Source organism: Elephas maximus, chromosome 17, assembly GCF_024166365.1.
Source record: "Elephas maximus indicus isolate mEleMax1 chromosome 17, mEleMax1 primary haplotype, whole genome shotgun sequence".
Classification (NCBI taxonomy): domain Eukaryota; kingdom Metazoa; phylum Chordata; class Mammalia; order Proboscidea; family Elephantidae; genus Elephas; species Elephas maximus.
The window spans coordinates 41,239,755-41,348,771 of record NC_064835.1 but is presented as its reverse complement, the minus strand read 5'-3'; the positions used below and the strand labels follow the sequence as shown (position 1 = coordinate 41,348,771).

General features: G+C 40.4%; 1 protein-coding gene across 5 annotated transcripts; it reads right to left on the bottom strand.

Moving 5' to 3' along the window:
• Positions 1-18,999: 18,999 nt before the first annotated feature.
• On the bottom strand, positions 19,000-106,607 carry TMEM87B (transmembrane protein 87B). Of its 5 annotated transcripts, none has more exons than XM_049856454.1 (20): positions 106,350-106,607; positions 100,971-101,031; positions 92,211-92,302; positions 71,197-71,331; positions 59,585-59,638; positions 58,030-58,120; positions 56,090-56,151; positions 55,674-55,857; positions 50,922-51,021; positions 46,486-46,579; positions 40,768-40,839; positions 38,898-39,006; positions 37,777-37,835; positions 36,808-36,911; positions 34,563-34,636; positions 33,808-33,881; positions 32,231-32,320; positions 31,040-31,092; positions 24,468-24,498; positions 19,000-22,799 (listed from the first exon to the last, which is right to left on the bottom strand). In XM_049856454.1, the coding sequence occupies exons 1-20, from the start codon at positions 106,512-106,514 to the stop codon at positions 22,740-22,742; spliced, it is 1,764 nt and encodes a 587-aa protein (XP_049712411.1). In that variant the 5' UTR covers positions 106,515-106,607; the 3' UTR covers positions 19,000-22,739. The 5 variants fall into 5 exon arrangements, 4 of the variants coding, with proteins under 4 accessions (XP_049712411.1, XP_049712410.1, XP_049712412.1 ...); XM_049856453.1 differs by lacking the exon at positions 40,768-40,839 and adding an exon at positions 44,976-45,046 and having other exon boundaries at positions 19,001-22,799; positions 38,898-39,007; positions 106,350-106,606; XM_049856455.1 differs by lacking the exon at positions 32,231-32,320 and having other exon boundaries at positions 19,001-22,799; positions 106,350-106,605.
• Positions 106,608-109,017: the final 2,410 nt, after the last annotated feature.

Here is a 109,017-nt window from a genome sequence, read left to right as displayed (position 1 = left end):
CAACCCTGACGCACACCTTTCCTGATTTTAAACCATGCAGTATCCCCATGTTCAGTGCAAACAACGGCCTCTTGATCTATGTACAGCTTCCTCATGAGCACAATTAAGTGTTCTGGAATTCCCATTGTTTGTAATGTTATCCATAATTTGTTACGATTCACACAGTCAAATGCATTTGCATAGTCAAGTAAACACAGGTTAACATCTTTCTGGTATACTCTGCTTTCTACCACGATCCATCTAACATCAGCAATGATACCCTTTGTTCCATGTCCTCTTCTGAATCCCGCTTGAACTTCTGGCAGTTCCCTGTTGATGTACTATTGCAACAGCTATTGAATGATCTTCAGCAAAATTTACTTATGTATGATATTAATGACATTGTTCAATAATTTCTGCATTCTGTTGGGTCAGCTCACTTTGGAATGGTCAGAAATAAGAATCTCTTCCAGTCATTTGGGCCAGGTAGCTAGCTGACTTCCAAATTTCTTGACATAAGTAAGCACCTCCAGTGCTGCATCCGTTTGTTGAAACATCTCAGTTGGTATTCTGTCAATTCCTGGAGCCTTGTTTTTTCCCATTCCCTTCACTGCAGCTTGGGCTTTTTCCTTCAGTACCATCAGCTCTTGATCATATGCTACCTTCTGAAAATGGCTGAACGTCAACCAATGCTTTTTGGTATAGTGACTCTCTGTATTCCATCTTCTTTTTTTTTTTAATTGTGTTTTAAGCAAAAGTTTATAGTTCAAGTTTACAAAAATCTATACACACATTCTTATGTGACCCTAGTTGCTCTTTCTATAATGTGACAGCACACTCCTCCTTTCTTCTGTCTTCTTTTGATGCTTCCCGTGTCATTCAATATTTTCCCTATAGAATCTTTCAATATCGCAACTCAAGGTTTGAATTTTTTCTTCAGTTCTTTCACCTTGAGAAATGCTGAGCATGTTCTTCCCTTTTGGTTTTCTAACTCCAGAAATTTGCACATTTCATTATAATATTTTGTCTTCTCAAGCTGCCCTTTGAAATCTGTCCATCTCTTTTCTGCATCATTTCTTCTATTCGCTTTAGCTACTCTAGGAACAAGAGCAAGTTTCAGAGGCTCTTCTGACAACCATTTTGGTTTTCTCTTTCTTTTCTGTCTTTTTAATGACATTTTGCTTTCTTCGTGTATGATGTCTTTGATGTCTATATATATGTGTATATGTGCGTATATATATATATATATATAAAAACACATACACATCAAAACCAAACCAAACACATTGCCATCGAATAGATGTCATAGTGACCCTATAGGACAGAGTAGAGTAGAACTGCCCCATAGGGTTTCCAAGGAGCAGCTGGTAGATTTGAACTGCTAAGCTTTTGGTTAGCAGTCAGGCTCTTAACCACTGGGCCACCTGTGTTTAAAAAAAGAAAGTTTATATATATATATATATATACACACCCAGACACATATATATTTATACATACACACACACACACATATATACACACACACACGTTTTGCTGGTTTTACTTCACTAGAGAACCTGCCTAACACAGAGGGTGAGAATGGTTGCACAACTCAAAGAATGTAATCAATGTTACTGAATTGTACATGCAGAAATTGTTGAATTGGCATATGTTTTGCTGTGTATATTCTCAACAACAACAAAATCAGATGTAATACAGCTCTGCACTACATATGGGGTCACCATATGTCAGAATCACCTCAAAGGTTGGTTAGCATTTTACCATTTCAAATAAAATGAAAATGACTTACAGCTTTGTACGTGTCTTTATCCTCTTTATGTTATGGTTGTCATGTTTTGCATGACATCTACATATATTAAAAACCCCAAAGTCAATGCTGTAATTTTTGCTTTCAATAGTCATGTATCCTTTAAAGAAGCTAAAAGAAATGAACTAATTTTTATATTTATCCAGATATTTATCATTTATTTTGCTCTTCACTCATTCCTGAATTTCCAAGTTCCCCTCTGGTACAATTTTGCTTCACCCTTTAGTATTTCATTTAGAAGAGGTCTACTACTAATTAATTCTCTTAATCTTCATTAATTAAGAATATTTTTATTTTCAATTCTTCATTCTTGAAGGATTTTTTATGTTACTGGATACAGTATTCAATGTTGACAGTTCTTTTCTTTCAGCATTTGTTCCACTGTCTTCTGGCCTCCTTGGTTTCTAATGAGGAATTCACAGTCATTTGAATTGTTGTTCCCCTTTCTACTCATGTTCAAGATTTTCTTAATATCTTTGGTGCGGTTTATTTGTTTTTTACTTTATTTTTAGAGCGCTTTTAGGTTTACAGAAAAATTGAACAGAAAGTACACAGTTCCCATATACACTCTCTCCTTTTATCAATATTTTGCATTCATGTAGCACCCTTGTTATAATTAATGAACCAATGTTGCTGTCGTTGTTAGGTTCTGTTTAGTTGGTTCTGACTCAGAGCAACCCCATGTAGAACCAAACGAAACGTTTCCAAAATCCTGTGCCATCCTCACAATAGTAGGTATGTTTGAGCACATTGTTTGTTAAGATTGTGTGTCAACTTGGCTGGGCCATGATTCTCAGTGTTTATATGTGATCACCCCCATGATGGAATCTGCTGTGAGTAGCCAATCAGTTGAAAGGGAGCTGCCTTTGGTGTGTGGCCTATATCTGAATATAAGTGGATGTTCTGGTTTTGCCCTCTCTGGATCCTGCAGCTGCCTCTTATTTGTCTGATCTCCAGTTCTTTGGAATTGAGCTAGCAGCTTACCTGCAGATCTTGGGATTAAGTTCTGAAATTAGGAAGTGTGAGTCTCCCCACACCTACTCCTCACTTATTGACGTTTTGTATTTATGACAATAGTAAAAAATCTACTGTCTACCTCTCCCATCAAAGAGGAGCTGAAAGAAGAGTGGGAGGAGGAGGAGAGCAAGGTTAGTGAGAGGGAGCAAGACAGCAGGGGCCGCTGGTGGTTCACTTCATGCTACCTTGGTTGGGCAGGGAAGCCAGGCTTGGCCCGAGGTGAACATGGAGTGGGCAGGGTGCATGCAGGAGATGGGGGCAGCCAGGCTGATAGGACGTGGCGGGGGGTCAGAAGTCTCTTCTTCCAAAGAGGGCTCTCTGCCACCTCCACAGCCTCTGCCAGGCCCAGGTGGCTGGGCCTCACCTGCCTGCAGAGAGGGAAGATGAAGAGGCAAGGCACAGGGGTCCACCCAGAGGCCTATAGCCAGGTGATGGTGGGCCCCTGCTGCTCTGGTGATCAGGGGTTGCCCACTACTACCACCACCACCCATGACCCCAGGCTCCACAGTGGTGGGGAAGGCATGGTGGGAGCACAGGTTCCACTGTAGCGCTGCCCCGATTCTCACACGATGCTTTTTTTTTTTACATAATGACCTGGTCTTTGGAACTTAACAATGTCGGTAAGTGAGGACTGGGTTATTTTCTTCTTCTTTGCCAAGATTGTATTAGCTTGTGGCATAGTGGTTAAGTGCTATGGCTGCTAATCAAAGGGTCAGCAGTTCAAATCCACCAGGCGCTCCCTGGAAACTCTATGGGGCAGTTCTACTCTGTCCTATAGGGTCGCTATGAGTCGGAATTGACTAGACGACGGCACTGGATTTGGTTTTTGGTGGGTTTATTCTGGGTCGCTTGCAATTCCATATGAATTTTAAAAACAGGTTGTCAGTTTCTACAAAGAAGTCAGCTGGGATTCTGATAGGAAGTATGCTGAATCTGTAGATCACGTTGGGGAGTAGGCCCATCTTAACAATGTTGCATTTTCTGATTCTTTTTTTTTTTTTCAATTATTTAGATCATCTTTAATTTTTTAAACAATGTTCTGTAATTTGCAGAGTATATGTTTTGCATCATTTTGTTAAATTAACTGCTGAGCATTTTTTGATGCTTTTGTAAATGGAATTGTTATCCTAATTGCAAGTGTATAGAAATATGATTTATTTGTGTGTATTGATCTTGTATCCCCCACGTGTCTGCCAGTTTGTTGTACTGTGGGGGCTTGCATGTTGCTGTGATGCTAGAAGCTATGCCACCGGTATTCCGATAACGGCAGGGTAACCCATGGAAGACAGGTTTCAGCTGAGCTTCCAGACTAAGACAGACTAGGAAGAAGGACCCAGCAGTCTACTTCTGAAAAGAATTAGCCAGTGAAAACCATATGAATAGCAGAAGAACATTATCTGATATAGTGGCAGAAGGTGAGCCCCCAGGTTGGAAGGCACTCAAAAGACAACTGGGGAAGAGCTGCCTCCTCATAGTAGAGTCGATCTTAATGACGTGGATGGAGTCAAACTTTTGGGACCTTCATTTGCTGATGTGGCACGACTCAAAATGAGAAGAAACAGCTGCAAACATGCATTAATAATTGGAACCTGGAATGTACGAAGTATGAATCTAGGAAAATTGGAAATCGTCAAAAATGAAATGGAATGCTCAAACATCCATATCCTAGGCATTAGTGAGCTGAAATGGACTGGTATTGGCCATTTTGAATCAGACAATCATATAGTCTACTATGCTGGGAATGACAACTTGAAGAGGAATGATGTTGCATTCATGGTCAAAAAGAAGATTTTAAGATCTATCCTGAAGTACGATGCTGTCAGTAATAGGATAATATCCCTATGCCTACAAGAAGACCAGTTAATATGACTATTATTCAAATTTACTCACCAACAACTAAGGCCAAAGATGAAGAAATTGAAGATTTTTATCAGTTTCTGCAGTCTGAAATTGATCGAACATGCAATCAGGGTGCATTGATAATTACCGGTGACTGGAATGTGAAAGTTGGAAACAAGGAAGGATTGGTAGTTGGAAAATATGGGCTTGGTGATAGAAACAATGCTGGAGATCAAATAATGGAATTTTGCAAGACCAGCGACTTCCTCCTTGCAAATATCTTTTTTCACCAACATAAACGGCAACTATACACGTGCACGTCACCAGATGGGATACACAGGAATCAAATTGACTATGTCTATGGAAAGAGACGATGGAATCTTATCAGCCAGAACAAGGCCAGAGGCCAGCTGTACAACAAATCATGAATTGCTCATATGCAAGTTCAAGTTGAAACTGAAGAAAATCAGAGCAAGTCCACAAGTGACAAAATATGACCTTGAGTATATTGCACCTGCATTTAGAGACCATTTCAAGAATAGATTTGATGTGTTGAACACTAATGACCAAATTGTAAGGATGGCGCAGGACTGGGCAGTGTTTCGTTTCTGTGGTGCGTGGGGTCACTATGAGTTGGAACTGACTCGACGGCATCTAACAACAACAACGACAACATTGATCTTGTATACTGCAACTTTGCCGAACTCATTTATTAGCTCTAAGAGTTTTTTTTTTTTTTAATGCATTCCTTAGGATTTTCTATATACAAGACCAAGTGGCCAACCGACTGGAAGAGATCCATATTTATGCCTATTCCCAAGAAAGGTGATCCAACTGAAAGTGGAAATTATAGAACAATATCATTGATATTACATGCAAGCAAAATTCTGCTGAAGATCATTCAAAAGCGGCTGCAGCAGTATATTGACAGGGAACAGCCAGAAATTCAGGTCGGATTCAGAAGAGGACGTGGAACCAGGGATATCATTGCTGATTTCAGGTGGATCCTGGCTGAGAGCAGAGAAAAAAAGATTTTTTTTTTTTTTTATCTGTGTTTTATTGACTACGCAAAGGCATTGGACTGTATAGATCATAACAAATTCTGGATAACACTGCGGAGAAGGGGAATTCCAGAACACTCACCTGTGCTCATGAGGAGCCTGTACATAGTGATCTATATCAAGAGGCAGTTGTTCAGACAGCACAAGGGGGATACTGAGTGGTTCAAAGTCAGGAAGGGTGTGCATCAGGGTTGTATCCTTTCACCATACCTATTCAGTGTGTATGCTGAGTGAGCAATCCAAGAAGCTATACTATATGAAGAAGAATGGGGCATCAGGATTAGAGGAAGACTCATTAACAACCTGTGTTATGCAGATGAGACAACCTTGCTTGCTGAAAGTGAAAAGGACTTGAAGCACTTACTGATGAAGATCAAAGACCACAGCCTTCAGTATGGATTACACCTCAACATAAAACAAAAATCCTCACAACTGGACCAATAAGCTGCATCATGATAAAAGGAGAAAAGATTGAAGTTGTAAAGGATTGCATTTTACTTGGATCCACAATCAACAGCCATGGAAGCAGCAGTCAAGAAATCAAAAGACGCATTATATTGGGCAAATCTGCTGCAAAGGACCTCTTCAAAGTGTTGAAGAGCAAAGATGTCACCTTGAAGACTAAGGTGTGCCTGACCCAAGCCATGGTGTTTTCAATCGCATCATATGCATGTGAAAGCTGGACAATGAATAAGGAAGACCGAAGAAGAATCGATGCCTTTGAATTGTGGTGTTGGCGAAGAATATTGAATATACCATGGACTGTCAAAAGAACAAACAAATCTGTCTTGGAAGAAGTATAACCAGAATGCTCCTTAGAAGCAAGGATGGTGAGACTGTGTCTTATATACTTTGGACATGTTGTGAGGAGGGATCAGTGTCTGGAGAAGAACATCACACTTGGTAAAGCACAGGGTCAGTGGAAAAGAGGAAGACCCTCAACGAGATGGATTGATACACAGTGGCTGCAACAATGAGCTCAAGCATAACAACGATTGTAAGGATGGCGCAGGACCAGGCAGTGTTTCGTTTCTGCGGTGCGTGGGGTCACTATGAGTCGGAACTGACTTGATGGCATCTAACAACAACAACGACAACAACATTGATCTTGTATACGGCAACTTTGCTGAACTCATCTATTAGTTCTAATAGTTTTTTTTTTTTTTAATGCATTCCTTAGGATTTTCTATATAGATGTCTTTTATTTCTTTTTCTTTCTTTATTTTGGTTATTGCCCTAGCTAGAATTTCCAGCACAATGCTGAACAGAAAATGCTGAACAGAAGTGGTGAGAGTAGACATCATTGTCTTGTTTCTAGTCTTAGAGGGAAAGCATCCATTCTTTCAACATTAATTATGATATTAAACCAAAAACCCAAACCATTGCTGTCGAGTCAATTCCAACTCATAGTGACCCTACAGGACAGAGTAGAACTGCCCCATACAGTTTCCAAGGAATGGCTGGTGGATGTGTACTGCAGACCTTTTGGCTAGCAGCCAAGTTCTTAATCACTGCAGCACCAGCATCCTTAGGCAAGCATTAAAAAAAAAAAAAGAGGCTAAAATTTTTGTGACTAGAACCCTTCAGAGCTATTACTTTGGCACCATCTGCTGGATAGCTCTTAAAGGTTCCTTGTACACAAACTTTCATTGCAGCTTATTACTTTCCCAGAATAATTTAAAGGAAATGCTGTCAAAACTATTTCCATCTGAACTCAGTGCCACATAAGCCTTTGTTAATAGGAATTACCTGTAAATCTACCATACTTAAGAAGCATAGAACTTTTCCTGGGTAACATTGCTTTTGTTTCTTTTTTTTTTGTTGTTTATTGTCTTCTGGTGAATGTTTACAGGGCAAATTAGTTTCTCATTCAAAAATTTATACGCATTGTTTTGTGACATTGGTTGCAATTCTCACAGGTGTCAGCACTCTTCTCCTTTCCCCTTGCACCCGGGTCCCCAGTGTCCCCTCATTCAGGTTTACTCCCCTTTTGTTCTTGTCTTTGCTTTTGGACAGATGCTGCCCATTTGGTCCCGTATACTTGATTGAACTAAGGAGCATGTTCCTCACATGTACGTTTTATATAGGCCTTTATCTAATCTTTGGCTGCCCTGGTGGTGTAGTGGTTAAGAGCACAACTGCTAACCAAAAGGTCAGTGGTTCAAATTCACCAGCCGCTCCTTGGAAACTCTATGGGGACAGTTCTACTCTGTTCTGTAGTGTAGCTATCAGTTGGAATCGAGTTAATAGCAATGGTTTTTTTTGGCTTTTTTAATCTTTGGCTGAAAAGTGGACTTAGGGAGTGGCTTCAGTTCCGACTTGCCAGGGTGTCTGGGGGCCATAGTCTCAGGGATTCTAGTCTCTGTCAGACCAGTTAAGTCTAGTCTATTTTTGTGAATTTGAATTTTTGTTCTACATTTTTCTCCCGCTCTGTCTGGGACCCTCTCTTGTGATCCCTGTCAGAGCGGTCGGTAGTGGTAGCTGGACGCCATTTAGTTCTTCTGGGCTCAGGCTGGTGGAGGCTGTGGTTCATGTGGTCCATTAGTCCTTTGGACTAATGTTTTCCTTGTGTCTTTGGTTTTCTTCATTCTCCTTTGCTCCGAACATGATGGGACTAATAGACGTATTCAAGATGGCCACTCACCTGCTTTTAAGACCCCAGACAATTCACCAAAGTAGGATATAAAACATTTTATGAGCAATGTTATGCCAGTTGACCTGGATGTCCCCCGAGACCACAATCCCCAGCCCTCAGCCCCAGTGCTCAATTGCTCAAGGTGCTTGGATGTGTCTAGGAAGGTTCTATGGCTTTGCTTTGGTCAACTTGTGTTGACTTCCCCGGTATTGTGTGTTGTCTTTCCTTTCACCAAAGTTAACACTTGTCTCCTATCTAGTTAGTGATTTTACCTCTCCTCTCCTCCTCTCCCTCATAACCATCAAAGATTTTTCTTCTCCTCTGTGTGAACATTTTCTTGAGTTTTTATAATAGTGGTCTCATACAATATTTGTCCTTTTGTAATTGATCTATTTCACTCAGCATAATGCCCTCCAGTTTCATCCATGTTGTGATATGTTTCACGGATTCATCGTCGTTCTTTATCACCGCATAGTGTTCCAGTGTGTATGTGTACCATAATTTGTTTATCCATTCATCTGTTGGTGGACACTTACGTCATTTTCATCTTTTTGCTATTGTGAATAATATTGCAATGAACGTGTATGTGCATATGTCTATTGTGTGACGGCTCTTATTTCTCTAGGATATATTCCTATGAGCAGGACTGCTGGATCCTATGGTAGTTCTATTTGCTGCATTTTAAGAGGTGCCACTATGTTTTCCATAGTGATTGTACCATTTTGCATTCCTACCAGAAGTGTGTAAGAGTTCCATTCTGCCCACAACCTCTCCAATATTTTTTTTTTTTTGATTCGTGCCAGTGATGTTGCAGTGAGATGTTACCTCTTTTTAGTTTTGATTTTCATTTCTGTAAAGGCTAATGATTACAAGCATTTTCTCAGGTGTCTGTTAGCTGCCTGAATGTTTTCTTTGGTGAAGTGTCTGTTCATATCCTTTGTCCATTTTTTAATTGGGTTATTGGTCTTTTTGTTGTTGAGGTGTCAAAGTATTTTACAGATTAGACCCTTGTTGGATATGTCGTAGCCAATTTATTTTTCCCAGTCTGTAGGTTCTTTTACTCTTTTGGTGAAGTTTTTTTTTTGATGAGCATTAAGTGTTTAAGTTTTAGGAGCTCCCAGTTATTTAGTTTATCTTCTGATCCTTGTGCATTGTTAGTTATGGTTTGTACTGAATTTATGCCATGGATTAGGGCTACTAGCATTGTACCTATTTTTTCATCCATGATGTTTATTGTTTTAGGTTTTATATTTAAGTCTTTGATCCATTTTGAGTTAGCTTTTCTGTATGGTGTGAGGTGTGGGGCCTGTTTCATTTTTTACAAATGGACACCCAGTTTTGCCAGCACCATTTGTTAAAGAGACTGTTTTTTTCCCCACTTAATGGACTTTGGGCCTTTGTCAAAGATCAGCTGACCATGTTGTCGTTGTCGTCGAGTCGGCTCTGACCCATAATAACCCCATGCACAACAGAATGAAACACTACCCGGTCCTGTGCCATCCTTACAATTGTTGCTATGCTTGAGCCCATTGTTGTAGCCACTGTGTCAATTCGTCTCATTGAGTGTCTTCCTCTTTTGCTGACCCTCTATTTTACCAAGCATGATGTCCTTCTCCAGGAACTGATCCCTCCTGACAACATGTCCAAAGTATGTAAGACACAGTCTCGCCATCCTTGCTTCCAAGGAGCATACTGGTTGTACTTCTCCGAAGACAGATTTGTTCGTTCTTTTGACAGTCTGTAGTATAATCAACATTTTTTGTCAACACCACAATTCAAAGCTGTCAATTCTTCTTCGGTCTTCCTTATTCACTGTCTAGCTTTCACATGTATGAGGAGATTGAAAACACCAAGGCTTGCGTCAGGAGCACCTTAGTCCTCAAGTTGACATCTTTGCTTTTCAACACTTTAAAGAGGTCCTTTGCAGCAGATTTGCCCGATGCAATGTGTCTTTTGATTTCTTGACTGCTGTTTCCATGGCTGTTGATTGTGGATCCAAGTAAAATGAAACCCCTTACAACTTCAATCTTTTCTCTGTTTATCATGATGTTGCTTATTGGTCCAGTTGTGAGGGTTTTCTTTTTTTTTATGTTGAGGTGTAATCCATATTGAAGGCCATGGTCTTTGATCTTCATCAGTAAGTGCTTCAAATCCTCTTCACTTTCAGCAGGCAAGGTGTGTCATCTGCATAACACAGGTTGTTAACGAGTCTTCCTCCAATCCTGATGCCCTATTCTTCTTCATATAGTCCAGCTTCTGGGATTATTTGTTCAGCATACACACTGAATAGGTATGGTGTAAGGATACAACCCTGACGCACACCCTTCCTGACTTTAAACCAATCAGTATCCCCTTGTTCTGTCCAAAAACTGCCTCTTGATCTTTGTATAAATTCCTCATGAGCATAATTAAGTGTCCTGGAATTCCCATTCTTCACAATGTTATCCATAATTTGTTATGATCCACACAGTCAAATGCCTTTGCATAGTCAATAAAATGCAGGTAAACATCCTTCTGGTATTCTCTGCTCTCAGCCAGGATCCATCTGACATCCCTGGTTCCACATCCGCTTCTAAATCCGGCTTGAACTTCTTGCAGTTCCCTGTAGATATACTGCTGCAGCCACTTTTAAGTGATCTTCAGCAAAATTTTCTTTGCATGTGATATTAATGATATTGTTCTATAATTTCCACATTCGGCTGGATCACCTTTCTTGGGAATAGGCATAAATATGGATCTCCTCCAATCAGTTGGCCAGGTAGCTGTCTTCTAATCTTTTTGGCATAGACAAGTGAGCACGTCCAGTGCTGCATCTGTTTGTTGAATATCAATTCATATTCCGTCAATTCCCAGAGACTTGTTTCTTGCCAATGCCTTCAGTGTAGCTTGAGTTGATTCCTTCAGTACCATTGGTTCCTGGTCATATGTTACCTCCTGAAGTGGTTAAACATCGACCAATTCTTTTGGGTATAATGACTCTGTATATTCTTTCCATCTTCTTTTGATACTTCCTGCATTGTTTAATATTTTCCCCATAGAATCCTTCACTATAACTCAAGGCTTGGATTTTTTCTTCAGTTCTTTCAGCTTGAAAAATGTTGAGCATGTTTATCCCTTTTGATTTTCTATCTCCAGCTCTTTGCACATGTCATTATAATACTTTGTCTTCTGGAGCCACCCTTTGAAATTTTCTGTTCAGCTCTTTTATTTGAGCATTTTTTCCTTTTGCTTTAGCTCCTCGACGTTCAAGAGCAAGTTTCAGAGTTTATTCTGACATCCATTTAGGTCTTTTCTTTCTCTCCTGTCTTTTTGATGACCTCTTGCTTTCTTCATGTATGATGTCCTTTCACAACTCGTCTGGTCTTCAGTCATTAGTGTTCAACACATCAAATCTGTTCTTGACATGGTCTCTAAATTCAGGTGGGATATACTCAAGGTCGTACTTTAGCTCTCGTGGACTTGTTCTAATTTTCTTCAGTTTCAACTTGAACTTGCCTGAGAGTAATTGATGGTCTGATCCACGGTCAGCCCCTGACCTTGTTCTGACTGATGATATTGAGCACTTACATCATCTCTTTCCACATATGTAGTCAATTTTATTTCTGTGTATTCCATCTGGCGAGGTCCATGTGTACAGTTGCTGTTTATGTTGGTGAAAAAAGGTATTTGCAATGAAGTTGCTGGTCTTAAAAAATTCAAACATGTGACCTCCAGAATCATTTCTATCACTAAGGTCATATTTTCCAACTACCAATCTTTCTTGTTTCCAGCTTTCATATTCCAATCACCAATAATTATCTGTGCATCCTGATTGTCTATCTCAGCTTGTGTTAGTTTAGGTAGGTAGTGTGTTTTTAGAAATTTCTCCATTTCCTCTATGTTCTCAAATTTGTTGGAGAACAATTTTTTACTATATTCTATTATGATCCTTTTTATTTCAACTGAGTCTGTTTTAACGTCCCTCATTTCTTATCTTATATGGTTTTTTTGCTTCCTCTCCTGTTTTTCTTTTGTCAGTTTGGCAATGGTTTATTGATTATACTGATCTTTTCAAAGAACCAACTTTTGGTCTTGTTGATTCTTTCTATTGTTTTTCTATTCTCTATTTCTGCTCTAATCTTTATTATTTCCTTTCTTCTGGTGGCTGTGGGATTCTTTTGCTAGGGCTAAAATTTTGATTTTGACCCATTCTTCTTTTTTTGATGTGTGCTTTTATTGCTATAAATTGACCTCTGAGCACTGACTTTGCTCTGTCCCAAAGGTCTTCGTAGAATGTATTTTCATTCTCATTTGATTTAGGAAATTTTTTTATTCCCTCTTTGATTTCTTCTATTACCCAGTTGCTTTTAACCAAGGCGTTATCCAGTTTCCATGTATTTGATTTTTTTCTTTGCTCTTCCTGTTACTGATTTATCATGTTGTGATCAGAGAGAATGCAAAGTATTATTCTGATGCTTTTGATTTTACTGAGAGTTGCTTCGTGGCCTAAAAGGTGATCTATTCTGGAGAATGCTCAATCTGCACTGGAAGAGAATGTATACTTTGCTTCAAGTAAGTGGAGTGTTCTTTATATCTATGAAGTTAAGTTGGTTGATTTTGGTTTTTAGATTTTCTGTTATCTTTATTGAGTTTCTTTCTAGATGTTCAGTCCATTACTAAGAGTGGTGTGTTGAAGTCTCCTATTATTATTGTGGTACTATTTCTCTTTTCAGTGCTGTTAATGTATTTTGGAGCCATGTCGTTTGATGTGTAGGTATTTATTAAGGTTATGTCTTCTTGGTGGATTGTCCTACAATCATATGATGCCCTTACTTGTCTTATATGGTTGATTTTACCACAAAGTCTATTTTATCTGCAATTAATATTGCACTCTTGCCTTTTTTAGTTACTGTTTGCTTGACTTTTTTTTTCCATCTTTTCATTTTTAATATATTTATGTCTTTTTGTCTAAAGTGCATCTCTTGTAGACAGCATATTGATGGGTCATTTTTTTTTTTAATCCATTCTGCCAATCTCTCTTTACAGGTGCATTTAAGCCATTTTCATTCAGTGTGATTATACATAAAAAAAAAAAAAAAATTTTTTTTTTTTGTATGAGTTTATTCCTATCATACTGTTCTTTTTTTTTTTTTTGTGGTGCTAACCTTTTCTTTGTCCCTTTACTTTCCTGTGCTGAATTCCTTTTGTTTGTGGATTTTCTTTTGTTATTATAGATTTTGTGTTTACTGAGACATTGTTTTTCTTCTTTTTTTATTCTGATGAGTAGGTTTGTTCGCTTTCTTTATGGTTATCTTGAAACTTACACTTAAGTTTGAACCAGTCTTTTATTACTTGATATCACCTTACTTCTTTCCATTTCAAAGTTCTGTATCTACACCATTTATTCCCTTTTATTGTTTTGACATTGTTGCCATTTACAGATTGAGGTCTCAGTTTTACTGTTTTATGTCTTTTAGCTTTATTATTGAGAGTTCTTTACCTAGGTTGGTGTCTGCCTGATGTTGTCCTCTGTTCTAGAGTTCAGTTGTTGTCTGATGTTGTTGGTTCTCTAACTGAAGGACTCCCTTTAATACTTCTTGTAGGTTTAGTTTGATTTTTACAAATTCCCTTAATTTCTGTTTATCTGGAAATGTCCTAATTTCACCATCATATCTGAGTTTTGTAGGATATATTATTCTTGGTTGGCATTTTTTTTCTTTCAAAGTTTTATATACGTCCTTCCATTGCCTTCTTGCCTGCATAGTTTCTGCCGAATAATCAGATCTTTTTTTTTTTTTTTAGTCTTATTGTTTCTGCTTTGTAAGTGTCTTTTTGTTTTTCTTGAGCTGTTCTTAGGATTCTTTGGTTTTGGCTAGTATGATTGTGAAATATCTTGGTGAGTTTCTTTTCAGGTCTATCCTATACGCCATTCATTGAGCTTCTTGGATGCTCAGCTGCTGATCTTTCATGATATTTGGGAAGTTTTCTGCTAGCAAATCCTCAATTTCCTGTTTTCCATTTTCTCCCCCTGTTGCATCCCACATCATTCTTAGATTTTCTTCATTTCTTTGATTTTTCCTCAAACTGTTATGTTGTCCATTTCTGCAATTTTTTTCATCTTTTGGATTTCTAGTTGCTGTTTTTGTATGATTTCTAATTGTTTGCTTATTTTGAATTTTTCTTGTATTATTTTCCTGAATTCTACTATTGCTTTGTATTTTCATTGGTTTTATCTGTTTTCCATAGTTTGATCTATTTTTTCCTTGGTTTTGTCTGTTCTCCTTGATCTCTTTGAGAACCCTAAATATTAGTTTTTTGAATTCCATATCAAGTAGTTCCACTGCCTTTTTTTCTACCAGGTCATTTGATTTTATATTTTGCTCAGTTGCTGGAGCCATCTTCTCCTGCTTTTTAGTATATTTTGATATTGTCTGTTGTCTCCAAGACATTTTTTTTCCTATATTTATTGATTACATGTTCGTTTCATTCATTTGCTTCTTCATTTTGTTTTGGCATGTCAGGGCTGGCAGGCCAGGTGTGCTTTGCTGCTTGCTCCCTTGTTTGGGTGGGCAGGGCAGCAGCAAGCAGAGCAAGCCTGCTTTGCTGTACACTAGTTTGGTGAGGTGGCTGAGGGCATACTGGGCAGGTGCCGTCTGCTTCCTGATGTTGGTCCAGGGGTGTGGGAGTATTCGCAGCCCCTCCCCAGATAGGTGGGGGTGTCAGGTGGGAAGTGGTACAGGCTCACCTCCCTCCATACAGCAGCTAGACCAGTTTCAGGAGGGGAGAGGTAGTGCTGGCAGGGAGAGTGGCATATGGGGTTAGGTGGAGGGGGGAACAAAAAAGAGAAAAAGGAAAAAAAGTGTAGCTGGCAGGTGGAGGTGGGGTGGACCTGGGGGCCAGTGATTGAAAGGGGAGCTGGCATACTGGGCTAAGTGGGAGGGAGAAATAAAAACAAAGGCATGGCGAGAGCTGGCAGGTCTTGCAGGCAGACCAGGTGGCAGCAGACCAGTGGCTTTCTAGCTGCACTGAAGCGAGGCCTGGCAGGAAGGGATATAGGTGGCATACAGAGCTAGGTGGGATGGAGAAAGAAAAGAGGGAAAAATGGTGTGGTGGGAGCCAGCTTGTGGGGGCAGGCTGTACCCGGGCTGGCAGTGGGCTGGTGGCTGTCTACTCGTGGCAGTGTGGTGTGGCCAGATGGGAATGGGTAGAGGTGGCATATGGGGCTAGGTGGGAGAAAGAAAAGGGGAAAAATGGCATAGCAAGAGCCACCAGTGGGTTGGGGATGGCCCAGGATGATGGCTGGTCATTAGCCCTCCAGCTGAGTGGCATGGCATGGCCTGTCGGGAAGGGCTGATGGTGGCGTATGGGGCTAGGTGGGAGAAAAAAAAAGGAAGGGTAAAAGAAACAAAAGGTATGGCAGGAGCCATGGGGTGGGGACTGGGTGGACCCACAGTGATGGTGGGCCAGTGTCTCTCTAGCCAAGCAGCACAGCATGGCACATTGGGAGGGGTAGGGGTGGTATATGGGACAGAAGGGTGAAAAGTGGGAAAGCGTTTCTCTGATAACTTGAGTGTTCTGTCTCCTGTTGGGAGCTCCATGAAGTTGCCTTCCTGTAGCACCACCCAGGGTCGCTGCTGGCTGTGATCCAAGATGGCGATGCTGTGCCTTGTTAGGTGGCAGGGAACCCTCACTCCGTATCTCCCCTCATTCTGTTTTCCTTTTCTTTCATTTGGTGTTTGATCTAGTTCTTTATCCCTTCATTCGATGCCTAGTTCTTTATCCCTTCATTCGATGCCTAGGATTCCGGGATTGATGTTTGCATCTGTTTTAGTTTTTTTGGTCTTTGTTGCAAAGGAATGGCATGCCGTGTCTGTCTAGGGTGCCACAGTTTGAATTGTGTCCTCTGAAAATATTGTCAACTTGGCTATGCCATGAGTCCCAGTTTTGTGTGGTTGTCCTCCATTTTGTGATTTTCCTGTGTGTTCTAAATCATAATCTCTGCATATGGTTAAGGAGAATTAGGGTGGGATGTAACACCCTTGCTCAGGTCACATCCCTGATCCAATGTCAAAGGAATTTCCCTGGGGTGTGGCTTGTACCACCTTTTATCTTATAACAGATAAAAGGAAAGGGAAGAAGCAGAGTTGCCGGACCTCATACCACCAAGAAAGAAGCACCAGGAGCAGAGTGCAGCCTTTGGACCTGGGGTTCCAGAACGAAGAAGCTCCTAGTCCAAGGGAGGATTGATAAGGACCTTCCTCCAGAGCTGACAGAAAGCCTTCCCCTGGAGCTGACACCCTAAATTTGGACTTGTAGCCTACTGGACTGTGAAAGAATAAATTTCTCTTTGTTAAAGCCATCCACTTGTGGTGTTCTGTTACAGCTGGACTAGGCAACTAAGACACTGGGTAACATAACATTTCAATATGAATAAATAAATCTTTCAATGTTTGAATTTCATATGAAGAAGTCTGTTTCAGCTTTGACTATCACTGTCGCATTTTTCATAATAACCTAACCTGCCTTGTGAAGACTTCTAACACCAGGCACTTTGAGATATTTTCTTATATACCCTGTAAATAAGCAAATGCTTATTTGTTAAATGAAAGTTCATTTCTTCCCATGACTTCAAGGATGACCCTTCGAAGACACTTTCTACCAGTATTATATGTTTTACTACTTGCCAGTGACCTTTGGCAAGTTGTTTAACAACTGTTTTCTCATCTATAAACTGGGGTGTATAATAGTGCCTATCTTGTTGGCTGGAATCCTTGGGTGGTGCAACGGGCTAATGTGTACAGGTGCTAACCAAAGGGTTAGAGGTTTGAGTCTAACCAGAGGCACCATGGAGGAAAGGCTTGGCAATCTACTTCTGAAAAATCAGCCATTGAAAATCCTGTGGAGCACAGTTCTACTCTGACTCGTATGGGGTCACCCTGAGTTGGAATCGACTTGAAGACAACTGGTGTCTCGTAGGCTATTGTGAAAGTAAAATCGTTAAAAAAGGCTGATAACTCTCCAAGTACTCTCAATACTCCCTAAACTGTTATCCCTGTTATTACAACAGCCCCTGCTTTTCCTATGGGACTACTCCACCTCAGCCTCTCAAGGCTGGGGAAATTTCCATGAAGAAAATCCTCCACATTCTATCTACGTAGAGCAGGGTAGATTTTATTTACTAATAGATTAAGCTGTGAACTGAGATACTAATTTCTAGATTTTCTGATATCATAAGCCTACTTATGGCACTGTAATTTTTTACATATTTATTTTTCAATGTTTATCATAGAAAACTGGAAAAACCTAGAAAGGCAATAGAGTTTTATGTCTCCAACAGTCCACTACCCAAAAATAATCTGTGGCAGAGGCCATTAGCTGTCCATCCAAATCTGCCCTCTCCTTTCACTCAACTAGAACAGCAGGCACATGACGACTCACTGGCAGTGAAGTACTGCCATGTGCCCAAGTCCTTGCCAATGGAGTATGTGCAGAAATAACTCGCTTCCAAGTCTAGCTCCCCCAAACCTCCTAGGCTCTTTTCCCCCCTTCTGCTGGCTGCGTGCTGATGACAAGAACCTAGGGGATGATGATGGGCTCACAAGATGGTAAAATACCGTGGATCCAGGAAGGTCTGTGTGGAAGGCCGTCTGTGTGGAAGGCCGTCCTATCCAACTCAATACCCACCCCAAAACTGTTAAATGATCAAGAAATAAACTTCTTTTGTTCTAACCCACTGAAATCTTGGAATCAAGTTGTGACCACAGCCTAGCTCAACCCCAACAACACTAAACATGAGCACCACTTAGGGCACTGCAACTTAATTCTTTCTCTACTTTGCACATAAAAGCTCCCATTTATGTGATATCATATCTCTGGTAACAAGTGTTGCTCTATGTTATTATAAATTCTTCTTAATTTAACGGCTGCACCAAAAACCCCAAACCCAATGCCATTGAGCTGATTTCTACTCATAGTGACCCTAAACGACAGAGCAGAACTGCCCCATATGGTTTCCAAGGCTGGAATCTTTACAGAAGCAGACTGCCACATCTTTCTACTGCGGAGCAGCTGGTGGGTTCAAACTGCCAACCTTTCAGTCAGCAGCCACGCACTTAACCACTGCAGCACCAGGGCTCCTTAATGGCTGCACAGTATTCCATAAAATAGCTGGTTAAACCATAATTCATTTAATTATCCTACTGTTGACATTCCATGTGTTTCTAATTTTGCCTCTAAATAATGCTGTAATAAACATTTGTTTTGTGCAGAAACCTTATTCCGTATTTTGGATCATTTTTGAAAACATCACCAGAATTGACACTATTCAGAGGTTATAAACATATTGCTCAATTTCTTTCCACAAAGATTTATGGATTACATTACCAGCACTACCATCGTTAATTTAGGTGTGGCTCATTTCATCAGACTTTGAAAGCAAAGAGATTTTATACATATACAATAGAATACATAAATGCATGCTAATTTGATTTTTTTTAATTTCCCTTTTTATTTTGCATTTCCCTGATCAATACTGAGGCTGAACACTTTTCCATGTTTGTTATTAGTTGTACCTCTTCTTTTAAGAATTTTGCTTAAGTCCTTCTGCTATTTACTGGAGTCTACATTTCCTGTAGATTTACATAATCTAGTATTAATTAATATTATCAAGAGTCGATCATCCAAAATTTCAGAAAGCATTTTATTAAGTCAGAACAATTAAGGCACAAAAAATACATCTACTTTTCAAACAAAAATCCTTCAAACAGTTGTCCTACATTTAAACCAAACTCCTCCAAATTATATAATTTAACCCTTTTAAATAGAAAAAACACAACTTCTTAAACCCCTAAACTTTCTCCCCAAATTAATGAACATTTTTCTAGTCCTAGACAAAATTCTTAATGCAATATTCAGCTCCTGTATTATAATGTACGCTTCCTTAAAAATCCAGTTTTGTCACTTAGGTACATTGGATATGTTTAGAACTTTGGCCAATACGTTAAACCTCTTTTGTATAAGGCTTGGTATTTTTTATTGCTTATTGCATGCTGTTGATCATACAAAAACCAAGTACAAGAGCTAGAAACTTAAAAATCTAGTATAACATCTCTCAGTTATAAAATAGTCCTGTATAGCCTAGTGCATATACCCTAAGACTCAAATTCTTTAAGAAAAATATAAAAATTAACCTTACATGTACATTTTTTCATTACAGTAGTGCAAACATAATGCATCATGGGAGCAAGTTGGCATTTTCTAGAGGATATGAAAGATTTAAAAAATTATTTTCATTATAGGAAAAGTATGGGCACATCCTATCATCTCTCAGGCTTAAAAAATTCTCATATTCTCCTATTTTTCCTTATTTTTGAAATAAAACAAATCGTTCTTTAGAGCAGATAAATACTAATCTAAGCAAAATCATGAAAACTTCCTTTTAAGCAATTTCACACATCAAATAAATCTAACATGAGTTGCATAATAACACGTGAACACTTTACTTACAAACACATACAACCGGATGCTTTTCCTCAGATGTCTTCATTACTAAGATTCATTCTGATGACATCCTAAGAATAAATTGATCTGGGGCCCCATAAGCCTTGATGACTAGGCATGATGACCCAGGCAGGAGCCCTGGGTATAATATTTCCCCAGTCTCCTTCCTATGGAGTACTGCTGTGGCCCTAGGGTACCACCCCCATTCCCATCCTAATTTAAATGAGAGGGCTAAGAACAACCTAGGAGTCCCTGGGTGGTGCATGAGATTAAGTGCTCAACTACTAGCTGAAAGGCTGGTGGTTTGAACTCACCCAGAGGTGCCTTGGAAGACAAGTCTGGCAATCTGCTTCTGAAAGGTCACAGCACGGGAGACCCTATGGAGTTCTACTCTGCACACATGGGGTTACCATGAATCGGAATCTACTTGAAGGCAACTAACAACAAGGCCCTCTGTAGGAATACTCACAGGACATCAGTGGACAACATAATTATCAATGAAAGTGACAGAGTACATGCCCTTAGAAAATTAAAAAAATTCTGATGTGGCTATTTGAAAGAAATACTGCTTTCTCTGGAGAGAAAACTTTGCATTTCAGCCTTTAACTGAAGTAAATAGACAGCATTGTTTATCTTTCTGCCTGCAGAAGGAAGTGTTTTTATAAGAGAGTTTTCCCTTATTATCACACTTACCATCATCAACTCTCCACCCCCACCTCACTAAACTTACAGCTCCCACTGGCTGGAGCCCTGGTGGTGAAAGGGTTAAGTGCTCGGCTGTTAACTGAAAGGTCTGTAGTTTGACCCACCAGCAGCTCTGTGGGAAAAAAGACCTGAGAATCTCCTCCTGTAGAGTTTACAGCCTAGGAAACCCTATAAGGCAGTTCTACCCTGTCATATAGGGTCACTATGAGTTGTAATCAACTGAACAGCACACAACACTGGTTTTAAGACCAGGATCCTGCATCACAAAATTCAACTAGAGCCATGTGATGAGTTGGAGGGGGTCAATCTGCCCCAAAGCTTGGGGGCAGGGGATATTACATAAAAATGGGAGGAACAAGAAGGCAGTGGTCACCTCCACCTCTAAAAGAACTGCCAAAGTGGGATACACCACAACCACAATGGACATAAACCCTGGAACACTAGCTGGGTGGAAACGCTTTATTACGGCAGAGATTGAAATAAGGAATGGAACCCACAACTGTTAGACACTCTTTTCCTAGGAAAGATGTCCCAAAGCAATGATCATGAAAACCATGCCTTTTTTAGTAATGTCTGCCAACACTTCACTTCCCAAACATTCACTATTGAAAATATTTTTGTCAAGAGACATTACTACTAAAAACAAATAACTTAACCCCTGTGAAATGAGTGAATGAGAAACTCAAAGGCAGATTTTTGAAAGAAAAAGCAGATGATGTTTTGCAGCTTCACAGTGAAAAGAAATTAAAGGTTGTATTTCAGTGTTTGTACTAGTTTTTAATGCTTTCGCAATCAAAATTCCCTGAAGTCACTTCTCAATTCACCAGCTTAGAACTCCTTCAGAGACATACTAGACACTAACTTCAATTCCTATTCTAAACACCCACTAGCCCATGTCTTTGGTCATGAAAGCAGCAGAACATTCACATTTTCTTCGTACTACATTCAATTCCCTTTCCAGTTTAGAACACTCTGCATTTTAAAATCACACTAAAACAAAAATCTCCAATCATGTATCATATATATTAACAAAATAAAGTGTAACACATGGTTGAAGGCTAAGAAATTACAAGATTAACAGTGATGTAGTATGCATTTAAATATATATACACACACGCATACATACACACACATATGTATATGTATTTTTAATGAAACAGAATATATCAAGATTATATTTTTTTATATAAAAGATAAGGTTCTAGTTTCCTCAAGATTCCCTGGTAATGAGTCTGTATCTCCCCAGGGAGGAAGTACCCTGAGGGTGCCAGGTGGCCAGGTGCTCCCCACCTGCCCAGGGAAACCCAGCAGCAGCACAGGCACACACAGCCGGGGGAGGGGGGGGCAGGGGGCAAGGACAGAGTAGATCTCTGGCACTGACCCTCAAGAGTTCTCTCTCCATGCCGGGAAGACAGTACCCTTGTGTTTCCCTGAGCTCAGAGAAGACCTAACTCCATGATTTGCTATGCACGGCAATATTTGCAAACCAGGGCTTTACGGAGAAAACAAGCACAACTGAACACATAAACATGCTTATGTTCTGACATTAACCAAGCTTAAAAAAAAACAAAACCAAAACCAAGCCCGCTGCCGTCGAGTCAATTCTGACTCATAGCGACCCTATGGGACAGAGCAGAACTGCCCCAGAGAGTTTCCAAGGAGCGCCTGGTGGGTTTGAACGGCTGACCTTCTGGTTAGCAGCAGTCGCACTTAACCGCTACACCACCAGGGTTTCCAACCAAGCTTTACTTAATATCAAATCACTATAAACGTCCAAGGAATGACTGCATCCTGTACTATAACTCTAGGAGATGGAGACACTGTTATACCACACCTCAGAAGAATCACATTATCTCAAATATTAGAAGAAGAATAGTAAAAGTGTTTATTAAAAAAAAAAATCTGGAATTGTCATATTTTCCAAAGAAAAAAGAAAGATTCCAAAACCACAAGCCTGTTACCATCGGCTAAGTGCCTTTACACACATAACTTTATCATAATACTTTTCTCAGATTATTTTCAAATCTAGGCAATTTAATGGACATGAAACTGACATTCACAAGTCAGCTTATAAAGGGTTGCAGAACCCTCCTACCACCCGAATTCATTTTAATATGTGGATTTCTAGATAATACAACAAAAACTTGTTAAGCTATATGAAAAAAAAGCTCTCTTTAGTCTTGAGGAAAGACGGCCCTTCAATTTACATGGGTTCCAATCACATTATCTTTTCTGAGGAGAACATTTTTTCTGCCATTTCAGATCTGGTCATGATTTCCTAAAAAAGAAAAGAAGGTATGTATCAAAAGGTGGATGCTCCTTCCAGAACCTGAAAAATATTCTCTGATCTTTCAACAGTCACACTTATGTGGAGACCAAAGCAATTATTCCACAATATATTCTGAAGTATTAGACATAGAACACAAAAACCATAATTGACATTCTAATAATATATTGTCAATTATCTATCTGAGAAGCTCAGAAAATCTCAACTTCCTGCTAGCTAGAAAATATGTCAAGCTCAGGATCTCCAGTGAGGGGCAGGGAAGGAGTAAAATGGGTTTCTTAGACATAGTTCATCTAGAGGTTTGCCTCACTTTATTCAAATCAGCCACATAAACCAGAGACTCCATCAGCCTGAGACCAGAACTAGATGGTGCTCGACTATCACCAATGACTGCCCTGACAGGGAACACAACAGACAGTCCCTAACGGAACAGGAGAAAAGTGGGGTGCAGAACTCAAATTCAAGTAAAAAGACCAGACTTAATGGTCTGACTGAGACTAGAGGAACCACAGCAGGCACGGTCCCCAGACTCTTTGTTAACCTAGAACTGAGGCCATTCCTGAAGCCAACTCTTCAGACAAAGATTAGACTGGACTATAAAATTTAAAATAACACTCGTTTAGAGTCTGCTTTTTAGTTCAAGTAGATACACAAGACTAAATGGGCAGTTCCAATCCAGAGGCGGGACGGGAGGGCAGAAAGGGACAGGAGCTGATTCAGTGGAAAGGGGGGAGTGTGCTGTCACACTGTGGGGACTGCAATCAGGGCCACATAACAATATGTATATAAATTTTTGTATCTGAAATTAACTTGAGCTGTAAATTTTTACCTAAAGATGATTAAAAAAAAAAAAGAGAGATCACAAATCAATTACTTATAAAGTGAATACTTTAAATGCCCTTTAAAAAATAATTCTGTGGTACATCTTTCTGTAGTTATACATCCTGAACTGTTTTGTAGCAAGGTACCTTTCCATCTCATCACAGTCCAATCACCACACCGATGCCAAAATTATTTCCCTTCCTTTTTGATGGACAGAGTGGTAGCTGCTCTCCATATTCTACAGCCACCACACAAACTGGCCCTCAGCTGTCACTAACTTCCCTCTCCTCCTCCTCTGGAGACGCTAATGCTCCTTGCATCCATCCTCCAATTCTTACCCTTCAGACTTCCTCCTGCCGTGGGCCACCCTTCAATGTTCAGACGACTCATGCTACTTTTATTTTCTTCAAAAAACTTTACCAAATTCACGTCCTCTAATCAAATTTCCTGCTTAGTGAATGAAAATCAAATGGAAACTATTCAATACCCCAGCAAAATATCTACAAGTATGAGATTAGTTTAGACGAACCGTCATCTTAAAATCTTCTAAACTCTTACCTATACATTTATAAAATCCTAGAAAATCATGAAATCAAAATCTCATAAAAAAATTCTTCCCTTCTTTCAAACAAGTATTCACCTTATTTCTTTTTTAAATGAGGACCCAGCTTCTCTAAACTTTATCCACAAATCAATCCATAGTGTCTTTCAGTCTGCTCAACTTGTAATCATTTTAAAAAGTAACTTTGAGAATTTGTTTCTAAAATATATTTTACTTGTGAAAATAACAGCTCCAAGGAAATAAATGAAAAAACTTTTTTTTTTTTTTTTTTTTACCTCATCTGAATCCACTAACACTGGAAGAGCTCTGAAATAAAAGAGGGGAAAAACCAGTTTACAATGTTAGTACAATTAAGGCCAGTACATCTACTAAAGCCAATTCTCACTCCTTGATGTACACAGCCAACATAAGTGAACACCTAGGTTCACCAACAGACACAGACAAGAATTTTCATAGTGGCACTGTTTTTACTAGCTCAAAACGGAAAATAACCTCAGTGGGTAAAGTGTGATATATTTACGCAATAGAATTCTACACAGCAAAAAAAAATGAAATAAATAAATAATTGAGGCATAACATTTTTAAAGCTAGCGCAACTAATCTACAGGTATAAAAATCAGGATGACAGTACCTTTGGGAAGGGAAGGTCATGAATGATTTGGGAGGGTTTTAAGACATTAGTGATGTTCTATTTTTTCATCTGGGTTTTGGTTACATAGTGTGTTCATCTTAAAAATTCACTGAGCTATACATTTGCTTTGGATTTATGCACTTTCTAGAAAGTATGCTATATACCGTTCAGTTAAAATTAACTGAAGCATAAAAATAATAACTTCAAAATGAAAAAAAAAAAAGAAAAAGCAAGATCAGCAATTCTAGAGCCTAATATGTTGGAGGGATATCAATAGTTACAACATAAAATGAGTAACTCTAAACATAACTGACATCAACTACATATTTATTTTTTAATTCCCTGTTTTTTTTTTTTACTATGAATAGTTAGATAAGCATCTAAGTGATGATTTGCTATCTAATTTGAAAACCTACACGGCATGTGCTTTTCTGAGAGCTTAAGAGGGATGAAAACATTATGAAAAGTGGTTTTTATGGAATCAAGCATTTGTTTAATTACTGTGTCATTATTATCACTGACTGGACATCTACCAATGAAGCATATTGGGAAGCTTTGCTTGGAAAAATAATGTGGATAAAAACAAAAGACAAACGTATAAAAAGGTTCAGTAAGCTTAATCTAGCCTCAATGTGTGGCAGAGCTTTGAGGGGGAGTGCCAAAGTCACAACATGAAAGCCACATCAATGCACAACTCCTAAGGATGCTATTCACAGTGCAGTCCATGCTGAAGGCAGAAGTAAGAGAACGGAGAGAGATTAGCCAGATGTGAGAAAGGAGCCAAGTCAGATGGCGTGGAGTCATACTATTAACACAAACCATAAAATCCAGAGGAAGAGACTGCTTTAGGGGAAAGAAGAACCAGAGCCTTTGGGGCCCAGAAGACTGCTGGGTGCTTAGCACCTTGTTTAGAGAGAAACACCAGTAATCTCAAATAGGGTTCCCTTTGTAAGCTAAATGACTACTTAACACTTAATGTTTTCCGTGCTAAAGAGGGAGGTGAGCTACCCTAATCTGGCCTCTATGGCTTATCAGAGACAGGGAAATCCATAATGAATACTGTACTAATATCTTATAATACACTGCATCATATGGTTATTCATGACCTATTTAAATTTTCCTATGCTTGCAAAATTTTTGTTCCATCTCCATGGATGTATATAAAAGGTTTTCTCTGTATACATTTAAATACTACACTTGCAAAGTAAATTGTACATTACATATGGGTAGCATTGTGCTAAATTTCTCATGTTAAAGTTTTCAGAAGTGAACAAGCAAGGGTTCCCAAAAACCTAAAATTCTGGAAACTGTCTTGAAGTTCATGGCTTCACTCACTTCACATAAATGGTTCATGAGAATATCAAATAAGACATTTTAATGTTTATATTCCAAAGGAATTTTTGTAATCAGCAGATATTTCTATTTAAGAAAGAAAGCACACACAGTGAAGACTTTCTGAGACATAAAGAGAACTACTCAGGAGCCTTTCTGTTTTCTACCAAGAAGTGGAGGCACTGCAGAGGGTGAGTCTGATTAGATGATTTCCTTCTGAAGTATTTTTTTAGTTGTGAGTTTCCAAATCTAAAAGATAATGGTGACCACCTTATCTCATCATGCATCTTTGTCCAAAAAACTGTATGATCACTAAGAACTGCAAACAAAACCACACACAACCCATGTCTTCAGTGTTACTGGGAGATACCATAAATTTGAAATGACCTGTATGTACAGAAATAAATATAAAATTGCAGAGCTCCTGCTGCCACTGCAAGCTCATGAGTAAACAGAGTAGGGAATGAAGGGACTGAGGCTGTGTGGGAGGGTAGAGGGGCAGGAGGGCTTAGACAAGGTGTAGACAAAACCATGCCCCTCAAAAAAGCCCAAAACCAAGTACGAAAATATGGAGCAAGGTTGGTGACTTGGTATTCACAGCACCTCCTACAGGAAAGGGGCATAAGTGAGCAGGACCCAAAGTAGGGGCCTTCAAGAATCATTATTGTCAGAGGAGAATCAGATACATAGACAAGTGTATCTTTTGGAGATGCAATTGTGAAGTAAAAAGAAGAAAAAAGGAAATTTTAAGGAACTTGTAGAAATAAAAGAAAAATAAGACACTCCAACTCATCCCTCTCTGCACTCCCCAGCTATCAACGTCACCCATAAAAGAAAATGTGCTTCACTCACACTGATGAACAGGACACTCAAATTATGAATCCTCTCCACAAAACACCTATGAATAGGAAAAAACCCAAAATGCCAATTCTGTATTATAGGCATTAAAAAAAAAAAGGAAAAGAAACTGCAAATCAAAACATTTTTACAGTAGAAAAAAGCTATAACAACATTTGACACTTAATAACATAAAAGGAAGTTGGTGATATTAAAAACAATCTCTAAAATACAAAATTTAAAAACTAAGAGCAGAAAAGGATAAAAACAAAACAGGAAGAAGTTCAAAGAGTTGAACAAGGTCAGAAAATTAAAGAAAAAAACAGTATCATACAATAATGAAAAAAAAAAAAACTACAAATGTGCCCAAGGGAGGATAAATTCAAATGATAATATGCAATAGGAAAATAACCAAAAGGGTAAAAATGAAAAATTCACTAGATGGGAGGAATGATAGGTTTGAGATGGTAAAAAAATAAATAAATCAGTACACTTAAAGGTATATAAATGGAAATTTTTTGATCTGAAGAACAGGGAGAAAAGCAATTGAAAAAATAAAGACACTCCAGAAATGGGTGCGACAATATCAAACAACCCAAAATACATGTAAATATAGTCCTAGAAAGAGCAGAAAAGCTGCAGAGAAGGGGAGTTTATGCCCACTTAGAGGACCTTCTTCACAGACCCTCACTGGGTGCTCACAAGAAACACTGGGAACAGGATGGGAAATGGGAGAAAGCATGCCTTGATGATGTAGGACCAAAGGCGGGAATCCCCACCCAGATCTTCTCCCCTGTAGAACAAAACCTTTAAGCTACTGAGGGAAGAACAGCAAACCCTGTCACCCCTAGGGAAAAGGTGAAGACCTATTACAACTGGAGAAGAGGAAAAAATAAAAACCTCTCCTCATGTGGGAGGGGCAGGAAACTACTCTGGACCCAGACTATTAGAGATCTCCTACTTTAAGGGGAGGGGCAGGATCACTGAGAAAGGCCCAAGACCCAAAGGACATAGGGCCTGCCTAAGGCTGAGGCTGGGCCAAGACAACAGAGAAGCGCCTCCAGCTTCCACCAAAAGATTAGCAATAAATGACTGACAAGAGACAGCAATCTACCGCTGGGGAAAGGTAAGAGCATGGAAAGGCTCTCTGAGGTACGAGCGCAAAAAGAAGATCTAAAGTTAGGGTGGATCAGACATTGAAAAAAACTTCCTGGCAAACCAGCCACAGACACAGACACAGACACACACAGGCATGTTAGAGGAATTTGAAGCCAGTGGTGCAGAGAAGATAATCACAGCAATAGATAAATATAAATCCAGCAACTCCAACTACCATATTTTTACACAAACAATGCATACCTTCTATGTCTGTTTGCCAACCGCACCCTCCCTGAGGTATTTTCTTAAGCGTGAGATGTTTATTTATTTTTTTTAAAGCAATATGTAAAAAGAAAACATGGCATAGCAGTACTCATGAAAATACCTCTCAGGGTGAGTGCGCAGTTGCTAAACAAATAAGGAAGGCAGACGTTATGTGCACAAAAATACAGTACATTGATTCAATCTCCCACAATAAAGGCCTAAAAGATGAGGTATAACTATTTCCAAGCATAAATGCTATTTACCTCAGTCTCTATCTTTTTTACAACATCCAGCTTTGAACAAAAAATTACAAGACATTTAGAAGCTAGAAGAAGCCATTTTCAAGAGAAAAAGCAATCAACAGAAACGAAGTCGGATATTATCCAATGCTTGAACTAAGACAGAATTTAAAATATCTAAACTTATTATGTTAAAGGCTCTAATAAAAACAGTGGACAACACACATGAGTACGAAATTTCAGCAGAGAGACAGAAATTACAAGACTCAAATGGAAATACTAGAAATAAGAATATTTTTGGTGGGCTCATCAGTACACTTGGTGCAGTCAAGAAAAGAACAAGTAAACTTAAAGTCAATAAAAACTACTCAAACTAAAACATAAATAGAAGAAAAAAAGTATGTGTGTGGGGGGGGGTGGAGTTTGTTGATGTGTGCCATTAAGTGAATTCTCACTCACGGTGGCTCTATAGTACAGAGTAGACCTCCCCCAGAGGGTTTCCTAGGCTGTAATCTTTATGTGAGCAGGTCACCAGATCTTTTGTAGGAGGGTTTCAGGAGCAGAAAGAGGACAGAGCATCCAAGAGCTTTGGAAAAACATCAATAGCCTAACATATGTTAAAATAGCATCTCAGAGGAGAAGACAGAAAATAACACGGAAGAAATATATGAAGTAATAATGGCCAAGAATTTTCCAGAAACAATGAAAAATATCAAACCACATATGCAAGCAGCTCAGAAAATCTCGAGCAGGATGGATTATCAATCTCCCCTCTTCCTCAGGAAGCCCTGGTGGCATAGTGGTTAAGTGCTACGGCTGCTAACCAAAGGTCAGCAGTTCAGATCCACCAGGTGCTCCCTGGAAACTCTATGGGGCAGTTCTACTCTGTCCTATAGGGTTGCTATGAGTTGGAATCCACTCTACAGCAGTGGGTTTGGTTTTTTTTGGTTTTCCTCTTCCTCACACGTGCACCTAGACTCATATGTATAGTGAAAAATAAGGAGAAAATCTTGAAGGCTGCCAGAAAACCACCCCCCACCATAACATACAGAGAAACGAAGAACTAAAGCAGACTTTTTTTTGCAGAAACTACCATATTTTTTACACGAAGAATACGCACCTTCTGTTTGTTTGTCAACTGCTCCCCAGCCCATGAGGTATTTTCTAAGTGCTATTATGCCAATTTTTTTCTTTTTACATGTTGCTGTAAAAAAAAAAAAATCAGCACAGCGAGCTTACGGAAATACCTCGATGGGGGTGGGGAATGGTTGGCAAACACAGAAAGTGCATGTTCTTTGCATAAAAATATGGTATGCAAGCTACAAGACAGTGGAAGGAAAATTTTTAAAGTGTTGAAAGAAAAAAACTACCAAGAATTCTGTACATATACCTGGCAAAGACAGCTTTTTAAAAATAAGTGAAATAAAGACCTTTTCAGACAAAATCTGAGAGATTAATTACCGGCGTGACTGCACTGCAAGAAATGTAGACGAAATTCTTCAGGCAAAAGGGATATGATACTAATAGAAACTGTCTAAATAGGAATTAGATGGGGCAGGGAAAGGAAAGAACAATATATAAAATGTTGCCACACTCGGCTATTTTGTTATTATCTACTGTTTAAACGCCTATATGGAATTCTTGTGTAATACAACACAGATACAGAAGAACCTTAATAGCCAAAGTTCCCAGAAGGGCTTCCTATGCACCTCATATTTTTCCTATGCTCATGTTTTTCTTCCAAAACTTTTCCTATCATACATGGTATTTTGGTTATGTGTTCTTTTAAAAAAAAAGTTTTACACATGCTTGAACTTTTCCACAGCAGAAAGTTAACACTAAAACTTTTCCTATCATACATGGTATTTTGGTTATGTGTTCTTTTTTAAAAAAAAAGTTTTACATATGCTTGAACTTTTCCACAGCAGAAAGTGAACACTAAATAAAATGACCTTGATAACTCAGATCAGACAAAACTGGAGTTAGTCATGTTGTTGCTACTGTGTGCCGTCAAGTCAATTCTGACTCATACTGACCCTGTAAGACAGAGCAGAATGCCCGACAGGGTTTCCCTAGGCTGGAATCTTTACGAGAGCAATAGGTCTTTCCTCCTGTGGAACCACTGGTGGATTTGAATCTCTAACCTTTCGGTTAGTCACTGAATGCTTTAATAACCATTTGGCCACCAAGGCTCCCTGAGGTAGTAACAGGTCATTAGTATTAAAATAGCTGTTATACAGTGAAAAAGGATGAAGAAAGAGAGGCTAAGCCAGGGTTTGTTTTCTTTGCAGTTTCATATAAAGTAAATCAGACATTTCACTGGCAATATGGGGTTACAAAAACATACAGACACAGGCGGTTTGAAAAGCACATGACAAAGTATGAGAATTCTCCCTTTAAACTACAGCCTAAATTACAGACACAAACTTGAACAGAGGATATTTACACATCTGTGAATGAAGAGGGAATATTTTCTTCCACCCACTTCAAATCTTCATCCTGTAGAAATATTTATGTTATTAGCCATTTGCTTAATAACACCTGAAAGCAGAGCATTTTTAATAGAATGTAGGTTAAATTCAAATATTGAAATTCAAATACATGACATTCTTTTTAGTCTCTACATATGTCCTAAAATGTTGGCATTAATATCACACAGCGTTTAGACTTAAGATGTCTGCTCTTCTTTTTGGTTTTAGTTAGATGCATAGGTGTTATTTTTTTTATCCTGAGAAACCACAGTACATACACATACAGCTGACTATAAGATAGAAAATAGCAAGACTATTGATTTGCTCTGAGCACTGTTATGTCTCCTAAGTTTTTATACCATAAGTTTATAATTGTTCAACAGGAATTCAAAAGCCTACTTAGGTTATCACTTGTATTTATGCTCATCTACCTGCAGGAGACAAGAAAAGGAAGCAGACCGGCTGATTTAGGTTTCTTTTTTTAATAGAAACTTGCTTATAGTTATCTCACCTGGACAAGGAAAAATAAAAAGTTATACTGTATATTGTGGTTTATAATGTAAAATAAGTAAAAAATTTTCTTTGTAGTCTACTGACTGCCTTAGTTATCTAGTGCTGCTATAACAGAAATACCGCAAGTAGGCGGCTTTAACAAAGAGAAATTTATTCTTTCTCTCAGTTCAGGAGGCTAGAAGTCCAAATTCAGGGTGCAGCTCTAGGGGAAGGCTTTCTCTGTCAGTTCTGGAGGAAGGTCTTTGTCATCAATCTTCCCCTAGTCTAGAAGCTTTTCAGTATAGGAACCCTGGGTCCAAAGGATGCACTGTGTTCCCGGTGCTGCTTTCTTGGTGGTATTAGGTCCCCTTGTCTCTCTGGTGGCTTCTCTCTTTTACACCTCCAAAGAGATTGACTTAAGACACAACCTAATCTTGTAGACTGAGTCCTGCCTTATTAACATAACTGCCCCTAATCCTGCCTCATTAACATCTCATAGAGGTAGGATTTACAACACACAGGAAAATCACATCAGATGACAAAATGGTGCACAATCACACAGCACTGGGAATCATGGCCTAGCCAAGCTGACATTTGGGGGGACACAATTCAATCCATAATACTGACTACATGGAATGCTCTGATTCTAGTATTATTAGTTACATTTTGCTTACCTTAGAGACAAGTAGCTGAGCCAATATAAACAGAACCCTGATTCTCTGAGTGGATCTAGGCCCCAATTTCTGCTCAAGAAGTGGACTGCACTTAGAGAAATAAAAAAGTATTCCCTTGATGTGTCTGCAAATATTGAGCTTTAAATTAAGACACCAAAACCAAATCTACTGCCATCGAGTCAATTCTGACTCCTGCTGACCTTACAGGACAGAGCAGAACTGCCCCACAGGGTTTCCAAGGCAGTAATCTTTACAGAAGCAGACCTCTACGTCTTTCTCCCACAGAGCGGCTGGTGGGTTCGAACCACTAACCTTTCGCTTAGTGGTCAAGCACTTTAACAACTGTGCCACCAGGGCTCCTAAAAGATAGATCCCTAAAATAAGAGGGAAATGACTTAACAAACTGAAAGTTTAATAACTCCTAACTCTAGATAATGAAACTTGTAGTTTTTAAAAATTTAGTTGAATTACCATAAAACTACTCAAAAAACACATTTTAAAGAATTATGTTAAGAAAAATCAAAATTAGAGAATTTACAAATCCAGTAGAGAAAAAAAATGTTTTTCCATGTATCATCTGTCCTGTCAGAACTTATGTGCATACATAAGTTTTTACATGGTAATAATAAGGAACGTAATTGTAAGAAAGCAGAATATAAAACTTTGATAGGCATTTCCAGTTCGCGTCATAATGATCACATTTAATGTATAAAACATTTTAAAACTCATCTCTGCCCCATATTTTAGCATTTTATTTAAGCTTGCATGGTTAAAAAAACTTATGCTAATTTTTGTAATAGCATAGGTAACACATAAAGTCCTTTTCCCAAGAGTTAACCAGCATTACATAAAATGGCTTTTAAAATCAGTTTAAAAATTTTTCAAGAGTTAACACAAGCTTTTGCTGTAACAAAGCTTCTCAGTCTTTAATGCATATAGGAATCACCTGTGGAGTCTTGTTAAAACCAAACCCAAACCCGTTGCTGGTGAACTGATTTCAACTCATAGCAATCCTATAGGACAGGGTAGAGCCACCCCATAAAGTTTCCAAGGAGTGCCTGTGGATTCAAACTGACAACGTTTTGGTTAGCAGCCATGGCGCTTAACCGCTACACCACCAGGGTTTCCAGATTTAAATTCAGAAGGCCTGGGGTAGACCTGGGAAACCCTGGTGGCGTAATGGTTAAGTGCTACAGCTGCTAACCAAAGGGTCAGCAGTTCGAATCCGCCAGGTGGTCCTTGGAAACTCTATGGGGCAGTTCTACTCTGTCCTACAGGGTTGCTATGAGTTGGAATCGACTCGATGGCACTGGGTTTTTGGTTTGGGGTAGACCTGAGATTCTGCATTTGTAACAAGTTCTCAGGTGATTCTCTTGCTCTGGTTCCAGAGCAGCACACTTGAGAAGGGAGGATCTAAAACTAAGATATTTCAGTTCTGGCATTTAACTAGTACTGCTACTTAGAAACACATTTTCATACCATAAAAAACACTTCAGTAAAAACATGTTTTCCTGATAATCAATGAACATGACATTTGCTTAAAGACTGAGAGTCTATTAAATATAAACTATACTCACAAAATTATCAGAAGTGGCAGGTTTTGCTGTTCCATTAGAAACCATTTTAGAGACTCTTAATTTTATTCCTTCAGCTGTAATGAGAAACATTATAGATATAAAATTATACAATATTTTCCTGTCTAGCCTCACATTTACCTACCCAACAAGGAAATACATTCTTTGTTAAAGGAGAGCTAATGGGGGAAACTTTAGGCAGAGGGCTGGCTTTACTGTACCATTGGAAATGTAGGAAAGAGGTACATTTTTAATACACATTTTGTCTAGAGTTTATAATAGCATCAGCAGGATGGTTAGTCCAATACAAGTGATTCCATCCTTACTAGAAGCTGGAACCCCAATACACTGAACTTTAACAGCTTAGCTGTGGGTAAGTTTTTCCTCATTTCGTTTCTGAACAGTAGAGTCAGCAAAGCATGAAAAGTGAGAGTGAGATGGGAGAACTAAAAAGAAGCAGGGAAACGGAGGCCATAATCTTGCGTTACATTTTTGCTGATTGGGTAACCACAGAGTTTTCACACTTAAGCTTTAAGAGCAAACAAGTAACAAAAGCTTAAATTATATTAACAATCTTGAAAATTTAATCACTGGCTTTTTTGTTTGTGATAGCATACCATAATAGAGGTTTCTGAATATTTTGCGGGGGGGGGGAATTCAAAAACCCCCACGGCGTCTGTGACCTTGCATCCTAGGTAAAGGAACCATAGTTCTCTGTTACAATATGTAAAATGGCCAATAAAAACTATATCACTCACTTAAATTTTCAGATGTTACCATGTATTCTTCAATTTCATCATCAGAATCATCTATTAAGGGCATGAAGGCATACCTAGATCGAAAATAAGGAGTAATTTGACCAGCATGTTTAAACCTGTTCAATTTTCAGGTTAAATATATCTACAACAGTCACAGTATACAGAAAATCTGTTTTAAAACTTTCTTATGAATTAAAAAATGGAAGTTCAAATTTTTTACTCTCAAATGAGCCAAGGTTACTGCGAGGAAGCTGTGAAACATGACACTCACGCCTTGTTGGCAGAAACATGAACAGACAGAACCCTTCTAGAAGGGAATTTTGCAACATATAATGTTGGGGGAAGGGAACTTTCCGCTGCACTTTATTTGCCGTATCAGTCAGGTTTACCTCCCTGCCCACCACTTTACAGCTCATCCCCTAATTAAGAAGTTGCTAATCAGATTAGAATCTTTTTTAAAAAGCACATTGATTGAACTACATTCACTAGGCAATACGGTCATAAACTTTCCTCTCAAACATTCTCGATGGAGTGTAAACTGACACAACCTTTCTAGATCTGACAATATCTATCAAAGTAAGGATACATTTACCTTACACCACACTAACAAAGGTTCACCAAGATGGATATTCAACAGCATTCAAAAAGCACTGTTAGGAGCAAAAAGCTAGAAACAAATGTCTAATAATTATTACTGCTAGTTGCTGTTGAGTCGATTTTGACTCATGGCAGCCCCACGTGTGCGGAGCAGAACTGCTCCGAGGGGTTATAAGGCTATGACCTTTTGGAAGCAGACTGCTAGGCCTGTCTTCCCAGGCACTCCTAGGTAAGTTCAAACCACCAACTTTTCATCTAGCAGTTGAGCATATAACTGGGTGTTTACATTACCCAGCCACCTGGCTAATAATTAGAAAGTGCTTATATAAATTATACTACAATTGAGCCTCATTACTGACGGATTCCCTATTTAGGAAATCATCTACACAATAAAAAAAATTTTTTTTTCCTCTAAATCAATACTCCTGGCACTTCTGTGGCCATTTGTGGACATGTGCATAGTGGCGAAAAATATGAGTCACCCTATGTGCACATTCTCAGCCAAGGTCAAACACGGTAACACATTCTCAGCCAAGGTCAAACACGGTAACACTCTGCCTTCTTGCTTCAGCTCTCACTATAAACAAGTGTCCTTTTCATGGTCTATTTAGTGCCTCATTTTTCACATTTTTGTATTTTTGTTAGTGATTTCACTTTAAAATTGTTGCCAAGCGCAGTGTTGAAGTACTGTCTTGTTTCTAAGTACAAGAGGGCTGCAATGTGCTTTATGGAGAAAAAATGTGTTAGATAAGGTCTGTTCAGCCATGAATTAAGAGTACTGCTGGCCATGAGTTCAACACCAGTGACTCAACAACAGATATTAAATGTCTTTAAACAGAAGCACACCTAAAACAAAGTCATGTATCGATCGGTTGATGAACTGCTACGAACAGTGTCCCACAGAACCTAACCCTGTATTTCCCCTGAAGATAATGGTTCAGTATTCACTAATTCAGTGTTTGAAATGACATTATAGAATAATAACTCTCGCAAATAACGAGAATCGACCGTACATTCATATGATGGAATATACCATATAGCCAGTAAAAGTTATATGGCAGATTTTAAACAAGAGGGTACAAAACAGGGTATGGATATATGTATTATTATTACCGTATAATTTTTAAAAGGGAAAGAAAAACACATATACTGGTATAAACTTTTTCATTTTTTCCCTAGAAGTATTTACAATAAGCTTAGCGCACTTCCTTGGGAAGAAGGCTGCTGCAAGAGAAGGCGGAGCTCCCCATCACATGAGGTCTCAAGTACAACTTTCTGAACTTAGCAGTCAAGTGCTTTACAACCTTGGCCTCACACCCTTCCTTTCCAACTGTATCACCTCCAACATAAGGAGCATTAATCAAACTGCATGCCTCGCTGAATCCCAGAAAATGTACATCCTTTCCATTCTCAATTTTTCACTGTCCTATTCCTTTCTCCAAGGTCTAACATAAATACTTCCTCTTTCATGAAGTCTTTCTCATCCCTCTCCCCTCTAGACTTAGTATCTCTTATTTCACTATCTTGCATTTGACCACATACTCCTTAAAAGCAAGGACTGCTTCCATACAGTTTCTATAAATGTCTTTGATATTGCACCAGGTGATCAACAAATGCTCGTCAGATGGAAGTTTCCTATGTTAGGTACCTCTGATTATTTGCTGATGGTCTCCACAAAAACATTATTACAACGAGGATAAGTGAGAAAAGGAAGCTCCAGAATGCCTCATCTACCCAGCGTTCCATCCAATCCTACAAAAAGGACAATTCGAAAATGAAAAATTAATATTCTGCTAAAAGATAGATTTTCTCTTCAATGGTTAAAAAAAAAAAAAAATTAATGGTAAGTACTAATAAAATCTTTATTTTCCAGGAGAGAATAGTAAAGCTTAAAAAGATTAATGGATTTCTTCAAAATCATGAGGCAAGTTAACAGCAGAATTAGAACCAAGATGATAATGGGTATTTTGACACTGATCACTCAATGACATTAGAACCTGATGTAAAAATAAAAAGAAATTCCACAAGGAGCAGCCTGTTCTCCCTTTAAATTGTCCCTAAGGCAGTAGAAAGGAGCCCAAGATTTTCAGACGGCTCTTTGCAATTGTTTATACAGAACTGGAGACTAGTTTTAAATCTCCAAAAAACCCCAAGAAGGGGCCTTTTATACTCCAAGTCTAAGAAATGTATCTTCTGACTAGGAAACCCATCAAGAAAATTTCCTGAATGTCCGTAATGATTATACCATCCCAGAAACAAGTTAGATTTAACATTTACAGTCTCATTTGATGGGGGCAGATATAAAATGACCCAATTTCATGGTATGCAGAAAGAAAAGAAAAAGATTTCCTGTTACCTTAAATTACGCAAGGAGAGGATTCTCTTTCAAACATACAAAAAGAAGTTAAAAGGATATAACAGGAAAAGGAGATTTAGGAAGAACTTTTCAGAGTCATTTAAAGGAGGCAAAAGATTTTATAATTCTATAGAAAACAGTTCAAAGTAATCCCCACTGGAATTATCTCTATTTACAAACATAAAACTTTCTTCGAAATTACACAAAATGAAATTATATAATTAAAAGTGAAAACCTTTCAAGTAGAAAGGTTATACTTACTGACTGGCATTTTGCAATTCTAAATGTCTTCGTTGTCCATACCATAAACACTACAGAGGCTGAAACACAGAAAGTCATCTTTAAAAAGAATATCCATGCAGTACAGTGAATTACTTAACACCAACCTTCTAGCCATAGTCTTTGTAACTCCCACCAGATGACTGGGTAAGCGCTACGCAAATGAGGTCCTTGTGGCCCATCAAGGGGATTGGACAGCTTACTAATAATGTAAATAAGGTGTATGGCACCCTTGTGGAGGTGGGACCATGCATATAAGGTCTATGGAACCGTAATGAGGTGATTGGTCACTTTTGCCATTCTAATAGGTTTAAAAGAGAAGTTAATCCAAAAGCAGAGGAGAACTACTACCACGAAAAAAAGGAGAGCTAGGTAGGTGTGGACTGCATCCTTTAGATCTGATATCTCTGTGTAGAGACCTCCTAGACCCAGGAGACAGAGTTTTAACACAGGAGACAGCAAGAGATAGCGAGAAGCAGAGGCAGAGAAATGGTGACAGCAGAGGCAACGGAACCAAGAGACCAGCAGGAGACAGAGCAGTGGGCTTCCTGGCCCACGGAGCAAGGTGGTTACAGTGGGTGTACTGACCCACAGAGCGAGAGGGCTGAGCATCTTCAGGCTGATGCTTACTGGCAGAGTGGGGTGCCTCCATGCACTGATCAGCAGAGCTAAAAGAGCTTTGTAACACTTGGCTGAGCAGGGCAGGAGGGAGGGAGCAGAGAGAGGCGTGCCTGCAGGCACAGCTGAGGAGAGGCTGTCCTGATTGAAGGACTGTATCCTGAGTGTTCCTGAACCTCAGTTATAACCTGTTACTTCCCCAATAAACCCCATAATTGTGAGTGTTGTCTGTGGGTTCTGTGTGGCCACTACAGTGAATTACTGAACCCAGCAGAGAAGTACAGAGTGCCATGGAGGGATGGTTGGTATTAGATTGGTACAAAGGTTGGAGGTTTGGAGGCATGTCTGAACTCCACCTCATAGGAATCAGTCTTGAGCTGTTGATCTTGATTCTCCTTTCTCCTTGTGAGGTGAGACGTCCCTGCCATGCATTTTTACAATGCAATATTAACATAATTTATTATAAGAAAAATTAAATAGCTTACCCAGTACGGCAAAGATCAGAGTATTTGTAAAGTGCCTGTATAAAGAAAATTTCACTGTGTTCTTCCTTAACCGTAGAGTCTTCACAGTTTGTGCCAAACTTATGAAAATGTGAAAAAAAAGTTAAGGAAAAACATTTCAAATAGTAATAAATAGTTAAGACAAAAGGCAAAATAAGAATCTTCTACTGTATTTCCAAAGTTAGTACTGCTATAGTTCAAAAATGTAAAGCTAAAAAAAACAGAAAATATTATCTTAGCCAACACTGTATAATTGTTAATACTGCCTTTATCATAGATTTTGCTTTACAACTTACCATTGTATGAACTAAATCAACAAACCTTAAGGAGAAAGAAATGCAAGCAAGAAGAACTGTGATGTGTTCCTTCAAGGCCAAGCTCTTGTGGCACAGGGGGAGCTATGCAAATGCTACAAGTCAAATCCCCTTGGATCAGACACTTTTACAGATCACATTATAACATGCCATTTGGCGTGTGCTTTTTTGTCTTTGTTTCTTATTTGTTTGTTCATTCTAATCTATAATTGTTTTATCCTCTGAATGACCAATATTAAGAAGTTAGGTTAGCTACCAATTCCGTTTTGCACATTAAAAACCTGAAATATGTCAAAACAAACCTGGACCTAGGATGGGAGAGACTTTATTCAAAAGGACTACTGCAAACTCTCAAAGGTCAGGCAGAAAATGGCTTTTCTTTCACAGGGAAGAGTAAACAAGGCCAGAAAGAACCAGGTGTGGGGGAATGGGCAGTGTGACTAGACAGTTTGCTTAAGAATTATCTTCCCTTGAGGTCAGCCAATTTTCAGGAGGGGGCATTAAGGAGAGACTGCAGGCTGGCTGAGGCTGAGGCTGGGTCAATGTTCAGGGATTTAGAGGGAGGAACGTGCTTAAATAAAGTCTGGCCCAGCCAGGTGTTTTGTTCAGATTGTTCAAGGCGAACGATCAGTTTACTTAATCATTGATGAGGCAAAGAACAGGAATTTGGAGTGTTGGCTTCTGGCCTTGTCACAGTCAACAAGGAGATATTTGTAAGTCATACCAAAGTCATATAGGGAAGGGTGGCTCTTTGCAGTAAAAAGTTATGGGAGGGAGCAGTGTGGGGTAGTGTTTACTGATCATCAGAGTTTTCCGAGAGCGCAGGGCTCAGGCAGAGTTCAACACTGCTGAGTATGAAGAAGCAAAAAGAAGAGTCTTCCACAGACTCCACAGCTCTGTAGCTGGGATCAAGCCAGGTCTCTCTGCTCTCAGGTAAGAGTTCCTTCCTCTCAGAGCACACCAACAAGCTTTGCTTAAGAAACAAACAGTGGCTGGCACATATGAATCCACTTCTTTTCTGATAAATGTTCCCAAATAGCAGAGTTGAGCAAAAGAAGTGGCAAATTTTATGTTTGTGCCTGTTTTAAATCCTATGTAATTCATTAATAAAAAACTTTATTTTAGTATTAAAATTACTTTACCAAGACTGTTTTTTAATCTTTCTAAATGTCCAGTAGGTTGTAAAAGAACCCAACCAATTAAGACTATTGTCAGAACTCACAAAAATGCAAATACGCTTTCATTATTTTCAAAACACATCAAGACCAATACTTAAAACTCCTTGACTAAAATCAATTTTCTAGGTTAAAACCTGATCTTATTTAATAATCCAAAAGGTTTTATAAAAGCCAAGGAATAAAAAGATAAAAAGCAAATCTGAAACTACCTAAACCTCCACTTAACAAGCCACTATTAAACTGAGGTACATTCTGAATCATTTCTTCCAATCAAAAGGAAGAAAAAATGAAAGTAAGCAGCCCTCCTGATCCTGAAGTGAAAATCCCTGTGGACCTGTGGCTGCAACAGGAGAAGGATATCCACCAGCACAAGCCAGAGTCAAGAAGAGAAAGAGGGAGGCTGGCCAGAAGAATAAGATCAGAATCTTTCGCCTGCAGCAAAACAGCAAAAATAAAACAAACAAGCAAAAAATAGGTGGGGCCTACATGAGAAAGGCTACAGCTTTCACATTTTTTAGGCTATTTTTTTTTTTCTATTACTTTAAAATTAGACCCTTACAGGATTAGTTACATCATGTATCTAGGCCTACTTCTCTTTGCTGATCATTTGTAATCACTTAGGAAATCACTATCTTTTTGTACAGGGAAAACAAACTTTTCATTTCAGTAATGAAAATCACCAAACTGCAATCTGAAAGCAAACATTAAAAAATTCAGGTTCAAGCAGAAATAGGTACTAGATTTCCATCCTCTCACCATTAAATACTAACCAAGGTAACTTTAATTTCTGGATTTCTTTACAGCTGTTTTCTCAATTTGGCTCACTATGCACTGGAACAGACCAAGGATGATGCTCTCCATGCAGGTGACAAATTACCCTCATTCAAATTCAGATGGAATTAGTCACTGTAGTCACTTTTCCTTGTCGTTTTCTGACAAGTTACATTATTGACTTTTTCCCAATGAACTACCTTGTGGATGGTTAAGAACAAGAAATCCTTGAAATACAGAACTTTAAATTACCAGAAAAGATAAAACAAATTAAAAAAAAGTTTAAAGTCTACTGCTCAATTAATTGAAGGACAGGCTCTTTAAATTGTTAAAGGCTCCAAGCATGAACAATTTTAGAAATAAGACAACTGATACTGAGACCCAGAGACAGTGATGCTGAGGCCAATAGCTACGTTCATCCCCACTGCAATCTGTCTTTCCCACTCTCAAGTCAGGTGAGCATTCTGACTTGGTGATGCATCTGCAGCAAAGCAGGGTCTACAACCTTGAAGGATGAGTGCTCCTACAGCCAGAATGCTATTCATATGCGGGCTGAGCAATATACATCACCTTTTTAGAAACAGAATTTCTTTAAAAAATTTTAAATATGAAAAACCACACTAGAGCAAGATATGTATTTATATTACTATCTGCTACGGCTGCTAACCAAAGGGTCGGCAGTTTGAATCCACCAGGCACTCCTTGGAAACTCTGTGGGGCAGTTCTACTCTGTCCTATAGGGTCGCTATGAGTTGGAATCGACTCGAGGGCACTGGGTGGGTACTATCGGAAAAGATCTGATTTAACTGTAATTTTATTCAATGAACTTTTATTCAATAAACTTGGATTCTAAACTGAACAGAAGTAAAAGACGATTTCCAAGCAAGCTCAGTAAGAAACAACTCATTTCTTAACTAGCATCCACAGACACTTAAGGTGTCCGTGGATATAACTTAGGAAGATTTTGCATATAAATGTCTCATTACATGCAAAATTCCTTGTGTGGGTGTATGTGCTTGCCTTATGGAGATGGCCTCCTCCACAGCTCTCTTTAGATTTTCAAAGGCATCACTGACCTCAGTACCCCCCAAAAGTTAAGAACTATTGCTTTAGAGAGTATGAATAATAATTAAAAATTGGGGGGCTTTTTTATTTGGAAATATGTTAAGAATTCAAAAATAGGGAATTTAAAGACCAGCAAGACTGCACTTAGAAAAAATCAAGATCCAAGGAACTCAGAATGGTACCCAGGTGGCACAATGGTTAAAGCACTCGGCTGCTAACCCAAAGGTCTGTAGTTCAAACCCACCAACGGCTCCGTAGAAGAAAAGACCTAGGTGATCTGCTTCTGTAACGATTACAGCCTAGGAAACCCAGTGGGGCAGTTCTACTCTGTCTTAAAGGGTTGCTATGAGTTGGAATCCACTCAATGGCACACAACAACAAGAGACTCAGAAACCCTAGTGTATGTAAATTTTAGAATCTGAGGTGCTGGCACGTCTGCATTAGGTGACTTCAAACCTAAATAAAAAAGCTCCATTCTGAATTAAACTAAGATTTTCATTTCTTTTAAAAACCATTCAACCTTTTTTGTCAAAGTTTTATTGCTTGAAAAACAAAAGCCCTGTGCCGGTTATGAACGTTTACACAGCTGCCCCACAGAAGGCACCTTACTGATAATGTTAAATGAAGCTAAAACCTGTGAATAACTTCATAGCCAAGAGGTATATATCAATTGTGACTCCTAAGTTAATTTCCACCCACTGGGATTTTTCCACTCCTATTAGTTTTTTGTTGTTTTTTTTAATCTGCTAGTTCTCTGTAAGTTAGTAACTAGGTAGAAACTAAGTCTGTTAAAGTAAGGAGACAGATCATTGCTGTAAAGTCTTGACCATCTATAACACAGAATGCAGATTCAGGCTTTCACTTATGTAAATAAAAGTACCATTTAACCGCTTTCAGGGAATTCATGCAGTGAATTCCAGGGCCCTATCTCCCTCCCCCTTAGTTGGATGGGCAATGTTTACATTTCAAAAGACTACATTTAGAGCTGATTTAATCTTCACTCTTTACATTTTAAGAGCTCCAATTAAGTTGACACAGCTTGCAATCCATCGCTAAACTCCCACACCAAGAATGTTTAGAAATATTGGCTTAGTCAAATTTTATCAGGAGTAAGAGATTTGTGTTAGCTAGGTTAGAAACTGATGTAAAGTTTGTAGTCTAACCACTGCTTTGTAAATGTCCCTTCCTTCTCTTGCATTGGCTTTGATGTGAAACTGTCTGCAGTTGTTTAATCTCCCTGCTAAATACCCCTCTGTTCTGCCTACAAAGCAGAACACGCACTCAAGCCTGTCTGAATGCCACGTGTCTTCCATCCCGCAGAATGAAATTACTCTTTCAATAAAATTTTTGTTTTAATTTCTATCAAGAGTGTTGGTCCAGTGCTTCTGCTAGGACACCTATAAACAGTGCTACATTTGCTAACATACTTGCAGAGAGAAAGATCTTCCCTATACGTAAGGGAAGGAGCCCTGGTCGCACAATGCTTAAGCACTCAGCTGCTAACCAAAAGGTTGGTCCTTTGAACCCACTAGGTGCTCCGAGGGAGAAAAGACATGGCAATCTGCAACTGTAAAGATTACAGCCTTGGAAACCCCGTGGGGCAGTTCTGCTCTGTCCTATAGGGTCACTACGACTCAAAATTGAATCAATGGCAACAGGTTTTGGTTTTTTATAGATAAGGAACACAGGTACATTCAAGCCCTCTGGCTTCTCCTAGGAGATACACAGATGAGGAAACAGAAAGAAACAGAAGGAAAATAATTAAAGTCAAAAGACAAATATCAAAGATAATGAAAACAGAAGAAACTAGGTGAAATCTATAGGAAAGGCTTTCATAATATATAAATAAAGAAGAAACAGATAAAAGTAATTTGTTCTGGGGTCTGCATAACCCTACACTGTGCTCTAACCTGGTCTTGAGCAGTTTCTACAGATTTCCTCCCATTTCCACCAATACGAATCAGAAGGCCAGTGACAGAGAAAAATACAATGAGAATTCCCCAGACTCAAGCTGAGTCAATGAATCAGTGAGGATCCAGTTAACACTGCCTCTAGAACTTCTCCCACTTACTGTTTCCCCTACTGTAATGCGGCTTTAGCCCCACCACCTTCGCTGACGCCACTCTCCTGCTGTCACGTTCTGACCCTGGGATGACCACAGCTGGGGGTGCAGCACTGGCCACTGCTGACCATCCCTCCTCACCAAAGCTCTCCCTGTATTTTCATATTTTCAACTGTTTGTTCCCCTCATTTCTTACCAGAATGGCTGTTCCCCAATTCTCTGCCTAGTAAACCCCTATTTATCCTCCCAGTCTCAATCTAAATGTCACCATTTCTGTGAAGTCTTCCCTGATTTCTTAGGTCAGAATTAATTTCTCTCCCCTCTCCACTACGGTAGCATCCCTATAAGACCACAGTGACTACTGCTATATTGCTCCTAGTTATGCATTTGTCTCCCCTGTCAGATTGTGAGTTCCTTAAATGCAGGGATGATGTCGTTTTCATCCATGCCTCCTCAGTACAGAACACACTGAACACTTACATGTGTGCTGAACTAAATAGAAAAAAAGATATTCCTTGTTTGAGGTTAGGAAAGTTGTTACTTTTTCTCCTTCAACTAAATTCCTATATTAAAGTAACAATAACGACATAACTATCTATTATTACAAATTAAAAACAATCTGTTTTTAATGACACAAGAAACCTTTCAGAAGAACATAGTAAAGGATATGAACCATACAAAAATGGAGTCAATAACTGCTAAAACAATGTCACCCAAAACAACAGCTAAATGGTTAGAACCCTGAAAGAAACAGAAAAACAAAAACAAAACAAAAACTGAATGTGTTACAACAATTATCAAATGATAACGAAAAACAATTTAGCTTATCTCATGATTCACAAAAGCTACATAAAAGATTTCTACTTCTTAAGAATTAACTGTTTTGGCAGCAACAAGTGATAATCTATCATCAACTTATTGATGATAAAAAAAAAAACCTTAGCAAAGTAAAACCATATTATGGAATGGCAAATAAAAACCATCATGCTCCCAACCTCACTGGGGCCAACCATTTCAATCTCTCTCCACTCCACACGGAACATACAGCCAGGGCTACTCTAACAGGTGAGCACACAGACTCCTGCTCTTTCCTACTGCATGTGAAGAGACACAGACAAAAAAATATGGGGACCACATGGAAACAAACTATAGATGAGATACTTACTCTGTGACTAATCAACAGTTGACTGAGAATTATATTTATTTTTTCTGTTTTCTTTCTAGCAAAGATTAATTTCCTGTGAATTATACATATAAATGCAGAGTTCCTCATTATTACGTAAAGGTGAAGATAAATATACTTAAAGATTAAAAGAGTAGGTGTATCTAGCACAGAAGGTAGATGAATCAAAGATAACAGGAAGAAGAATGAGGTTTTTTAACATCATTGAACAAATGTCCTGCTTTAAGGGACAGATGAAAATATGTGATGTAAACTCACGTGACAATATACTCTGCACAGTAGCCTGATTTATACATATAATCCAAAAGACATTTTGGTTAAAAATTATAAGGTTCTTTGAATCAGGTAAGATACAGTAAGTTTCTTCATCACTTAGTACTCAACCATCTACTAAGAACAGCAGAGAGCAAGAAATCCAGGGATCGTCCCCAGACATAAATGTTCTGACACTTCACTACAGGGTAGACATTGCTGCCTACATCACCACTCATTTTTCTCCCTGAAAGCTTCCTTCTCCTCAAAGTGGGAAATGCTAAGTCCCCAAATTAATGAGTCCACAAGAGACAGACAAAACTTATAACCAAATGAGACTTCAAAGAGTGATGAAATGTTATGTCTCTATGCTTGAAGGGCGTAAGTAACTTCCTGTTCACTTGGTACTTTCTAAGTCAAGGGTGAAGGAAGATACACTGTGTACAGACTGTAAAACAACAGACAAAACATTCTTTATAAAGAATAACCATGAGCATTTCTGGGATGGCACTAATTCCTGGGATGTCATCAGTGGTGTCTTCATAAATGATAAAATTTTAAGAAATGCTCTACCCACCCTTTTAAGGAAGTATTTTTAAAGGGAAATATTCCAGAGGAATAAGTTCAAATTGGGCTTTTTCCATAAATTTCCTATCTTTAAAACTTCATCTCAGGATATATAAAGTAAAATCACACTACATAGCAACAACAAAAGAGGGTGAAAGAGGAATTATGTCGTTTTTACCCCAATGACTCTCATGGCGCCTTCGATAGTTGCAAAGATAAAGTAAAGGGCCCCCAGTCCAATCACCCGGTGCATGACCGTTCCTAAACGAGGCCTGGATTGAGGAAGAGGAAACAAAGACAGGGGAAAAAAAAAAAAAACATAAGTAGAATGTATCTGAATATAATAGCCGGCACCCATTTCCAATACCAGAGAAGTCCCTATCTAATCAAATCAGCCTGCTCCTGCCCTTAAGATGCTTTAGGAAAGACAGGCCTGTGTCTCCTTCTCTAGGACTTGAAGCTGTGGGGAATTCCCTGAAGCAACATTCTGAGGTTGCACAAGTGCCAGAGGATTTGGTTGTTGAAATTTATGTAATGTAATTAACATACCAGCTGCTGCTGAGAACATTCTGACTCATGGCAACCCCCTGTGTATCAGAGTAAAACTGTATTCCATAGGCTTTTCAATGACTGATTTTTCAGAAGTAGACTGCCAGGTCTTTCTTTCGAGGAGCCTCTGGGTGGACTCTTCCCTCCAACCTTTCTGTTAGCAGCTGAGCGATTATCGGTTTGTACCACCCAGGGGCTCTAATTAACATACACCAGAGACTATTTCTGTGGATTGGAAGAGTGGATTGATGAAACCCAGGAAGGTAAGTGCCACCTTCTAACAGTCATTGGATGGAGCCCTGGTGGTACAGTGGTTAAGCACTCAGATGCTAACTTAAAGGTTGGCAGTTTGAACCCACCAGGTACTCTGAGGAAGAAAGATGTGGCAATCTGCTCCCGTAAAAATGTACAGCCTTGGAAACCCTATGGGGCAGTTCTACTTTGTCCTACAGGGTCACTGTGAGTCGACAGCAATGGGTTTTTAATAGCCGATGGCAGAGATTATACTTCAATTCTTTCACTGACATTAATTAAAAGTAGTCTGAGATCAGTTCTGATAAGAGACAAGCCATTCAGCTTATAACTGGGCAGAGAAAGGGCAGAATGTTAGGAGAGCTAATTCTATTACCTCTCTTCTGGTTACTGTCTCTCAAAAACCAAAACAGGAGCATTAACAGGCTTAAGTTCTCATTCTTCAAACTGAAAAGAACTGAAAACATGTTTTTTTCTTTTAAAATATGAATGAATTGGGAAAATACAAAGATGGTGACTTTTGCAATTAAAAATCTGAAAACAGAACTGAAATTTCATGACATTTATAAATCATAATTTATTGCACACATATACTAGGATACAAAAAAACTCTCTTTCCAGAGTAATTAGAAGAAAAACTGGTTTCCAAACATATTTAAGCAATTAAAAATAAAATTAGAAAACTAATGTATACAGCTCATGTTTAAGACTATCTAATTTGGTTAATTCAAATTATGACTCATTATAACCAGTGAACTAGAACTCCCAAATAGCCAACGTTTCACTGCTCTCACTTTCTAGGAGTTGAATACAAAAAGCTGACAGTGAAGAAATTCATTCAGAAAGAGGCTGTGCCCTTACACATCCAGCTCAGTCCCCTATTCCCTATTCCTTTTACAGCAACTACACTCCACAACGGGTGTGCACAACCAGAATCGTAAGATTTCACAACAAGAAGTCTTGGTGTTCTGCACACTGTTTTAAGACCAAAAAGGCATTTGAGAAAGAATCACAACAAGAATCTAATAGCAGGTAGAAAGAGTTCCTGGCTAAAATCTCCTTAACTACACCAATCCTGAGCACAACAGCATACATGTATACATTCAGTGCATATTTATTGAGTGCCTACGATGTGTCAGGTACTGCTCTGGGGCCTCAGGGCACAATATAGGCAAAGCTGACTCCATGGAACTCAATTGCAGTGTGGGGAAGGAACAGACCACAAACACCAACATGTACATCCAGTGGTGTTACAGTAACGATGAAGGGCAGAGTGAAGGTGGGTGTGTACTATGTTAGCGAGCATGACCGGGGGTGTCCCCTGGGAGGTGCTGATGAGGCAGAGACCTGAGAGAAGTGAGGGAGCAAACCATGCTCTGGGTTCTGCGATAAGGGTACAAGCAGAGGCCTGTATGGCACTGTAGTGGGTACTAGCTGCGTTTAAGGAACAACCGCAGGAAAGCTAGCAGGCAGAGCACTGTTCACAGAGGAGAGCAGCAGGAGACGAGGTCAGAGACTATTGGGAAAAATTGAACCACACCCTAAAAGCCACAGAAGGGGATCTGGATTTTACTGAGGGAAATGAGCTGCAAAGTAATAAGATCTAAGTTACAATTTAAGGATCGTCTTATCCATCACTGTCAGGAGACAGGGGCAGAAGCAGGGAAACCAGTTAGGAGGCTACTGAAGTAGTCCAGGTAGAAGACAGTGGCTTGGACCAGGGCAGTAGCTGTGAAAGGAACAGGAACTGTTCATTCTGGATATATTTTGAAGTTAGAGCCACAGAACTGGATCAGAGTACCCAGGGAGTACAAGTCCCTAGAGCAGAGGTCTGAAGCCTGAGCCTGGGGCACTCCAATGCTGGAGGCCAGGAAGATGAAGACAATCAGCAGAGGACACTGGAAAGAGGCAGCAGCCAATGAGGTGAGGGGGAAAAAGAAAGGGAACACGTGGAAACCAATCCAACCCAGGGCTCCATGAGCAAAGCAGCTGACAGGGCACCTGGATGAGGGCTGGGAGGGACCATCTGATGTAGCAAGGAGTGGTCATGGAGACCCTGACAAGAACAGTCTCAATGGAGTAATGGGGCAAAATCTCAGAATGGGAGAAGTTGAGTACAGACAACTTATTTGAAAAGTTATGCTGCCAAGGGTGACGAGAAATGAGACAGAAGCTGTGTGGGGTTAAGGGAGGGTTTTTCTTTTGAAGATGGTAGAAATAACAGCATGCTAATGGGAATGACCCATCAGAGAGGAAAACTCATGACAGGAGAAAACGGAACCGACCACCAGAGCTGTTTCTTTGACAGATGAGAGGTAACAGGACCAAGAGCACAAGGAAAGGGCAGGACTTGGCCAAAAGCAGAGATGGTCCATGCCTTCAAAGAGGAGGGAGGCACTACTTATGGTCCAGGCATGGCGAGACTGACATAGACTTAACAGCAAAAATGCACTGAAATTCTCTTCTGATGGCTTGTATTTTCACAGTGAAAAACGAAGGTCAGCTGAGAGGGATGGGGGAAGGGTAGTGGATGTCTGAGGAGAGAGAGGAAAAAAAAAATGGTCTTCTGCATAGTGGGAAGGTGATAAAATAAACTGAGAGCTTCCAGCAGCTCTAAAACGGTGCACTTAAAACCTGTGATCATGAATGTAAAATGAACCCAGGCAGTGTGGTCGGATGTCCTTCTTGGGCCTGAAGCAGATGAAAAGCTGGATTTATTGGGGCTGGGGCTTTGTCAAGGGAGGATGACAAACAGAAGGGCAGGGGGCTAACAGTACATGCAAGGATGTTAGTATCCTGCTGGGCCATGGGATATCAGCCAAAGGAAGAAACTGAGGACATGAGGGGGAGGGACAGTGAATGGAGTTAGGATCAAAGACAGGAAGTCAAAGGATGACTGGAGCTGAAATATTAGAGAAAGTAAATGGGAAAGATAGGAGGTGATAGTTGAAAAATGGATGCTTAAAATTGGGATTATGGAGAGGGTGCAGTTACACATAATAATAAGGTATAGAAAATGACCGTGGAAATCTGTAGCTGCGATCAGGTGAAGGGCATGATCAGGAGACATGAGGAAGTGAGATCAGGTTACTTAAAGGATCACGCACATGGACACTGCAATCTCCAGGAATTCTGACAGATGAAGTGTTGAGGAAAAAGACAGCAAAGCAAGTACTGAGAGAGTTGAGGGATGAGGGAAGAAATCTGGAAGCTGTCCTTACACTAAGATGTAGCAGGTGATCCTGTCTGACAGCTTGACCTTCTGGGAATCAGAAAGTTTTAGGGAAGAAGGAAGAACAATGGTCTGCAAAAAGCAATGAGAATAAAGAGGACAAGTCCCCCCACATTCAAGCCCAGTGGTTCACAGGTGTGAGAGACAAGGCTTGTCTGAGGTTAACAGAAACAGGGTCCTTAGGGGACAGCATGAGTCAGAGATTTTTTTTCACTCTGCTTAACCCCACTATCTCTTACAACACTCAAATACAGGCCAAACGCATAATTGTGCTGTCTAGGAAACAGAAAGTCATTTGAATTTCAGGGATCATTTTGGATTTTCTAGTAACCTTACTGTTGAATATTCATCCATCTAACTATAAAAAGTTAATGTAATTAAAACTCAGGATCTTTATTTCAGGATATCATAAAATAGCCAGTACATGGAAATCTTTTAAAGACATGTTCTTGTAGATTTGTATTATCTATGCGATGTGTATTATGATACTGAGAAGTTTCTGATTCAACAGAGGTCATAATGTAGTTGGGTTGAACCACAAGACTGGAGATTCGGTGCCCTTTCAATGCACTGATACTTACTTCACAATGCCATAACCCAAGCTCACAATGATGACAAGGAGACGAGCCAACGTCCTCTTAACCGCAGATATCAACTCCGCAAATATTAATAAGCCTTGGGCTGAGGGGAAAAAAAGAAAATAACACACTTTGTGCACATCTGGAGGCCTGCCACCTTGGTTCTGACATGTATTGTTTACAACTATGTTTGGACCGCAGACTAATTAGCCATATTTGATTTGTAAGTCATCTGCTCCAACCAATGTCTGAAAACCTCAGTGAAGGGGGAATTCACTATTTCCTGAAGAGTTCACTCCACATTATCAGCAGCTCTACTGGACACAGCTTTCTAGTATCAACCTGAAATCTGTCTCCCTGAGCTTCCTTCAGTTCTTCCCCTTGATGCCACACAGAACTGTCCCTCTTGTTGTCCTGTTAACTATTTGAAAAGCAGAATGTCCTCCAACGTCCTCTTCGTCCAGGATGCCTACATTATTCACTCATTTAAAACGAATTCATTGTACTCCTACTGTGTAGTAAGAAGCATGGCTCTAATAGTGAAAAAGACGCCCTGACCCCCACCTTTGTGGAGCTTGTACTCTGGACAGAATTCAGAGTGGAAAGTGCTAGAGGTAACACAGTGTCCCTTGGGCCTACGAAGCAGGCCAATTTAATCCACACTAGGTTTTTTTTTTTTTAGGGGGAAGTATGGGGTGGATTCAGAAAAGCTTCTCAGAGGAAATGATATCTAAATTAGGGCCTCAAGGCTAAGTAGGTGTTAACCAGTTGGAGAAGGGGAAGGGAAAAGCAAAGCAAATTGCATACACAAAGGCATGGAAGAGAAAAGAGGAAAAGCAAAATATGTTGCAAGGAGTGGAATTTCACTACGTCTGCAGCAGAGAGTGCAAAGGGAGCGGGGAGGGGGGCGGGGGTGTCAAAAAGAGGTCAGTGATAGAAGCAGGGTTTTGAGGCCATGTTATGGAGTTTGGATTTCACGCCAAGGGCAATGGGAAGTCACTAATGGTTGACAAGGAGTAAAAGAGGGATTGGCAAATCATAGCCCATGATTCAAATCTGGCCCTCCATCTGTTGTGTAAATATGGTTTACTTAAACAAAGTTACACATTGTCTGTGGCTTTCCTGCTACAATGACTGAGTAGCTGCAACAGTGAACCAATGGTACACACAGCTGAAAGTATTTACTACCTGCCCTTTGCAGAAAAAGTCTGCTGAACCCTGAAGGGACATACACAGCATTATTTTAGCAAGACTGTTCTACCTAGAATGGCTTGGTGAGGGACAAGACCGCAGGCAAGGAAAATGCTCGAGAGGCTATTCCAAAAATCCAGGAAAGAATTAATGAGAGTGCTGGCAATGAAGATGAGAGGAAGCAGAAAGATAACTCAGAAAGCAGACATGGTTACACAACCAGTTGTGAATATACTGAATTATCCTTGTTTTTAGCTCACATTTCTCTATCTTGTCCACAAGAAATCACAAGAGACCTGTTAAATGCCTTGAAGACTGATCTGGAGCCAAAATGAGAAGAAGAGGAATGAAGACTAGTCCAAGGGCTACCAGCAGTACCCTTTCCTGAGAGGAAACCCTGGAGGAACAGCAGGTTTGGGGTAGGTGAGTCAAGTACGAAGGTGGAAAAGATGAGTTCCATTTCTGCCATATGGAGACTGAGAAATGTGCAAGGCATTCAGCAGATGTTTAGCAGGTGACTGGACATGGAGGTCTATAGCTCAGAACACAGATCTGGACAGGAGATCAAGTTTTAAGAAGAAAAGCATGGATGAGCTCTCCAAGAGAGGGTGCAGCATGAGAAGAAGGGGCTTAGGACTGCGAATGTTTAAGGATGAAGGACGGGCATGTTTTCAAACCCTTCTGTGAGCTGTTCAGTCTGGACTCACCATATCTCACCCGAAGTGATACAAATACAGCCTTCCATGGACAGCCTGACTTACTGAGCATAACTCTCAACCCCTCCCTGCTCCTGCTCCTTCTGCAACCTAAGGCTGTGTGAGCTGGTAGGAAGCAGTCGCCCTATTACTGCCTACACTGAGCTTATTCTTCATCAGTTTCAATTTTTAGGAGCCCTGATCGACTCGAAGGCACTGGGTAGCTGGGGTGGGTGGCACAGTGGTTAAGAGCTCAGCTACTAACCCAAAGGTCGGCAGTTCGAACCCACCAGCCGGTCCCTGGAAACCCTATGGGGCAGTTCTACTCTGTCTTATAGGGCTGCTATGAATTGGAATCAACATGACGGCAACGGGTTTGGTTTTGGGTTTAATTTTTAAATTCTTTTAAAAACTTCGCCATCTGTATTTTTGCAATTTATACTTCAACCTAAGTTTGAAATCTTACCTATTAAATTTCACCTTTTGTGTCAAATCTCTTTGCAGCCCATCATACCTCTTTAGGTGAGAAGAGTCTACCTAAAATGATTCTGTATGCCCCCAAGTATTTATAACTCCTGCCAGTCTCATATCATCCACAAAATTGAACAGAATGCTCTCTAAACATACATAGGTAAACAATAAATGTTAGCTGGACAACCAAAAATAAAAAAATCAATAAAGTCTAAAACTTATGAGAGAGACACCATTTAAAACATCCTTCTTGTTCAATGTTTCTCAACCCTAGATACAAATTAGAATCACCTGGGAAGTTTTTACAAGCACTGGGCCTATTCCAACCAGAATCTCTGGCAATGGTATAGTCTTAAAATCTCTTCAGGCGATGCTAATGTGCAGTCAAGGATGAGATCCATGCTCTAGACCAATGCTGCCCAGTAGAACTTTCTGTGATGGTAAAATATCCCATAAACACTGTAACCACTAGCCACATGAGGCTACTGAGCACTTGAAATATGGCCAGTGTGATTACATTTTTACTTTTATTTAATTTTGCATAATTTAAATTAAAACAGCCAGCCATGGTCTGTGGGTATCATACTGGACATCACAGCTCTAGACTGACAAGCCTAACCCAGAGTCAAACCCACCATCCCAAGTCACAGAGCAGAACTGCTCCACAGGGTTTACTTGGCTGTAATCTTTACCATAGCTGACCACTAGGCCTTTCTTCCACGATGACACTGAGTGGGTTCAATCACCAACCTTTAGGTTAACAGTTGAGTGCAAACTATTTGCGCCACCTAGGGACTTCATTGACCAGACTAACAAGGGATTATCTACACGTACCCCTTAGATATAACTGTACAACCAGTTTTCAGCTCACATTTCCCCACCTGTCCACAATAAATCTTGTCAAATGCCTTAAAGAAGTCCAGATACACTAAGTTTACTATATTTTCCTAACTGCCAATCTAGCAGCACACACACAAAAAAAGTAGTTTACATGACCTATTCTTAATGTACACATATTGGTACAATCACTAATTCCCATCTTTTTAATGATTTTTCTAAATTCTATCCTATGAAGACCAATGCTAAGCACGAGAGCCTATGTTATGGAATTCCCACTTGGGAAAATAAGAAATGACATTAGCCTATGTGCAGTCTTCTGACACCTCTCCCATTCAACAGGACTCCTCAAAGGCAGTGACAGTGTCCAGGGTTTCTCTTCCAGGCCCTTTTGGTGCCATCTCAGAGGACCTGAATTTCCTGAGGATGGCTAATGGACTCTCATTTCTTCATCAATCTCAGGCTTTTGTTCTTCCTCACCAAAGTTCACACCACTGCTATAATCCTCAGCCATAAGCAGTAGGCCTACCCTCCTTCATTAACTGGTTTACAGTATGAAAAATACCACAAAAACTTATACAGTTAACAATACCTCTCACGTGCATCCTTGGCTGTTTGCCCTTTATTTTGTGTGTGTCCTTTTAAACTTTTTATTCTGGAAAATTTCGAACATTCTCTACATACAGAAAGCATGTAATGAGCTCCCATGTACCTATCGCCCAGCTTCAGTAATTACCAATATTCTGTCAATCCTGTTTCATGTATATTCCAACCCACTTTTTTTTCTTCTTATGCATGAAAGCAAATAGCGGCCATGACATGACCTGCCCTTTGGAAATCTATACCAAGATCATTTGTAACTGAGCACTCAGGAGCACATTCTTGAGATCATTCAACACTTTGGGCTATCTCACCTTCCAAAGGTTCAGCAACAGAACTGCACCTTCTCTGAACTTCTGAAATCTAGTTTCTAGAATTCTGCACATACATCTGAGGACACTCAACTATATCCCTTCCCCCCTTTAAACACTCTGTTGTGTAAACTGGGATGGTGTCTCCACTGGTCATAAGCAGCTCTTTCAAGAGTAAAAGGCTAGGAAGATGCAAGAAGGCTGCGTGCACCATCCATCCTGGTGCCAGTGAGTTTACTCCTTGGTGCTAAATTACCTTTTTCTTCTTATTTGAACGCAAGGGAGAAGAAAGAGGATGCGGGGGGTAAAAAACCAAGGAATATGATAAAAGGGATGGCAGCACCTGAAGTTCTTCTGTCCAGAACTCTGTATTGTTTTAATCCAACCACTAGATAGCTGAACCTTGGGAATGGGAATTTCCTTTCCCCAAGAGGACAGTGAGGCAAAGTCAGTAAGAAGGAGAGCAGAAAATGAGGACATATCTTCATGTTTGCCCAGATCAGAGTCCTACTCTGACACTCTGTTCTTGGTTTCCCTCTTCTTCATCTATAATATGGCTATTTCCAAACCACTACTCCCATACCTCTGCTCACAAATGCTCTTGGAGCTTTGCGGATCATTCTGTGTTTAGAAAGAGAGTTACAACTTACTTGACAGTCCAGTGCTGTTGATGTTTTGGTATTCAGAATAAAAAACTGCTTTTTCAAGCATTCCCAGGAAAATAACAGCTGCAATCCAGAACTGGATTCTTAATATATCTTTCCAATAACAGGCAGACCACATCAGCCAGAGTACACCATATAAAATATAAATAATACACATCACCATGTAAAACTGTATGAAGAGAAGCAATTTTAGTCAGTTAATGTTCTTGGTCATTTAAAAGTTGGCATTTCTACATTCAAATATCTTAGCTTTCATTTTCTACTCTAGAACCAGAAATAGAGGGTATGTCAAAGCATTAGTACTAAGGCATTACCACCACCAAGACCTTGAAATTTAAGAATTTTCCAATTAGAATACAAATTTCATTTTAAAAAAGGAAAAAACAATGAAAAATACTCACAATCATTAGAGGCCAATCTGATGCAGAGATATATCCATGAGGCCCCATCATAGAAAGAGAAACTAGGGAAGGTAAGGCAGAGACAGGAAGAAGAAATGAAAGGGTTAATTAACAACCAGTCTTAAAGTTTTTAAATGTAAACTATGTCAGCTCATTTAAGACTCTACAAACATAAGCCAAGCTAACAAATGCAGAATTTTTGCCTAGCACACACACCAAAACCAAACTCACAGCTATCGAGTCGATTCTGACTCAGTGGCCCTATAGGACAGAGCAGAATTGCCCCATCGAGCTTCCAAGGAGCACCTGGTGGATTTGAACTGCCAACCTTTTGGTTAGCAGCCATAGCACTTAACCACTACGCCACCAGGGTTCCCTAGCACACAGAAGATACTGAATAATTACTTCATTGTTTGATTATATAATCTCATCAAGATACCTTCCCTCGTGTACGTGCTACTATAAAAACCTGTGCCAAATCTGACCTCATACAATAAGCAAAGCAGTACTGGCCACCAAACCAGTCCTCAAACCAGCCCCCTGACTGAGTCATAGACCTCACTGAGGATTTCATCTTCCTTAACGTAACTTGGGATAAATTACTGAGCTTAAGCATATAGGTAGGGTTGTCGTACAAGACAGCAATAATGAACACTGAGTACCGGGTACAGTGCAAGACGTGCAGAGTTCACCAATTGCTCCAGTTACTAACCAGTGGGGGCTTAAAACTGCCTGCTGGTGTCGGTGGGGGGGGGGGGGGGGGGCGCGGTGGTCATGGGACAGCATGCCTGGGAAGGAGGTGCAGGTAAGGGAATGGTCCCAAGGTCACTATACCGCTCCATCTGGCATAGTCTGACTTGTGTCAGCCCCTCCCAGTCTCGGGTAGAAGGAAGCCCTACTTCACACGATCTTCCAGAGCAGGTATGTCACCAGCTCCCCTGCCCAGGCCCATTGTGCACCAGCTCCGTGCTGCCTCTGCAGCAAGGCCTATCTAATCTCATTGCTTTTAGCCTCTCCACAGACTAGAAACTTCTCAGAGACAAAGCCTGGCTTCACCTCTGTCCCCAGTGATGAACCAAAGCAATTTGCAAATCCCCAGGACTGTCACATGCTGTTTGGTACTGTTTGCCCAGCAGACAACCACTCTGTAAAGCATCAGCCAAAGCAATTGCAGGATACGTGAAGGTGTTCATTCCCTTGACAACTACTTACTGAGCGTTCGCCCTTGCATTAGGCACTATGGAACTTCTTTATTGTGACAGAGAGGGTCCAGCCTTATGAGGCCAGGGTGGGAGGGGGACAGACCACGGGCACCACAGTGAGTGGACACCCTACTTCTACTTCTCAGCTACAGACAGATCCTTTGAAATCATACTTTTCAAGTAAATATTTTAAACACCTGATGACGGCCATTCTCAGGAAATAAAAAATATAATCTACTTTAAATATAATTAAGATGATGCCTACCCATTTCTACATGTTAAAAAGTATTTAAAATATGAAAGAATAGAGAATTTTATATCCCACCTGGAAACCCCGGTGGCATAATGGTTTAGAGCTACAGCTGCTAACCAAAAGGCCAGCAGTTTGAATCCACCAGGCACTCCTTGGAAACCCTATGGGGCAGTTTTACTCTGTCCTATAGGGTCGCTATGAGTCGGAATCAACTCGATGGCAACAGGTATGATTTGGTTTGTTTTATGAAGTATGGGGTTTTGAAAATTTATCTCATATTAACAGAATAAAATTTTGAAAATATTAAAAAAAAAATATTGAAGTTAAGACAAGCATAAAGTTTTAAGTTCTCTAAATAAAAGTTCAATTAACTGAAATTCATTTTTGCATGATGTTTTTTTAACACAGTATGCAGACTCAGGCCAACAACAAAACACAGACCACAGTAAACGGAGACAACAGCCATGTATACAGTTTAACTATACCATTCAAATTCCAGCTTGAATCTGTTTTTTCCGTTTTAATAGAAACAATAAAGATATGAAACCCATCTCTCTGTGTTCTGGCAACAACATCCTGAAACAGGAAAATAAATATTCTGAATGTTATTTTTTTAATTGCCATATAAAATAAAAAAAAATTTTAATTGCCATATAAGATACAATAAATGTATGTCATATTTTAAAACAAGTTTTCATGACTCAATTTGGGTTACTTTTAAAAAACAAAAGAACAGAGAAAAGGAGCAGCAGGTATTGGAAGGATGGATAATTCACCCATTTTCACCACCATCCTCCCAGAGGACAGCAAAGGAGGAAAAAGCTTTTTCCACATTTCGAGATTTTTCTTTTATATTTCCATAGGTTCCCCGCTTCACCCAATGTTACCAGTCTATTTTTTAACTAGTAATACCATTCAAATATTTTTTCTAATACTACCTGTTATGGGTTGAATTGTATCCCCCCAAAACGTGTGTCAACTTGGCTAGGCCACAATTCCCAGTATCATTTGGTTGTCCACCATTTTGTGATCTGATGTGATTATCCTACATGTTGTAAATCCTAATGTCTAGATATTAATGTGGCACAGTGGCTAAGAACTCGCCAGCTCAAAAAAAGTCAGCAGTTTGAATCCACCAGCCACTCCTTGGGAATACTATGGGGCAGTTCTACTCTGTCCTACAGGGTAGCTATGAGTCAGAATTGACTAGACCGCAAAGGGTATGATGTTAATGAGGTAGAATAAAAAGCAACTATGTTAATGAGACAAGATTCAATCTATAGGATTAGGCTGTATCTTGAGTCAATCTCTTGTGAGGTACAAAAGAGAGAATCCAGCAGAGAGGAGAGGGACCTCATGCCACCAAGAAAGAAGCACCAGGAGAAGAGGATATTCTCTGAATCCAGGGCCCCTGCACTGAGAAGGTCCTGGACCAGCGGTAGACTGATGACAAGGACCTTCCCTGAAAACTGACAGAGAGAGAAACCCTTCCCCTCGAGCTGGCACCCTGAATTCAGGCTTCTAGCCTTCTAGACTGTAAGAGAATAAATTTGTTTGTTATGCCATCCACTTGTGGTATTTCTGTTATAGCAGCACTAGATAGCTAAGAGCAGAATTTGGTACCAGGAGTGGGGTGGTGCTCTAACAGACACCTACAATGCGGAAGTGGTTTTGGGATGGAGTAATGGGTAGAGGCTGGAAGAGTTTTCAAGTGCCTTAACAGTAAAAGCCTAGATTGTCTTGGAGAGACTGTTGGTGGAATTATGAACATCAGAGACAATTCTGCAAGGACTCAGAAGGAAGTGAAAATGGCTGTAACACTGGAGACGGTGCAGATGATGAGAAGCCGCAGCACAGAAACAGCAGCATCCGAATGAAGAGACGGGAGCAATACGGCACATATTGTCTTAAATCTTATTCTTTTTTCTTTTGCAATCCTATTAAGTCTATGTTATGTCGCTCTACAAACATTTGTGCATCAGCAGATTTTTTCAATCCTACTGCAATTTGTGCTTTTGATCTAAAGACAAAATGACTTACCATTGATCCTTCTTGGTTTGAAACATTTCTGATATTTGGCACTAGTTCTTTATTCTGGGGAAAAAGAGTAAAACAATTCCATCTTATACAGTTGCATTTCCATGGGGGAAAAAATTTTAACAATTAAGAAAAAAATGGGTTAAGAAAAAAAATAAAGACATGAAACCAGAACATGAGAGAACAAATCTCACTGTGCCCTAAATATGAGTAACAAAACCCCGCTTTTTACAAATTACTTCCTTAATCAAGGTTGTGGTTACTACTGGTAGAGAGGGTGTTAGGGAGTACACGGGAGTATAAGGGGAGTGTCTCTGGGGTATAAACATGTTTTCTTGATGTGGGTGGTGTTTACATGGGTATGTTCATTTTTTGAAAATTCATCAAGCTGTACACGTATGATATGAGCTCTTTCCTGTATGTTTATTACACTTCCAAACACATTTTGTAAAGAACTCTTTTAAACTTTTTACTAAAAACATACTTTCATTTCAGAATTCACAGAAAAAAAAAAAATTTTAAATGACCCACTACCTCAAACACAAGGATGACTGCTATTAACATTTCAAGATGTAACCATCCATGTCATTTTCTAACTGTAACTGAAAATGAGTGCGAGTAAATTTTTTCTGTTAACAAAGCATTGCAAGAATTCTTCAGGTCTTTATAAGTCTTCTATGTAGTTTTGGAAAGCCTGGTAGCATAGTGGTTAAGAGCTATGGCTACTAACCAAAAGGTTGGCAGTTCGAATCAACCAGGTGCTCCTTGAAAACCATATGGGACAGTTCTACTCTGTCCTATAGGGTTGCTCTGAGCAGAAATCGACTTGACCGCAACGGGTCTTATGTAACTTTTAATAACGAGAGTATTTTATTCTGTGGATGCACTATGATTTTGTTATTCTGCTAAAGGTGTACTTTTATACTGTGGTTAATTATTTGACACTATTAAGAAGACTAAAGATAATCCTAGCACCTAAATATTTAGTACTGGCATTTGTTAACTGAATATAGCAGGCAAGAAGCAGGAAGTTAACAAGAATATATAAAACAGAGGTGGAGCCAACATGGCACTATAGACAGAAGCATCACGCTGTCCCTCCATAGCAAAGACCCGAAAAACTAAGTAAAACAGATACAAATGTCAATCCTGCAACCCTAAGCACCAAATGAAGGAATAAAGAGCTCGATCAAACACTGAATGGAATAAGAAACTGACAGAGAACAGAAAACAAGGGGAGCTATGGAGTGGAGGTCACCCCTAAGAGCTAACATGGCCAGATTCGTCATCTTGGATGACAGCTACCAAGGAACGCAGACAAGGTGTACAGGAAGGTAACTTCACATAGGTTCCAACGGGAGACAGAGCACCCAGAAACCAGGGATACACGCTTTCCCACCCTCCACCCTTCTTCCCGCTATGTGGTCTCTGTTGCTTTCCAACAGGCCATGGTGGCTCAGCCAGGGAGACATCAGCCCATTGCTGCCAGGGTCCACCCCACCCCCACCAGCCAGCCCCTTCAGCATCATTTTTTTGTTTGTTTGTTTTGGTTTATACATTTATTTGCTTTTTGGTATTGGTTTTGTTTTTGTTTTTTGTTGATTCAATCTCTCATCCTTTCCTTTCTCTTGCCCAGCTAGCCCCGTGTGCCATCCACTCCCCTTTTTGACAAGCTATGATTTTTGGTTTGTTTGCTTTGCTGTTTTTTGATATTGTTTCTTCAGCTTTTCTTGTTGCTTCTCTCTCTCCTTTCTCTCCTCCCGCCAGCTAGTCCCGAGTGCCATCCCCTCCCCTTCTTGACAAGCTGTGATTTTTGTTTTGCTTTTCCTGTTTCTTCTCTCTCTCCTTTCTTTCCTTTCCTTTCTCCCATCCACCTAGCCCTGTGCACCATCCCACCCTTTCTGGAGGGGCTGACCGCACAGCTCAGTTGGAGAGTCACTGAGCATAGCCTCCCCTCCCCAGGTCTGTGCTGCTGGCACCGACTGGCTCCCTCAGCGCCGTCTATTTACTTATTGTTTGTTCTCTCTCCTTTCCTTCCTTTACTTTATTCCATCCACCTAGCCCCATGTGCCACCCTGGACTTCCTGGCAGGCTGTTCTGCACTGCTTGGCTGGTGAGCCTCTGGAACATGGTCTATCCAGGTCTGTGATGCCCCTACAGGTCAGTTCCCTTGGCACTGTATTTTTTATCTTCCTTTATCTTTCCCCTTCTCCCTTTCCCTCCCACCTAGGCCCTGTGCTGCCTTGGCCCCTTCCTGATGGGCCGTGCTGTGCCACGTGGCGAGAGAGACAAAAACTTGCCATGAACCCAATTCTGACCCACCCCCACGGGCTGGCTCACCCCACCATCATATTTTTGTTGCTGTTGTTGTTTTCATTTATTATTATTTTTTAGTTTGTTTGATTGTTGGTTTCTTCTCTCTCACTCCTGCCTCCTTTGCTTTCTCTTGCCCACCTAGCCCTTTGAGCCACCCATGCCCATTTTGATAGGCGAGGCCACACCACTCAGCTAGAGAGCCACCAGCATATGGTCTCACCAGTCTGCCTTACCCCCACCTGCTGAATTCTACCACACCACCATTTTATTTAGTTTTTTCTTTTTATTTTTTTATACTTTATTTTTCATTTTTTTTGCATTTGTTTCTCTTTCTTCTTTCACTCACCCACTTAGCATGCACATCACATTCTCTCCCTTCCCTGCTGCCTCTCTGCACCATGCGCTAAGTGCCACACACCTGAGCAGTCCCGACGCAGTCCTCTAAGCCCAGCCCTGCACTGTTTCTCCAAGAGATGAAGGAAAACGCAGAAAAAAATAAGGGAAAAATAGACAAAACCATGGAAAAGACAGACAAAACAACAGAAGAATTCAGGAAAATAATATAGGGCCAAAAATGTCAAAATAAACTAGAAATCACACAAAAACAGCAAATAGAAATCCAAAAGATAAACAACAAGAGCTCAGAAATGGACAGTGCAATAGAAGGTTTTAGGAGCAAATCTGAAACAATGGAACACAGGATCAGTGAAATAACAGACAAATCCTTGGATACCACCTTGTTTGGAGAAAAGTCAGAGAAAAGAATGAAAAAAATAAAGAAACCCTGAAAAGGATGTGGAATACAGTCAAAAGCAAAAATTTGTGTGCAACCGGAGTTCCAAAAATGGGGGAAAAAATGAAAACTCAGAGAGGATCACTGAAGATTTGGTGACAGAAAACTTCCCTAATATGAAAGATGAAAAGTTGACCATCCAAGAAGCTCAATGAACCGCATATAAGATAGAACCCAAAAGAAAAACACCAAGACATATCATAATCACACTGGTTAAAACCAAGACAAAGGAAGAATCCTGAGAGCGGTGCAAGAAAAACAAAAAATCGCATACAAAGGGGAAACAGTAAGACTGAGCTCTGGTTACTCCATAGAAACCATGCAGGCAACAAGGCAATGGAATGGCATATATAAAATCTTGAAAGAAAAAAATTGCCAACAAAGAATAATACACCCTGCAAAACTTTCACTCAATCATGATGGCAAAATAAGGACATTTCCAGATAAATAGAAATTAAGGAAATATGTACAAACCAAACCAAACTTACAGGAATTATGAAAGGGAGTCCTTCGGTAAGAGAACCAACATCACCAATCTGAATCTAGCATATAAGACAGCATCGGCCAGATACCAACCTAGATAAGAAACTCTCAAGGATAAAACAAAACTAAAACATTCACAACAGGGAACCAGAGAGGTCAATCTGTAAATGACAACAAAGTCAGAACAATAAAAGAAGAAATAAACGGTGTACGTATGGAACTTTCAAATGGAGAGAAAGTCAAGGCATTATCAAGTAATAAAAGACTAGTTTAAACTTAGTAAGATAGGGGTAAATTTCAAGGTAATCACAAAGAAAGTTAACAAACCTCATCAAAATAAAGAAAAATATAGTCTCAATAAACATAAAATCTACCAAAAAATCCACAAACAAAAGGAATCCAGCACAGAAGAGTAAGGGGTACAAAGAAAATGTCAACACCACAAAAAAAGCACTACAAATGACAGCAATAAACTCACACCTATCAATAATCACACTGAATATAAATGGCTTAAATGTACCCATAAAGAAACAGAGTGAAAGAATGGATTAAAAAACAGGATCCATCAATATGCTGTCTACAAGAGACACATCTTAGAAACAAAGACATAAGTATATTAAAAATCAAAGGATGAAAAAAATATATCAAGCAAACAGCAGCCAAAAAAGAGCAGAAGTGGCAATACTAATCTCAGATAAAATACAGTTAAAAACAAAATCCACCGTAAAAGACAAGAAAGGACATTATATAATGATTAAAGGGACAATCTATCATGAGGACACAACCATGATAACTATTTACACACCCAATGACAGTGCTCTAAAAAACATAAAACAAACTCTAACAGCACGGAAAGGAGAAACAGACAGTTCCACAATAATACCAGGGCGCTTCAACACACCACTCTTGGTAAAGGACAGAACATCTAGGAAAACATGCAAAAAAGATACAGGAGATCTAAAGGCCACAATCGACCAACTTGACCTCAAATACAGAACACTTCATCCAACAGCAGCAAAGTACACATTCTTCTCCAAAGCACGTGGAGCGTTCTCCAGAATAGATCACATCTTAGACCACAAAACAACCCTCAACAAAATCCAAAACACTGAGATAATACAAAGTATCTTCTCTGATCACAACACTATCAAAGTAGAAATTAATAACAGGAAAAGCAAGGAAAAAAAATCAAATACATGGAAACTGAATAACACTTTGCTTAAAAACCACTGAGTGATAGAAGAAATCAAAGATGGAATCAAAAAACTTCCTAGACTCAAACAAGAATGAAAACACATCATACCAAAACCTCTGAGACACAACAAAGGCAGTGCTCAGAAGTCAATTAATAGCAATAGATGCACACATCAAAAAAGAAGGGACAAAATCAGAATTAGTTATACAACTCTAACAAATAGAGAACAGCAGAAGCAGCCCACAGCCACCAGACAAAAGGAAATTATAACTATCAGAGCAGAAATAAATGAAATAGAGAATAGAAAAATAGAATCAACAAAACCAAAAGTTGGTTCTTTGAAAGGATCAACAAAATCGACAAACCACCAGCCAAACTGACAAAAGAAAAACTGGAGAGGACACAAATAAGCCAAATAAGAGACTATATCGGGAATATTAATTACAATAGATTCAACTGAAATAAAAAAGATCATAACAGAATATTATGAAAAACTATACTCTCACAAATTTGAAAACCTAGAGGAAATGGTCAAATTTTTAGAAACACACTACCTACTTAACTAACACAAACTGAGATAAAAATCTGAACAGACCCATAACAAGAGACTGAAAAAGGTAATAAAACAACTTCCAACAAAAAAAATCCCTGGCCCAGAAGGCTTCACTGGAAAATTCTACCAAACATTCAGAGAAGAGCTTGTACTAGTACTCCTCAAACTATTTCAGAACACAGAAAAGGAACAGATACTTTCGAACTCATTCTATGATGCCAGCATAACCCTGATACCAAAATCAGGCAAAGACACCACCAAAAAAAAAAAAAAAAAAAAAGAAAATTACAGACCAATATATCTCATGAATACAGATGCAAAATTCTCAACAGAATTTTAATGAACAGAATTCAGCATCATATTAAAAAAAAAAAAAATACACCATGACCAAGTGGGATTCATTCCCGGTATACAACAAGTATGGTTCAATGTTAGAAAAATCAATCAATGTAATCCACCATGTAGATAAAACCAAAGAATCACACGATCATCTCAACTGACACAGAAAATGCATTAGATAAAGTCCAACACTCACTCCTGATAAAAACTCTCAATAAAGTAGGTATAGAAGGGAAATTACTCAACGTAATAAAGAGTATCTATCCAAAACCAATAGCCAGCATCATTCTTAACAGAGAGAGGGTGAAAACATTTTCCCTGAGAAAAGGAACAAGACAGTGATGCCCTTTATCACCACTCCGATGATTCAGCAGAGTGGCAGGATATAAGATAAACACACAAAAACCAGTTGGATTCCTATACACCAATAAGGAGAACTACAAAACGGAAATCAGGAAAGCAATACATAATAGTCTCTAAAAAAATAAAACACTGAAGGAATAAATCTAACCAGGGATGTAAAAAATGTATACAAAAAAAATTACAAGACACTACTGCAAGAAACCAAACGGATTACATAAACGGAAAAGCATACCATGCTCATAGAGAGGGAGACTCAATATTGTGAAAATATCAATTCTACCCAAAGCAATCTACAAATACAATACAATCCCAATCCAAATACCAGCAGTGTTCTTTAAAGAGATGGAAAAACTAATTATTAACTTTATATGGAAGGTAAAGAGGCCCCAAATAAGTAAAGCACTACTGAAGAAAAAGAACTAACTAGGAGGACTCACACTACCTGACCTCAGAAACTACAACACAGCTACAGTAGTCAAATCGCCTGGTACTGGTACAATGACACATTGACCAATGGAACAGAATCGAGAACCTTCATCTACCTACAGTCACGTGGTCTTCGATGAGGGCCCGAAGTCCATCGAATGGTGAAAAGACAGTCTTTTTCACAAACGGTGCTGGCAAAACTGAATGTCCATTTGCAAAAAAATGAAACAGGGTCCATACCTCACACCATACATAAAAACTAATTCAAAATGGATCAAAGGCCTAAATATTAAACCAAAAATTATAAAGATCATAGAAGAAAAAACAGGGTCGACACTAGAGGCCCTAATACACAGCATAAATAGCATATAAACTATAACAATACACAAACATCAGAAGATAAGTCAGATAACTGGGATCTTCTAAAAATTAAATGCTCATCAAAAGACTTCACCAAAAGAGTAAAAAGAGAACCTACAGATAAAAAAATTTTTTTGGCTATGACAAATCCAACAATGGTCTGACCTCTAAAATCTATAGAAAAATCCAACACCTCTACAACAAAAAGACAACAGAATTTAAAAATGGGCAAAGGATATGAACGGACAGTTCACCAAAGAAGACATTCAGGCAGCTAAAAGACATATGATGAAAGGCTCGAGATCACCAACCATTAGAGAAATGCAAGTCAAAACTACAATGAGATACCACCTAACCCTGACATTACTGACATAAATAAAAAAACCAAAATAACAAATATTGGAGGGGCTATGGAGAGGCTGGAACACTTATTCACTGCTGGTGGGAACATAAAATGGTGAAACTATTTTGAAAAACGATACGGCACTTCCTCAAAAAGCTAGAAACAGAAATACCATACAATTCAGCAATCCCATTCCTATACGAGAGAAATAAGAGCCATCACTTGAATATATATATATATACGCATACCCATGTTACTGCAGCATTATTCACAATAGCAAAAAGATGGAAACAACTTTAATGCCCATCAACAGATGAATGGATAAACAAACTATGGTACATACACACACTGGAATACTACCCAACAATAAAGAACAATGATTAAACTGCAAAACATCTCACAACATGGATGAATCTGGAGGGTAGTGTCATGGATTGAATTATGTCCCCCCCAAAATGTGTGTATCAAGTTGGTTAGGCCATGATTCCCAGTACTGTGTAGTTGTCCTCTATTCTGTGATTACGGTTTTATGTTAAGAGAATTAAGGCGGGATTGCAACACCATCCTTACTCAGGTCACCTCCCTGATCCAATGTGGAGGGAGTTTCCCTGGGGTTTGGCCTGCACCACCTTTTATCTTTCAAGAGATAAAAGGGAAGCAAGCAGAGAGTGGGGGACCTCATACCACCAAGAAAGCAGTACCAGGGGCACAGCACATCATTTGGGCCTGGGTCCCTGTGCCTGAGAAGCTCCTCAACCAGGGGAAGATTGAGGACAAGGACTTTCCTCCAGAGCCTACGGAGAGAGAAAGCCTTCCCCTGGAGCCGATACCCTGAATTTGAACTTTTAGCTTCCTTCACTGTGAGGAAATAAACTTCTCTTTGTTAAAGCCATTCACTTGTGGTATTTCTGTTATAGCAGCATGAGGTAACTAAGACAGGTAGTATGCTGAGTGCAATAAGTCAGTGAAAAAAGGATGAACACTGTATGAGACCACTACTATAAAAACTCATGAGAAGGTTTACATACAGAAAGAAATTTTTGTTGGTTACTAGGGAGGAGAGGAACGGGGAGGGAAAAACACTAACTAGGCAATAGATAAGTAGTAACTTAGGTGAAGGGTAAGACAGTACACAATTCTGGGGAAGTCAGCACAACTTGACAAGGCAAGGTCCTGGAAGCTTTATAGACACATTCAAACTCCATGGGGGACCAAATTACTGGGCTGAGGGCTGGGGACCTTGGTCTTGGGGGACATCTAGCTCAACTGGCATAACACAGTGTATAAAGAAAATGTTGTACATCCTACTTTGGTGAGTAGTGACTGGGGTCTTAAAAGTTTGTGAGTGGCCATATAAGATATGTCTACCAGTCCCACCCCATCTGGAGCAAGAGAGAACGAAGAAAGCCAAATACATAAGAGAAAGATTAGTTCAAGGGACTACTGGAACACAACTACCACAGCCTTCACCAGACTTAGTCCAGCACAAAAAGATGGTACCTGGCCACCACCACCAACTGCTCTGACGGGGATCACAATAGAGGGTCCTAAGGCAGAGCTGGAGGAAAATGTAAAACAAAAGTCTAACTCACAATAAAAGACCAGACTTACTGGTCTGACACAGACTGTAGAAACCCAGAGAATATGGCCCCTGGACACCCTTTTACTCAGTACTGAAGTTATTCCTAAGGTTCACCCTTCAGTCAAAGATTAGACAAGCCCATAAAGCAAAACGAGACTAAGTGGGCACACCAGCTCAGAGGCAGGGATGGGAAGGCATGAGGGGACAGGAAAACTGCTAACAGTGAACCTAAGTTCAAGAGGGGAATGAGTGTTACATGTCATGGAGTTGGCAACCAGTGTCACAAAACAATATGTGTTATTAGTTGTTTAATGAGAAACTAACTTGCTCTGTAAATCTTCATCTAAAATACAAAAAAAAAAAGAACCACAAGGGGCCACAGATTAAACAGAGAACAAACAGAAAACCATGGACCCAGCAGGATGACAGCCCAGCCTCCCTCCAAACAAAGAGAACACAACCAACAACGTTTGTAGCACACCAACAGGTCCTGTCCCTGTCCCAAGCAAGGGAGTTAAAGATAAAATTCCTTCAGCCCAGACCGGTTACTTTAAGCCCCCTTGAAGAATTCCTAAGAAACTAAACTTTTTTCTAAAAAAAATAAATACAAATAAGCTTTAAAGAAAAAAAAAAAAGAATATACAAAACATGTACAAAGACAAGTGTAAAGTTTTACTGAAAGACAAAATTTTAAATAAATGGAGAGATGTATTATTTTCCTGAACGGGATTAGAAATTATAAAAGCATTGATCCTCTCTAAATCTTGACATAAATTTAATGCAATTCCTATCAGAATTCCAAAGGATTTTTTTTATCATTATACCTAATGTCAACATACATGCTTATTTAAGAATAATAAGAAGAATGATCAAAAATTTCTGAATAAGAATAATGAGGATGCTCGCCTTGGATGTCAAACTTCTTATAAAATTACAATAATTAAAACAGTCAATATCGGAGCAGAAATAGATCAACCAACACAACAGAGTTCATCGTTAGGGTAGGCCTTATTGAGAAAACAAGATCTGAGCAGGATCTCGATGAAGGCGTTACCAAGGAGTATTTCAGGCGCTAGGAAAAGCCAACACGAAAACCCTAAATCAAAAGTGTGTCTAGAATGTTTGAGGGGAAGAAAAGAAGTCAGTGAGACTGGAATACAGTGAATAAGGCAAAGACTAGATGTCAGCAAAGTAAGGGGAGGCCAGGCTGTGTTTAAGACCTTGTAGGCCATTGTAGAGACTTTGGCTTAGCTCTGAGGAAAACAGGGAGCCAGAAAAAGGTTTGAGCACAGAAATAACATGACCTAATCAACACAGGGAAACCCTGGTGGCATAGTGGTTAAGTGCTACGGCTGCTAACCAAAGGGTTGGCAGTTCGAATCTGCCAGGCACTCCTTGGAAACTATGGGGCAGTTCTACTCTGTCTATAGGGTCGCTATGAGTCGGGATCGACTCAACGGCACTGGGTTTGGTTTTTTTTTTTGGTTTAATTAACACAGGGAAACCCTGGTGGCGTAGTGTTTAAGAGCTACAGCTGTTAACCAACAGGCTGGCAGTTTGAATTCGCCAGGTGTTCCTTGGAAACCCTATAAGGGCAGTTCTACTTTGTCCTATAGGGTCACTATGAGTCAGAATCAACTCGATGGCAATGGGTTTGGTTTGGTTTGGTTTTTCTTAATCGACATAGTGGTTAAGAGCTACGGCTGCTAACCAAAAGGTCAGCAGTTTGACTCATTTATCCAAACCAGGTGCTCCTTGGAAATCCTATTGGGCAGTTATACTCTGTCCTATAGGGTCACTATGAGTTGGAATCAACTTGAAGGCAATGGGTTTGGTTTTGGTTAATCGACATTTTAACAGAATCACTGCTCTGTTGTCTGTAGAGGGGCAAGGGTAGGCAGAAAGACCAGTTAGATGGCTATTGAAATAATCAAGGCAAGAAATAATAGTGGCTTAGACCATGGTGGAGGCAGTGAGAAGCATTCAAATTCTAGATGTTATTTTGACAATAGATTCAAAAGAATCTCCTACATAAATGTGTGTGAGAAAAAAGCATGGTGTTAAGGATAACTTTGAAGTTTTTGGCCTAAATGACTGTAAAAAGAGAACTACCGTCAATCAAAATGGGAAACGTGCTACATGAAGTAGGTTTGCAGGAGATCAGGAATTCTACTCCCTGGACACGCTGACTTTCAGATGTCTGTTAAGTTACCCAACTGGAGGTGTTTGGATAAATGAGTCTGGGCTGGGGATTTAAATTTAGAAGTCCACAGCAGACAGTATTTAAAGCAATGTGACTGGATGAGATCATCAAGGGAAGTATAAACAGAAAAGAAAACCAGGAACTGAGCGCTGGGGCCCTCCAACATAGGGAGAAGAAGAAATCCCAGTAATAGAGATGAAGAAAAAACAAACAGAAAGGGAAAGGGAAATGTAGAGGAGTGGCATTTTGGAAGCCAGGTGGAGAAAGCACATGAATGAAGAGAGGGTGTTCCAGTGTGTTAAATGCTGATAAGTCAAGTAAGGTGAGCACTGAGAACAGACCACTGGATTTAACACGAAGGTCACTGGCGATCTTGACCAGAGCTGTTGTGTTCGAATGGTAGGGGCAAAAGAGTGACTGGACTGGATATAACACAAGGATTCTGAAAGAGGTACAAAGAAATGGAATAATGGTGCCAGTATCTTACTTATTATATACTACCATACATACACACATACACGAAAACTTAAGTTCACCTAAAAATTTAAAAAATTAAGCATCATTCTTTATAAAAACACTGATAAAACAGAATTTAAGTTGATTTGCAGTCGCTGAGAATAAAATAAACTTTATTTTAACATGACAAGGCGGATACTCACAGTCAATGAGGGAAACACCTGTAAATCACTGTTGCAATCTAAGTTTTCATTTTTTGTTGTCCAACAATCGACATTCTTGAAATAATGACCACAGAAGTCTTCATCAACACTGAGTTCACGTTTTTTTGACAGCTCCTACCCAAGGCAAAATTCTGTTAATATTTATCTCTATACTTCTTATCCAAGAAGATAAATAAAACTTAATATCTAAACAACAAACTCTGTTCAGTGTAGAGCACTAGAAAATATACAGTAGAATGAAATTGCAAAAGGAAAACAGTTTTGAATATAATTACAAATATAACTGAGGTAATCATAATATTTTTACCATTCCAATGTGTTCAGGTACAGTAATAGATAATATAATCTTACAGTAATAAAAATAATTAACATACTATCACAAGGAAATGATTCAAGAGAAATAAAACATACTTTACCCTGCGGTTACTTCTACTTTAACCCATGTAAAAGAGATTTTACAGAGAAAGAAAGCAGCAATTGACTACAGGGAAAGATAAACCAAACACTTAGATAAATCCCCAAGTTTAACATAAAGCAAAGGTGGCTAACCCAAGTGAGTGCAAGAGAAACACTAATATTACACATCAACAATCTGTCCTTGTATGCCCTGGAGTTAATTCTGATTCATAGCGACTCTACTGGACAGGGCAAAACTGACCACAGGGCCTCCCAGCTTACAATCTTTACAGAAGCAGATTGCCAGGATATGTTGATTTTCATATGTCTGTCAAGATCACCCACAGAATCTCTGGTGGGTTTGAACAGCTGACCTTTCAATTAGCCATCAAGTGTTTAATCATTGTACCACCAAGGTTCCCCTCCTATCCTAGAGCCAATGAATAAATCACGCTCTTCATGGCAGCTCCCAGTCATGAAGAAAAGGATATGTTGGGCCCCACTAGTCAAATATGGGACAATATGACAGAATAAACAAATAAATAGCAATAAATTATAATCCATATAAAAAACCAAACCCACTGCCATCAAGTCAAACTCAACTCATAGCAACCCTGCAGGACAGAGGAGATACGGTATCCAAGGACTGGCTGGTGGATTCAAACTGCCGACCTTTTGGTTAGCAGCCTGAGCTGTGCGCCACCAGGGCTCCATATATACATAAAAAAATAAAAAGTAAAAATCATGCATGCAGGCTGATGATGGATCGACTGCTCAGTAGGACAGAAGGGAAAGCTCATCCTTATAGTAGAAGAAAATATGGAATTAGGAAATCACCACCTAGCTATCATCATGATAATAACTGATTCAGCAGGCAAGAATCATCAAAAGGTGTTAACAAGTGGGTGAAGGCTTGATTTAAAAAAAAAAAAAACAGGTATTTACATAGTTTCAAAAGTATCTCCTCACAAGTTGTTTTTAATTACAAATAGAAAAGTAGTAACTTTACAGTATAGAAACCTGACAGGTATCTCTTTAACCAACTGATCAAGGAAGGGTAAATGAGACAAACCAGTATTCCACAGTAGTCCTACCAAAAATGTATAACCTGAATCAAATCATGAGGAAATACCAAGAATAATCAAACAGAAGGACACTTTGCAAAATAGGTAGCTTGTATACTTCAAAAACATCAATATCAGAAAAGACCAAAAACAAAAAAAAGTGGTAGACACATCCCAGGCAACTAAAGGCAGTTAAAACAAAACACAACGCCATGGAAATAAACGAAAGGGCCGGACATGCTAGACTGGGTTTTGTACCAGAAACAAACTGCTATAAAGGACACTACTAAGACAATCAGCAAAATTTTAATAAAGCCTGATATAAGATAATGGTATTGTATTAATGTTGAATTTCCTGAATTTGAAACTGTAGTGGGTAATTTAAGTGAACATCCTTGTTCTTAGGAAAAATACCGAGGCAGGGTCAAGACTGAGGAATACCCAGACGCTTCCTGCGATCCCTCTTACAACAAAGACCCCAAAAAAGAAATGAAACGATGACATTTAAGACAAGCTAGCCGTCCTGAACATCAAAGGCAAAGTTAGAAAATGGACTAAGCAGCAGGGGGAGGGAGAGACGGATCAGAAGCGGAGAGGAGTTGCCGGACCTGAATCGCTGGGATCCCTCAGGCACCATTCCTGGGAGCGGCTGCGGCAGGCTGGTAGTAATGTTTGGCCGCAGTTTCCTCAGGCAGTAGCCAGCCACACAGCCTACTCACACCTCCGGACCCAGAGAAGAACGGTACTCTCAGCAAAAGCTAAGTACCTGCATGTATTTTACTGTGCCCCACCCCCCCATCCCCAAGCCAGCTTCAGAGGCTGTTCATTTCCCTGGGCCTGAGATAGGCACTGTTGAGCCCCCAGAGCCATCCTTCCAGCCTTGGAGTAGGATTAAATTCACAACTGGGGAAAAGATAATTCGCAAGCTCTACTAAGTGGGGGAGCTCAGGAGAGAAGTGGCTCCTGTCCAGGCATAAATGGTCCATGGACTTTGAATACCTTTCACCCCTGCATGGACCTGTGTGGGCCTATTTCAGGAGAACAGGCCCTTGTTGGCAGGCTGCAACCATTTCATCTGTGCAGTGAAGAGGTGGGTGTTTGATATTTGACACTGCTTTGCCTATTAAACAGGGTCCTCACCTACCCACATCAGGGGCATAAGGACTGGTGGCTCCACTCAGGTCACCTAGCCACATGCAACAGGGGTCCAGGGATAATTGGTACCTCCCAGTCCTTACAACCAAAAGCACTGGGTGTCCATGGTCCGTCTGCAAAACCCACCCACCTGTACGCTCTAAAGAACAGGCACACACTTTCCTCACAGACACCTGGGGGACTGTTGTCAGCCCCTTGCCTTGTTCAGAGCGTGACCCCCTGCTGCAATCAGATGCCGGTACCTACACCAATCACCCCTGGGCCTCTAAGACTGGAGGACTGAGCCTGTACCACACACTTGATGATCAGCTACCTGGACACCTGAGCTGAATTCATACAAGAAAAGTGAATGGACTCCTAGACTTATATACCTGGTAACACCTCTAGCCATCTGGTGACAGGACATCAGAGCTTCAAAGGCAAAAATAATCAAGCTAGCTCACTCAAGCAACCCATTTGGGCACATCAAGACAAAACAAAGCAAGAAGCTAGGATTCAGTAAGCAAACATAAAATAAACTAATACAATAACTTATAGATGGCTGGGAGACAACAGTCAATATCAAGTCACATAAAGAAACAGACCATGATTGCCTCAACAAGCTCTCAAAACAAAGAATCAATGGCTCTTCTGGATGAAGGTGCCTTCCTGGAATTACCAGATGCAGAATTCAAAAGATTAATATAGAGAACTCTTCAAGACATCAGGAACGAGATTAGGAAGGAGATCAGGCAATATTTAGAACAAGCCAAGGAACACACAAAGTAGCTGAAGAAATTAAAAAGGTTATTCAAGAACATAATGAAAAATTTAATAAGCTGCAAGAGTCCATAGAAACAGCAATTAGAAATTCAGAAGATTAACAATAAAATTAGAGAATCAGACAACTCAACAGAAAGTCAAAGGAGTAGAATTGAGCAAGTAGAAGGCAGAATTGGTGACCCTGAAGGTAAAGCACTTGGCACCAATGTATTTGAAGAAAAATCAGATAAAAGAATTTTTAAAAAATGAAGAAACCTTAAGAATCAAGTGGGACTCTATCAAGAGAAATAACCTATGAGTGATTGGAGTACCAGAACAGGGAGGAACAACAGAAAATACGGAGAGAATTGTTGAAGATTTGCTGGCAGAAAACTTCTCTGATATCGTGAAAGATGAGAAGGTATCTATCCAAGATGCTCATCGAACCCACATAAGGTAGATTTTAAAAGGAAAAAACATACTGAAGTATTTAATGTGAAGGGGTAAAATACAGAGATAAAGTCAAAAGGCAGTATCAATGTAATTGGCACCTTTTGCTTCAAATGGAAAGACAACACAAATGAAAATATGGAGGCAGCAGTCCAAGATAGTGGAGTAATCAGATGCTTCATAACATCCCTCTTATAACAAAGACCGGAGAAAACAAGTAAATCTGACATACATGACAATTCTGGAATCCTCAGCATCAAAGACAAGGCTGAAAAAACGGACCGAGCACCAAGCAAATGAGAGACAGTATAAAAACAGCAGACACAGAGAATTACAGATTGCCAGCGCCCTGCTAGCCCAACCTCCAACTGTGGCCATAATGAGAGAAAGAAAGCAGTGTTCCCAGCTGAAACCCCATTACCTGGTACAGCCAAGCAGGAGGGACTCCGCACTTACGTGCAGAGCCAGGCAGGGGTGCTTCCCATCCTGCAAAAGTGCATCGCCCCACCCACCATACCCACCACAGCCCCTGTGTTGGAGGCCCACAGGCCTTGGGCCCCCCTCCTCACCCATTCCCCCTATCTCCAAGCAATCGCAGTCTGGCAGCACCCACCACCGACCTACCCCCTAATCCAGGATCCCAGAGACTGAAGTCAGCCACCCCTTCACTCAGTCACTCACTTGGGGGACCCATGGGACTGCAGCACTTCCTACTCCTTCCAGTCACCTGTGCCAGGGGCCTGCAGGCCCTTGGTGCCTGCCACTCCCTTCAGCCACCCACACCAGGGGGCCTTAGGGCCAGTGGTGCCCCCTACTCCCCCTGGCCACCTGCGCCAGGGGGCCTAAGGGCCAGTGGTGCCTCCCACTCCATCCAGCCACCCACACCAGAGGCCTGAGGGCCAGCAATGCCTCCAACACCCTCCAGCCACCTCTGTCAAGGGCCCGAAGACCAGTTGCACAACGCCCCCCGAAATGTGCTGTAGTGAACAGGGACATACTCTCCAACCAGGCACCCATGGACAGGTAAAATCCTGCCTTGTCTAGGCCCCTGCCTTGCCCCACCTCCCTGTAACCAGAGGCTTATGTACACTCTGAGCAATCCCACACAGCCCTACCTGCCCAGAACTGTAGGTAAGAGCTTCCACACTACCCACCCAGTGACCGATGACCCAGGTACCCTTGTCCCAACCACTCAGCAATAGACAGAGCACACCCAAAACACCCAACCCAGCGACCAGAGAGAATGACCCCAGCATCCATGGCCAGGTGACTGGCCAGACAGATACATCACCTCACCAGAAATGCCAGCTACACCCTCAGCAGCTCCGCAAGACCAGCAAACAGACTTGTGCTCACACACCCAGTCGCGGCTCCACCCACCCAGAGATGGGAGGAGAGAGCTTCAAGGCAGCAAGATCAGCAACCAGAGTAGCACAAACACCTAGCCTACTTGGATATATCAAAACAAACCTCAGGACACAGGAAACATACATTAAAAATAAATACAATAACTTCTTGATGCCTCAGAGACAACAGACAATATCAAATCACATAAAGAAGAAGGACAAGATGGCACCCGCAGGTGACCAAAATAAAGAACCAGAAAACCTTCCAGAGGAAGAAATGGCAATGGAAGTACCTGCTAAGGAACTCACAAGACTAATATACAGCGTTCTTCAAGAAATCAAGAAAAACAAACAAAAACAAGGAAAATATAGGCAAAATCAAGGAAAACACAAACCAATAGAATAACTCAGGAAAATACAAGAACAAAATGACAAAACAGACAATTAAAAACCATACAAAAACGGCTACTAGAAATCCGAAAGATTAATGACAAAATTTCAGAAACGCAGAAGCAACAAAAGAATATAGGAGCAGAACTGCAACAGTGGAAAACAAAATGCGAGAATCTGAAGACAAATCCCTTCACACCAATTTGAGAAAAATCAGAAAAAAGAACTAAGAAAAATGACGAAAGCCTAAGAATCATGTGGGACACTATCAAGAGGAAAAATTTACACATGACTAGACTTCCAAAACAGGGAGAGGCAACAGAAAACACAGAATTGTGAAGATTTGCTAACAGAAATATCATGAAAGATGAGAAGATACCCAAGAAGCTCAACAACTATACACAAAAACTAATTCAAAATAGATCAAACACCTAAATATAAAACGAAAAACTATAAAGATCATGGAAGAAAAATAAGATCAACACTAGGAACCCTAATACATGGCATAAATGGAAACAAATCATAATTAACAATACACTAACACCAGAAGATAAGCTAGATAAATAGGGATCATCTAAAAATTAAACATGCTCATCAAAAGACTTCGCCAAAAGTATAAATAGAGAACCTACAGACTGGGAAAAATTTTTGGCCATGACATGTCCAATAAAGGTCTAAACTCTAAAATCTGTAAGAAAATCAACACTTCTACAATAAAAAGACAAATAATCCAATTAAAAAATGGGCGAAGTATATAAACAGACACTTCACCAAAAAGACATTCAGGCAGATAACAGACACATGAGGAAATGCTCATAATAACAGGCCATTAGAGAAATGGAAATCAAAACTACAATGAGATACCAACTCACCCTGATATTACTTGCATGAATCAAAAAAACAAAAAATAACAAATGTTGGAGAGGTTGTGGGGAGACTGGATCTCTTATGCACTGCCGGCGGAAATGCAAAATGGCTCAACCATTTGGAAAGCAATATGGCACCTCCTAGTTGTTGTTGCTGTTGTTAGGTGCCATCAAGTCAGTTCTGACTCATAGTGACACTTTGTAAACACAATGAAACACTGCCCAGTCCTGTGCCATCCTCACGATCATTGTTACACTTGAGCCCATTGTTGCAGCCACTGTGTCAATCCATCGCCTTGAGGGTCTTCTTCTTTTTACTGACTCGACTCCGAAGGCAACAGGTTTAGGTTTTTTTTCCACTTTACCAAGCATGACATCCTTCTCCAGGGACTCATCCCTCCTGATAACATGTCCAAATTACTTGAGACAAAATCTCATCATCCTTGCTTCTAAGGAGCATTCTGGCTGTACTTCTTCCAAGACAGATTTGTTCATTCTTTTGGCAGTCCATGGTGTAGTCAACATTCTTCCACAACTCAAAGTAGTCAATTCTACTTTGGACTTCCTTATTCACTGTACAGCTTTTACATGTATATGAGGTGACTGAAAACACCATGGCTTGGGTCAGGCGTGCCTGAGTACTCAAAATGACATCTGTACTTTCTAACACTTTTTAATACTTTCTAACACTTTTGCAACAGATTTGCCCAATGCAATGCGTTGTTTGACTTCCTGACTGCTGTTTCCATGGATACCGACTGTGAATCCAAGTAAAATGAAATCCTTGACAACGTCAATATTTTCTTCATTTATCTTGATGTTGTTAACTGATCCAGTTGTGAGGATTTTTGTTTTCTATATATTGAGGTGTAATCCACATTGAAGGCTGCAGTCTTTGATGTTCATCAGTAAGTCCTTCAAGTTCTCTTCACTTTAAGCAAGCAAGGTTGTGTCATCTACATAATGTAGGTTGTTAACAATTCTTCCTCCAATCCTAATGCCTCATTTTTCTTCATGTAGTCCAACTTCTCAGATTATTTGTTCAGCACACACACTGAATAAGTATGGTGAAAGGATACAACTCTGACGCACACCTTTCCTGACTTTAAACCATACAGTACCCCCTTGTTCTCTTCGAATGACTGCCTCTTGATCTATGTACAGGTTCCCCATGAGCACAATGAAGTGTTCTGGAATTTCCATTCTTCGCAACTTTATCCACAGTTTATGTCCATGTAGTCAAATGCCTCCGCACAGGCAATAAAACACAGGTAAACATCTTTCTGGTATTCTCTGCTTTCAGCCAGGATCCCCATGACATCAGCAACGATGTCGCTCGTTCCATGACCCCTCTGAACTTGGCTTGAACTTCTGGCAGCTCCCTGTCAAGGTACAGCTGCAATCACTTTTGAATGTTCTTCAATAAAATTTTACTTGTGTGTGATATGATATTGTTCAATAATTTTTGAATTCTGTTGATCACCTGTCTTTGTAACAGGTACAAATATGGATCTCTTCCATGTGACTGGCCAGGTAGCTGTCTTCCAAACTTCTTGGCACAGAGAAGTGAGCACTTCCAGTGCTGCATCTATTTGTTCATCTCATTTGATATTCTCTCAATTCCTGGAGGCTTGTTTTTCACCAATGTCTTCAGTGCGCCCTGAATATGTTCCTTCAGTACCGTCAGTTCTTGATCATATGCTACCTCCTGAAATGATTAAACCCTGACCAATTCTTTTTGGTACAGTGGCTGTGTATTCATTCCTTCCATCTTCTTTTGATGCTTCCTGCATTGTTCAGTATTTTGCACACAGAATCTTTCACTACTGCAATTTGAGGCTTGAATTTTTTCTTCAGTTCTTTCAGCTTAAGAAATGCTGAGGGTGTTCTTCCCTTCTGGTTTTCTAACTCCAGGTCTTTGCATTTGTCATTATAATACTTTGTCTTCTTGAGCTGCCCTTTGAAATCTGTTTGGCTCTTTCGCCTCACCGTTTCTCATGCTTGCTTTAACTCTGGTGGAGTAGTGGATAAGTGCTACGGCTCCTAACCAAGAGGCTGGCTGTTCGAACCTGCCAGGTGCTCCTTGGAAACTCTATCAGGTAGTTCTGCTCTGTCCTATAGGGTCGCTATGAGTCAGAATCGACTAGACAGCAGTGGGTTTGGGTGGGTTTTGCTTTAACTATTCTACGTTCAAAAGTAAGCTTCAGAGTCTCTTTTGACATTCATTTTGTTCTTTTCTTTCTTTCCTGTCTTTTTAACGTCCTCTTGCTTTCTTCATATATAATGTCCTTGATGTTGTTCTACGACTCCTCTGGTCTTCGGTCATTAGTGTTCAATGTGTCATATCTATTCTTGAGATGGTCTCTAAATTCAAGTGGGTTATACTCAAGGTTGTACTTCGGCTCTTGTGGACTTGGTCTAATTTTCTTAACCTTCAACTTGAACTTGCACATGAGCAATTAATGGTCTGTTCCACCATGGACCCCTGGCCTTGTTCTGAGGGATGATATTGAGCTTCTCTATCATCACTTTCCAGAGATGTAGCCATTTGATTCCTGTGTATTCCACATGGTGAGGTCCACATGTATAATCGCCATTTATTTGTTGAAAAAAGGTATTTACAATGAAGAAGTCACTGGTCTTGTAAAATTCTATCCTGCACTCTCAGCATCACTTGTATCGCCAAAACCATATTTTCCAACTACCAATCCTTCTGTGTTTCCAACTTTTGCATTCCAATCACCAGTAATTATGAATGCATCTTGAACGCATGTTCAATCAATTTCAGACTGCAGAAGTTGGTAAAAATCTTCAATTTCTTCATCTTTGGCCTTAGTGGTTGGTGCATAAATTTCAATAATAGTCATATTAACTGATCTTCCTTGTAGGCGTATGGATATTATCCTATCACTGATAGGGCTGTACATCAGGATAGGTCTTGAAATGTTCTTTTTGATGATGAATGCAACGCCGTTCCTTCTCAATCTGTCATTTCTGGCATAGCAGACCATATGATGTTTGATTAAAAATGGCCAATCCAATGCAGCTCACTAATGCCTATGATATCGATGTTTATACATTCCATTTCATTTTTGACAATTTTCTTAGATTCATACTTTGCACATTCCACATTCCAATTATTAATGGATGTTTGCAGCTGTTACTTCTCATTTTAAGTCATACCCCATCAATAAATGAAGGTCCCCAAAACTTAATTCCATCCACGTCATTAGGGTCAACTCTACTTGGAGGTGGCAGCTCTTCCTATCTTTTGAGCGCCTTCCAACCTGAGGGACTCATCTTCCAGCACTGTATCAGACACTGTGCCTTTAAAAGTTAGAAATTCCACATGATGCAGCAATCTCACTCCTAGGACTATATCCTAGAGAAAGAAAAGCCATTACACGAATAGAAATATGCCCACACATGTTCACTGCAGAATTACTCACAACAGCAAAAAGATGAAAACAACTTAAGTGCCCTTCAACAGATGAATGGATAAACTATGGTGCACACACACAATGGAATTCCTATGCTACAACACTAAAGAACAATGATGAATCTGCAAAACATCTCACAACATAGATGAATCTCAAGGGCATTATGCTGAGTGAAATATGTCAATCACAAAAAGACAAATACAGTATGAGACCACTATTATAAAAACTCATGAAAAGGTTTCCACACAGGAAGAAACAATCTTTGATAGTTATGAGGGAGAGGAGTGGTAGGGAGGGAAAAAAACTAACCAGATATTAGGTAAGTGGTAACTTTGGTGAAGGGTAAGACAGTATACAATACTGTGGAAGTCTGCACAACCTGACCAGGGCAAAGTAACAGAAGCTTTACAGACATATCCAAAAGCCCTGAGGGACTGAGTTACTGGGCTAAAGGCTGGGGATCCTAGTTTCAGGGGACATGTAGCTCAACTGGCATAACACAGTCTATAAAGAAAATGTTCTACATCTGACTGTGGTGAGTAGCTTCTGGGGTCTTAAAAGCCTGCAAGTAGCCATCTAAGACACATCTACTGGTCCCATCCTGGCGAAGAAAACCAAAGACACAAGGGAAAGATTAGTCCAAAGGACTGACGGACCACAAATATCACAACCTCCCACAAACCTAGGCCAGAACAACTATATGATGCCCAGTTACCTCCACTGAGTACTATGGCAGGGATGAAAATTGAACTTCCTGCACACGCCAGGACTAAAATATAGAACAAAATTCAAATTTACCAAAAAAAGACCAGGCTTGCTGGTCTGACAGGGACTGAAAAATTCCCAAGAGTATGGCCCCCAGACACCCTTTTCAACTCAGTACTGAAGTCATTCCTGAGGTTCACCCTTCAGTCGAAGATTAGACAGGTCTATAGGGCCAACAATAATACACGTGAGGAATGTGCTTCATAGTTCAATCACGTGTATGAAACTAATGGGCACACCAGCCCAAAAGCAAAGACGAGAAGGTAGGAAAGGACAGGAAAACTGGACAAATGGAAACAGGGAACCCGAGGTGGAGAAAGGGAGAGTGCTGAGACATCACAGGGTTGGCAACCAATGTTACAAAACAATTTGTGTATTAACTTTAATGAGAAACTAATTTGCTCTGTAAACTTTCACCTAAAAACTAAAGAAACCAAACCCGTTGACGTCGAGTCCATTCCAACTCATAACAACCCTACAGGACAGAGCAGAACTGCTTCATACCGTTTCCAAGGAGTGCCTGATGGATTCCAGTTGCCGACCTTTTGCTTAGCAGCCAAGCTCTTACCCACTACACCACCAGGGTGTCCAAAGCCCAATTAAAAAAATAATTAATTAGCACCAGTACACAGGCCTGAAAAAAAACAGAAGCTCAATGAATCCATACAGGACAGACCAAAAGAGAAAGTCACCAAGACATATAATTAAACTTGTCAAAACCAAAGACAAAGAAAGAATACTGATAGCAGCTCAGGAAAAGTCACCTACAAAGGGGAATGAATAAGACTAGTCTTTGATTACTCAGTAGGAACCATGCAGACAAGAAGGCCAAGTAATGACATACACAAAAAACTGCCAACCAAGAGTTATATATCCGGCAAAACTCCCTCTCAAATATGATGTGAAATTAGGACATTTCAAGGTAAACAGAAATTAAGGGAACTTGTAACAACCAGACCAAATTTAAAAGAAATATTAAAGAGAGAATGTTAGAAAAAGAACCAAAACATCAGACAACAACCTGAGATTAGGATAAAGGATAATATGAGCCGGATACCAACCCAGATAAAGAATTCTCAAAAATAAAACAAAGCTAGAAGATTGAAAACAGGGAACCAGAGATGTCAATCTGTAAATGACAACAAGGTCGAAACAAAAAACATGGAATAAACAGTGTAGTTATAGAACCTTCATCGATGGCACTGGGTTTTTTTTTTTTTTTTATGGAGGTGAAATAAAGGTGATATCAAGGGAAAAAAATCTGTCTTAAACTTAAGAAAATAAAAGTATATTTCAAGGTAACCTCAAAGAAAGTTAACAAACCTACTCATCGAAATAAAAAGAAAAACAAAGACTCAGTAAACACAAAACCAACAACAACGAAAGAAATGAAAAGAAAATCCACAAACAAACTCAGTGTGGAACAATAAGCAGAACAAAGAAGTCATCAACACCAAAATAAGACTACAACAAAATGACAGAAGTAAACTCATACCTATCGATAATTACACAGAATGTAAATGGATTAAAAAAACATGACCCATCTATATGCTGTCTACAAGAGACACACCTCAGACACAAAGACATAAACAGCAACCAAAAAAGTGCAGGAGTAGCAATATTACAAAAAAAAAAAAAGAATTTTTTTTTTTTTTGCAATATTAATCTCTGATAAAATACTTTAAGGCAAAATCCACCATACAAGACAAGTACAAGAACCATCACCATCAAGTTAATTCCAACTCACGGTGACCCTATAGGACAGGGTAGAGCTGCACACCAGGTATGAAAGGATGGTTCAACATTAGAAAATCAATTTTTGTAACCCACCACATAAATAAAACAATAATATGATCATTTCGATTGATGATGAAAAGGCATTTGATAAAGTCCAGCACCTTTCCTGATAAAAACTCTCAGCAAAATAGGAATACAAGACAAATTCCTCAATATAATAAAGGCATGTATACCAAGAACAAACAAAAACCAAACCCAGTGCCATCGAGTCAATTCCGATTCACAGCAACCCTGTAGGACAGAGTAGAACTGCCCCACAGGGTTTCCAAGGAGCGCCTGGCAGATTCAAACTGCCAACCCTTTGGTTAGCAGCCGTAGCACTTAACCACTACGCCACCAGGGTTTCCATACAAAACCAAGAGCCAATAATATTCTCAATGGAGAGAAAATGAAAAGCATTCCCCTTGAGAATGGGAACCAGACAAGGATGCCCTTAACCACCACTCTTATTCAACATTGTGCTGAAAGCCCTAGATAGACCAGTAAGGCAAGAAAAAGAAATTGGTAAGGAAGAAATATAACTATTCCTATCTGCAGATGATATGATTCTATATATAAAAAACCCCAAAGATTCTACAAGAAAGCTACTGGAATACAAGGATTCGGCAAAGTAGCAGGATACAAGATCAGCATACAAAAATCAGTTGGATTCCTCTACACCAACAAAGAGAACTTCAAAAAGGAAATCAGGAAAACAATACCATTTACAAAAGCCTCCCAAAAGAGAAAATACTTAAGAATAAATCTAACTAAGGACATAAAACACCTATACCTAAAAAAAAAAAAAAAAAACTACAAAATACTAGTGCAAGAAACCAAAAGACATCTACATAAATGGAAAAACACACCACGCTCATGGAAAAGACTCAATATTGTGAAAATGTCAATACCACCCAAAGCAATCTACGGATATAATTCAATCCTGATCCAAATTCCAATAGCATTCTTTAATGAGATGGAAAAATTAATCACCAACTTTATATGGAAAGGATAAGAAAAGTATTACTAAAGAAGAACAAAGTAGGAGGCCTCACACTACCTGATCTCAGAACTTACTATACAGACATGGTAGTCAAAACAGCCTGGTACTGGTACAACAACCGAGATAAAGACCAATGGAACAGAATTGAGGACCCAGAAGTAAAGTCATGCACCTACTGACAGCTAAACTTCAACAAAGGGTGGAAGTTCATTAAATGGGCAAGACAAAGTCTCTTTAACAAATGGTGCTGCCAAAATCACACATCCATTTGCAGAAAAATGAATCAAGAGCCATATCTCACACCATACACAAAAACTAACTCAAAATAGATCAAAGATCTAAATGTAAAACCTAAAAGTATAAAGATTCTGGAAGACAAAATAGGGACAACACTAAGCGCCCCAATATACAGCATAAATAGAATACCAAAAAAAAAATAGAATACCAAGCATAGATAAAAATGCACAAACAGCTCAAGATAAACTAGATAACTGGGATCTCCTAAAAATTAAACACTTATATACTCATCAGACTTCACCAAAAGAGTAAAAAGAGAACCTACTGACTGGGAAAAAATTTTTGACTATGACATATTTGACAAGGGTCTAATCTCTAAAATTTATAGAAAACTTTAACACCTCAACAACAAAAAGACAAACAACCCAATTAAAAAATGGACAAAGAATATGAACAGATACTTCACCAAAGAAGATATTCAGGCAGCTACTTAACACAAGAAGAGATGCTCTCAAATCATTAGCCATTAAAGACATGCAAATCAAAACTACGAGATCCCATCTCATGCCAGCAATAACGGCCCTGATCAAAAAACCAGGAAACAACAAATGTTGGAGAGGTTGTGGGGAGATGGGAACTCTTATACACTGCTGATAGGAATGCAAAATGATACAATCACTATGGAGAATGGTATGGCATTTCCTTAAAAAGCTAGAAATAGAAATACCATATAATCCAGCAATTCTACTCCTAGGTATATAACCTAGAGAGGTAAGAGCCGTGACAAGAACAGACATATGCACGCCCATGTTCTCTGCAGCATTATGCACACTAGCAAGAAGACAGAAACAACCTAAGTGCCCATCAACAGACGAACGGATAAACAAACTGTGGAACATACACACAATGCAATGCTACCCAATGATAAATAATAATGATAACTCCATGGAACATCTCACAACATGGAGGACATTATGCTAAGTGAAATAATAACAAAGGAGAAATAGTCTGTGAGACCCCTATTATATACAGTTGAGAAAAGGTTCACACACAGAAAGAAACATTTTTTCATGGTTACCAAGGATGAGTGGGGGACTGAGGAAAATCATTAACTACAGAGTAGACAAGTGTTAACCCTGGTGGAGGGAAAGGCAGTACACAATATAGGGGAAGTCAGCACAACATGACCAAGGCAAGGGAACACACTGAGAGGTACGCAAGAATAAAAGGCAATGACGGTAAATACTTTAACATATACAATCCTGCAACAACAGTAATAATGAACAATAATTTATGAGTGGATACAGAGGTAGATATGTATGCTGAACAGATCTAGAACGGTGTATGGGAATACACCCATTTGCATACATAGGTTTGGCTAGGGATATTTCTACATACGTATTTGTATGTACAGGAAACCCTGGTGGTGTAGTGGTTAAGTGCTACGGCTGCTAACCAAGAGGTGGGTTTTATTTGTATGTACTGCATGTATGTTCATATATATAACAGACCACACACAAGGCACAGTCACAAAAACATTCCGGACATAACCAAACACCTCAAGAGACTGAGGACCATAGTCTCAGGGGACATCTAAGTCAACTGGCATAACATAGTTTATACATAGTTCTGTCAGTCTGTCATACTGTGGGGGCTTGCATGTTGCTGTGATGCTGGAAGCTATGCCACCGGTATTCAGATACCAGCAGGGTTACCCATGGAGGACAGGTTTCAGCTGAGTTTCCAGACTAAGACTAGGAAGAAGGACCCAGCAGTCTACTTCTGAAAAGAATTAGCCAGTGAAAACCTTCTGACTAGGAATGGAACACTGTCTGATATACTGCCGGAAGATGAGCCCCCAGGTTGGAAGGCACTCAAAAGACAAGTGGGGAAGAGCTGCCTCCTCAAAATAGAGTCAACCTTAATGGCGTGGATGCAGTAAAGCTTTCGGGACCTTAATTTGCTGATGTGGCATGACTCTAAATGAGAAGAAACAGCTGCAAACATCCATTAATAACCAGCATGTGAAATGTACAAAGTATGAATCTAGAAAAACGTCAAAAATGAAATGGAATGCATAAACATCGATATCCTAGGCATTAGTGAGCTGAAATGGATTCGTATTGGCCACTTTGAATCGGACAATCATATAACCTACTGTGACTGGAAAGACAACTTGAAGAGGAATGGTGTTGCATTCATTGTCAAAAAAAACATTTCAAGGTCTATCCTGAAGTACAGCGCTGTCAGTGAGGATAACATCCACCCGCCTACAAGGAAGACCAGTTAATACTACTATTATTCAAATTTATGCACCAACCACTAAGGCAAAGATGAAGAAATTGAAGATTTTTATCAGCTTTTGCAGTCTGAAATAACCAAACATGCAACCAGGATGCACTGATAATCACCGGTAACTGGAAATACTAAAGTTGAAAACAAATAAGGAGAATTGGTAGTTGGAAAATATGGGTCTTGGTGACACAAACAATGCTAGAGGTTGAATGACAGAATTTTTGCAAGACCAATGACTTCTTCATTGCAAATACCTTCTTTCACCAACATAAATGGCGACTATACACATGGACCGCACCACATGGAATATGCAGGAATCAAATTGACTGTATCTGTGGAAAGAGACGATGGAAAAGCTCAATATCATCAGTCAGAACAAGGCCAGGGGGTGGCTGTGGAACAGACCATCAATTGCTCATCTGCAAGTTCAAGCTGAAACTGAAGAAAATCAGAGCAAGTCCACGAGAGCCAAAATACAAACTTGTGTATATCCCACCCGAATTTAGAGATCATCTCAAGAATAGATTTGACGTGCTGAACACTAATGACCAAAGACCAGATGAGTTGTGGGATGTCATCAAGGACATCATACATGAAGAAATCAAGAGGTCGCTTAAAACACAGGAAAGAAAGAAAAGACCAAGGTGGATGTCAGAAGAGGCTCTGAAACTTGCTCTCCAACGTTGATCAGCTAAAGCAAAAGGAAGAAATGATGAAGTAAAAGAACTGAACAGAAGATTTCAAAGGGCAGCTCGAGAAGACAAAGTATTATAATGGCAGATGCAAAGAGCCGGAGATAGAAAACCAAAAGGGAAGAACATGCTCAGCGTTTCTCAAGCTGAAGGAACTGAAGAAAAAATTCTAGCCTCGAGTTGCAATAGTGAAGGATTCTATGGGGAAAATACTAAATGACATAGAAAGCGTCAAAACAAGACAGAAGGAACACACAGAGTCATTATATCAAAAAGAATTAGTCAACATTCAACCATTTCAAGAGGTGGCATATGATCAGGAACCCATAGTGCTGAAGGAAGAAGTCCAAGCTGCACTGAAGGCATTGGTGAAAAACAAGGCTCCAGGAATTGACGGAGTATCAGTTGAGATGTTTCAACAAATGGATGCAGCGCTGGAAGTGCTCACTTGTCTATGCCAAGAAATATGGAAGACAGCTTCCTGGCCAACCGAATGGAAGAGATCCATATTTATACCTATTCCCAAGAAAGTTGATCTATCCGAATGTGGAAACTATCAAACAATATCATTAATATTACACACAAGCAAAATTTTGCTGAAGATCATTCAAAAGCAGCTGCTGCAGTGTATCAACAGGGTACTGCCAGAAATTCAGGCTGGATTCAGAAGAGGACATGGAACCAGGGATATCATTACTAACGTCAGATGGATCCTGGCTAAAAACAAAGAATACCAGGAGGATGTTTACCTGTGTTTTATTGACTATGCAAAGGCATTCGACTGTGTGGATCCTAACAAATTATGGGTAACACTGCAAAGAATGGGAATTCTGGAACACTTAACTGTGCTCATGAGTAACCTGTACATAGATCAAGAGGCAGCTGTTCAGACAGAACAAGGGACTACTGAGTGGTTTAAAGTTAGGAAAGGAGTGCATCAGCATTGTATTCTTTCACCATACCTACGCAACCTACATGCTGAGCAAATAATCCAAGATGCTGGATTATATGAAGAAGAATGTGGCATCAGGATTGGAGGAAGACTCATTAACAACCTGCATTATGCAGATGACACAACCTTGCTTGCTGAAAGTGAATAGGATTTGAGGCACTTACTGATGAAGATCAAACACCACGGCCTTCAGTATGGATTACACCTCAACATAAAACAAAAATCCTCACAACTGGACCAATAAGCAATATCATGATAAACAGAGAAAGACTGAAGTTGTCAAGCATTTCATTTTACTTGGATCCACAATCAACAGCCATGGAAACAGCAGACAAAAAAATCAAAAAACGCGTTGCATTGGGCAAATCTGCTGCAAAGGATCTGTTTAAAGTGTTGAAAAGCAAAGATTTCACCTGGAAGATTAAAGTGCACCTGACCCAAGCCATGGTATTTTCAATAGCATCCTATGCATGTGAAAGTTGGACAACGAAGAAGAAGACTGAAGAAGAATCGACACCTTTGAATTGCGGTGTTGGCGAAGAATATTGAATATACCATGGACTGCCAAAAGAACGAACAAATCTGTCCTGGAAGAAGTACAGCCAGAATGCTCCTTAGAAGCAGGGATGGAGAGACTGTGTCTTACATACTTTGGACTTGTTGTCAGGAGGGATCAGTCCCCGGCGAAGGACACCATGCTTGGTAAAGTACAGGCTCAGTGGAAAAGAGAAGACCCTCAACGAGATGGACTGACACAGTGGCTGCAATAATAGGCTCAAGCATAACAACAATTGTAAGGGTGGTGCGGGCCCAGGCAGTGTTTTTTTCTGTTGTGCATAGGGTTGCCACGAGTCGGACTGGACTCTACGGTGCCTAAGAACAACAACAGTTCATAAAGACAAGGTTCTACTAAGTAGTGTCTGAGGTCTTAAAAGCTTGTGAGTGGCCATCTAAGATACAACTATTGGTCTCTTTCCCTCCGGAGCAAAGGAGAGTGAAGAAAACCAAACACTCAAGGACACAATTAGTCCATAGGACTAATGGACCACAGGAACCACAGCCTCCACTAGCCTCAGACCAGAAGTAGATGGTGCCCAGCTACCACTACTGACTGCTCTGACCAGGATCACAGAAGATCCCAGTTAGAGTGGGGAAAAAAATGTAGAAAAAAACTCAAATTCATAAAAAGGACTAGCTTTACTGCTTCAAGAGAGACTGGAGGAACTGCAGAACTACACCCCTTAGACACCCTTTAACTTGGAACTGAAGCCATTCCCAGATATCACCTTTCAGCCAAATAGACAGGCCTATAAAATAAATAACACCCAGGAGGAAAGTGTTCCTTAGAACAATCATTTATATGAGACCAAAAGGGCAACATATGCCCATAAACAAGGATGAGAAGGCAGGAAGGGGCAGGAAAATTGGACAAATGGAAATGGGGAACTCAGGGTGGTAATAGGAAGAGTGCTGACCCATTATGGGACTGCAACCAATGTCATAGAACAATTTGTGTATAACTACTGAACGGGAAACTAATTTGCTCTGTACACCTTCACCTAAAGCGCACACACACACACAAAAGATGGAGAAGATACAGAGTCACGGTACCAAAAAGAACTGGTCAATGTTCAACCATTTCAGGAGGTAGCATATGATCGAGAACCAACGGTACTGAAGGAAAAAGACCAAGCTGAGCTGAAGGAATTGGCAAAAACAAGGCTCCAGGAACTGATGGCATACCAACTGAGATGTTTCAACAAAAAACAGATGCAACGCTGGAAGTGCTCACTCGTGACAAAACAACCAACTGGCAACTTACTGAAAAATATACTTACACGTGCCCATTCTAAAGAAAGGTGATCCAACAGAATGCAGAAATTATCGATGTCTTTAATATCACATGCAAATCAAGTTATGCTGAAAATCATTCAAAAGGGGTTGAAGCAGTACACTGACAAGGAACTGCCAGAAATTCAAGCTGGATTCAGAAGAGGATGTAGAATGAAGGCTATCATTGCTGATGTCAGATAAATCTTGGCTGAAAACAGACAATACCAGAAAGATGTTTACCTGTGTTTTATTGACTATCCAAAGGCATTTGACTGTATGGATTGTAACAAATTATGGATAACATTGTAGAGAATGGGAATTCTGGAACACCTAATTGTGCTCATGCGGAACCTACATGTAGAGTAAGAGGCAGTTGTTCAAACAAAACAAGGGGATACTTCATGGTTTAAAATCAGGAAAGGTGTACGTCAGGGTTGTATCCTTCCACCATACTTAATCTGTATGCTGAGCAAATAATCCGAGAAGCTGGATTATGAAGAAAGATGCAGCATCAGGACTGGAGGAAGGGTCATTAACAATCTGCGATATGCAGATAACACAACCTTGCTTGCTAAAAACAAAGAGGACTTGGAGCCACTTACTGCTAAAGATCAAACACTACAGCCTTCAGTATGGATTATACCTTAATATAAAGAAAACAAAAATCCTCACAACTGAACCAATGAGTAGTATCATGATAAATGGAGAAAAGACTGAAGCTGTCAAGGATTTCACTTTACTTGGATCCACAATCAATGCCCACGGAAGCGGCAGTCAAACAATCAAATGACATACCGCATTGGCTGACCTCTTTAAAGTGTCAAAAAGCAAAGATGTCACCCTGAGGACTAAGGTTCGCATGATTCAAGCCATGGCATTTTCAACTGCCTCATATGCATGTGAAAGCTGGACAATGAATAAAGAAGACCAACCAAGAACTGATGCATTTGAATTATGGTGCTGGCAAAGAATAGTGAATACTGAATAAAGAATACTGAATGGACTGCCAGAAGAGTGAATAGATCCATCTTGGAAGAAGCACAGCCAGAATGCTCCTGAGAAGCGAGCACGGAGACACTTCGTCTCATATACTTTAGATATGTTATCTGGAGAGTCTAGTCCCTGGAGAAAGACATCAGGCTTGGTAAAGTAGAGGGTCAACGAAACAGAGGAAGACCCTCAGTGAGATGGAATGACAGTGTGGCTGCAACAATGGGCTCAAACATAGCAACTGTAAGGATGGCCCAGGACCAGACAGTGTTTTGTTCTGTTGTACAAAGGGCTGCTGTGAGTAGGAACTGACTCAAGGGCACCTAATAACAACAACATAGTCCTTGTATCAATGGCTCCTACATGTCTTATTTCAATACTCATTAACATTTTTCGTAAGACACTAATGAGAAAACTAAAAGGCTGGTATTCTCAGAAAGCATATACTTTGATTTACTGCCTTAAGTCCCAAAATAAATCAGTGGCATTTCTAAAACTACAATGTATGTTTCTAGCCTCCTCCCTAATGAGCTAATACAACTTTGTACTTACAATATTTCTTTCATAGCTTTACATACATTAAAGATTTGTGATTTACTTACTTCCAGCTCAGAATATTGATTGTGACAGGTATGATACTTCAAATACCATTCTATGGTAAACTTCACAGGCCCGGAACAACTGAATGACTTAACTGTTTAGAAAAAGAAAAGTCTCATTTTACATTGATAATATATATATTCTAGTATGAACTTGAGGTTTCAAGAATATAATTTAAAGTAGGCTACTTCTTTTTTTACTTTAATGTAACAATATTACTTAATTTCTCCAAATAGTCACTGCAAAATGAGACAGATAAACTCATGAAGTCATTATAGTTAACCGAAAGTTGTTGTAACACTATTCATTTCCTCTATGTATTAAGGCCAATTCTAAAATCAACTAAGAAGTAGCCTAATACGCTGAGCCACGCTTATTTCACTCTAAGATGTTCTCTTCACTCACTTATTCACTCAAGAAATAGTGAGTGAGCATCCCCATTGCCAGGAAGGGATACAATAGTAAACAAGAACAATCCTTGTCCTTGACTTACGAGGTCGTTGCAGGGCGGGGCAAGGGGGGGTAGGTTCACAGGACTGAGAATTAAAGAGACACTTTCAATAGAATAAGGGCCATGACAGGAGCTGAAAACAGGGAACACTGGGCAGGACACCTAATACAGTGTAGGGGAGCATGAACAACCCTTAAAAAATTTGTAAAAGTTATCTGATGGGTTAAAGTAAAATAATAAGACATTAAAACATCTGTAATATACGTAGAAGTAAAATATATGGCAAAACCACCACACAGAATGGGAATGAGAAAAGAAAGTTTACTGTTAAAAGGTTCATACACGTGTCCAGTTGCTGCTGAGTCACATCTGACTCGTGGTGACCCCATGTGTGTAAGAGTAGAACTGTGCTCCACAGAGTTTTCAATGGCTCATTTTTTAGATGTAGATCTCCAGGTCTTTCTCCCGAGGCACCTCTGGGTGGACTGGAACCTCCAAGCTTTCAGTTAGCAGCCAAGTGCATTAACTGTTTGCATCACTGAAAGGCTCCCATATATGTGACCCGTTACCATGAAGGCAATTCTGACTCATAGCAACTCTACAGGACAGAGAAGGACTGCCCCATAGAGTTTCCAAGGAGCACCTGGTAGATTCAAACTGCCAATCTTTTGGTTAGCAGCTGTAGCTCTTAACCACTGTGCCACCAGGGTTTCCCATACATGTGAAGAGGTATAATAATATTTGAAGGTAGGCTATAAGGTGCTGTAGAGTTTACAACTAGCTTTACCCAAAGAATTTCGTCTTTGTCTTTGGTTCCTGGGAGATAACCTTTAAATCCTTGAAATTTCTCAAATGACTGGAATCTTTGTTATGCTAGGAGGTGATCTGAGTGGGGGGTGATCAGGCCAAAAAGACTACCTCATGATATCAGGGAAGGTGGGACGACTCGATCAATTATGATTACGTAGTAAGGTCCTGGTAAAAGCTCTGAACAGGGAAGCTTCATGGGCTTCCCGGTTGGTAAAAGACATGGATACCTGTGGGAGGGTAGCATGTCCCAAAAGAACATGCGAAGTCCACGCTGCAAACCCTCTCAGCCTTGTCCTAAGCATCTCTTCATTTATATCCTTTCTGCTTTAATAAAACTGTAATCATACGGATAGCACTTTGCATGAGTTCTTGAGTAGTTCCAGTGAATGTTCAAACCCGAGAAAGTAGTGGGACCCAGCAGGTCAGAAGCAGGTGGGTGGGAACCCCTGAGCTTATGGCTGGTATCCCGAGGGGGTAGAGGGAACCTCTGAATTTTTAGTCAGCAGGTTGAAAGTGAGGGGAGCCTGGGGACTCCCAAGATTGCAGCTGGTGTCTGAGGTCTTGGGCAGATGTGGCAGTGTGCAAGGCTGTGCCCTTTAACTTGTGAGGTCTGGCCTAGCTCCGGTGGTCAGGGTAAGAGGAAGAAGTGCTGCTTGTGGAGCTGGTGTCAGAAGAGAAGTGGAACAAAAAGTAACAGAACTGACAACAGACTGCAATAGATCTTTACACTTTGGGGTCAAAAGTGGGAATTAATTTGATTTTCCACACAATGCCTAATTAAAAACTATTCCCCAAAGAAAACACCAAACCTACACGGCTCCTGGAATTCACTCATGTGTCCTGCCAAACTTTTAGGGATGAAATAGTACCAGAACTACACAACCTATCTCAGAAAACAGAGTAGGAAATATTTCCCAACTCATTTTATGAAGCTAGCATTAGCCTGATAACACAAAGATATCGCAAGAAAACTACAAAGTAATATCCCTCATAGACAGAGATACAAAAATTCTTAGCAAAATATTAGAGGATAAATTCAGCAATATGTAAAAAGGATACTACACCATCGTTGTTTTTGTTAGGAGCACCAAGTCTGTTCGACTCATAGTGACCCTACATACAACAGAACAAAACGCTGCCCGATCCTGCACCACCCTCACAATTACCTATGAGTCAGAATTGACTCCATGGCAAAAGGTTTGGGGTTTTGGGAAATAAATGGAAAAAATGATGAACCTAAAAGAGCTGAACAGAAGATTTCAAAGGGCAGCTCAAAAAGGCAAGGTAAAGTATTATGATGAAATATGCAAAAACCTGGAGTCAGTAAACCAAAAGAGTGAATCATGATCGTGGTTTCCCAAGCTGAAAGAAATGAAGAGAAAATTCAGGTCTTGAGTTGCAATATTGAAGGATTCTATGGGTAAAAATTTGAATAACACAGGAGGCATCAAAAACAGATGGAAGGAGAGCTGTAAACTTTCATCTATCGTACAATTAAAAAAAAAAGATGGAAGGAATATACAGAACTACTGAATCGAGAAGAAATGGTTGAAGTGCAACCATTTCAAGAGGTACCACATGATCAGGAACTGCTGGCACTGAAGGAAGAAGCTAAAGCTGCACTGAAGGCACTGAAAGAAAACAAAGTTCCTGGAAGTAACAAACAGCAACTGATATGTTAGTATCACTGTCTTGATTCTAACCCCTACCATTAGGCGGATCTTTAAAAAATTTTATTTTCAAAAAAACTTGAATTAAAAAAAATCAAATTCTTAAAAAATTTTATTTTTAAAATTTTGATTTTTTAAAATCAAATTCTGGGCAATAACACAACAGATCCAACTGAAATAAAAAAGATCATAACAGAATACTAGGAAAAATTGTACTCCAACAAATTTGAAAACCTAGAGGAAATGGACACATTTCTAGAAACACACTACCTACCCTAAAGTAACACAAACTGAGGTAGAAAAACTAAATAAACCCAAACAAAATAAGAAACTGAAAAGGTAATCAAAAAAAAAAAAAAAACTCTCAACAAAAAAAAAGCCCTGCCCCAGAAGGCTTCACTGGAGAATTCTACCAAACTTTCAGAAAAGATTTAACACCAGTACTACTAAAGGTATTTCAGAACATAGAAAAGGAAGGAATACTCCCAAACTTATTCTATGAAGTCAGTATAACCCTAATACCAAAGCCAAGCAAACACACCACAAAAAAAGAAAATTACAGACCCATATCCCCCAAGAATATAGACACAAAAATCTTCAACAAAATTCTAGCCAATAGAGTTCAACAACATATCAAAAAAATAATTCATCAGAGACAGAAAGGGCCACATGAACCAGAGACCTACATTATCCTGAGACCAGAAGAACTAGTTGGTGCCCGGCCACAATCGATGACTGCCCTGACAGGGAGCACAATAGAGAACCCCTGAGGGAGCAGGAGATCAGTGGGATGCAGACCCCAAATTCTCATAAAAAGACCATACTTAATGGTCTGACTGTGACTAGAGGAATCCCGGCAGGCATGGTCCCCAAACCTTCTGTTGGCCCAGGACAGGAACCATTCCCGAAGACAACTCATCAGGCATGGAAGGGACTGGACAGTGGGTAGGAGAGAGATGCTGAAGAAGAGTGAGCTAATTATATCAGGTGGACACTTGAGACTGTGTTGGCATCTCCCGTCTGGAGGGGGGATGGGAGGATAGAGAGAGTTGGAAGCTGGCAAAATTGTCATGAAAGGAGAGACTGGAAGGGCTGACTCATTAGGGGGACAGCAAGTGGGAGTACGGAGTAAGATGTATATAAACTTATATGTGACAGACCGACTTGATTTGTAAACGTTCACTTGAAGCTCAATAAAAGTTAAAAAAAAAAAAAAGATACCAAAGGAAATTATCCTGTATTGTAAGTAGCTAAGAAAGAGATTATATGGTATTAAACGAGAGTTTGTCAAAGAAAAAAAAAATAATAATAATTCATCATGACCAAGTGGGATTCATACCAGGTATGCAAGAATGGTTCAACATTAGAAAATCAATTTAATCCATCACACAAATAAAAGATAAGAACCACTTGATCTTATCAAGTGATGCAGAAAAGGCATCTGACAAAGTCTAATTACCGATTTCTGATAAAAACACTCAGCAAAATAGGAATAGAAGGGAAATTCCTCAACATAATAAAGGACATTTATACAAAGCCACTAGCCAACATCATCCTAAATGGAGAGAGACTGAAAACATTCCCCTTGGGAATGAGAACCAGACAAAAAACCAAAAAAAACACACTGCCGTCGAGTCGATTCTGACTCATAGCGACCATATAGGACAGAGTAGAACTACCCCATAGAGTTTCCAAGGAGCACCTGGTGGATTCGAACTGCTGACCTCTTGGTTAGCAGCCATAGCACTTAACCACTATGCCACCAAGGTTTCCAGAACCAGACAAGGATGCCCTTTATCACCACTCTTATTCAACACTTTGCTGGAGGTCCTGGCCAGAGCAATGAGGCAAGAAAAAGAAATAAAGGGCATCCAAATTGGTAAGGAAGAAGTAAAAATATCCCTATTCACAGGTGATATGATCTTACACACAGAAAACCCCAAAAGAATCCACAAGAAAACTACCACAACTAATGCAATATTTTAGCAAAGTATCAAGATAAAAGATAAACATACAAAAGGCAATTGGAGTCCTCTACACCAACAGAGAGAACTTTGAAAAGGAGATCACCAAATCAATACCATTTATAAAAGCCCCCATGAAGATAAAGTACTTAGGAATAAATCTAACCAGAGACGGAAAAGACCTATACAAAGAAAACTACAAAACAACATTGCAAGAAACCAAAAGACCTACATAAATGGAAAAACATACCATGGACAGGAAGACTCAACATTGTGAAAATGTCAGTTCTACCCAAAGCGATCTACAGATACAGTGCAATCCCGACCCAAATTCCAACAGCATTTTTTAATGAGATGGAGAAACAAATCACCAACTTCATATGGAAAGGGAAGAGGCCCCAGACAACTAAAGCATTACTGAAGAACAACAGCAAAGTGGAAGGCCTCACACTACCTGATTTTAGAACCTATTATACAAACACAGTAATAAAAACACCCTGGTACTGGTACAACAATAGACACATAGTCCAATGGAACAGAATTGAGAACCCAGACATAAATCCATCCACCTATGAGCAGAGGATATTTGGCAAAGGCCCAAATTCCATTAAATGGGGGAAAAAAACAAGTCTCTTTTAACAAATGGTGCTGGCATAACCCATCTGTAAAAAAATGAAACAGGACCCATACCTCACAGCCATACACAAAAACTAACTCAAAATGGATCAAAGACATGAATATAAAATCCAAACCAATAAAGATCATGGGAGAAAAAATAGGAACAAAGCCAGAAGCCCTAATACATGGGATAAATAGTATACAAACCATAACTCATGATGCACAAATAACAGAAGAGAAACTAGATAACTGGGAGCTGCTAAAAATCAAACACTCATGTTCATCAAAAGACTTCACCAAAAGAGTAAAAAGACAGCCTACAGACAGGGAAAAAATTTTTGGCTAGGACATATCCGATGACCAGGGTCCAATCTCTAAAATCTACAAGATACTGCAACACCTCAATAACAGAAAGACAAATAATACAATTAAAAAATGGGCAAAGAATATGAACAGACACTTCACCAAGGACATACAGGCAGCTAACAGACACATGAGGAAATGCTCACAATCATCAGCCATTAGAGAAATGCAAATCAAAACTACAATGACATACCATCTCACCCCAACAAGGCTGTCACTAATTCAAAAAACACAAAATAATAAATGTCAGAGGAGGTTGTGAAGAGACTGGAACTCTTATGCACTGCTGGTGGGAATGTAAAATGGTGCAATCACTTTGGAAAACGATTTGATGCTTCCTTAAAAAGGTAGAAATAGAAGTATCATATGATCCAGCAATCCCACTCCTTGGAATATACCCTAGAGAAATAAGAGTCGTCACATGAATAGATATATGCACACCAGGTTCACTGCAGCACTGTTCACAATAGCAAAAAGAGAGAAACAACCTAAATGCCCATCAACAGATAAATGTATAAACAAATTATGGTACATACACACAATGGAATACTATTCAAGGATAAAGAACAATGATGAATCCAAAAAACATCTCACAACATGGATGAATCTGGAGGGTATTATGCTGAGTGAAATTAGTCACAAAATGACAAAAATTGTATGAGACCTCTATTATAAGAATTCAAGAAAAGGTTTAAACACAGAAAAAAGCATTCTTTGATGGTTACGAGGGTGGGGAGGGAGGCGAAAGGGAAATCACTAGCTGGATAGTAGACAAGGATCATCTTCGGTGAAGGAAAGGACAACACACAATATGTGGGTAGTCAGCATAACTGGATTTAAGCAAAGCTACGAAGTTTCATGGACACATCCACACTTTGAGGGACAGAGTAGCTGAGGCTGGGGTCTTGGGACCATGGTTTCAGGGGACATCTAGGTCAATCGGTATGACAAAATTTATTAAGAAAATGTTCTACACCCCACTTTGGTGAGCGGCATCTGGGGTCTTAAAAGCCTGTGAGCAGCCATCTAAGACACATCAATTGGTCCCATCGCACCTGGAGCAAAGGAGAATGAAGAATACGAAAGACACAAGGAAAATATTAGCCCAGAGGACTAAAAGACCACATGAACCAGAGATTCCATCAAACTGAAACCAGAGGAACTAGATGGTACCCAGCTACCACCAATGACTGCCCTGGCAAGGAACACAACAAAGTCCCAGACAGAGCAGGAGAAAAATGTAGAACAGAACTCAAATTCATGGAAAAAGACCAGGCTTAATGGTCTGACAGAGACTGGAGGAACCCCTGAAACTACAGTCCCCGGACGCACGGTTAACCAAGACCTGAAACCATTCCCAAAGCCCATTCTTCAGACAAAGATTAGACAGGACTATAAAACAATACACATGGGGAATATGCTCCTTAGTTCAATCAGATACTAGAGACCAAATGGCCAGCTCCTGTCCAAAAGTGGGATGAGAACGCAGGAAGGGGCAGGAACTGGTCGAATGGACACAGGGAATGCAGGGTGGAAAGGGGGAGTGTGCTGTCACATTGTGGGGACTGCAACTAGTGTCACAAAACAATATGTGTATAAATTTTTGTGTGAGAAATTAACTTGAGGTGTAAACTTCCACCTAAAACACAATTTAAAAAAAAAAAGTCAAATTGTGTGTTTGTGGCCCACATTACTTTTTTTTTTCCCCACCTAACTTTTTTTGTCTGTACCAGTCTGTGGTTTTTTTTTAAATTCAGTATGTCTAGACTTTGAGACATGAGTTCATCAAAGTGGCCAGATGCCCATATTCCTTTTCCCACTCACCCTGGACTTCTATTTCCTCTAACCAAGGGCTTCCTTATCATCACTGATGATCTATGATATCCCTGCTTATGGCTGACCTGCTTCCCTCAGCAAGGACCCACAGGTTGCTGAATGTCACCCATAGATGATCAGAGCACAGTGTGATCCAAAAAGTGTAACTTTGGATCCTGGGGAAGCCAATTTGCTCTACCCAAAGAAAAACTGCTCTTTATCCCAAGACTTTAACCCTGGCAACCAACTCTCCAGGCCAAGTTAACAGAAACAGTAGCAGTCAATACGATCTGTATACCAAAAACCCACTGCCGTGGACTCGATTCTGACTCAGAGGAGCACTACATGACAGAGTAGAACTGCCCCAGAGAGTTACCAAGGCTGTAATCTTTACAGAGGCAGATAGCCACATCTTTCTCCTGCAGCTGGTGGGTTCGAACTGCCAACCTCTCGTTTAGCAGCCGACTGCTTAACCACTGTGCCACCATGGCTCCTATAATTCAGTATAGACCCATAAAAAATATTGAAAAACCTCAGGTTCTATGACTTGGTTGTCCTGTAGGATCAGTTTTTACATAAAAAAGGCAGTTCCTACCTAACAAATACTTTCACTTTTATAAGCCCTAAGATACTAAGTAAAATGTTAACGTCTAGCAATTTTTATTTCATACTATGGTATCATGTATATACAGAAAATTTTCAGGGGCATAAGGGGTTTAGCACAATTATAACATTTCACATATTCATAAAAGGAATTTATCTAGTTATAAAATCTGGGATTCAAATTTCACAGAAGTTACACTCCTTTCGATGAAGCTTACTTTAATTATAATTTTTACAGAATGATTCATATTATATTTTCTGAGACAGGATCAGAAAAATTCATTCTTGCAAATAACCAAGTCTTGACTAAACAAAACTCTGAGGTGTTAGAATCACTTACAAACAAAACACTGGTTTAGTTTATTATATGTAATATACATATCATATGTAACATTAGGTTATACTAAATTAATACATTAGTTTATAATTTATTGTTACGTTAGTACTGTATTAGTTTATCGTACTTACCAGAAAACTTGATTTCCGTAGAGTTAAACATAGTTTTCCTAAATATCAATGGTCCTGATTTCTAAAATGAAAAAGAAATATAGAAAGAGCTTACTAAAAATTATCTCCGTTTAAAAGTACATATAGCTTTACCCTAGAAAATATATCCTTCTAATCCCTGCACTCCTCCTTATAACCAGTATGATCATTTTTAAAATAAAAATCACTCACTTGTCTACTGTTTGCAGTTGATGTGAGGGTCAGGAGTACTCCAGCCTCTGGTGATCTCCGCCAGGGGACAGATATACATGACGGAAGGGCTGCTGCCATCGCTCCATTTCTGCTGCTCAGACATGATATGAGCTGTCTGTGCATCTGCATATTGTTCTCTTAGGAACAACAGGAATGTTCTTTTCATAAAACATCTATCTCCCTCTGAAAACTGTTACGGTTTACCACTGCACTGAAAATAGACCAAAATTCTTTCTGTAGCCTAGAGGATCCTGAATAATCAAGACCTGCCCACGTCTCCAGCAATTTTCTTTCAGTTCCTCAGGAAAGATGTGGCAGCCTGCTTCCATAAAAATTTACAGCCTTGGAAATCCTATAGGGGCAGTTCTACTCTGTTCTATATGGTCACTATGCGTTGGAATCAACTCAACAGTAGTGGGTTGAGTTTTTTTTTATTTTCCTCAGGACCTTAGTGGTTGTCTTAGTTATCCAGCACTGCTATAACAGAAATATCACAAGTGGATGGCTTTAACAAACAGAAATTTATTCTCTCACAGCTTAGAAGGCTGGAAGTCTGAATTCCAGGGGAAGGCTTTCTCTCTGTCAGCTCTGGGGGAAGGTCCTTGTTTCCTTTCAACATCTGTGAGCCCATGGTTCCTTGGAAATCTCCATGTGTCTTGGCATCAATCTTCTCCTGGGTCTAGGGTGTTCTCAGCACAGAGACCCTGGGTCCAAAGGAAGCACTCTGCTCCCGGCTCTTCTTTCTTGGTGGCAGTGAGGTCCCTCCCCTCTCTGTTCACTTTTCTCTTTTTGGTTTTTGTAAGATAAAAGGTGTGACTCAAGCACCAATGTGTGTGATTTGAGTAAGGGTGTAATCAGTCATACCTCTTATAAAGCTGTAACTCAAGATACACTCCACACTCCCCCTACCTCATTAACATATAGAGGTCAGGGTTTATAATACATCACAAAATGGAGAATAATTATATCAGATTACAAAATGGAAGATAACCACACAATACTGGGAATCATGGTCTAGCCAAGTTGACATCTTTTGGGAGGACATTATTCAATCTATGATAGTTGCCAAGCTGAAAATTTACTTTAAAACTCTTCCGTCTTAGATTAGTCCAAAGGACTAAAAGACCAAAATTACCACAACCTCCATCAGGCTGAGCCAAAAACAACTAGATAGTACCCAATTCCCACCACCAAGTGCTCTGGCAGGGATCACAATAGAGGTTCCCAGACAGAGCAGGAGAAAATGCAGGAAAAAACTCAAATTCACAAACAAAATAAAGACCAGCCTTGCTGGTTTGACAGGGACTGGAGAAACCCTGAGAGTATGGGCCCCTAGACACCCTTTTAACTCAGTTCTGAAGTCACTCCTGAGGTTCACCCTTTAGCCAAAGACTGGACCGGTCTACAGGGCCAACAAAAGCACATGTGAGGAATGTGCTTCATAGTTCAGTCACGTACACAAGACTAACGGGCACACCGCTCCAAAAGCAAAGATGAGAAGGCAAGAAGGGACACGAAAGCTGGACAAATGGCAACAGGGAACCCAGGGTGGAGAAGGGGACAGTAGTGACACATCGTGTGGTTGGCAACCAATGTTACAAAATAGTTTGTATGTTGTTTAATAAGAAACTAATTTGCTCTGTACACTTTCACTTAAAGCACAATTAAAAAAAAAAAAACTCCTCCTTTTTACTCTTTCTTCACCTAGTTAATTCCTTCTTCCCCTTCAAAGCCCTGCTCAAATGTCCCTTCCTCAGGAAGTCTTCCGTGGTGGCCCACATCAGGCCAGGCTCTTCCTTATATGGCCTCCAATACCCATTTTTCTTCATAACCCTGACTACAGCTGAAATCGCTAAGTGATAGCTAAGTTATTTAATATCTGCCCTCTCTAAGAATAAAAATCACATGAGAAGGGAGTGTGTTAAATGAATGAGTGATTAGGATTTAAAGAAAAACAGGTAAGACAAGTCAGTCTTTCTTAGTAACCTCTTCCCCTCTCCCATACACTTTAAACAGTTACAATAAAATCCCCAACCCAGATCCGTCCTCTGAGCTCCAGATCCACACACCCAACTGCCTAATGGACACATCCACTAGGATATCCAACCAACACACCACACTAATCTGCCCCAAACCATACACATCCCTCTCAGCTGCTCACCATCTCTTCCCACACTGTCTACCTTAGTTGAAGGTGGCACTAATCCATTCGCCCAAGCCATGACTTCTTTCAGTCCCTCACCTCCACCGCCCAACACAACTACTTTATCTCACAAGCACTTCCCAAATTTAGTCTTCCTCTCCATCCCTGCCACCACTGTCCCAATTCAGGAATTCAACACTTCCTGCCTAGACTGCTGCAATAGCTTACCTGGTATCTCTGCCTCCAGAGCTAAGCTAAATAATTAAACCTTAGGTAGCAGCCACAGTGATTATCAGTACTTATGTCTAAAACCCTTAAATGACTCTCCCACATTCACACCGAAAAGTAGCTCCTGGTGGACTGGGGGCTTCATCAAATGTACAAAAAGATTTATGTGGGCCATGAGAAGCCTTTTCTTAAATTTTTAATTAGCTGACCACATTTAAAATTTGTATTTCACATAATAAAAATATGGATTCTAACTTTACTTCAAAAAAAGAAAACAAGGTGACCTGGAATTCTGTGCCTACACTGCCACACAGTACCCACCAGCTGGAACCGAATGGCAGCTGCCCTCTTCAGAGAGGGCATGAACTCTACAATCCACCACTTTCCCCACCATCCCCTCCTGTCCTAAATCTAGTTCACTTCACCCACTGACATGACTTGCTTGGCCTGTGCAGGTCCTGGAGTTTGAGACCCCTGGCCTCAGGCTCAAGGTCAAGCTCAAGCATGGAAGGTTCTGGTGACCTGCGTCCCCTCTAACACCCCTCCCCTTCATTCAGCAGGAACACCTGGAGTTCCCACACTCTGTGGTGGTGGCTACAACTCCAGTCCCTCCTTCTTCACCAAGGTAATACCACTCATCTAAGACCAGGTCAGACACCTCCTCCAGGGAGCAAGGCCAGGTGACTCCCTTCTATGCTCCAGTAATATACTAAGTATGCCAACATCTATGAGATGATTATCTACTCAGGAGTCTGTCCTGCCTACTATCATGTGAGCCTCCTGAGAGAAGGGACTGCATTCAATTTATCTTTGCAACACCAATGACCAGTCTAGGGCACAGCACACAGTAGGTGCAAAAACTGTCAGCAGAGCTTTACTATAAAAAGAATCATTTTTTGACAGACATATCCCTTCATGCTCTGAAGGACAAGTTCTAACAACTTGAAATGGGGAAAAATGAGGCCACTCTTTGTAAAGGAGGGCTTTCCAAACAGTTACAGGTCTGAGTCACATAGGAGTAAGTTAGGCTGACTAAAGATTATGCGGGATCCAAGGAACAAACTCCTCTTCCTCACTTGCAGGTAGTAAAGTCATTCTTGTCCCTGCTCTTTGGATTCACACCATCTGAAGTATACTTAGCAAAGATTCTTACAGATATGCTCAAGTTGTCTGACAATCTGCACACAGCTGACGTATTCCCTCTATCATCTGACATGGTTTATGATCTTGCTCACTCACTACAGAAGCAGATGGAATCCGTGAGTGTGGTTCACTAGGCTTTGTTCTATACTGGTCAGATAAACTCAATAATGGAGCTGTGCAGGCTATATCACTCGTGCACATAATAGAGTAACCACAAAACGGAAGGCTGGCTGGAAGAAATGGCTACACTAGGCCTGAAAGATTCTGAAAGATGCCCACGTTTGCTTCCTTGTGTAACTTTTGTTTTATAGGAAGTATTTGTGCCTTCTGGCTACTTTCTTTTCCTTGCTTGAAGAAATCAAAATATGTTTTGCCTTTAAAACTTGGACATGCCTGTAGGAAAGTCTTCCCAAACACTGAGCGAGTCACGTGACCCAAGGAAAACCGGCGATCAGGCCTCTCCCTGGCTTCGCATTTTTCTAGCTAGACTTTCTACCATTCTACCCCTGCGTCTCTCTAGCTAGGCTTTTCACCATTCTACCCCTGCGTCTCTCTGGCTAGGCTTTCCACCTTTCTACCCCTTCGTCTCTCTGGCTAGGCTTTCCACCCTTCTACCCCTGCGTCTCTCTGGCTACGCTTTCCACCCTTCTAACCCTGCGTCTCTCTGGCTAGGCTTTCCACCCCTCTATCCCTGCGTCTCTCTGGCTAGGCTTTCCACCCTTCTACCCCTGCGTCTCTCTGGCTACGCTTTCCACCCTTCTAACCCTGCGTCTCTCTGGCTAGGCTTTCCACCCCTCTATCCCTGCGTCTCTCTGGCTAGGCTTTCCACCCTTCTACCCCTGCGTCTCTCTGGCTAGGCTTTCCACGATTCTACCCCTGCGTCTCTCTGGCTAGGCTTTCCACCCTTCTACCTCTGCGTCTCTCTGGCTAAGCTTTCCACCATTCTATCCCTGCGTCCCTACCACTTCATCTCTTCTAACGACTGAACGCCAAGTTCTGAAACGGCCTGCCCTGAGAAGGAAGCACTTCCACCAACTCGTCTCTCAGACTCACCTTTCAAACTCTTTAATCACCCCACCTCCACACACACAGTCCTGGAACTCTGATAAACAACTGTAAAAAATTTGGGAACCCAAAAACGGAAAAAAGGATGGGTGACTGTTCCATGTTCCTGCCTTATTTTTAAAAAAAAAAAAAGGCGGCACCGGCGCTCCGTGAGTTCGTGTCGAAATTGAAGCCGCAGAAAATTCTTCCTGTGACCTGACATATGGGCTGCACCCCGGGCAGGAAGAGAGGTCGAACCCCAAAGATGCCGCTAGGAGTGCGGAAAGACTTGGGGCTCAGGTCTGAACAACAAGGCCCTGACATAGGGCAGAGCGAGAGGCCAGTGCTTCGGGGAAGTGATCCTCGGGAACAGACAGCGCTTAGACCGGAGGGCCGTGCCCATGCACAAACACCGCTCCTAATACAGACAAGGCCCGGAAGCCTGGGAGGAGATCCGCAGCCGGGCCGGCGGGACCCGACCAACAAGCCTGGGGCCGAGCTCGCGGGGCTGAACACGTGGAACCCAGAGGGCCGCCCGAGACCCCGTAGGGCCCGAGACGCGCCCCGCCTCGGTTCCGACACCCACTTACGTCGTTGACCGTCGCTGTCCAGAGCCCGAGCTCGGGGACGGCGTCCATAGCCGCCGGGGCCCAGCACAGTAGGCACAGGGCGACACGCAAAAGGGGGACACCGGCGGGAAGACAGGGGCGACAGCTCGCTGGGAGCGAGGCCCAGAGGCGGAAAGCGGCAGACATCTTGACGCAGAAACCGCACCAGGCGTCCCGCGGCCCCGGCCACGCCCAGAGCCCGCACCTGGTGGAGCCCCGCCCCCGAGAGGCTGCTCCGGGTCGAAGGGGTGGGGCTCCTCTTGAGAAGGCGGGCCTGAGCCGCGGAGGAGGGGCTCAGGGGCTCGGATGGGCTCGGGGGCTCGGGGGGCGGGACCTGGAGGAGGGGCTCGGGGGCTCGGGGACTCGAGACGCGGAGGAGGGGCTCGGGGGCTCGGGGGCTGGGCCGCGGAGGAGGGGCTCGGGGTTTCGGGGGCTGGGCCGCGGAGGAGGGGCTCGGGCCCGTGGAGGAGGGGCTCGGGGACCGCGACCTGGAGGAGGGGCTCGGGGGCCGGGCAGTGGAGGACGGGCTGGGGCCCGGGCCGCGGAGGAGGGGCTTGGGCGTGGGCTGTGGTGAACAGGCTTGGCCCTGAGACGTGGCGGACAGCTCGGGCCGGGACGCGGGGAGGCGCTCGGGTCTGGGAGACTGGCCTGAGCCTGGGGACCGGAGCCCTGGCCTGTAGGCAGGCTCAGGACGTGGAGGCGGGGCCCGAGCTTGGAGGCGGGCTCAGATTGGAGCGTGGAAGCGAGGTTCGGGCCTGGGAGGCGGGGCTAGGCGACCCGGCCGGCCTGAGTCGGGAGCCGCGGGTCCCTGTCTTGGTACCACCGCGGTCCCATCCTTGGTGAAGGATGTGCGGGCTAAAGTTCTGCTTCCGGGGACGCCGTTTCTTGCGTCCTGCGTACCTACCCTGGCCCCAGCCCTCACAGCTCTGGCGAAATAAACTGTTCTTTAAATACATGGAAGGTGTTCTGAGTCCATTGGCAGTTGAACACAACCCCTTGTGTGGTGAGAATAACAAAGTTGCCAGATGGTAAAAGCTCAGAGGAGCAGGGCTTGGGCCGGCATTGTTGTGCACCTCCCATGGCATTTTCGACTATGGAAGCTGAAGAAATGTCTTGCTGCCAGAGAGAACTACCTTATTCATTAAGAAATGTAAATAATGTCCAGAGGGAGAATACAATCCTGGATTAACGTTGTAATTAATGTAAAATAGAATTTATAGTTAAGAGGCTCTGAGTGCCTCACAAGAAACCCTAATTATTCATTCAAATCATAAATTTTTGAAGGCTTGCTATGTACTAGGGCCACTGGGTGGCTCAAACGTTTGCAGTCGACTACTAAAGGTTGGCAGTTCCAACTACCCAACAGCACTGCAGAAGAAAGGCCTCGCGGTCTTCCACAAAGATCATAGCCAAGAAAAACTTATGGAGCAGTTCTACTCTGTAACACATGGGGTCACCATGAGTTGTTATCAATTCCTCAGCAACGTGTTTAGTATATACTCCTACGGAGCAAGGTAGGAGTACCCCATGTCAGAGAATCACGCGGGAACACCCACCAGAGATTCAGGAGGTTAGTCATGTAGGAGAAAAAGAGGACAAGAGATGACATTTAAGTCCTGAAAAGATAAAGGGAGTTAGTTTTGTGTGCGAGTAAGGGGCAGGTTTGACAGGTTCTAGTTAGACAGCTATAAGGGTCGCTATGAGTCGGAATCAACTCGATGGCACTGAGTTTAGTTTGGTTTTTTAGTTAGGCAGCATAGCCTGTGTAAGGGCCTGGAGGAGCTAAGAGATCTTCCAGATGACTGCATAGTGGTATGAAGTCGGGAATGGCAAGACTTGTTGTTAGATGACATCGAGTCATTTCCAGGCTCGTAGCAACCCTGTGTACAACAGAAGGAAACACTGCGTAGTCCTGCGGCATCCTCAAAATTGTTGCAGCGTTTGAGCCCATTACTGCAGCCACTGTGTCAATCCATCTCGGTAAGGGTCTTCCTCTTTTTTGCTGACCTTTTACCTTAATAAGCAAGCATGATGCCCTTCTCCACGAACTGGTCCCTCCTGATAACATGTCCAAAGTGTGTGAGACGAAGTCTTGCCATCTTCCCTTCTAAGGAATATTGTGTCTGTACTTATTCCAAGGCAGATTTGTTTGTTCTTCCAGCAGTCCGTGGTATATTCAATATTCTTCACGAACACCATAATTCAAAGGCATCAATTCTTCGGTCTTCTTCATTCATTGTTCAGCTTTCACATGCATATGAGGTGATTGAAAACACCAGGCCTGGGTCAGGCACACCTTAGTCTTCAAAGTGACATCTTTGCTTTTGAACACTTTAAAGAGGTCTTTTGCAGCAGATTTGCCCAATGCAATATGTCATTCGATTTCTTGACTGCTGGTTCCATGGGTGTTGATAGTGGATCCAAGTAAAATGAAATCCTTGACAACCTCAATCTTTTCTCTGTTTATCATGATGTTTCTTATTGGTTCAGTGGTGAGGATATTTGTTTTCTTTATATTGAGGTGTAATCCATACTGAAGGCTGTGATTTTTGATCTTCATCAGTAAGTGCTTCAAGTCCTCTACATTTTCAGCAAGCAAGTTGTGTCATCTGCATAGCACAGGTTGTTAATGAGTCTTCCTCCAATCCTC

Excerpts from the sequence above, each read along its gene's own strand:
- TMEM87B (XM_049856454.1), bottom strand. The coding sequence starts at position 106,514 with ATGTCTGCCGCTTTCCGCCTCTGGGCCTCGCTCCCAGCGAGCTGTCGC. Across the intron at positions 59,639-71,196 it reads AGGTGTTTCCCTCATTGACT|AATAAAGAACTAGTGCCAAA; the intron begins GTGAGTATCCGC and ends CTTTTTCCCCAG. Across the intron at positions 33,882-34,562 it reads GGTAACATCTGAAAATTTAA|CTGAAGGAATAAAATTAAGA; the intron begins GTGAGTGATATA and ends TTCTCATTACAG.